The following is a 144,179-nucleotide window of genomic DNA, read 5'->3' as shown; positions in this document are numbered from 1 at the left end:
CTGTATTTATATCTTCTCTACTTCAGCCACCATCAGTTACTCTTAAGCTCCTTTAGAGTTTCATTTCCTAATATACTTTCCTGAGGATCGCTTGATTTAGTTGATCGTATTCCAATACCCTTGTTTTTTTGATTTGATCCATTATAAATGGTTTTTGAAAGCCTGCGATTGTAGATACAATAGGTTTGTTTATAAATAAATAATTCTTCTGCTACCAGTCACGATTTTCTTTATTTTACTATTTGCACGACGCGTTTCGAGAAATAATTCCCATTTTCAAGTGCGTTTTTATGATGTGTGTTAAGCCATTTCTTTTGATGTTGTCAGTGTGTGTGAGTCTGCTACGTTTTGTTGACTTTTACTGTAATACATAAGAAACGCGATTTTTTAGTTGGGTATCAATATTTTCTGTGAGGTTAGTGGCTAAGGTTTGAGAACAATTTGTACTTACAATTTTCTAATGGTCCATTTGTGTAGAGAGTCACACACACTTAACATCACACACAACTTGTACATTTTACACATCGAAAATATCTTATATAAACAAAACAGTTACAAAGATCTTCTTATAGGTAGTTCACAGAGATAACATTATAGATCTTCCACAGATTATGATATGCTTTTGTACAGAGGTTAATTTATCTTTACAATTTGGCTCACGAATTACTTATATTGATTTTACAATTGTGCTTATTTCTATGTTTTACTATTTTTATTTAAGTATATTATCGAAACATCTGAAGAAATTCACTGATTCACTTTCAAGTTTTCCATTTAATATTTTATCTTCATATTTTCTGTAATGTGAATATATCTCCAGTTCTTCAAGCAAATCCATTTTATGTCCTTTATGTAGTCGGTGGAGTACTTTGACATTTTGCTCTATTTTTCCAAATGGGTGTCCTGTATTATGTATGTGTGTTGCTATTGCTGATGTAGCGTGTTTGTTGTGGGTGTATGCTCTAATGTGCTCTGTGTACCTGGTGTTGATATTTCGGCCTGTTTGTCCTATGTAGAACTTGGAGCATTCCTGGCATGTTACCTTGTATATTCCAGAGTCTGAATATGGATCATGATTACACTTTATATTATGTATTAGTTTTTGGTGTAGTTTATTGGATGTAGAAAACCCAATTTTTACTCTGTGATTTTTGAAAATATTTGCAATCTTCTGTGATACATTGCCTATGTATGGAATGCTAGATATATATTTGTTTTTCTCTTTTTCTTCTGTGGTGCAGTTTGTACCTGGGTTTCTCTTCATTTTGTCTAAGATTGTGTCAACCATGGAAGCATTGTAACCATTGGCAACTGCAATCTTCTTCACTGTGTTTATTTCTTGTAGTATATTTTCTTGGTTCAATGGTATTTTTGTTGCCCTATGCAGCATTGACCTGTAAGCTGCCTGTTTATGAATATTTGGGTGACATGAGGTTGCAGGGATTGTGGTGTCAGTCATTGTGTTTTTCCTATAAATTTTGAATGTGCATGTGTTGTTGTGTCTTGTAATATTTAGGTCCAGAAAGTTGATACTTTTATTTTGCTCATGTTCCACTGTAAATTTGATTTTCTCATTTAGATTATTGAAATGATTAAGAATGTCTGTGATGTCTTTGGTATCTCCTTTCACTAACAGTAGTGTGTCATCTACATATCTCCTATAAAATTCTATTTTCCTTAGGCAGGGTTCCTGCCTGTCAAATAATTTTTGTTCTAAGTGATTTATGTATATGTCAGCTATGGTACCGGATATACACGATCCCATTGCTAGGCCATCTGGTTGCTTATAAATGTTTTCATTAAAGGTAAAGTAGTTGTAACTTAGGGTTAGCTGAAGGAGTTCCATAAATTCGACAATCTCTGTGTATGAAAGTTTCTTGTGTTGCATAAGGTTCTTTTGTATTACTGTTAGAGCTTCTTGTATGGGTATGTTTGAATAAAGGTTGGTGATGTCAAGTGATATAAACTGTGCATCTTGGGGGAGCTTTCTGGTTCTTAGTTCTTTGGCTAGAATCATGCTGTTTTTTATGGCATATGTTGTTTCATATGTATAATTTTTCACCAGTATGTTATTCAGTTTTTGAGACAGTTTGTATGCTGGGCTGTTTATAGAGTTGACCACAGGACGTATCGGGTATCCATTTTTGTGTATTTTTGGCTGTGCTCTTAGGCGTGGTGCTTTTGGATTCATACACGTAAGGTATTTCTTTTCAGTTTCTGTCAACAGGAAATGGGTGTTCTTTAATTGTTCCTTAATTTTACATTGGAATAGTTTGGTTGGGTCTTTTTCAATGTGCTGAATGTTATTAGCAGCAAAAAATTCATTTGTTTTGTCTATGTATTCTTTTTCTTTCATCACAACTAATGTATTACTTTTGTCTGACTTTACAACTATGGATTGGTTGTTTTTCAGTTTATTATTTATAGATTTTAAAGTTTTTGTATCATTTATTGTATATTTAGATCTAAACTTATCTTTACTCATTTCTTTCTCAAGAAGCTTGCTTACTTTGTGACCTATTGCTGCTTTTGTATTTGAATTTAATTTTGCAGCATCTGCTGCACCTTTAGTTGCAGCTATAACCTGTTTCAGTGTATGGTTGTTGAGGTTAGGTTCTACATTGTATTTTAGTCCTTTTTGGAGTAGATCGTTTTCTCTTTGGTTGAACTTTATGTCAGTGTTGTTTACCACTCTACTGTAAAATGTGTGTTTGTTTTTGTCAGTTATCTCGAGGTTGGATCTCTTGTCTTGTTTGGATGTCAAGGTCTGTAGTTTCTTGTTATGTGTGTTGCAAATCGTCAAGTACTCCTTGTCGACTATTTCCTGGATATGCCTGCAAATTCTGTCATAAACTGTAGGTTCCATGTTGTTTGCTGCTTCTATCTGCATGTTGAGTAGCTTTCTGTTTAGTAAGTCCTTTTTCTTATGTAACTGCCTTATTTCGGTTTTCAGCCAGAGTTTTTCTGCTTCATGTTTTATAAGTTTTGCTATGTTGCTGCTAGAACATATTTTCACTTTTATATACTTCGGAATTATGCCTAGTTGTTGACAGTGCTTGTTGAATCTTATGTGTGCAACTGTTTTTAGTACTTTCATTTTGAGGTTTTTGTATTTATATATAGCTTTCATTGCCTGGCTTGGCACTAATAATCTGATTTGATCGATTATAAATGGTTTTTGAAAGCCTGCGACTGTAGATACAATAGGTTTGTTTATAAATAAATAATTCTTCTGCTACCAGTCACGATTTTCTTTATTTTACTATTTGCACGACGCGTTTCGAGAAATAATTCCCATTTTCAAGTGCGTTTTTATGATGTGTGCTATGCCATTTCTTTTGATGTTGTCAGTGTGTGTGAGTCTGCTACGTTTTGTTGACTTTTACTGTAATACATAAGAAACGCGATTTTTTAGTTGGGTATCAATATTTTCTGTGAGGTTAGTGGCTAAGGCTTGAGAACAATTTGTACTTACAATTTTCTAATGGTCCATTTGTGTAGAGAGTCACACACACTTAACATCACACACAACTTGTACATTTTACACATCGAAAATATCTAATATAAACAAAACAGTTACAAAGATCTTCTTATAGGTAGTTCACAGAGATAACATTATAGGTCTTCCACAGATTATGATATGCTTTTGTACAGAGGTTAATTTATCTTTACAATTTGGCTCACGAATTACTTATACTGATTTTACAATTGTGCTTATTTCTATGTTTTACTATTTTTATTTAAGTATATTATCGAAACATCTGAAGAAATTCACTGATTCATTTTCAAGTTTTTCATTTAGTATTTTATCTTCATATTTTCTGTAATGTGAATATATCTCCAGTTCTTCAAGCAAATCCATTTTATGTCCTTTATCTAGTCGGTGGAGTACTTTGACATTTTGCTCTATTTTTCCAAATGGGTGTCCTGTATTATGTATGTGTGTTGCTATTGCTGATGTAGCGTGTTTGTTGTGGGTGTATGCTCTAATGTGCTCTGTGTACCTGGTGTTGATATTTCGGCCTGTTTGTCCTATGTAGAACTTGGAGCATTCCTGGCATGTTACCTTGTATATTCCAGAGTCTGAATATGGATCATGATTACACTTTATATTATGTATTAGTTTTTGGTGTAGTTTATTGGATGTAGAAAACCCAATTTTTACTCTGTGATTTTTGAAAATATTTGCAATCTTCTGTGATACATTGCCTATGTATGGAATGCTAGATATATATTTGTTTTTCTCTTTTTCTTCTGTGGTGCAGTTTGTACCTGGGTTTCTCTTCATTTTGTCTAAGATTGTGTCAACCATGGAAGCATTGTAACCATTGGCAACTGCAATCTTCTTCACTGTGTTTATTTCTTGTAGTATATTTTCTTGGTTCAATGGTATTTTTGTTGCCCTATGCAGCATTGACCTGTAAGCTGCCTGTTTATGAATATTTGGGTGACATGAGGTTGCAGGGATTGTGGTGTCAGTCATTGTGTTTTTCCTATAAATTTTGAATGTGCATGTGTTGTTGTGTCTTGTAATATTTAGGTCCAGAAAGTTGATACTTTTATTTTGCTCATGTTCCACTGTAAATTTGATTTTCTCATTTAGATTATTGAAATGATTAAGAATGTCTGTGATGTCTTTGGTATCTCCTTTCACTAACAGTAGTGTGTCATCTACATATCTCCTATAAAATTCTATTTTCCTTAGGCAGGGTTCCTGCCTGACAAATAATTTTTGTTCTAAGTGATTTTTGTATATGTTAACTATGGTACCGGATATACACGATCCCATTGCTAGGCCATCTGGTTGCTTATAAATGTTGTCATTAAAGGTAATGTAGTTGTAACTTAGGGTTAGCTGAAGGAGTTCCATAAATTCGACAATCTCTGTGTATGAAAGTTTCTTGTGTTGCATAAGGTTCTTTTGTATTACTGTTAGAGCTTCTTGTATGGGTATGTTTGAATAAAGGTTGGTGATGTCAAGTGATATAAACTGTGCATCTTGGGGGAGCTTTCTGGTTCTTAGTTCTTTGGCTAGAATCATGCTGTTTTTTATGGCATATGTTGTTTCATATGTATAATTTTTCACCAGTATGTTATTCAGTTTTTGAGACAGTTTGTATGCTGGGCTGTTTATAGAGTTGACCACAGGACGTATCGGGTATCCATTTTTGTGTATTTTTGGCTGTGCTCTTAGGCGTGGTGCTTTTGGATTCATACACGTAAGGTATTTCTTTTCAGTTTCTGTCAACAGGAAATGGGTGTTCTTTAATTGTTCCTTAATTTTACATTGGAATAGTTTGGTTGGGTCTTTTTCAATGAGCTGAATGTTATTAGCAGCAAAAAATTCATTTGTTTTGTCTATGTATTCTTTTTCTTTCATCACAACTAATGTATTACTTTTGTCTGACTTTACAACTATGGATTGGTTGTTTTTCAGTTTATTATTTATAGATTTTAAAGTTTTTCTATCATTTATTGTATATTTAGATCTAAACTTACCTTTATTCATTTCTTTCTCAAGCAGCTTGCTTACTTTGTGACCAATTGCTGCTTTTGTATTTGAATTTAATTTTGCAGCATCTGCTGCACCTTTAGTTGCAGCTATAACCTGTTTCAGTGTATGGTTGTTGAGGTTAGGTTCTACATTGTATTTTAGTCCTTTTTGGAGTAGATCGTTTTCTCTTTGGTTGAACTTTATGTCAGTGTTGTTTACCACTCTACTGTAAAATGTGTGTTTGTTTTTGTCAGTTATCTCGAGGTTGGATCTCTTGTCTTGTTTGGATGTCAAGGTCTGTAGTTTCTTGTTATGTGTGTTGCAAATCGTCAAGTACTCCTTGTCGACTATTTCCTGGATATGCCTGCAAATTCTGTCATAAACTGTAGGTTCCATGTTGTTTGCTGCTTCTATCTGCATGTTGAGTAGCTTTCTGTTTAGTAAGTCCTTTTTCTTATGTAACTGCCTTATTTCGGTTTTCAGCCAGAGTTTTTCTGCTTTATGTTTTATAAGTTTTGCTATGTTGCTGCTAGAACATATTTTCACTTTTATATATTTCGGAATTATGCCTAGTTGTTGACAGTGCTTGTTGAATCTTATGTGTGCAACTGTTTTTAGTACTTTCATTTTGAGGTTTTTGTATTTATATATAGCTTTCATTGCCTGGCTTGGCACTAATAATCTGATTTGATCCATTATAAATGGTTTTTGAAAGCCTGCGATTGTAGATACAATAGGTTTGTTTATAAATAAATAATTCTTCTGCTACCAGTCACGATTTTCTTTATTTTACTATTTGCACGACGCGTTTCGAGAAATAATTCCCATTTTCAAGTGCGTTTTTATGATGTGTGTTAAGCCATTTCTTTTGATGTTGTCAGTGTGTGTGAGTCTGCTACGTTTTGTTGACTTTTACTGTAATACATAAGAAACGCGATTTTTTAGTTGGGTATCAATATTTTCTGTGAGGTTAGTGGCTAAGGTTTGAGAACAATTTGTACTTACAATTTTCTAATGGTCCATTTGTGTAGAGAGTCACACACACTTAACATCACACACAACTTGTACATTTTACACATCGAAAATATCTTATATAAACAAAACAGTTACAAAGATCTTCTTATAGGTAGTTCACAGAGATAACATTATAGGTCTTCCACAGATTATGATATGCTTTTGTACAGAGGTTAATTTATCTTTACAATTTGGCTCACGAATTACTTATACTGATTTTACAATTGTGCTTATTTCTATGTTTTACTATTTTTATTTAAGTATATTATCGAAACATCTGAAGAAATTCACTGATTCATTTTCAAGTTTTTCATTTAGTATTTTATCTTCATATTTTCTGTAATGTGAATATATCTCCAGTTCTTCAAGCAAATCCATTTTATGTCCTTTATCTAGTCGGTGGAGTACTTTGACATTTTGCTCTATTTTTCCAAATGGGTGTCCTGTATTATGTATGTGTGTTGCTATTGCTGATGTAGCGTGTTTGTTGTGGGTGTATGCTCTAATGTGCTCTGTGTACCTGGTGTTGATATTTCGGCCTGTTTGTCCTATGTAGAACTTGGAGCATTCCTGGCATGTTACCTTGTATATTCCAGAGTCTGAATATGGATCATGATTACACTTTATATTATGTATTAGTTTTTGGTGTAGTTTATTGGATGTAGAAAACCCAATTTTTACTCCATAGTTGTAAAGTCAGACAAAAGTAATACATTAGTTGTGATGAAAGAAAAAGAATACATAGACAAAACAAATGAATTTTTTGCTGCTAATAACATTCAGCACATTGAAAAAGACCCAACCAAACTATTCCAATGTAAAATTAAGGAACAATTAAAGAACACCCATTTCCTGTTGACAGAAACTGAAAAGAAATACCTTACATGTATGAATCCAAAAGCACCACGCCTAAGAGCACAGCCAAAAATACACAAAAATGGATACCCGATATGTCCTGTGGTCAACTCTATAAACAGCCCAGCATACAAACTGTCTCAAAAACTGAATAACATACTGGTGAAAAATTATACATATGAAACAACATATGCCATAAAAAACAGCATGATTCTAGCCAAAGAACTAAGAACCAGAAAGCTCCCCCAAGACGCACAGTTTATATAACTTGACATCACCAACCTTTATTCAAACATACCCATACAAGAAGCTCTAACAGTAATACAAAAGAACCTTATGCAACACAAGAAACTTTCATACACAGAGTTTGTCGAATTTATGGAACTCCTTCAGCTAACCCTAAGTTACAACTACTTTACCTTTAATGACAACATTTATAAGCAACCAGATGGCCTAGCAATGGGATCGTGTATATCCGGTACCATAGCTGACATATACATAAATCACTTAGAGCAAAAATTATTTGACAGGCAGGAACCCTGCCTAAGGAAAATAGAATTTTATAGGAGATATGTAGATGACACACTACTGTTAGTGAAAGGAGATACCAAAGACATCACAGACATTCTTAATCATTTCAATAATCTAAATGAGAAAATCAAATTTACAGTGGAACATGAGCAAAATAAAAGTATCAACTTTCTGGACCTAAATATTACAAGACACAACAACACATGCACATTCAAAATTTATAGGAAAAACACAATGACTGACAACACAATCCCTGCAACCTCATGTCACCCAAATATTCATAAACAGGCAGCTTACAGGTCAATGCTGCATAGGGCAACAAAAATACCATTGAACCAAGAAAATATACTACAAGAAATAAACACAGTGAAGAAGATTGCAGTTGCCAATGGTTACAATGCTTCCATGGTTGACACAATCTTAGACAAAATGAAGAGAAACCCAGGTACAAACTGCACCACAGAAGAAAAAGAGAAAAACAAATATATATCTAGCATTCCATACATAGGCAATGTATCACAGAAGATTGCAAATATTTTCAAAAATCACAGAGTAAAAATTGGGTTTTCTACATCCAATAAACTACACCAAAAACTAATACATAATATAAAGTGTAATCATGATCCATATTCAGACTCTGGAATATACAAGGTAACATGCCAGGAATGCTCCAAGTTCTACATAGGACAAACAGGCCGAAATATCAACACCAGGTACACAGAGCACATTAGAGCATACACCCACAACAAACACGCTACATCAGCAATAGCAACACACATACATAATACAGGACACCCATTTGGAAAAATAGAGCAAAATGTCAAAGTACTCCACCGACTAGATAAAGGACATAAAATGGATTTGCTTGAAGAACTGGAGATATATTCACATTACAGAAAATATGAAGATAAAATATTAAATGAAAAACTTGAAAGTGAATCATTGAATTTCTTCAGATGTTTCGATAATATACTTAAATAAAAATAGTAAAACATAGAAATAAGCACAATTGTAAAATCAATATAAGTAATTCGTGAGCCAAATTGTAAAGATAAATTAACCTCTGTACAAAAGCATATCATAATCTGTGGAAGACCTATAATGTTATCTCTGTGAACTACCTATAAGAAGATCTTTGTAACTGTTTTGTTTATATAAGATATTTTCGATGTGTAAAATGTACAAGTTGTGTGTGATGTTAAGTGTGTGTGACTCTCTACACAAATGGACCATTAGAAAATTGTAAGTACAAATTGTTCTCAAACCTTAGCCACTAACCTCACAGAAAATATTGATACCCAACTAAAAAATCGCGTTTCTTATGTATTACAGTAAAAGTCAACAAAACGTAGCAGACTCACACACACTGACAACATCAAAAGAAATGGCTTAACACACATCATAAAAACGCACTTGAAAATGGGAATTATTTCTCGAAACGCATCGTGCAAATAGTGAAATAAAGAAAATCGTGACTGGTAGCAGAAGAATTATTTATTTATAAACAAACCTATTTTATAAACAAACCTTGTTTTTTTCTTTTATTGACACCTTGTAACATCTCCTCTATACTGTTCGATTCCATTTAGTTAATTGCCTGGTTCTTTTGCATCATTGACGTTATTACAATGTCACTGAAAAACCTCAAAGTATTTATTTCTTCTTCTTGAACGTTAATTTCCTTAATTAATTGCTTTTTGGTTTTTTTCAACGCTTTATCGCTCACCAGATGAAATAACTTCGCGAGTATTCTCAACACTATCTCTCTCCCTTCTCACTACGTATTCCTTTCCGTGTCCATCGACTCTATTAACTGCAGTCAGGTTCGTGTACAGGATGGAAATAAATTTGCGCTAGGCGCTTCTTAATCCTACAATCTTCAAGACTCAGAGATTGTAGTTGAGTTAACAAAGTCGAAAGCTTTCGTTGAATGTGCAGGTATCGTACGGTTCGCGATTTTCTAACCTACGTTCGACCCTTTCAGAGCAGGAGAGTGTTTGATGTTTTGGAGGTGCATTTTGGGGGTCGCATCTGGCTCTGGGGTACCCAGAGGGCACTAGCATTGGCCGCCATATCCTCCAGATCTGCATGCATGCGACTCCTTTCTTGGGGCTACATTAAAGACAAGGTGTTCAGCAATAGCACCAAAACCACTGCTGGGCTGGAAAGAGCCATTCAGGAGGTCATCGACAACATCGACGTTCCTACACTTCGGCGGATCATGCAGAATTTCGATATGCGTCTGCGCCATATCGTCGCCAATGATGGGAGGCATATAGAACATGTGATAGCCTAAATCCCAATATCTGTAGTGACTCTGTTGCATAAATGGTGTACACGCCGTTGTTTGTAAATAATTTACGTATTTTTCATGTAATTCAACTATTGTCACGCTGTGCCTTTTAAAAAAGTATAGGCTATTGGTTTATTCAGTTGTATACAGGGTGAGTCACTATTGCCACTTAGAATAACTCCGAAAGTATGACAGTAGCTGAAACGTTTATGGGACAAAAGTTGCATGCGACAACGGAGGGCTACTATGACTTTGGTTTTTTGTTGCTAGGTGGGGTCACTTCAGAGATATCAAAGTCGACTTTTTTTTTTAATGGGATGCTATAGTTTGGTACTTATTTTCTTATAGCAGCTATCGAGACGAATCCAGTGATGTGTAACAGTAAGGTCTTTGATGGTCAACGAAGATCAAAAGGGTGGCATGAACGTCCATTTACAGAAGGTGTTCGAAGTCATGACCATTGGCATCAGTGCAGTGCTGCAATCTTCTTACCATGAATTGAGTAGTATTCCTTATCACAATAGCACTCATTGAAAAACATACTCTGACATTTAGACGAGCCAACGATGGAAAAACTTTTTTGCTGAAAATATCTTACTCTTAAGGTTATTAGGGTGGGCAATCCAAATATGATACTTAAAAAACTGTATCACCCACCATTTCTTCATATTTTACAGTTAAATTTATTAACTCAAGCGACTTTTCAAAGAATTTAACAGCTTTTATATAGTTAAAATAATTTAAAAAGGTGTAATAAATGTAGATGACTTTGGTAGCACTGCTGAAAACATTTGCTGGCAAAAAAAGGTCGATTTTATTTTTGTGCTAGTAGATGGTGTTTTGTTTACTCTCAGCCTAATCTCGCTTTCCTGTTTCCTGTACATGTGCTCAGTACAATGTCTGGCTGCAAAAACTCTGCTGACAGTTTTTGTTACATTTGTGGTGAATTTGTGATTAAAAAACTTCAATGAAACATTACAAATTTTGTGAAAGAGGTTTATCTATCATACTTTTGATCTAAACTTGGTGATCAAGATAAATCTTGGGCACCACGCAAGGTATGTTATGTGTGTCTTGAGGATCTGAGATTATGTTCCTAAAAGGAGAAAAAAGCTTTTAGATTTGCTGTTCCTATGATATGGAGATAGCCAAGAAAGAATTCTGATGATTGCTACTTTTACAGTGTTGATATTACTGGTAATAATTCGAAACACAAGAAGGTAATAAGCCACCCTAACCCTCCGTCTGCCATCCGACCAGTAAGGTGTGGTGTAGATTTGCCAGTTCTTAAACCACCGGATGATTTAAATTCTGTTCCAACAGAAGTGTTTTCTGGTGCACAATGTGACTTAGATGAAGCAGCTGATGATGAACTCCGTTGTAATGCAGAAAGTCTACAGCCCAAATAGTTTACTCAGACCGAGCTTAAGATTTGGTTAGCGATCTGGGCTTAACGAAATAAAAAGATGAATTGCTTTGCTCTACATTAAAAGAAAAGAACTTATTGGCAGTTGGTACCAGCATACTCATGTATAGAAAGAGAGAGCAGCAATTTTCCAAGTTTTTTCAACAAGAAGGTGATTTACTGTACTGCTCAGACATTTCCAGTCTGATGAATGAGTTTGGTATTGAATACAAAAAGGAAGACTGTAGGCTGTTTATTGATTCACCCAAAACTAGTTTAGGGGCTATTTTATTATACAATGGTAACGTGTATGCATCTATACCTGTTGGAGTTTCTGTACATACGAAAGAAAGCTATGAAAACCTAGAAATAGTGCCAAAGTAACATGCATGCTCCTTGGTCCGGAAGGTGGTTTTTCCATATTTCCGTGTTTCTTGTGTGAATGGAACAGTAGGGGTAGGGATCTACATGGTGCAGAAAGAACTGGCCTGTGAGGAAGTCTTAAAAAACCTGGTGAGAAGAAGATTCTACGCAAAAACCTTGTAGATCCAAGAAACATACTCCTACAACATGTACATGTAAAGTCAGGCCTAATGAAACAGTTTGTAAAGGCGTTGCCTCAAGATGGACCATGTTTTAAGTATCTCTGTCAAAAGTTCCCACGCCTTTCAGAAGCTAAAGTAAAAGAAGGCGTCTTTGTCGCACCTGACATTAGAAAACTGATGTTTAATGATAACTTTGAATCCACAATGACCTTAAATAAAAATGAAGCATGGGTGTTATTCAAGCAAGTCGTTACAAAGTTCTTAGGACATGAAAAAGACCCAGAATATGTTTCTATTATAGTTACAATGTTAAAGAAGTTTAAAACTTTAGGATGTTAGGGAGCCAGAAAATTCACTTTTTGAACAGTCAACTTAGTTACTTATAGGACAATATGGGAGATGTTAGTGAGGAGAAAGGAAAGCGCTTTCACCATGACATTAAAGTGATGGAGAAACGCTTCTATGGCCGCTTTAACACCATCATGATGGTGGACTACTGTTGGTCACTTCACCGAGAAGTACAGCAAGCGACTCATCGTAGAAAAAGCTACACAAGAAGCTTTAAAGAAAAAAGAGAAAGAAAATACAAACCAATTCCAGCTGACAAGTGAAACCTCTATTAACACATATCATTGTTTTGAGTAGCTTACTGTAAATTCAAACCAGGCTTATGATGTAAGAAAGCGTTTCATTAATCTCCACGTTTACCATATACCATATGATTTTTATACTATATAATAAAAAGCATATTGCTCGAAACATGTGGGTGATACAAGAACCTAAGGCTAGATTTGGATTCAGCTAATAAAAATCTATAAAGATCGGTACCAAAGTAAAAAAATTAAAAAAAAAATTTTTTTTCGTTGGCCTGTGTTATCTCTCGCATATCTCCAGGTGCAATTGGAACGTCTTTATAAACAATGTCTTTTACTAATCTCCACACGAAAGCATCCAGAGTCATCAAGTCTGGCGAACGAGCCAGCTACGACACCTTCGCGTCCAATATAACGATTTAGAAATTGTCTCTGCAACTCATTTCTAGCCATCAGCGAAATATGTGCCAGATGCCCATGGTGTTGGTACCACATTCTGTTCCTTGTCCGTAAAGGTATTTCTCCCAATAACAGACGTAATGTTTCTTGCAGGAATGTGGTGGACTTCCGACCATAGATTACCTTCGATGAAATAGGGGCCCATAATTCTGTCTTCCAGGATACCACACCATACCTTCACCGACCACAGTTTATGGTGTGCAACTTGCTGCAGCCAACATGAATTTTCAGTTGCCCAATAATGCATCTTATGCAAATTAACATTTCCATGGTTTGTGAATGTAGCCTCGTCAGTAAATAAAATCAAATTAATAAACCTCTCATCCCCCTGAGCCCATCGGTAGAATTCAATGCGACGCATACAATTTGTACCACTTAATTCTTGGTGCAGACTGATATGGTAACGATGATGTTTATGGCGACGCAGAACACGAACAACACTACCCTGGCTCATGCCAGATTCCCTTGCGAATTGAGGCGAACTAACACAAGGATTTAGAACCACAGTGGCAAGAGTTCAAATGGTTCAAATGGCTCTGAGCACTATGGGACTTAACATCTATGGTCATCAGTCCCCTAGAACTTAGAACTACTTAAACCTAACTAACCTAAGGACATCACACAACACCCAGCCATCACGAGGCAGAGAAAATCCCTGACCCCGCCGGGAATCGAACCCGGGAACCCGGGCGTGGGAAGCGAGAACGCTACCGCACGACCACGAGATGCGGGCAGTGGCAAGAGTACCACCTCCCGTTTCCTCGTTAGTAACTTTCCTTTGCCGGATATGTTTCTGATGCGTTATCGATCAATTTGTGCCGGCCGCTGGTGGCCGAGCGGTTCTAGGCGCTTCAGTCTGGAACCGCGCGACCGCTACGGTCGCAGGCTCGAATCCTGCCTCGGGCGTGGATGTGTGAGATGTTCTTAGGTTAGTTAGGTTTCAGTAGTTCTAAGTTCTAGGGGACTGATGACGTCAGATGTTATGTCCGATAGTGCTCAGAGCCATTTGAACCATTTGAACTGCTTGTGTAAGGGCCAGAGGGGAACCAACGCGTTATTCATTAGCTCAGTTTGTGACGTTTTTTCTTTTGAATACAGCATCTAATTTTCTTGCAAGTGTAATCATTTGTTTGTCTGTATATGAACATCATCGGTAATTCCTTCGTGGCGTGTCGTTTGTTTTGGCTGAGCGTGTATTTAACAAACATAATTTGGCAAAGCGTAGAAGATGTAGCATGCGCAAATAAGGAATATGAATACAGCATGTACAATGTACCGAGTCAGTTGTTATCTAAAAGGACAGAACATCATGCACATCGTAACAGAGACGAAAGTGAATGCGTTAACTTGAATAAAACTATTCAGAAATATTTTAGAAAGGATGAGAGACCATGTAATGGTTGTAATGCCATATGGCGTACACAAAGACATTCGTCTCGTGAAGAAAGAAAAGACACCTGCAAATGATGAAATTTCAACATAAATCGCTAAGAAATGTATACAGTGTACAAAGCGTATATCGTGTAGAACACTAACCTAATACTGCGACAACAGTGTTTTTGCTCTACATTACGAGAAAGGAGACAAACACATATCAGATTTCTATCCATACTATACAAGTTATTCACTAAGACTATGTCCGCCCCCGGTAGGTGAGTGGTCAGCGCGACAGACTGTGAATACTAAGGGACCAGGTTCGATTCCCCGCTGTGTCCGAGATTTTGTTCCGTTCAAGGACTGCGTGTTGTGTTGTCCTAATCATCATCATTTCATCCCCATCGACAGGCAAGTCGCCGAAGTGGCGTCAAATCGAAAGACTTGCACCAGTCGAGCGGTCTACCCGACGGGAGGCCCTAGTTCAAATGGTTCAAATGGCTCTGAGCACTATGGGACTCAACTACTGAGGTCATTAGTCCCCTAGAACTTAGAACTAGTTAAACTTAACTAACCTAAGGACATCATACACATCCATGCCCGAGGCAGGACTCGAACCTGCGACCGTAGCGGTCTCGCGGTTCCAGACTGCAGCGCCAGAACCGCGCGGAGGCCCTAGTCACACGACATTTGCAGTTACTAAGACTGTGATCACTGCTTGGAAAACGAAAACCACTGGGCTTTAAAAAGGCCAAGGAACAAGCTAACTTTAGAACGGGGTGTTAGCAGTAAAAGGCAGCCTGTGTGGCTGACTAGTGGGATAAGGGTATCATGTAGAACAAAGCGGGTATTATATCAGAATGTTAGAAGCAGGCACAATGAAGCTACAGTAGCCCATTACAGACACACTGTAAGGTGAATACAGATTAGAATTTAACATCCCGTCGACAACGATGTCACTAGAGACAGAACAAAAGCTCGGACTGCGAAGCGATTGGGAAAAGAAGGGTCCGCTTCGAAGAAGCCATCTTGGTATTTGCCAGAAGGCCAGAAGCGGATTGGGAAAATCACAAAAAAACTAAGTCTGCATGGTCAGACGGGGATTTGAACTGAAGTCTTCCTGAATGCGAGTCTCTTAATGTAATCACTGCGCGACTCCGCTTATTATAGAACTCCAAACCTTGCCACTGATCGCTCCTTATAAAAAATAAAGGTGAAACGCGTATGGCACAAAAGGACACAGTTACTTTAAATTTATCCAGGTCCCACATCCGAAAGTTCATATCTTCCAGCATTGTCTGTAGTTTTAATCTACAATTCGTAACCGATAAAATATGGCTACAGACCGCATCTGACCATAGAAATGTTTTGAGATTTGTAATCCGGTTTCCACTTCTATCTCTTATTATTATGTAATCTGTCTGATACCTTCAGGTGCCTCCAGGTCTCTTCAACGTATGCAATGTTCTTTCATGAATCGCAAATGAACTGTTACCGATGATTAAATTGTTCTCAGGGCCAAATTCGACTATGTAGCTTCTACTTTCATTCGTTTTCCGCAGTCCAAATTCTCCTACTATTTTCCCTTGTCTTTCTTTTCATATATCCCATTAAAGTTTCTCTCCACAATTAAGTTTTCATCTGCTTTCAGCCTCTGAATAGTTGCTTTTGTCTCAACGTACATCCCCTCATTCTCTCCATCAAGTGCGTACTAGCAGGTATTTGAAGTTGAACTGCTGCGGTAGACGTTGCTGAAGTCTGCGTACGTTTCGATTCTCTTCTTCGTTATTAGACCTGTTCCAGCATTTCTCTATTAGATTTTCTGTTGGTAGCCCTGTACTGCACTGACCAAAAGTCCTGATATTCTTCCCATTGTACTTCACGACTGCCACTACCTGTAACTTGTAACTACCCATCAGTACTTTATAATGCTAAGGGATCTAACATTCCACACTCTGAAAATTAGAATGTCAGTTTCGTTCTTACTGATGACATGTCCTCTGAGTAGTCTAAGCCCAGAGATCAGGAATGTGGAATTATTTCGCCTCTGTAACATTATGTACAAGAGGCTACCACCATCATTTAACCAAATAACAGAGCAGTGATGTATAGCAGCGAAAAATAACGGCTGTAAATTCCAACTGCTTGGTGTTGTTGGCAGTAGTAATATAACAAGGTAAGTCCAATCAATCACCCAGACTGTGCCTCTGTAATCACTGTAATGGCTGCAGTCCATTTCAGACACTACCGGCTTCTGCACATGTACCATCTCATGGGATTACACATGTGGTATGGTTATTGTAGGGCCTACAAATCACTCCACCTTCATGGTTTTTGTCACCTACAAATTCATGTTGCATACCGTACTGTATATGGACAACAAGTAGTATTTTCTTAAGTGCTATTCTTCCTGGTATTCTGGTTTAATGTATAGCACGATATTTCCATAGTAGAAGTTGTCTGAGGTGTGACACAGGTTTCTGGGTTTAAATGATAATACCTTATGTATATCGTGCACAATTCACATCTATATCATACTCCGCAAGCCACCTAATGGTGTGCGGCGGAGAATACTTTCGGTACCACTATCTGATCCCTCCAACCCAGTCGCGAATAGTGGGTGAGAAGAATGATTGTCACTGAGCCTCTGTCTTGGCTCTAATTTCTAGAATACTCTCCTCGTAGTCAATACGCGAGATGTATATGGGGGGGGGGGGGGGGGGCAGTAATGTGTTGTCCGACTCCTCTTCAAAGGTGCTGTCCCGAAATTTCAATAGCAAATGTCTCCCTGATGCACAACGCCTCTCTTGTAACGTCTGCCAGTGGAGTTTATCATCTCCGTAACGCTCTCTCGCCAGCTAAACGCCGCCGCTCTTCGTTGGATCTTCTCTACCCCTTCTATCAGTCCTAACTGATAGGGATCCCAGGTAGATGAACAGTACTCAAGAATCGGGGGAACAAGTTCCTTATAAGCCACTTCTTTCGTGGATGAGCTACATTTCCTTAAGATTCTTCCGATGAATCTGAGTTTGGTATCTGCTTTTCCCACTATCTGGTTTATCTGGTCATTCCACTTGTAATATTAGTATCTGTTTCGATAGCTTAAATAAACTTACATTCGATAATCTAACCATGCAGGTTCATAAAAGCTATACATTTGTGTAAAAATTTCTTAGATCGTCGCTGAGCAGTGACCGCCTGATATTTCAAACAATATCTTACGCGCCAAGACGCAGAATACGAATCGTTCATAAATTGTATCGATAGCGATATTTTGTGTTTCTTATTTTTTGACAGCTGAAGAATTGTAATCCTCTTCTGTTACCACAGTCGTGATATTTTTTAGAGACGCCGGACGCGTATGTGGTGTGGTCCGCAACCACTAATTAGTTATTATAAAATATTACTATTGTTCAGTCTTATGTAAGAATTTATGTGTGCAGCTAAGATGAAATGTCGAAAATGTTAAAGGACTTTATTTAAAGAAACAGCCAGCAAGATGTAAACTCGAAATGTTACGGAGCCTATTGTTAGCAATACTGACTAAGGTAATTAAGCTGGTTATTTTGCTCAAATGCTGTAGTGCCTGCTTAGTACTTAAAGTATATCTGTGTATCCATCTCCTATTAATGGCAACAGAAATAACGGTGTTTTTATAGTTTTCATACAGCTACCAGGGACTGAGTGCATGTCGGCGAACGTCGTAGTTAAGGCAGAAGGCGTATTGCCATTTACCTTGTTTGTGATTTAAATCCAATTCCTTTTAACGTGTGGTGTGGTATAGGAAAGAAAATTTCCAGCTCTGTCTGGTCCCTTAGGTGTCTCCGTTCGTAGTTGCTTTGTAAGTGACAATGCGAACTGTCTTCTTGATCTTGAGAACGCTACGCCTTCTGCAAACGATGTTAGGTGACATATAAACTATCTATCACATGCAGTACTTAAGTCTCTTTGAAAAGTCTTTACTCTTCCAGCCAAGAAGTGGTGCAAAACTCACAACAGATTTCTGAATCTTCACAAGAGGATAATAATCTAATCAGGATATAAACATTAAAAAAAAAAACAGCTTACTTGGCGCCGGAACAGGGACTCGACTGAAATCGCGAAAATCAGTCCTCTTGTGTTTGCTGCTAATATAGATGCTTCTAACAATACATTTATTTTTTATGTGCACGATGCACGCTTAAAAAATTGTGGACGAAAATTTCAAAGAGGAAAGATGAGCAGACGGCGGAAAACGGAGCATTTTATATCCAGTTGCCGACTTTCAAGACATCAAACGTAAGTTACAAAAAAATGTTCATACGCAGTTGTGACGTTTCAGTAGTACAGTTGTCTTTCGAGCTACATTACCATTCTTCCTTTTGTTTCCATCTGCACATTTAAAAAATCAGCTTAAATTATTACTTTTTAGGCAAAATTTAGTAGGATCTGCAACATAGTGTCTAAATCCGATCGGTTTATCTTAATTTCAATGTGTAAATATGGCGTCGTGCTACATGTAAAATGCTAGCGCTGTGTGTAAATTCAGTTGTTTAGTGTGCCCGTCTTCCATCTTCTCTGCTTCAGTTCACAGTCGTTTGTTAGGCGAGTGCAACTCCTATACTTGACAGACAGTACGTGACCTGCCGTCACAAGCAAAGGACAGACGAACTGCGTTGCAGACCACGTGTCGCTGACGTAATACTGTTGACAAACAGACCTCGCGAGATTGCGGAGGTTAAACAGAAATTAATCCCGACAGCAGGTGACAGTGACGATATGAACAGCACTCAATATTCGTTGCGCTCACGTGCAATTAGAATGCGAGTGCAGGCGAAGGCTAATGCCGGTGATATGATTGACAATGACCGAACAATTCAAAAGATTCCCGCGGGTAAGAACTCAACAGTAGACACGAACGCAATGCTCCTTCAAATTCAAAATTCGATGGCAAATAATGATAGGGAAAAGGAACAATTGCGGTTAGAAAAAGAACGAAAAGCAAGAGAGAGAGCTGAACGAGAGGAAGAAAACAAAAAAGAACTAATGCGAGCTTTTACGGATTTAAATAAACAATTTGATGCGCTAAATGAAAAATTTGAAGTGGTAAATGGAAAATTTGACACAGTAAAAACTGAAATAACTACCGACTTCAAAACTGATCTGAATACCCAATTTGGCTAGGTCAAGTCGGAAATAAGTGCGCAAATTGAAGCAGTAAAATCTGAGATCCGTAAACATGTTGAGGCTGAGATCAAGTAGGTATCCAGTAAATTTGATGCAGCACTAGAAGCTGCCAAGGGTGAAATTAATGCCACGGTAAAAGCATACCATAGCGAAACTGTTGCATTAAAGGGTAATTGTGATACCACGTCAAAGGGGGTCAGCGCCGTGAAACTGGTTGCCACTAATATGGGAAAGGAGATAGATGATTTGACGAAACAAGTAGAATCACTTAACATAGAGGAGCAGGTAAAAATTATGGTAAAGGCTCACACCGAAGCGTTATCCACCCACTACAGAGAGTGGATAAAAGCCAAAGACCATCTGATAGAAAAAAAGGTAAAGACAGAACTGAAGGAAGTAGTACGGGAAGTTACTTATGATCTTTTGGCGGAACTAGGAAAATCGGGAGATACCGTGTTATCTAAGCTAGAACAGATAAGCCGAATTTTGGCAGAAGACCTTCCTCAGTGGAAGCAGCAGGTCATTGAAGAGGTGCATACACTAAAGAACAAAGTGGAAAGTCCCTCACATCCGATGGTTAGCGAATGGAATCACTCCCCATACCGAAATGACAATAGGCAAATTCATTACAGCACTCCACTTGATCACACGTCATACCACAGTCCGACAGACACAGTGCATAACCTCACTGAAGCGAACAGCCCATCAACACTCATAACGCAAATGCAGGAAGAAAGTGTATTGAAACACAAAACATTTCCAACCTTTCACCCTCAAAAACGTGACATACATCCGATCGTATTTTTGCGAATCTTCTCTGCAGTATTTCTGAAAAGTTGGACAGACAAGCAAAGAGTACAGTTTGTAACGGGGTATATAACATGAGATGCCACCTTATGGGGAACAGAAATGACAGACAAGTGCAGGACGTATAATGAACTCGAGCGGATCTTTCTGAACAAATTTTGGAGTGATGGTGTTCAGCAGCGCTTAAGAAAAGAATTGTTCAATGCCGAAATGTTCAATTCGAAACACGGCAATCTCAGAAGATATTTCGAAAAATATTTAGCAAAAATTAAATTCTGGAACTCGTCAATTACAAATAAAGACGCGATCATGATTTTGAAAACTAAATTGCCCATCTCTATAAGTGAGAAATCAGTTAATTTTTCCGAGGACGATACCGAAACATTTCTTTCCATATTGGACTGATGGGATCTGATTAGCGAAGACGCGGTAGCAAATGTTGGTAGCGCTCCGAATGAAGTGAGCAGGCGAAACAGTGGAGGTTACGCGGCAAGCCTCTGTGCGAGCTCGAATCTCTTTAATTGTACATTCGTGATCTCCTCGGGGCGTATAAGTAGGGGGAAGCAATATGAAACACTAAAAGTAGCGGATGCGTTTCCATATTTGAGCATAAAATTAATTTTTCATAAGTTGAAGTGCAGCGGATATAACATGTAGAATAGCAATGTGACGAAACGGGTTCCCAAAGAAATTTTTTTCTGGAGTCATTTTTCGTAAACGTTGCCTTGCTGGAAAGTGAGGCCTGGATGACAAGCAGTTTAAACAAGAATACAATAGAAGGTGTGATATATGGTGCAATAGAAGAATGATGAAGGTTACAGAGGTGGTTCGTGTAAATAATGAGGAGATACTGAACATAAATGAGGAGAAGAGAAAGTAGTGGTGTGACGTGATTAAGAAAGGGTTCGGTTGATAGGTCACATTCTGAGACATCAAGGAATCATCGATTTATTACTGGAGAGAAGTGTGATGGTAAATATTGCAGAGGGAGGCCAAGAGACGAGTACTGTAAGCAGGTCCAAAGGGTGTGGCTTGCATCAGTTGTTAAGAGAAAGAAACTGGTACACCTTTCTAATACTGTGTAGGGCCGTCACGAGCACACAGAAGTGACGTCGCATGGACTCGATTAATGTCTGAAGTAGTGCTGGATGGAAATGACACCATGAATCCTTCATGACTGTCCATAAATTCGTAAGAGTACGAGAGGGTGGAGATCTCTTATGAAAAGCACATTGCAAGGTATCCAAGATGTGCTCAATGGTGTTGAGGTCTGGGAAGTTTGGTGGCCTGCAGAAGTTTTTAAAACTCAGAAGACTGTTCCTGGGGCCACTCTGTTGCAATTCTGGACATGTGTGGTGTCGTATTGTTCTGCTGGAATTGCCCAAGTTCGTCGGAATACGCAATGGATGTGAATGGGTGCAGGTGATCAGACAGGATGCTTACGTACGTGTCACCTGTCGGAGTCTTACCTAGACGTATCAGGGGTCCCATATCACTCGAACTGCACACGCCCCGCACCATTACAGAGCCTCCACCAGCTTGAACAGTTGAACAGTCCCTACTGCCATGCAGGTCCATGGATTCATGATGTTGTCTCCATACGCGTACACGTCCATCTGCTCTGTACAATTTGAAACTAGAACATGTTTCCAGCCCAGTGTCGAAGTTAACGGACCAAGGCGAGGCGTAAAGCTTTGTGTCATGCAGTCATCAAGGGAACAATTGTGGACCTTTGGCTTCGAGAGGCTATATCGATGCTGTTTCGTTGAATGGTTCGCACGCTGACAAATGTTGATGGCTCAGTACTGGAGTCTGCAGTAATTTGCGGAAGGGTTGCACTTCTGTCACTCTGAACGGTTCTCTTCAGTCGTTGTTGGTCCAGCTCTTTTAGGATCTTTTTCTGGTCGCAGCGACTTCGGAGATTTGATGTTTTACCGGATTCCTGATATTCACGTTACACTCGTGAAGTGGTGGTACGGAAAAATCCCCACTTCATCACTACCTCGGAGATGGTGTGTCCCATCGGTCGCCCGCCGGCTATAACCCTACATTCTGACTCACTTAAATCTTGATAACCTGCCATTGTAGTAGCAGTACTCGATCTAACAACTGAGCCAGACACTTGTTTTAAATAGTCGTTGCCGACAGCAGCGCAGTATTCTGTCTATTTAAATTGTGTATTTGAATACCTACGCCTATGCCAGTTGCTTTGAATATTCCTCATGGCATATGCTGCGTTAGCAATGGTCACTCCGCCGCCTGTAGTACATGGAGCCACTTGAGTTGTAGATTCTTAGCGCGGAATATCAAACCACAATAATAGAATACTTTATGCTTCTCAATGCGAATGTTGCAACGCGCACTATCGATCACAGCCGCGAGATGCGAAGCGCTGCAGCCGCTGTTAAGGCGCCGGCTGGCTTCAGAGGCCGCTGGATGGCGGCCGATGTCTTCTCGATGGAGAGCAACTCCGGACTAGGAATGGTTCTGGTCATGACAAGCAGCCGCGAGCTCTTACGCTGAAGTATTTTTCGTAGATCTTTTTTATTATAGGTGGGTTAGAAAAGAAAGTTGTTGATCTATGTATTTCCATGAGCCCGATTTTCTTTAAGATGCTAAATTTTGAAAAAAAAAATAAAGCAAATATTGGACTCGAACTCTCGATTAGTTTCTATACAATTAGATAGGTGACAAGTCTGTGTTTCTTAAGTTTTTGTGAGTTTCGGTAATCTGGTGGACTGGTCCTTGCACATTACCGTAAAGACCCCTGGTCGTTTCTCACATGAGCTGCAGATTTTAACGTGCACCAAAAGACATCCTTTACTTCTGACAAACGCAGCTGAAGTATGCTTGGCTGGACAGTTTTCCGGAATCCCATTTAATTTTGATGTTCCCTGCTGCCTACTGGTCTGATGTTAGTTTACATTAGACCACGAAAGAGGTGGATGTTACAGCAAATCAAAACTTGTTCATCCGTACCGTAGTTTCTGTGACGCTGATAAACAGAAGAAGTTTTTCTTCTTTCTTCTTTAGGGCCGCCAGCGTAACATATGTCGGATAACGACATTATTGGTAGAGTAGGTCTTCATTTACGACAGTGTGTTTCGGCTTAATCGCCATTTTCAAGTACTTGCAATTACAATTTTGGTGAGAACAGGCATGGATGCCAATGTGATTCAGATTTAAGTAGCTGTCTTGTACTCACGTCTAGACTGATGTGACGTCCATACTGCGTCGTTAGTGGACTTTTTGTAACTGTCACTGCTTTATCAAGATCGTAAATGATTTCAAGATGTTGAAATTAAATGTTACGACGTGACAGCATTTTGACAACTCCACTCTTACGATGCTATATATGTTTACAAAGATTGTGCGGACGAACATCAATATTACTTTATTAACTAAAATTTGTTACGCTTATCTTTGGTTGTTGCATATGTTACTTCCGATTTATCCATTCTCGTGTTCTAAAAGATCAATAAAGTTTCAGAGATATTTCGTGTGTCTAAATTTTGTCTGTTTGTTTAATATTTTTGTGGGCGGTTTCTCACGTAGACGTAAATTTCTAATTCCTCAAGAATGTTGATTGCAAAACCTTTTGGTAATTTGTGCAGAATCTTTAGTGCATTTGAGATCGTATCAGCAGTGTGATTTTGATTTTTCAAATGAAGAAAGAGCCTCGACTGATTATATTCGCTCTCTGTGGTGTGTTCTTTATATCTCGTGTTAAAATTTCTTCCTGTTTGGCCAATGTAAAAGCCATTACAGCTGCCTCATGTAATGTTGTATATGCCTGGGTTATCATAATTCTATGTTCTAGTGGTGGCGGAATGTAATTTTATTGAAAGGTTGTTATTGGTCCTAAAGGCTAGTCAGTTATTTGTGGCTTTAAACATTGCAGTAGTTCTGTTGGAGATTCCACCAACGTCGACTGGTGGTATGTATCTCAATTTCTGTGTCGGTGATGTTTCTCCAGTTAAGCATATCTCGCTATGTATTGTGTTCTGCTTTGGTGTATTAAACTTGTAATACAATTTTGTGATTATATTCTGGTCAAAATCATTTGTATAGGCTATGCAACAAAGTGTGCTAAGTTCTTTTTGAACTGCTGGCTTTTCTAATGGGAGGTTATTTAATCTATTAATCACTGAATGGAAGCATTGTAGCTTACTGTCTTGTCTGGTTTCGGTTGTAATGCCATGTGGTGTAGTATAGGCGCAACAGATTCAGGTTATCATTCCATTGCTGCTCTATTTTATCAAAAGATTTGCTTTGATAAGCTATTGGCAAGTCGTCCGCGTATATAAACTTACGGGACGTTGTTTCTGGGATATTCACAGTGTACAAGTTAAACAATAAGGGGGCCAGTACCCAGCCCTGTGGGAGTCAGCACTTGAGCGCTGTGCATCTGCTGGTTTTGCCATTAAGAGTTCCTCTAATTTTTCTTCCAGTTAAAATGTGGACAAGCTTGGTGCAGGAAGCCTCTTTGCACGTTCTAAGCGTTATGCCAATCAATCGCAATCCTTGGTTTGCTCTACCGAAAACACTACCTATGTGATCGTTTCAATTTAGGCTATTTAATCATAAATGTTTGTGACATCACTAGTAGCACCTGCAACAACCGTCACATTCCCACCGCTTTGCTCAGACGGCGCAGTAATAATGGTAGGCATCATTAGGCAAGGAGAAACACTATTAAAACCAAACAGTAATAAACTATTACCCCTGTCGTCACACCCAGGGATCAGAACTAAGTTAGTTTTCAGGAAGGCAACACAGGGCGCTCAGCGAACACAGATGGGCAGGCTCCAGCAGTTTCTATAAGCAATGCAGAGCAGTATAAGGGTGAATACAAACTCACAGAAAACACAAATTCACCACTCATGGAACAGTCTCATATCGTAACAACAGTAACAATGTAACAGTAACGACAGAGCCCACTAACACCCCCTAGCTAGATCACACAAAACGGCTTCTCAACAGGAAACAGGTACTCTCTCAGCACACCGAAATCAGCTCACCACAAAGTCCTTCCCGTTGCAATCGTTCGCTCGAACAGAAGCGGTCAAAACAGCGACCAGCGGCGCATGGCGACACACGTCTCCTCCAAACGACTTCGTTCCTCCTCGCCCCCGGTGACTGCCCGTTGCACCCTCGCGCGCCCCGCAAGGCTTTAAAACCGGAAGATGTGGTGCAAGAGCGTCGCACGGCGACCACACGGAAAACGAACCAGAGATACGACCTGCAGACTGCAATCGATACGTCAAACAGTATAAAATATTTTCAGGCAATGAACTATGGACCTTGCCGTTGGTGGGGAGGCTTCCGTGCGATACAGATAGCCGCAACGCAGGGGTATCTGTTGAGAGGCGAGACAAACGTGTTGTTCCTGAAGAGGGGCAGCAGCCTCTTCAGTAGTTGCAGGGGCAACAGTCTGGATGATTGACTGATCTGGCCTTGTAACATTAACCAAAACGGCCTTGCTGTGCTGGTACTGCGAACGGCTGAAAGCAAGGGGAAACTACATCCGTAATTTTTACCGGGGGCATGCAGCTCTATTGTATGGTTAAATGATGATGGCGTCCTCTTGGGTAAAATATTCCGGAGGTAAAATAGTCCTCCATTCGGATCTCTGGGCGGGGACTGCTCAGGAGGACGTTGTTATCAGGAGAAAGAAAACTGGCGTTCTACGGATTGGAGCGTGGAATGTCAGATCCCTTAATTGGGCAGGTAGGTTAGAAAATTGGAAAAGGGAAATGGATAGGTTAAAGTTAGATAAAGTGGGAATTAGTGAAGTTCGGTGGCAGGAGGAACAAGACTTCTGGTCAGGTTGATACTAGGTTATAAATACAAAATCAAATAGAGGTAACGCAGGAGTAGCTTTAATAATGAATAGAAAAATAGAAATGCGGGTAAGCAACTACAAACAGCAAAGTGAACGCATTATTGTGGCCAAGATAGATACGAAGCCCACGCCTACCGCAGTAGCACAAGTTTATATCCCAACTACATCTGCAGATTACGAAGAGACTGATGAAACGTTTGATAAAAGAAATTATTCAGATAGTGAAGGGAGACGACAATTTAATAGTCATGGGTGACTGGAACTCGATAATAGGAAAAGGAAGAGAACGAAATGTAGTAGGTGAATATGGAATGGGAGTAAGGAATGAAAGAGGAAGCTGCCTGGTAAAATTTTGCACAGAGGATAACTTAATCATAGCTGACACTTGGTTCAAGAATCATAAAAGAAGGTTGTATACATGGAAGAAGCCTGGAGGTACTGTAAGGTCTCAGATAGATTATATAATGGTAAGACAAAGATTCAGGAACCAAGTTTTAAATTGTAAGACATTTCCAGGGGCAGATGTGGACTCTGACCACAATCTATTGGTTATGACTTGTAGATTAAAACTGAAGAAACTACAAAAAGATGCGAATTTGAGGAGATGGACCTGGATAAACAGAAAGATCCAGGGGTAGTAGAGAGCTTCAGTGAGTGCATTAGGGAACGATTGACAAGAATGGGGGAAAGAAATACAGTGGAAGAAGAATGGGTAGCTTTGAGAATGAAATACGGAACATAGCAGAGGATAAACTAGATAAAAAAAGAGGGCTAATACTAATCCTTGGGTAACAGAACAGATATTGAATTTAATTGATGAAATGAGGAAATAGAAAAGTGCAGTAAATGAAGCAGGCAAAAAGGAATACAATGGTCTCAAAAATGAGATGGACTAGAGGTGCAAAATGGCTAAGCAGGGATGGCTAGAGGACAAATGTAAGGATGTAGAGGCGTATATCACTAGGGGTAAGTTAGATACTGCCTACAGAAAAATTGAAGAGACCTTTGGAGAAAAGAGAACCACTGGCATGAATATCAAGAGCTCAGATGGAAACTCAGTTCTAAGCAAAGAAGGGAAAGTAGAAAGGTAGAAGGAGTATATGGAGGGTCTTATACAAGGGCAATTTTCTTGAGGAAAATATCATAGAAAAGGAAGAGAATGTAGATGAAGATAAAATAGGAGATATGATACTGCATGAAGAGTTTGACAGAGCACTGAAAGACCTAAGTTGAGACAACGCCCCGGGAGTAGACAACATTCCATTAGAATTACTGACAGCCTTGGGAGAGCCAGGCCTCACAAAACTCTACCATCTAGTGAGCAAGATGTATGAGATAGGAGATATACCTTCAGACTTCAAGAAGAATATAATAATTCCAATCCCAAAGAAAGCAAATGTTGACAGATGTGAAAATTACCGAATTATCAGTCTAATAAGCCATGGCTGCAAAATATTAATACGAAAAACTGGTAGAAGCCGACCACAGGGAAGATCAGTTCGGATTCCGTAGAAATGTTGGAATATGTGAGGCAATACAGGCCCTACGACGTATCTTACAAAATAGATTAAGGAAAGGCAAACCTATGTTTCTAGCATTTGTAGACTTAGAGAAAGCTTTTGACAATGTTGACTGGAATACTCTCTATCAAATTCTGAAGATGGCAGGGGTAAAATACAGGGAGTGAAAGGCTATTTACAATTTGTACAGAAACCAGATGGCAGTTATAGGAGTCGAGGGACAGGAAAGGGAAGCAGTGGTTGGGAAGGGAATGAGACAGGGGTGTAGCCTATCCCCGATGTTATTCAATCTGTATATTGAGCAAGCAGTAAAGGAGAGAAAATTTTAGAGTAGGAATTAAAATCCATGGAGAAGAAATAAAAACTTTGAGGTCCGCTGTTGACACTGTAATTCTGTCAGAGACAGCAAAAGACCTGGAAGCTTAGCTGAACGGAATGGACAGTGTCTTGAAAGGAGGATATAAGATGAACATCAACAAAATCAAAACTAGGATAATGGAATGTAGTCGAATTAAATTGGGTTATGCTGTGGGAATTAGATTAGGAAATGAGTCGCTTAAAGTAGTAAATGAGTTTTGCCTATTTGGGGAGCAAAATAACTGAGGATGGTGGAAGTAGAGAGGATATAAAATGTAGACTGGCAATGGCAAGGAAAGCGTTTCTGAAGAAGAGAAATTTGTTAACATTGAGTGTAGATCTAAGTGTCAGGAAGTCGTTTCTGAAAGTATTTTTATGGAGTGTAGCCATATATGGACGTGAAACGTGGACGATAAATAGTTTAGACAAGAAGAGAATACAAGCTTTCGAAATGCGGTGCTACAGAAGAATGCTGAAGATTAGATGGGTAGATCACATAACTAATGAGGAGGTATTGAATAGAACTCGAGAGAAGAGAAATTTGTGGCACAACTTGACTAGAAGAAGGGATCGGTTGGTAGGGCATTTTCTGAGGCATCAAAGGATCGCCAATTTAGTATTGGAGGGAAGCGTGGATGGTAAAAATCATAGAGGGCGACCAAGAGATGAATACACTAGATTCAGAACGATGTAGGTTGCAGTAGGTACTGGGAGATGAAGAAGCTTGCACAGGATACAGTAGCATGGAGAGCAGCATCAAACCAGTCTCTGGACTGAAGAACACAACAACAACAGTAGCTTGTATATCGTAACGAAATTTTTCAGTAATGCAAATCTCTTTTAGTTACCTGTAGTATTGGAACTTTCGCCAATTATGTCTGAATGTTCGTAACCAGAATCGACATCAGCGGTTTCCTCCTCCGATCCGGAAGAACCATCAAAAATATCCATGTGCCTAACACAGCACAAACACATTAAGTGAACCACGAAGTGGACTAAATCCAAATCGGAAGTTGGGTGACCTACGTTCACACAAATGGAGAGTGTGTTGTCTACTCTCAAGCTGCAGACTCGCAGTGACCTCTGCCGGGAAGTACATAAAGTACGCTTGCCGCCAGAGAAGAAAAGTGCAGCGTACGTCTTATCGTATTAGAAAGCGCGGGAGAGAAAGCAACGTCTAAAGTGCTGTGTTTACCTGAACGTACTGCGTGTGAGCTTAGTGTGGATAGTGATAGAGAGCGTTGGTAACTGAGAAACGAATTTAACGGTTTCCGATTTGATAACGGCAAAGGACAGCTCGCTATTTGTCTGTAATTCCTATACATTAATGTCCATGAGTAAAAATTCTGATAATCATTTGTGAATCCAACTACGCTAAAATTGTGACCCCAACCAAAGAGTCATAAACCGACAGTTGCAATACGGCGTGTTACTAATTGCATACATAGCCCATCGTATTTGATAAGTAAAGAACTAAACACGCTAATTACAAAACTTTATACGTTCAACAAAAAATACAGAATGAAAAATTCGTGTACTCTGGTAAGAGATATAAAAGACATACAAATAACTCCGTATGGTAAATTTGTTTCATTTCCTTTCACTAAACTGTACACCAACGTGGCTGTACAGGAAACAATCCAAATAATAAATTAAAACGCGTTATAAAACAGGAAAATATCCATGAATGGACACTTGAAATTATAAATCTTTTCGAAATAGTATTAGCAAAAATTTATTTTGAATTTAACAATAAAACTTATATCCAAGCTGCTGGAATAGCCATAGATAATAGTGTAGCAGTCACATTAGCCAATATTTTCCTAAAATCTATCGAAGAGAAATTCTTTGACTCAGATTGACCTGCTCTTAACCAAATTGTTTACTATTTATGTATGTAGATGATATCCTCATGTTGGTAGATGGCAGCCACTCACATACCGAAGGAATCCACAAAAAACCCAAGCAACTGCACCCTAAAATTAAATTCATTATGGAAACTGAGATAGACAATATCATTACTTATTTAGATCTCACAATTTGTAAAAATAAAATCGCTACATATTTGATATCTATAGAAAGAATAGCATTATAAGTGCCAATTCCTGTCACAGAGAAACCAAGAGAAAACTGAACATCTGCGTAAATAACCAGACCATTTAACATGAAGATAATCCTCAGTACCTTGGGGTAAAGCTTGACTGGTCCCTAACATACAGAGACCTCCAGAGGATACAAAACAAAAAATGAAATCTAGAAATGCCATTCTTGCTAAGCTCATCAGAACCACTTGGGAATGTGATGTAGATGCCTTGAGAATTTCAGCCTTGGGACTGATATACAGCTTGGCTGAGTATTGTGAACCTGTATGAGCCAGAAGTGTGTATATATCAAATACTGATAACCAGCTAGGAGAGTCTGGAGCACTTAGACCTCCACCTATATATTGGCTACTCATACTGTCTAACACAGTACCATTTGAAATCAGAAGAAGCTTCTATCAAGAGAATATAGCAAAATACTGGCAAACCCTAACCCTCACACATACCAGGACTTGACACCAAAAAACTGCCTGAGGCTAAGGTCACCTCTATGGCAAACAGGTGAAGAGGTGTCTCCCTTCAATGCAGAAACTGAAAGGAAAAGTTTATGCAGTAGAAGCACAGTAAAGAGCAGAAAACTGGTTACTGACCCAAGCATACTAATAGAGGGCTGTAAGCTTTCCAGAACAGTGTGGACTACTCTGAACCATGTGAGGACAGGTGTCGGAAAATGCAGGGAGATGATGACAACATAGATACTTGCGCATTGCGAATGTGGACTCAACTATCAATAAACCACTTGATCGAGTGTACTGTGCATGCATTTAATGGTGAACTGGAGGATATGAATAACGTCATGGACAATGCCATTGAACGGCTTAAAAAATTAAGTCATGTTGCATAAAATTTTGTATTTTGTATTATGTAATTAAATAATGCTGAATTTGTCATTTTAATGCAGTAATGTCCTAGTTTAATATTTCGCCTTGTATGCCGATCGGATTAATAAATAATAAACGGACGATGAAAATAATGTAACTATACAAAGACCTTAGTGAAAAAAGCGGCAAAATTGCTGCCAACGAACACAGATACACATGTGACGAAATTTGAAAAAGAATTAAATTCTTAAGAGCGCATATACAATAAAGTTCTGGATCATTGCTGCAGATCTCCTATGACAGTAGCAGGATGGATTTTTTTTTCCGTGTTGCACTCTTTGCGTCCATCGGCCAGACTGCAGTAGTATCACATTTCTGAAATTCATGGATCTCTCGATTTCCCACTGTTACATTCTTAATGGTAAGAAATCAAACAAGTATTACATACCTAATCTGTCATATATGTAGTTTATGCAGTGTTTTAATACATGCAAGTGAATCTTTTGTAGCCAACTGTATTTTAATGTGTGCCATTTTTGTTCCCAAAAATCACTTTGTTCCCCAAGTACTAGGTGATAAATACGTCAGAATGCTAAGGCGATGATTAGGAAACACTTATTTGAAACAGTTAGAGCTCCATGTCAAATTTATATGCAGAATAACTGACTGTATTTCGGCAACGCAAACACAAACATCTCCTGCCGATAATTTTTATTTATCCTACTTAACAAATCCTGCAGGTCATTTTCTAGTGACATTAATAGGATGCTCTAATTTCAGTGAGGATGAATATGAGACATACTAACGAAGTTCTCTGCTGTCTTTGAGGTCTAAAGCATTGCCACCAATAACCATTTAAACTGATGAGCTCAGTCACCAAACAGCATTTCACTTATATACGGCTGTAAACGTGATCGACAGAATTTCAGTCACTGGTTTACAGGAGATGGTGGCGCTGTGGGTAAGTGCTAGACTAAATCTAAAGGTCTGTATCTGGACGCACAGATTGTTACTTGACATTCCTCTCCCCCACGCCAATAATTTTTCATTGAGAATAAGTCTCTCGGTAAGATACAGACCACAGTTTAGTAACGATGAAGAACAGACTGAAGATTAAGAGAATCGCCCAGGAGAATCAATGTGGAAAGAAGTGGGACAAGAATATACTGAAGAATGACCCCACTTTTAAGTTCTCTAAGATTGTAGATGTGGAATGAACATCTCCAAAATGGGTTATTGTAGAAGTTGGACACACAAATAAAGGTACAAGGAAGGTTGTTATGAAGGAAACAATGACTAGCAAATAAAGTACTTTGGTTGTTCAACAAAATAAAAAAGTACAGTTACGTTAAGAGAAATTGAAGAATACAGAAATATGAGACACTCAGGATTGAAATAAAAAAGAAAGCAATTGTGAAGTGGTTACAGGAAAAATGTGAAGAAATCGTAAATTAAGTAGTCGTCCAGATAACTGATCTAGCTCACAAAACGTCATATGACCTGCAGTGACGCTGAAAGCACCATGATGAGTGCAGTGTGAATCACAATGTTAAGAACAGAGTATAGCGTGGAAGGAGCACAATGCAGGCCTCTATGAGGGGCAGAACTGTCTCACGGCGTAATCAGCCTGGAGAAATACTATCAGAAATTCAGAATATCATCCACACAATCCCCAAGATAACAAGGGCAAATAAGTACGAGATTGCACGACATGCTTAGTGGCTCATTCAGCGAGGCCTCGGACAAGAATAGTATAGAGAAAAATGGAAAAGAAAATTGTATATCTGTTAGATGTCGATCAGTTTAGCTTCTGGAAAGGTGAGGGCACCAGAGAGGCACTTCTGATGCTGTGACAGAAAATGAAAGCATGAGCTAACAAAAAGATTTGTGGACCTACAAAAAACACTCCACAATGTACATTGGTTCAAGATGTTCTAAATTCTCAGAAGAATTAGATTCAACTGTAGGGAAAGATAAGTAATATTCAATATGTCAATGAAAGAAGAGGGAGCAATAAATATGGAACACCAAGAACAAACTGCTTGGGTTGAATGTGGTGCAAAATAAGGGTACAGTATTTCACCCTGTCTGTTCAGTTTATACTCTTAATGGTCAATCCATAAATTGAGGAAGCAATAATGGAAATAGAAGAAAAGTAGAAGAGGGGGATTAAAATTCATAATGAAAGGGTATTAGCGATAAGACATGCTGATTACAGTGCTGTACTCAGAGAAAATTAGGAATAATTACAGGACCCGTTGAATGGAATGAACATTCTAATGCATACGAAATATGGATTGTGTGTAAACCAAATAAAGCCGAAAGTAAACTTAATATCAAAACACTGGACCTTAAAGTAAAAGACATCAATGAATTCTGCAACCTTGAAAGGAAAATAATACCTGATAAAGAAAGGAAGACACATTTAGGGAATGAAGGTATTCCTGGCCAAGAGAAGTCTGCTAGTATAAAATACTAGCTTTAATCAGGGGAAGAAATGTTCGAGGTTTTACGTATGGAGCACAACACTGTATGGTAATGGATCATGGACTGTAGAAAAACATGAAAAGATGGAAATCGAGATGTATGAGATGTAACGCTATACAAAGATGTTCAGAATCAGATTGCCTGATACGATAATGAATTGGAAGGTTCTCTGCAGAACTGGTGAAGAGAGGAACCTATGGGAAGTACTAACAAGAAGATGGGACCGGATCGTAGGTCTTGTATTATGACATGATGGAATAACTTCCTTTGTGGTAGAGGGAGTTGCAGAGGGGAAAAGCAGCAGCGCATGACAGAGGTTCAAAGAGAACCAACAAATAAATGAGTATGTATGGTGCAACTACTACTCTGAGATGAAGTGGTTGGCGCAAGACAGGAATTCGTTGTGGCTGCATCAAACCAGTCAGAAGATCATGACCAAGAGATATAATTAAAATATTTAACAAAGTTCATCACAAGTATATACCTGATGTATTAATCAAAGTAGGGAACTGTTCCAAGATAAAATTATTGTTTCAGGGAACTGTATTTCATGTACTTTTATTATTTAATTGATCCAGTCATCCTAATGAGTGATACTTTTCATTTGCAGCATTGAGAAAAATATACATTGTCTTGTGGTTGTAGTTAATAGTCTTCAACTTGAAATGCTAGCAGAGTTCTTACAGTGACTGTAATTTGATGACGATGATGACAACATTAAGAGGATATTAATTGTGTTATTGCATGTGCTGTTCTGATCATACTACTGCACCTTGTCACTCCTTCAGCATCCAGAAGGTTATTCTACATCTTCAGTATATCACAGCTGTAAGATAGGCTGTAGCTTATACCCAGTAGCCATCAACAACACTATGACAGCTGAGACTGCTAAAAGCACTTTTTTCTTACTTATTTCCACTAACTGAGGTGTTTATTTTATGTACAAATAAATTTTTATTTCATTTTACGTGCACCATTGGAATTTTTACCCTGTAGAGCTGTAACCTATGCATGTTTCCACTGATACGCTGAGTTTTTTGGTCAGATCGTCCACACAAATTTGCAACACTCCATTATGAGTTGTAGAGTTCCTGCAAGCCACAGTTCAGCAGACTGCTGGTGGTGGCGATGAGGGCACGGCCACCATTGGTCCATTCAGCCAGGTTCCTTGCACAGTGGACTGAGTGGAGGCCCCTGAAGAGGACCAACTGACATGACGCCAGACTGCACTGAAGAGGCCGCAAGGAAGATGTGGAAAAAGGAAAAATTTGCTGCAGCACCTTTTAATGTGAAAGTGAGCACCCATACTACCTGATACATGATAATACATGAGCTATCTGTAGCTGGATGAGTGAGAAACGTGTGACAGTTAATTAAAACTAAATTGATAATACAATTTTAGGTGATTAGCAGACAGCAGGGTATCAGTTTTGCCACCAAGAATACACTGCTATTAAATGCAGTAGTAGTTGAGTCGTGGCGCCATTGAATTAGTAGGCTGTTCATTCTGGCATCACTGGCTCATGGGTAGTATCGACTATCCCTCTTGTGGCCCCGTTGTCAATATCTATGAGGAAAAGTTGGTGTCTGAGGGTTGCGTCCTTAGAAGCTCTTTGCTTGCCGATATATACACGGGGTTCGCTGGCCCGAGAGGGAGGCACGAAGTTTCGGGATTGGCAGTAGCGTCGCGAGAAGAGATGGACACGAGGTCAGAGTGGCCGAAGCCACGAGCTGCGCAAGGAGGGCCTGCACAGAGTGAAGATACCGGAGTACTACACCAGCGTCAGCACCGACTACAAGCAGCAGGCTGACATCCTGTCAGTTGGTTGTCAGCATTCATGTTGGACAACCACTCATGGCATGGCTGCCCTCTTCTACCTGGCTCCCATCAGCACCATGCTGCGACACACTGTGGATCCATGGAACTGCTTGCTGATAAAGGGGAGTAACGTTCTGTAATCCTCGAGGTGATTTGTTCCTTTCTGTACCTACTCTCATTATTTACTGGTTTGTACCCGACCTTCATATTTTTACTCGGTCGGCTCTTTGGTCGTAAATACGGCAGTGGTATTGACTAAGACACTAGTTGTCGATTCAAAATTTGTCCCTCTATCATATTGCCTTTCCTTTCTGGTTTGTACCCAATTATTAATGTTCTAATTAATCAGATTTTGGTTGTAAATACAACCGGAATAGTTGTACACAAGTTGCTGTTAGAGAAAAGAGGGAGCTTGTGGCTAGATTTAGCTGTTAACTGGTTCAGTTCATGGATTGTTATTGTATTTCTCAGTCATTAGTTATAATCTTAAAAACTAAGCGGTTCGAGTCTATCTTTGAAAGTCTCTGTCATTATTGGTGTATTTTAGCTAGATCTTGTGGTTCCACAGAGAGAGTTCTCTTACAATTAGTGTTCACAAGTTAGGTTTTAAGACATTCATTCAGAGCAGCCTTAATAACTGACAGTCAGTTTAACCTCGAAGGGATTGGCAGCCAACTGTCACCAGAGCATTAGTCCATTGTCAGAAGGGTTGGGTTGGGGTCTGGTCGCACTTTGGTTGCTGATTGAGATTAAGAGGTTGGTTGCTTTGAAGTAAGCCTTATCATTGTCATATTGTTTGCTATTCTGTTTAATCTTTAAGCACAGGTGCGCATCTTAACCCTAAAACCTTATAATGTACAGCTTCAAATTAAAAGTTAAGTCATTTGTTTTGAATAATTGAATCACTCTTGTCATCAATGGTGTTTATAGTTTTCATATGTTGCAGAAGGGCATGTGATTAAACAGACTGTGTCCAGCGTGTTAGAAAAACACCACTATATGACCTGGTAATGGGCGGGCTGCAGGTCCAGCCGTCTTGTAATCACTGTCATGTTGTTTGCTGTTTTGCAATACAACACTTCAGATTTCTTTTGCCAAAATCAAAAGCTTATTGAAGTTAGGGTTTAAGGTCAAAAGAATTTTCCAAGTTAGTTCATTTTGTTTAAGGGACTTTATGGTTAAATGCTTCGATTATCTGTAAAACAAAGGTTATATATTGTTAACTAAACAGGTAGTGTAAAAAGAAAGTTATATTGGTGGGTCCTTCCTTCCACGTTTTCCTTGATTCCAGTGAGTACCACATTTCAGTAGTGAACCATCTGTACAGCAGATACATGAGGAAATTCAGTCTGAGGTTAGACCTAGTGTTGTGTGCATATTATTTGTAATGTCAGAATTTAACCACCGACGAAACTTTAGTGCACTATGTGCAAATGGTCTTACATGTGAACACAAACTTATATGGCAATAATCTAGGTATTGTGAAATTTACAGCAGTTCAAACAGCATGAACGATGCTTCTACCACATACATTGTGCTCTGTTATAATCAAATAATGTAAAAGACTGAAGTTTATTAATGACAAAGTATTTTTTTATTCTTTTTAGGATTTCATGAAGGAATGTTTTTAGTTACATGTACTGTGTAAATATGTATACAAAGAATGACTGCAGGTTTGCCTTTTTTTATCCTCTTAATTTTAAAAAGAAATTAAAGTCGCTCTTTTCTTCTTTCCCCAGACTTGTTTGTTGGGCTGACAGCTTCATGATGGCCTACAAAGTCACCTCATGTTAGCAAGTCTATTATCTGCTGTCTGTTGTTCTCCCTGGCGATGTCCAGTGGGGTTCTCCCTGTGTCGTCCTTGGCTCGCCTGTCGGCTCCTGCACCCAGCAGCGCTCTCACCACCTCTGCGCTGCCATTCCATGCCACTCTGTGCAGCGGCGTCCGACCTTTGTTATCTCTGGCGTTGACGTCGGCAGAAGCAGCCACAAGCACCCGCACCACAGCTGCACGGCCACTCAACGCAGCCATGTGCAGCGGTGTGCTCCCGTCACTCCTCCTGGCGTGGTGGTCTGCAGAGAACGCCACCAGCAACTGCGCTACAGCGGCGTTGCCACTGCTTGCAGCAACGTGCAGAGGCGTCTGCTGTGTGATATCCCTGATGTCCACCAACGCCCCATTCCTGAGCAGGCATTTCACTATCTCTACGTTTCCTCTTAATGCCGCAAAGTGCATAGGAGTCCACGTGTTCACGTCCCGAGACCCCACGTCCGCACCAGCGGCGAGTAGCGTCTCCAGCTCGTCCACTGTTCCCTGGTCAGCCACCTCAATCAGCCTCTTCCCCTTCTCCTCTGCAGATAGTTTCCTGTACAACAAACAGAAATTCTTACATTATATCACAAACTCAACTCATGAGGTATACTATCATAGAAGTAAAATTGTGACCAGCTGTAAAACCCCATCTGTCCTGCAAAAAGTTTACAACTCTACAACACTCTCCATTCTTCACTAATTCACTGAGGAGCCAAAGGAACTGGTACACCTGTCTGATATCGTGTTGGTCTCCCACCAGCATGACGTGGCATCAACTCGACTAATGTCTGAAGTAGTGCTGGAGGGAATTGATGCCAAGAACCCTCCAGGACTGTTCATAAATCCATAAGACTACAAGGTCGCAGAGGTCTCTTCTGAACAGTACTTTGCAAGGCATCCCAGATATGTTCAATAACGTTCATGTCTGGGCAGTTAGGTAGCAGGCAGATGTTGTTGAGCAACGGTGTTCCTGGACCATATGTGCGGTGTCGCATTGTCCCTCTGGAATTGCCCAAGTCCATCGGAATGCACAATGGACATGAATGGATTCAGATGATCAGACAGGATGCTTACATACGTGTCACCCATCAGAGTCGTATCTAGACAAATCAGGGGTCCCATATCACTCTAACTGCACACACTCCACAGTATTAGAGAGCCTCCACCAACTTGAACAGTCCCCTGCTTAGTTTGGATATAAACGACACATTCTCACATGGAAATGTATGGTTCACTGTAGCCATAGTAAGAGGTGGTAGCGGAGTTCCTAGTGTACCTGGTCTTGAAAGTTTTAATGATAGAGATGTTATTGCCTATCGTACCTATCATATGTCTGAAATTGGTAGTAAAGATTTTGGTAAATCAGCTTATTACTCAGCATCTCCTCTTGTCTTGTATACTCGTAGCAAAAGAAAAATTAGTCAAATTGAGTCTGTATTTATTTGGGTTAAAGGTAAAGGTGTATGTGAATACGTAAAATTTGTATCTGATTGTACTGTATATTTCCATAAATAAAGATCTGTAGCGTTAGCCACTAACCAGACAACCAGGCAACATGTTTCCAGTCATCAACAGTCCAATGTCAGTGTTGAGAGGTTCAGGCGAGGCATAAAGCTTTGTGTCATGCAGTCATCAAGGCTACCAGAGAGAGCTTTGGGCTCCAAAAGCCCATATTTCTGATGTTTCGTTGAATGGTTCCATCGCTGACACTTGTTGATGACCCAGCACTGAAATCTGTAGTAATTTGTGGAAGGGTTGCCCTTCAGTCACGGTGAATGGTTCTCTTCAGTCGTTGTTTGTCCGGTTCTTCTAGGATTTTCTTCCGCCGCAGCGCTGTTGGAGATCTGATGTTTTACTGGATTACTCATGAAATGCTCATATGTGAAAATCCCCACTTCATCGCTACCTCAGAGATGCTGTGTCCCTTCGCTCATGAGCCGACTATAGCACCACGTTCAAAGTCACTTAAATCTTGATAACCTGCCTTTGTAGCAGCAGTAACCGACCTAACAACTGCGACAGACACTAGTAGACTTACATGGGTGTCGCTGACCACAGCGCCGTGTTCTGCCAGTTGACATATCTCTGTATCAGGATACGCACAGGTACACCAATTTCTTTGCCACTTCACTGTATAATAATGTTTCATCTGATGATAGCTGGCGACAAAAAGAAGCTGATGTCTAAAAATAATTCAACTGTGGTGAGTAGTTTTGAAAATTGCTACAATAGAAAGGCAATAGTATAGCTGAAATGAAATAAATGCACTACAAACAAGTTATCGAGTCAGTCCCAATTAAATCAATGAAGATTCCATTAAATGAAATGATATAAGTGCAAAGTGATCGAATAATATTAATCTAGAATGTATAGTAATGGACATTAGGTGATAGTTTAAAAATGTTGTCAGGCCTGGACTATAATCGAGATTTTCTACTAATGGGAACAGTCACCCCACAATTTTTTTGGTATAATATTGTACTTTTAAGAGGTAATTAAAAGAGTTCTTTACTCCTGACACATGACTGTACATAGCATTCCTAGTCCTTAAAATATTGACTTAATGTTACTGTGGGTACTACTCATCTGAACAATGTGCTTCAATTGAATGTGCATGTAATTTGCTCTGTTCATAACAGCTTCATTTTCCATCATCCTGCTTCTGCAGATTTCTGTCTACCACAAGTGAGACAAGTAAAAGTGGCCCAAAGAACAGAGTTTCAGTAGTGGAAAGGACACACAGTACTATCCTGACTGTTGCAAATGTTGAAAGTGACCACCATTCATCTCTTGGCATTTTTGGGCACTGGTCCATGTTGCTTGAGGCCGGATGGAGGCTGCGCTGCTGGAATTGCTGCAGTCTCATCCGAAATGATCTGCTGCAGTTCTTGGAGACTGTGAGAGTTGTTGTGATATGCCTTACACTTTAGGGCTGCCCATACAAAGCATTCATACACCAACAGATTAGGTGACCTGGGTGGCCAGGTATGGCTGTGAACAAACAGACCTGTGCTAGCAACTCTGTCAGACACGAAGATTTGGTAAATGTTCTGCAAGGTTGGGCCTGTTGTATAGCAAGTTGCTCCATCCTGTTAGATGTAACTGTAGGTCTTTTCCCCCTTCGTTAACGCTGCTAAAAATAGTATCCACTCGTCCAGGCCACACTTATTAGCTCCACCCTATACATGGCATTACTGGCACTGCCGATGTCAGCTTAATAGACCTCTGCACAATTTCTGTCTGATAGGAACCACGACACGTTTCATGTCATGTCAGTCCGATTTCATTTGTATGGTAAGCTTGGGTTTATTTACACTGAAGAGCCAAAGAAAATGGTATACCTGCCTAACATCGTCTAGGATCCCCACGAGCACACTGAATTGCCACCGCACAGCATGGCATGGACTCGACTAATGTCTGAAGTAGGGCTGGATGGATCTGACACCATGAATCCTGCAGTACTGTCCATAAATCCGTAAGAGTACGAAGGGATGGAAATGTCTTGTGAGCAACACGTTGCAAGGCATCACACGTATGCTCAATAATAGTGTGGGACTGGCGAGTTCGGTGGCTAGCGGAGCTGTTTAAGAGCAGAAGAGTGTTCCTGGAGCCACTGTGCAGCAATTCTGGACGTGTGGTGTGTCGCGTTGTCCTGCTAGAATTGCCCAAGACCGTCGGAATGCACAGTGGACTTGTATGGATGCAGGTGAAAGGATCCCTATGTACATGTCACCTGGTATCTAGACTTATCAGGGGAACCATATCAGTCCAAATCCACACGCCCACAACATTACAGAGCCTCCACCAGCTTGAACAGTCCCCTGCCGACACGCACGGTCCATGCATTAGTGAGATTGCCTCCACACCCGTACATGTTCATCCGCTCGATACAATTTGAAACGAGACTCGTTCGACCAGGCAACATGTTTCCAGTCATCAACAGTCGAACGTCGGTGTTGACGGTCCCCGGCGAGGTGTAAAACTTTGAATTGTACAGTCATCAAGGGTACACAAGTGGGTCTTTGGCTCTGAAAGCCCATATGGATGGTGTTTCGTTGAATGGTTCGCACACTGAGACTTGATGGCCCAGCAGTGTCAAGTCACTCATGCGCCGACTATTGTACCATGTTCAATCTCACTTAAATCTTGATAACCTGTCATTGTAGTAGTAGTAGCTGACCTAAAATTAGTGCCAGACACTTGTTGTCTTATACAGTCGTTCCCTACCACAGCGCCATATTCTGCCTGTTTACACATCTCTGTATTTGAATACACATGCCTATACCAGTTTCTTTGGTGCTTCGTGGTATATTATTCCTTGCAAATGTTATAGCTTGTCTACATAATACCATCAAATATTATCTAGCTCGTGCCTTAGCTGGCCTATGTTGATCGAGTGTCTTTGCTAGAGGCCTCCAGCAGAATGAAACGTCGCGTGGATACGGCATTGTGGTTGTTTTGCAGCGTTCCCCTGTCTGACGTGACATAACACCATTTGTTGAGTTCAGACGTAAATTCCAGAGAAATCTGTGTGCGCTGTAGGCGTACGGTACTAAAGGCAGTCTTGAACACGTAGCAACCACACATAAGCTGGCATACCAGTGCCAGCTGTCTGTTAGCAAACGTGGTGGGTGATGGAATAACTGCTGTCAAATAATGTATTTGCTTATTGTATATGAGTCCATGAAGCCTGTCGTTCGGAGCCTATCGGAAACTACCGTGTCATAGTCCTTTATCACTTCCAGCGTTCGCTTCAAGTTTATGCGTCCGTTTAACTCAATCCATATTTCCCAGTTTTTAAAAGTACGCAACCCCCAGCCCGTCCTCGGTTACGATACCTGTTCATATTTTGACTAGTTCCATAAGCGCGGTTCTTTCTATAGTTAACATTCGCTCCTGTCGTTTGGACATAAGTTGTTAAAATTTGATTGATGTTTTGCGAATTCTTTTTCTTGTTGCTCAGCAAACTACTTTCGTCAACATATACCTGTCATGTCGCCTTCACATTGGAAATCTGGAGTCATTTCAATGTTACGAGACGTGGTTCCAAGCCAGTTGCATGGACTGTTGCTGGCAGTAGCCATACCTGTTGAGCCAGGGATTTATTTTATAAAAGGTGTATTAAGCTGCCCGTTAACACTGAGTCCGTAATAGATCATAATGTTGTACGTCATATTTGTCGCTCAGTCGTTAAATCCCGTTTTGCTCGAAGCCCTAGTGAAACGCCGGCCGGTGTGGCCGAGCGGCTCTAGGCGATACAGTCTGGTACCGCCCGACCACTACGGTCACAGGTTCGAATCCTGCCTCGGGCATGGATGTGTGTGATGTCCTTAGGTTAGTTAGGTTTAAATAGTTCTAAGTTCTAGGGGACTGATGACCTCACAAGTTAAGTCCCATAGTGCTCAGAGCCATTTGAACCATTGAACCCTAGTGAAACAATTTCCTTAACTCAGTTATAAACATTATCAAAAGCCACGATAATTGCGGCTAGTTGTGATTTTGTGATCGAAGATGGATGATAAATATACTTGTATATTCTGCTAGCAGATCTCACATGCACCTAACTACAACTGTATTGAGTTGATATGCAGCGACATTCTTTTTCAGATGCGGTTCTACTATGTACCAAGCATGTTTAAATTTATAATTAGGAAAGATTAGTACTATGAACTACATTCTGTTTTAGTTCTGAATGATAAACACTGCCAGCCTCACAATAAAATCTCGAGAAAATATAATTAGGGGTAAACGTTCATTATCTATACGCACAAACTTTCTCTCAGTTATCTCGAATACCTGCTCAAATCTATTCAAAGGTATTCCATCAATGCTTACTGCTTTGTTGCCGTATATAATCTGTTCGCCTCACATTTTGCTTGTTTGGCGAAAATTGTAATCCGCTGTTGTTACCTTCTGTAGGAATTAGCCTGTAACGATAGCTTCCCCATGCTCTGCTTGTATCTGCTCACTCATTGGTTGCTAGGACGCCTAGAGGAGTGTTGTGTAACTGCTTCCTGTATCTGGCGTTGTGTTCCGTCCTCGCCCATTCATTGATCTGTTGGCGCCTGCTTTGCCCGTTTGTTCTCCCATGAAATGTATAAAGCCGATGTCTCATGTTCCCAGACGTACCCTCCTCGATCGTAAATATTGTGTTAGTTGACTATAAGAAGCTTTCGATGGTGCTGAGGAGCAATCACGCAATATTCTTTGAAAGAATAAACCGCCTTTTGACTGCACATTATTTTATTGTTATCTAGATTTAGTCTTTTATGCCCTTTTCGAGTACATTTCTACAAGGTCTCAGATTGTTTCCACGTACTAGATGTAGCGTTTTAAAATGTCTAAGAATGTTTAGAATTGTACTCGATAACTACATAAAAGGTGAAATATAGATAGTAAAACTAAACTTCGTCCGAACAGGCAATGAAAGCCCAACGGTACCGACCGGCCGCCGTGTCGTCCTCACCTACAGACGTCACTGGAAGCGGATAGGGAGGGGAATCTTGACAGCTTTCAGCTCACCCATTAGTTTTGTCAGTTCACTAGACCAGAGCCGCTACAATCAAGTAGCTCTTCGGTTCGCCTCACAAGGGCTGAGTGCACCCTGCTTGCCAACAACGCTCGGCAGACCGGATGGTCACCCATCGACGTTCTAGCCCAGCCCCACAGCGCCTAATTTCCATAATTTGACGCGAACAGGCGTTACCATTGCGGCGACGCCGTTGGCGAAATATAGATACAAAGGAAGACAAATACATTAATATACAGTGAAATGACGGTTTATTATTTCGAAAAGTATATTATCGTATTTTTTTACGCAACTCTAAAAAAACTGCATTTTGCGTTACCTCGTTGTTGATACGTGCCGTCGAGGTGCGCTGAATAACCTTCTGTGGTTTTCCAATGCCATTGTTTTGCCAAAATGTGGTGACTTTGTCCACATTTTCTGACCAATCGTGCAATGCTTCTTTGAAAATGCGCTCGTGTCGGAGCTGTCACATGCTTCTACCATGGCATCATATTCTATTTTTCCTTTCTTTTGAGTCATCATTCTTCTGATTGGTGTGATGCGGCCCACTAAGAATTCATCTCCTGTGCCAACCTCTTCATCACATAGTGGCACTTGCAACCTACAGCCTCAATTATTTGCTGCATGTATTCCAGTTTCTGTCTTCGTTTACAGTTCCTGCCTTCTGCAGCTCTCTCTGGTACCATGGAAGTCATCCCGTGGTGTCTTAATGGATGTCCTGTCATTCTGTCCCTTTTTTGTGTTAGTAGGTAGATTTGAGTCCGACAAGCGCAGTTATATGTATGCACGGATTCACGTAAATTGCGGACTGGTGGTTTGTGCACCTTGAGGTGGCGTCTGATTACATCGCAGATGTGTTTTATCTGATCTAATTAAGGGAATTTGGTAGCCAAGACATCAGTGGCAGTTCGCTGTGATGCTCTTCACAACACTATACAACGATTCTTGCCTTCTCACACAGGCTGTTACCCTGCCGGAAGATGCCATCGAGCCAACGCGATGCACGTCAAGAAAGAAGAGGTGCAGCTGGTCCACTATAAGGTTCACCTAGTCCACAGGCGTCACGGTGCCACAGACTACTACCACCACATAAAGCGGCAGTTGTCAATCCTGTGTCCGTCGCACAGTGCATGTTTCGAGCAGCCATTCAGCTGGATAATGGCACACTTGGACACGACCACCGGCTGGTGAGACAAGAAAACTGATTCATCTGACCAGCGACAGGTTTCCATCGATCACGGGTCGAGTGTCAATGATCTGATCAGCACTACAATCATAGTTAATGATAGTAGTGCGTCACCATGGTGCCTCACAAGGGTGACCAACTCTGATCTCCCATGTTCGGTAACGTGTGCTAAACAATGGCCTCCAAACAACTTCTGCCTGCAACAGAGCTATACTCTGTTGTCAGACTTGCCACAGGCCACAGCCTATCCCTCTTTAGAGACTGGACAAGCCACCAACCTCCACGTTCTGCGACAAGGTGCAGACCTCCAACACTGTATCACCTACTCGTGTTTTCACCATCCTTCAACTAGTTTCTACAGATGCTGACCACAGTAGCATGTCAACTGCTGACTACCTCCGATGTTAGCGGAATAATCTTTTTCAGGCGTTGGGTAATCACAAACTGCCCTTTGTCAAAGTCGCTCAATTCAATCGATTTCCCCTTTTGCAGCATGCAGTGTTACTTGAATAATTCCCCATTCGCCCCAGCTCACTAACAATTTTTTTATTATATACAGATGAAAGCCACACTTCAATACTACTTTTCTACATAGTTGCCATTTAAATTAAGGCGCTTATCGTAGCGATGGACGAGCTTGGATATTCTTTCGTCGTAAAATTCAGCCGCCTGCGCCTTCAACCACGTGGTTACCTCTTCTTGAAGCTGTTCGTCGTCTTCAAAACGCTGCATAGCCAACCACTTCTTCATTGCTGGGAATAAGTGGAAGTCGCTCGGTGCCAGGTCGGGACTGTGCGGCGGATGAGGAAACAACTCCCACTTAAAAGATTCGAGAACTTCACGAGTGGCGTTTGCCGTGTGGGCCCGGGCGTTGTCGTGAATCAGCAAGATCTTTGAGCCCAACTTTCCCCTGCTCTTGTTTTTTATTGCTCTTCTGAGGTTGTGCCGAGTTTGGCAATACCTTTGAGAGTGTATTGTAGTGCCTCTTTCCAGGAAATCCACAAAAATCGTTTTTCTACCGGGTTACTGATTAACCACATGGTTGAAGGCGCAGGCGGCCGAATTTTACGACGAAGGAATTTCCAAGCTCGTCCATCACTACGATAAGTGCCTTAATTTAAATGGCAACTATGTAGAAAAGTAGTATTTAAGTGTGGCTTTCATCTGTATGTAATAAAAAAAATTCTAATACTTTATTTATTTTTAATTACAAAACGTAATGTACTTTGTGGATAGCCCTCGTACTACAATGGGTTGCTGCACATATACACCGAAGCGCCAAAGAAAATAATGGCGACATGCGTATTCAAATACAGAAATGCCTACTTAAGACAATAAATGTCTGGCGCAGTTGTCATATCGGTTACTGCCGCTACAATAGCAGGTTATCCAGATTTAAGTGACTTTGAACGCGGTGTTATGGTTGGGGCACGAGCGATAGGACACAGCATCTCCGAGGTAGCGATGAAGTGGGGATTTTCCCATACGACCATTTCGCGACTGTACCGTGAACATCAGGAATCCGGTAAAACATCTAATGTCCGACATCGGTGCGGCCGGAATAAGATCGTGCAAGAACGGGCCTAACGACGACTGGAGAGAATCGTTCAACGTGACAGAAGTGCAACAATTCTGCAAATATCCGCAGATTTCAGTGCTGGGCCATCAACAAGTGTCACTGTGCAAACCATTCAATGAAACTTCATCGACACGGGCTTTCTGTGCTGAAGGCCCACTCGTGTACCCTTGTACGACACACAACTTTACGATTCCTGTCTGCTCACCTGCACTCATTCGTGTCCAATGTTCGCTCCCACGGACCTGGGCAGTTCCAGAGAGACAATTCCACACCCCACAATTCCTGAATTGCTACAAACTGGCTCCAGGAACACTCTTCTGTGTTTAAACACCTCCGCAGGCCACCAAACTACCAAGACATGAACATTATTTAGCATATTTGGGATGCCTTGCAGCTGATGTTTAGAAGAAATCCAAACCCCCTCGTACTCTTACGGATTTATGGACAGCTCTGCCGGATTCATGGTGTTAATTATCTGCAGCACAATTTCAGAAATCAGTCGAGTCCAAGCTGTGCTGTGGCACTTCTGGGTGCTTGGGGGGTCTACACGATATTAGGCAGGTGTACAAATTTCTTTGGCTCTTCAGTGTATAATGAACTGTGAGAACTGTGCATGTGCATTGTTATTCTTATTGGTTCCATAACCACATACTCTCTCCACACACATTCTGCCGTCGTAACTGGTTTTCTTGTTCTCTTTACCAAAACGTTTTTCGTTCCCTTTTCCAAGTTCAGTCCATTTTTGGTTATGAGTTTTCTATTTTTTTCCTCACTTTTTCTGTTTATGGCCACCAATAGTCGTTACTTCCTGCAAGTTTTCTTCACATTGGTGTTTTTGTGGTGTAACGATCTCCGCTTTCGATGTGTCGTTTCCAGTTTCAGTCTAATTTGTTTCCAAATCGCCTTTCTGTCCTATTATCTAATTACAACCTATAAATTTCGATATTAGTAGCTCCTACAAAATTTAAGTCCTTTCCTGGACACCATGTACACTCTTTCACATTATTGACCGTATTTTGGGGTATTCATGTTGCTATGTCATCTTACATTGAGAGGCTTCTGGCTCTTTTACAAATTATTCCTCACTGCCTTCTATCTGTTTAACCTCTTCCCCAATACTTCCTTCATGTTGATTCTTGTGTGAAATGATTCACGTTATTTATATGCGCCAGATTTAGAAAATATATCTCTGACAATAATCTGTACACATTATGGAAATAGATGTATATACATATGTTTGTATTTATTTTTGTATGTATGTATGTGCCTTCAATAGCTCCTAATCCATTGTACCGATTTCAACCAAACGTGTTACACCCTTCATCCACTCCCCAGAAAAAAGTCACTATTGAATTAAGAAACACCAGTCTGTCAGCCGGCCGGAGTGGCCGAGCGGTTCTAGGCGCTACAGTCTGGAACCGCGTGACTGCTACGGTCGCAGGTTCGAATTCTGCCTCGGGCATGGATGTGTGTGATGTCCTTAGGTTAGTTAGGTTTAAGCAGTTCTAAGTTCTAGGAGACTGATGACCTCAGAAGTTAAGTCCCATAGTGCTCAGAGCCATTTCAACCATATTTTGAACCAGTCTGTCAATGTTGGGAGTTGGGCTGAAAAAAGTGTAACCAACGATGTGCAAATACCCAGACTATACTCACCCTGTATTTGAGAATGAGAGCACCTAGTGATTTGCTACGAACTTTACATATAATTTCAAATATTGGTGAAACTTGTCCTCGCTGGTTGCCTTCACAAATTGATGAAATAAAGACGTTTTTCTCTGTTAATGATGTAAAATTGCTGCATCAGGCAAGACGAATTTATTAATTATTTCTCTCCTACAACATGTATTGGCGCCACATTTTGCAGGCAGTATTACATGTACCACTGACTGCACCTATAAAATTATATTATTGTACAACACATTGTCCAGGACATATGATTCCGTAAAGATGGAACTGCATGAAAACAAAAATTCAAGGCGAAGTTTGGTCCAGATATTAATGCAATATGTGGACAAATATTGGGAAATATACTAAATGTACATGAAATGTACGTGACATGTGCATACTCTGGCCAAAGCCGTGAGAAGAAAGCTCCTCCTAAACCACTAGATCGATTATCAGCCAAATTTGGTATAATCATTAGCTACTGTCTAGACAGAAAAACTGATATAGTTAGAAGCACTAGTCAGTCACGAGGTGGATGTGGGAACTTGGTGCAGGAGAGAGAGGGTGGAGAAGGAGATGGACAGAGAGAGGGGAAGGGTGAAATAGATACACATAGCAGAGAAGAGGAGATGAACAGGAGAATGGGAGGCAGAAAAGGACTGAGAATGTGAAGAGGATGTGATGAGCAGAGACAGGAGAGAGGAGGAGAAGTGGGGAGGTAGAGATGGACAGAGTTAAGGGTGGGGAGCAGTGGGACTGGGAGAAGGGTCTGAGGAGATGGACAGAGAGTGGGTCAAGGAGGATCCATACAGAGTGTGGGTGGAGCAGCTGATGGACGTCCGCGGCTCGTGGTCTTGCGGTAGCATTCTCGCTTCCCGCGGATGGGGTCCCGGGTTCGATTCCCGGCGGGGTCAGAGATTTTCTCTGCCTCGAAATGACTGGGTGTTGTGTGTCTTTCATCATCATTTCATCATCATTCACTCGCAAGTGGCTGTAGTGGCGTTAAAAAACTTGTGGAGTGGCGGCCGAACCGCCCCGCGAGGCTGATGGACAGGACGAAGTCAGTAGGTGATAGATCGAGAGTGGGGGAGAATGATGCAGAGAGTGGGTCAAGGAGGATCCATACAGAGTGTAGGTGGAGCAGCTGATGGACGTCCGCGGCTCGTGGTCTTGCGGTAGCATTCTCGCTTCCCGCGGATGGGGTCCCGGGTTCAATTCCCGGCGGGGTCAGAGATTTTCTCTGCCTCGAAATGACTGGGTGTTGTGTGTCATTCATCATCATTTCATCATCATTCACTCGCAAGTGGCTGTAGTGGCGTTAAAAAACTTGTGGAGTGGCGGCCGAACCGCCCCGCGAGGCTGATGGACAGGACGAAGTCAGTAGGTGATAGATCGAGAGTGGGGGAGAATGATGCAGAGAGTGGGTCAAGGAGGATCCATACAGAGTGTGGGTGGAGCAGCTGATGGACGTCCGCGGCTCGTGGTCTTGCGGTAGCATTCTCGCTTCCCGCGGATGGGGTCCCGGGTTCAATTCCCGGCGGGGTCAGAGATTTTCTCTGCCTCGAAATGACTGCGTGTTGTGTGTCTTTCATCATCATTTCATCGTCATTCACTCGCAAGTGGCTGTAGTGGCGTTAAAAAACTTGTGGAGTGGCGGCCGAACCGCCCCGCGAGGCTGATGGACAGGACGATCGAGAGTGGGGGAGAATGATGCAGAGAGAGTGTGAAGGAGGAGAAAGACTTACGGAACACTGGAACAGATACATATCTGAGCAATGCCGGGTACACAGCTAGTATTTTGGGAAAAAATATTATAAAGTATCACAACATACACGTAGTATATTATTAATATAATTTCAATATGAGTGGTCTGTGTCTTCCATGATTATCACTCATGGTGTATGAGGTTCTGTTGTCTGTCTACACTGCATAAGGCTTTTAAATGTACCTAAGATCAAAAGGCCATGCACATCTGAGCTTTAACATCCTAGGTGATCACATCCCGTAATTCTTGAACCAGTGTCATGAAATATGTTTTCTTGTCTTAAGATTGCTTATACAATTATAAACGTTAAAATACTTGTTTAATTCCAATGTTTCCCCTTGAACAGTTGCAGAGAGTCCTGTATTATGAAACAGCTTCTCTTATTCTGCTCTCTTCAATTTCAGAAGATCTGTTGAACGCTCTCACTGTTGCCAAGTTATAGCGAGTGCGTACTATTCAGGTGACAATTGTATTGCTTTTGACTTTGAAATGAACTGTTTGACTCAGGCATCCTGGCCGGAAGAGTTCGCAAGCCCGCCAGAACGCAAGGACATAGACGACAGGCACTAGATGGCGCACCTAATATTTGCGAGCGCTGCTGTCGCCACCTCAGCGCTGGGTGTGGCCACGCCACACTCGCCAGCCAATCGGCGCTTCTGGCCGCGTCATAAAACTTACACGGCAGGGGCCTGCACCTCATTCATTTTCCGGTAGCGCTGTCGTTCGTTCATTATACTGAGCGTTGATTGGTTCTGGACATTGCTACGTCTAAGCCTCCTGATATGGTTCACACTCCATATTTGTCGTTCTGTTGTACAGTCTTGTTGGTCGTCCATCGCTGTTTTTGGTTTTCGTGGTTTACGGCGGGTCATCGTCTGCGGCCTTGGCCAGTCAGCCAGCGTCCCTTGGCCATGGAACTATTCCAGTTAAAATAACTGGAGTCGAGCAAACAGGTTAACAGTGTCTTATGGATGCGATACTCGTGCAACTGCAAATGCCGTTCCAACAGCAGTTGCAGCAACAAGCCGACTTGCTACCTCAGGAAATTCACCTTTTGTCAACATACTTGAAGGTGTAGGGCTTGAAACCCATTCAAGCTGTGTTCGCCTCCCAGGAAGAGTCTTGACCCCGCCTCCCCCCGCCCCCCCCCCCTACCCCCCTGTTTCCGCCCTTTAACGACATTAAGAAAGATTGGGACTCGTATTTGCAGTACGTGAAACAGCATTTCGGCGCTTTTCTGATGACGCTCTCCAACGGTCGTTCTTCCTTTCTTGAACATTTTACTTACTAAAGAAATTAGTTCCCCTCCGAAATCCGGTTGACCTCACATTCGAGGAGATGAGTTCATAGCCATCGAACTATTGTTTGCAACGATTTCAGTAGTCCCTTCACACCTTGAGTTTCAGCAGTACAACAAGCAAGCAGGCCAGTCATATTGCTCATGGATGCTGGATTTGCAAGTGCTGAGTGGACATTGTGATTTCACGTGCCCAAACCCGCATTGCAAAACCTCACATGTGTATATTTTGATTCGAGACATGGTGACCCAATTAGTCCCCAACACAGATGTATGCACTGCAGCCCTCAAGCTGAACAATCCTTCCTTGGACGACATTCTCAAAACTGCACACTCTTGAACACTGCCCCTGGTCACAATACGTCGGCATTATGGGATCTCCCATATTTTCCTGGTTATTTCACGATGCACCTATGTTCTGACTGTCTGGATCGTTGGTACCGCTGCACTCATGGTGGAAAGGATGGGCATCTCCTAACTGCCTCCCATCAACCATCAGGACAGTTGAACTCCACTCCACACTTGTGTAAATGCATCGTGCAAATACTCTAGGCCATCATTAACCAGGGCAGTCCTTCTGCCACCGACTTGTTAACTGACCCCATGCTTATACATCACGACATTTGTTTCTGAGTATATATAGGAGCTACAGTTTCTGTAGCGAACTGCTCAACCTACGATCATCTGGGTTATTCGGTATTGGTCCCACACTCCCATGAGTTGGCTGCATATCGTGATGGCTCCATTCCCCATAGAGATCAATTCACAACTATGACATTATAAAAGAAGGATACACAGCTAATAACACTGTTTGCTGTCAATAGTCATTCGTCTGACAACATTTTCATGGTAGATACCTTATTGCTGTTTGGGTTTTCCATCACATATGAAGTTCAGGTCGTCTTGGACATTGTTCTCCTTGAGGAACTTGATGGCCTTTGTGCCTCTCTCACATTCCTCTCCGTACCTCGCCTGGGGTGTGCCACCAATTTCAAGGCACATTATTCTCTAAGTCCAGACGCAATGCCTCGTTTCTACTGGGCACATCTGCTTTTAATATCGCTACAGATGGCGGTTACGCACGAACTCGATCGCCTTCACGAAGTTGGAGTAATTCTAGTGCTTCCGCCATACCTCTGTTAGCGGTTCAGAAATCAAATGGCTCTCTCTGGGTCTGAGGAGGTACCTGTGGAAACCTACCCTGTACCACGTCCAGAGGACCTCCCCAAGGAGCTTTCCACTGGTGAATAGTTTTCTAGAAGGCTTTGCTGATGCTTATTCACAGATCCCACTGGATGAACTCTAATGCATAATGGTCAGTGCGCCCATTGACTTGTAAAAACACATTTGGCCTTTGGGACCTTTTCTAGTCTGGAAACCTTCCACTGATACCTGTAATGTTTCACTATGTCCATTCCCTCTTTTACTAATTACCTAGATGACTTAATATTTACAGGTGCTACATACCAAGACCATCTGTGCAACCTCTGGACCATCTTTTCTATGTTGTGAGTTGCAGGGCTGAAGTCCTGCCTACAAAAGTGCCAATTTTTTCTGCAGCATGTGGAATACCCTGGACACTTGATCAGTAAAGATGAGACTCTGACCAAGAACCACAATATTTTGGCTGTAGACTCTCTCCCACATCCCCAAAATCTACAGAAGCTGTGTAAGATCTTTGTATAAGATGAATTACTATTCTTAGTTTCTCAGTGATGTAGCTCAAATTATACACTTACTCAGCCGCCTATGAGCACGCTTTCACCCAGCTGAAGCACATGCTGCACTTGGCGCCCTGACTTATGATGTTTTCCTTTTAAGTCCCCTAGTTTTGGTTGCTGACACTTCCCTGTATGGTACTGGTGCACTGCTAGTGCACTGTAACGATGGTGGTACTGAGCACCCCATCGTATATGCATCGAAGATACCGGAGCCTGCTCAAAGAAACTACTTACAGCCCTATAAAGTGACTTTAGCCATTACGAAATTCGATGTGTACATCCATAGGACTAAGATTATCCACTAGGGACCTCAAACCGTTGAAAGCACTCTTTAGGCCACACTTTCGGTTTCCAGAGTGGACAGCTCAAACACTCCAGTGTTGTGTTGTTTTTAGTCTTATAATTACACCATGTAGTACTAGTCTATCATGCAACACGCGAATGCGACTGTACTCTCTCTCTGACCTTCAGGACCACACCCAGCATTTGACGAACAGGACACTTCCTGTTTCCACACTGACATAGAACATGAATGCAACTTGGATAGGTTTCCCATTACTGCTACTCACATTGTCACATGTAAACACTGTGACACTATCGAACAGGGTATCACACACCATGTGCTACATGTGGCCCACTTATTTTGCCAAATTTGCTGATCCAGAACTCTGGGCTTGGGGTCGCCTTTTCCAAAAAATTGTTCAAATGGCTCTGAGAACTATTGGACTTAACTTCTAAGGTCATCAGTCCCCTAGAACTTAGAACTATGTAAACCTAACTAACCTAAGGACATCACACACATCCATGCCCGAGGCAGAATTCGAACCTGCGACCGTAGCGGTCGTGCGGTTCCAGACTGTAGCTCCTAGAACCGCTCAGCCACTCCGGCCGGCGCCTTTTCCAAGTTTTTCTGTTGTCTCTGATGTTCTCCTGCTGGATACAGAAGCAGATATCCATTGTGTTGTCACTGCAGCAACACTCACAATCTTCCTCAGCCCCTATAGGACCTCCACCATCCATGACTGCAGCCCAGCAGAGCTCCTCCATGGGCAACAGCCATATGCTCTCATCCATCTCCTGGCACCACAGGTCTGAGTCTGGACAATTCCCCTGAAGTTCAATGATCTACTTATGTTCCTATGGATCAAAATGGTCTATGGTCTTTGGTAGTGGTTGACAGTCTTCATGGTTTGCAGTGTCAACACTCGAACCAGCTTTGCTCCACCTACTGATTGTGCTTCTTTCGATGAGTCATTCAGAGTTGGAGTGCCTGCCCTTGGAAACCCCTCAGCCACACAGGTACAATTTGCACTCCAGCACAAGGTCGGCATTTCCTGTGGATGGAGGTTTGGAGGCTGGACCCCACTGCAGCATCCATTTGTATACCACACCGCCATTCCCCAGCGCATTGCCCAACTTCCTTCTCCCTGTAGGCAGGCTCCTCTGGTGGGAAACCAATAACCAACTGAGACACCAGTTCACCTTCATGGGAGGGGGGGGGGGGGGGGGATGTTGTACCTGGTCTGGTGTGACAGTCTGCAAAATGGATGAACCCAGACGACAGCCGCTAGGGGGCGCTCCTTTTAGCGAGCACAGCTGTCGCTGCCCGTTCACTAGACGCAGGACACACCACTTGGTCTGTAAAGCTCGCTGCATAGGATCCTGGATATAAGTGTTCTGATTGCGCTGTCGTTTATCCATTATACTTCGAGTTATTTGGTTCTTGATATTGCTACATCTCAAGCAGCCGATCTGGTTTATGCCCTGAACTTGTCGTTCTGTTGTGTAGTCTTGTTGTTCGTCCATCGCTGCTGTTGTCTTTTATTGTTTTTGGCGTCTCACCGTTGACGTCCTCTGCTAGTCGACCAATGTCTTTGGCCATGCCACAATTCCGGTTACAATATGGACAATGAATTCAGGCTGTGGCGCCGGCCGCGGTGGCCGTGCGGTTCTAGGCGCTCCAGTCCGGAGCCGCGCTGCTGCTACGGTCGCAGGTTCGAATCCCGCCTCGGGCATGGGTGTGTGTGTGATGTCCTTAGGTTAGTTAGGTTTAAGTAGTTCTAAGTTCTAGGGGACTGATGACCACAGCAGTTGAGTCCCATAGTGCTCAGAGCCATTTGAACCAGGCTGTGGCTGTCAATTCATTGCTTCTAGTTACCGATTACAAAAAGAGAATTTAACTTTAGTATTGCTTCATGGCAAATAAAAAAATCGCTACTCAACGAATTCTTTCACACTAATTTAAGCAGCTGTTCTCCACAACTCCATTCCTCCAGTGCTGCTCTTCCCATACTCCCTGTGGAAGAAGCTCCAAGTATCAAGTTCGGAATAAATGTAGAAATGTAAGTCATGATGGGAACTTGAACTAGGCCTGGTCGTGTGCTGAGATTGCCTATGTGTTAAGGCGACTGTTTGTGACCAGCATGAAATTGGCGTTCGAGTCCCAGTTGGCACGAGGTTTCAAAAGACACAACATCTAGAAGACCCCAGAAATGTCTTTGAAGAGAATATACAAAATTTTCATGAAATTTAAACACGCACACACACACACACACAACCCACAACATACCATATCCTTATACTACTATTACATATCATGTCGTTTTTATTTTCCTGATTACTGTTCCCTTATCTCATTTTTAAGACCACCACAAACTTAAATTGCACTTATTTATTCAATTGAAATGTACACTAAGTGATCAAAAGTATCCGGACATCTGGCTGAAAATGACTTACAAGTTAGTTAGGTTCGTTAGGCCCTCCATTGGTAATGATAGAATTCAATATCGTATTGGCCCACCCTTAAATGACAGCTTCCACTCTCGCAGCCATACATTCAATCAGGTGGTAGAAGAGTTCTTGAGGGATGCCAGCCCATTCTTCATGAAGTGGTGCACTGAGGAGAGTTGCGGATGTCGCTCGGTGAGGCCTGGCACGAAGTCAGCCCTCCAAAACATCCCAAAGGTGTCCTATACGATTCAGGTCAGGACTCTTTGCAGGCCAGTCCATTACAGGGATTTTACGGTTGTAGAACCACTCCGTCACAGTCTGTGCATTATGAACAGATGCCAGATCGTTTTGAAAGATGCAATCGCCATCCCCTAATTGCGCTTCACAGGAGGAAGCAAGAAGGTGGTTACAACATCAATGTAGGCCTGTTATGATAGTGTCACACAAAACAACAAGGTGTGCAAGCCCCCTTCATAAAAAGCACGACCACACCATAACACTACCGCCTCCGAATTTTACTGTTGGCACTACACACGAGGCACACGATGTTCACCGGGCATTCGCCATACCCACACCCTGCCATTGTATCATCACATTGTGTACTGTGATTCGTCACTGCACCCAAGGTTTGCTCCTGTTGAATCGTCCAGTGTTTGTGCTTATGAGCACCCTCTCGACCATGAAAACCAAGTTTTCTCACCTCCCACCTGTCATTGAACTTGCAGTGGATCGTGATACAGTTTGGAATTTCTTTGTGATGGCCTATTACACATTACGAACCTCTTCAACTGTTGGCAGTCTTTGTCAGTCAACAGACGAGGTCGGCCTGTATGCTTTTGTGCTGTACGTGTCCCTTCATATTTCCAATTCACTATCACATCAGAAACAGTGGACATAGGGATGTTTAGGAGTGGGGAAATCTCGCATACATACGTAGGACACAAGTGACGCCCAATCACTCGACCACATTCAAAGTCTGTGAATACCACAGAGCACGCCATTCTGCTCTCTCACGATGTGTAATGAGCACTGAAGTAGCTGATATGGACTACCTAGCAGTAGGTGCCAGCACAAGGCCCCTAATATGAAAAATGTGGACGCTGAGTTGCAGATAGGCACAACAAACAGATTTTCTCACTTAAAGCTTTCGGCCAATGGCCTTTGTCAACAACAAACACACATACGCACACACACACTTACGCAAATGCAACTCTCACACACGACTGCAGTATCAGCATCTCCGCTATATGGTGAGTAGCATGTTTCCTTCTCATAATATTGTTACATTCCATCCTGGACTTTCCATTGTTTGATTTAATATGAGTGTATATATTGTGGACATCACATGCATCAATACTCCTATTTACACACATTTCTCATAGGATTAATTGGCAGGATAGCAAACCATCCCCCTTGAAGCTTCAGGGGTTAGAATTGGCCTGCAGTATTCCTGCCTGTCATAAGAGGCGACTAAAAGGAGTCTCCAACGTTTCGGCCTTTATGTGTTGGTCCCCTCTCGGGCTTAACCTCCATTTTTTCCAAATTTCTGTTGCTAGTGCATGCGATTTGGGGAAGGACGCCTTACATGGTGTTTTTAGTTTGTCCATGATGCATGCTACTTATTGCTTGCAGCGGGCTTTGCACCCAACGTCTTCTGGGTTGCCTCCTTCTTGCCTCCTGCGCAGTCCCATCTTTAGCACCCACGACAATTCTGCACCATTTTGACACCAAAAACCCAGTACGATAACCAGTCTATTGTGGTTTAGTCATCATGTACCCTCTTGGTAGTAGCCCCCTGACAATGCAGGGATCGCACTCCTGATGCCTGAGCTGAGACCTCTGCATGTATGTAAATGAGTAGGTGCCCTTCCTTCTGGGGCACCAGGACTCCTGGTAATGGACATCCCGCCAGGTGGCCCTTGCTGAGGCTGGGTCACACCTGCGGGGAGAGCCCCTTGTCGAAGTGGGTGGCATCAGGGCGGATGACCCGCAATAAAATGGGTTAAATCGAATAACGCTGGTGGTCGCTCGGCCCCAGCAGTCTCAAAGTGTGTCAATAATGATTTCGATGCTGCGACCTATGATTCCCGCTTGTTCTCCTCCCTGGCTACACCCTGGGAGGACTGTAGGGCGACCAGGTCTCGAGAGCCATATTCACCTCGGTACTTGGTTTGCAGCAGGACTGATGGAGAGACCTTTCAGGCAACGAAGGCCCAGTTTTTTGTAGACAACCTTGAAGACAGGTTTGGGGAAGTGGTGGCTTTGTCAGCTTCTCATTGCCATCTTTTTCGACATGCAGAAGGCGTACGATACGACTTGGCGACATCACATCAATCTTCATGGGTGGGGTCTTAGGGGCCCACTCCCAATTTTTATTCAAAATTTTCTGTCGCTTCGATCTTTCTGCGTGCAAGTTGCGGCCTCCCATAGTTCCTCCTCAGTCCAGAAGAATGGGGTCCGGCAGGGATCTGTCTTGAGTGTCTCCCTCTTTTTAATTGAAATCAATGGGCTTGCTGCAGAGGTGGGCACGTCTGTATCAGTTTCCTTGTATGCTGACGACTTCTGCCTATACTATAGCTCCACTGGCATTGCATTTGCTGAACGGCAGTTGCAGGGTGCTATCTGCAAGGCGCAGTCATGGGCTGTAGCACATGGCTTCCAGTTTTCGGCTGCCAAAATCCACGTTATGCATTTCTGATGACGTCACAGTGTTGACCCTGACCTGATAGCTTTATCTTTACGGCGAACCTCTTGCTGTGGCGGAGACGCATTGGTTTTTGGGATTGCTTTTTGATACCTGGTTGACTCAGCTCCCTCATGTTCAGCAGCTTCAACAAACCTGCTGAAGGCATCTTAAAGCACTTCGTTGCTTGAGTCACACAAGGTGGGATGCCGATCAGTCTACCCTTCTACGACTGTATCAGGCGTTGATTCAGTCCCGTCTAGATTATGGGAGCCTGGCTTATGGTTCGGCATCGCCTTCGGCACTGCAGTTGCTTGACCCCAGCCATCACTGCGGGATCCGATTCTCAACTGGAGCTTTCTGCACAAGTCCTGTCAACAGTATACTTGTAGAGGTTGGTGTCCCTCCATTTCGGGTCTGGCACCTATGACTTCTCTTATGCTGCACATGTTTGTAGCTTGCCTGGGAATCACAATTACCATCTCCTGTTCCCCAACTCAGTCGTTCATCTTCCAGAACAGTGACCCCGATCAGGGTGTACGATCACAGTTCTCATCTGGGCTCTTCTCTCTGGGCATGAGTTTTTCCCACCTGTTTTCTGGGCCCATATACGTCTACTCCCGTGGGATGTGCCCCACCCATGCTTTTCGCTCGATTTGGCACAGGTCCTGAGGGACTCGGTCCCTCCTGAGGCTCTCTGCCGCCACTTTCATTCCATCCTTGCCTCGTTTCAAGGCTCTGACGTAGTCTATATCGACGGTTCAGTGGTTGCTGGTCGTGTTGGTTTTACACTAGGAGATCATTCTGAACAAGGCTCATTCCCAGCTGGCTCCAGTGTTTTCACTGCCGAGATGGTGGCCATCTCTTGTGCCTGAGAGCATATCCACTCCTGCTCAGGTGAGTTCTTCACTATCTGTAGTGACTCCCTGAGAGTTTTCCTCGATCTCGTTTGGTGATGGCTATCCAAAAGCAACTCCATACTCTTGCCCAATGCAGGTGCTCCATGATCTTTGTGTGGACCCCAGGTCATGTTGGCATCCCAGGAAATGAATGTGTGGACACACTGGCCAAACAGGCTGTCAGAGCACCGCCCCTGGAGATCAGCCTTTTGGAATGTGATCTCCAGTTAGTTTTGTGGCAGAAGGTACTTGGTACCTGAGGTGATAAATGGCACACACTGCCTTCACCCAACAAACTTCGGGTCGTCAAGGAGACTACCAGTGTGTGGCGCTCCTCCTTGTGGGCCTCGAAAGGACTTCATTGTCCTCTGCCAGGTACGCATTGGCGACACCTGGCTGATGCACGGATATTTATTGCGCCATGAGGACCCACCTTTCAAATATTGTTGGACTGTCCGCTTTTAACTCTGCTCATGCACACGTTTGCGCTGCCTCGTACGCTCCCTGCACTTTTATCAATACTGCAATGGCAGGCTTAGTTTTGAATTTTATTCGTGCAGAGGGCTTTTATCGCTCGATCTAAGGATTTGTCTCTTTTTTGTGTTGGGTCTGGTCTTTGGATTGGGGTTTTTAGTGTGTTTCTTAGTAGTTGGCTTTTCCTTTTTTGTTTTCATGGTTGGCCAACAACTGTCACACTCTGTGTGCTTTTAATTCCTTTTGACTGGTCTTTGTCTCTCTTGTTCTGTGTCGTCCCTTGTCATCTCTGTTGCTTGCTTTTTATTCTTTGTCGGTTTTTTATGGTTGTGGAACAAGGGACCAATGGCCTTTGTAGTCCGCTCCCTTCAACCTCCACAAACCAGCCAACCAACAAAGCATCATTGACACCAGGAATAGTATTCAAAACACCAGGAAGTTTACAATCTTTGTAAAAGAATTTTATTTTATATCGCCTTTCCCATATAACTGCAATACTTCAGTTCCGAACCGAATACAGTTCTCACTGCGAACCTAAAGAAGGTTGTAGAGAATCGCTTTGTTTCATTCTCAGTCAAATGTCATAATACGAGGGTGAGTGAAACGAAAACCTTAAATTTGTAATAACAAATCGAAATTTCGTGCCGTTATCCTGTAAGTTGGTAAGCATGCTACAAACAGCGTGTAGAATGGTCTGTAGGTGGCAGTATAGTGTAGATGCACGCATAGTCGCAGTATCAGAATAAAGATGGGCGCTGCACTTGCGACTTACACCAGGAAAGAACTGGGTTCTGTTATTCGGTTTTTGTGTAGTGAAGGTGTGAAACCTATTGAGATTCATCGATGAATGAAGGCTCAGTACGGTGATGTATGTTTGTCACAGCAGCAAGTCTACGAATGGAGTAGGACGTTCGCAAATGGTGTGACTTCAGTGGAAGATGCTCCTCGTCCAGATCAGGCACAACGAGTTGTGACTAGACAGAATATTGCAGCAGTTGAAGCCATGGTGAAGGAAAACCGCCGAAAGACACTGAATGACATTGCAGCATGTTTACAGATTAGTCATGGGTCAGCACACCACATTGTGCATGACGTGCTCCAGTTTCTGAAAGTGTCTGCAAGATGGGTGCCACGGCAGCTGACTCCTGAAATGAGAGAACGACGTGTTGATGTTTGTGAAGAACTTCTTCGGCGCTTTCAACGATAAGGTGATGGCTTCCTTGCAAGAATCGTTACTGGGGACGAAACCTCGGTTCACTTCCACCAACCGGAAACGAAGAGAGCGAGCAAGGAATGGTGCCATTTCTCATCAGCAAGTGATTTCCATATGTTTGGACCGCTGAAAGACGCATTGGGAGGAAAGAAGTTCCGTTCTGATGAAGAGGTACGCCACGTGGTGCATGAGTGGTTGCGCGGACTAACAAAAGAATTATTTTCCAAGGGAATTTATGCACTCTGTAAGCGCTGGATGACTTGCATTGAGCGTGGGGGAGATTATGTTGAAGAGTGAAACAGCTTTATACCACTTCTGCACAATATATAATATTTTAAAAAATATTTGAGGTTTTCGTTTGACTCACCCTCGCATATAAATGGTATAGCTTTTCGTAACAAACTTACTCTCTGATGCATGGGAAAATACAACAAAGCAATGACACTCGGTGAAGAGCCCTATAAATTCATAAAAATGTGCTGATCGTGCGACAGGACTCACCGAAGGAGAGAGACGGCGGTCACGTTAAGTGGGCGACCGCTGCAGGTAGCCGAGGACGTTGCAGTCAAGACAGGGGAGCGGCTGCGGCGGCTGTGCGGTTGTGCGGAAGGGCTGGCCCCGCTCTCTGTAGCGGCTGGCGACCTGCACAGAGAGACGCTGCGTGGACAGATGTATGTGTGCATACAGGCGAGAGCACAGCTCACTACATCTACATCTACATCTACATCTATACACCGCGAGCCACCTTACGGTGTGTGGCGGAGGGTACTTATTGTACCACTATCTGATCCCCCCTTCCCTGTTCCATTCACGAATTGTGCGTGGGAAGAACGACTGCTTGTAAGTCTCCGTATTTGCTCTAATTTCTCGGATCTTTTCGTTGTGATCATTACGCGAGATATATGTGGGCGGTAGTAATATGTTGCCCATCTCTTCCCGGAATGTGCTCTCTCGTAATTTCGATAATAAACCTCTCCGTATTGCGTAACGCCTTTCTTGAAGTGTCCGCCACTGGAGCTTGTTCAGCATCTCCGTAACGCTCTCGCGCTGACTAAATGTCCCCATGACGAATCGCGCTGCTTTTCGCTGGATCATGTCTATCTCTTCTATTAATCCAACCTGGTAAGGGTCCCATACTGATGAGCAATACTCAAGAATCGGACGAACAAGCGTTTTGTAAGCTACTTCTTTCGTCGATGAGTCACATTTTCTTAGAATTCTTCCTATGAATCTCAACCTGGCGCCTGCTTTTCCCACTATTTGTTTTATGTGATCATTCCACTTCAGATCGCTCCGGATAGTAACTCCTAAGTATTTTACGGTCGTTACCGCTTCCAATGATTTACCACCTATGGCATAATCGTACTGGAATGGATTTCTGCCCCTATGTATGCGCATTATATTACATTTATCTACGTTTAGGGAAAGCTGCCAGCTGTCGCACCATGCATTAATCCTCTGCAGGTCTTCCTGGAGTACGTACAAGTCTTCTGATGTTGCTACTTTCTTGTAGACAACCGTGTCATCTGCAAATAGCCTCACGGAGCTACCGATGTTGTCAACTAAGTCATTTATGTATATTGTAAACAATAAAGGTCCTATCACGCTTCCTTGCGGTACTCCCGAAATTACCTCTACATCTGCAGATCTTGAACCGTTAAGAATGACATGTTGTGTTCTTTCTTCTAGGAAATCCTGAATCCAATCACAAACCTGGTCCGATATTCCGTAAGCTCGTATTTTTTTCACTAAACGTAAGTGCGGAACCGTATCAAATGCCTTCCTGAAGTCCAGGAATACGGCATCAATCTGCTCGCCAGTGTCTACGGCACTGTGAATTTCTTGGGCAAATAGGGCGAGCTGAGTTTCACATGATCTCTGTTTGCGGAATCCATGTTGGTTATGATGAAGGAGATTTGTATTATCTAAGAACGTCATAATACGAGAACACAAAACATGTTCCATTATTCTACAACAGATTGACGTAAGCGAAATAGGCCTATAATTATTCGCATCTGATTTATGACCCTTCTTGAAAATGGGAACGACCTGCGCTTTCTTCCAGTCGCTAGGTACTTTACGTTCTTCCAGCGATCTACGATAAATTGCTGATAGAAAGGGGGCAAGTTCTTTAGCATAATCACTGTAGAATCTTAAGGGTATCTCGTCTGGTCCGGATGCTTTTCCGCTACTAAGTGATAGCAGTTGTTTTTTAATTCCGATATCGTTTATTTCAATATTTTCCATTTTGGCGTCCGTGCGACGGCTGAAGTCAGGGACCGTGTTACGATTTTCCGCAGTGAAACAGTTTCGGAACACTGAATTCAGTATTTCTGCCTTTCTTCGGTCGTCCTCTGTTTCGGTGCCATCGTGGTCAACGAGTGACTGAATAGGGGATTTAGATCCGCTTACCGATTTTACATATGACCAAAACTTTTTAGGGTTCTTGTTTAGATTGTTTGCCAATGTTTTATGTTCGAATTCGTTGAATGCTTCTCTCATTGCTCTCTTTACGCTCTTTTTCGCTTCGTTCAGCTTTTCGTTATCAGCTATGATTCGACTACTCTTAAACCTATGATGAAGCTTTCTTTGTTTCCGTAGTACCTTTCGTACATGATTGTTATACCACGGTGGATCTTTCCCCTCGCTTTGGACCTTAGTCGGTACGAACTTATCTAAGGCGTACTGGACGATGTTTCTGAATTTTTTCCATTTTTGTTCCACATCCTCTTCCTCAGAAATGAACGTTTGATGGTGGTCACTCAGATATTCTGCGATTTGTGCCCTATCACTCTTGTTAAGCAAATATATTTTCCTTCCTTTCTTGGCATTTCTTATTACACTTGTAGTCATTGATGCAACCACTGACTTATGATCACTGATACCCTCTTCTACATTCACGGAGTCGAAAAGTTCCGGTCTATTTGTTGCTATGAGGTCTAAAACGTTAGCTTCACGAGTTGGTTCTCTAACTATCTGCTCGAAGTAATTCTCGGACAAGGCAGTCAGGATAATGTCACAAGAGTCTCTGTCCCTGGCTCCAGTTCTGATTGTGTGACTATCCCATTCTATACCTGGTAGATTGAAGTCTCCCCCTATTACAATAGTATGATCACGAAACTTCTTCACGACGTTCTGCAGGTTCTCTCTGAGGCGCTCAACTACTACGGTTGATGATGCAGGTGGTCTATAGAAGCATCCGACTATCATATCTGACCCACCTTTGATACTTAACTTAACCCAGATTATTTCACATTCGCATTCGCTAATAACTTCACTGGATATTATTGAATTCTTTACTGCTATAAATACTCCTCCACCATTGGCGTTTATCCTATCCTTGCGGTATATATTCCATTCTGTGTCTAGGATTTCGTTACTGTTCACTTCCGGTTTTAACCAACTTTCCGTTCCTAATACTATATGCGCACTATTTCCTTCAATAAGAGATACTAATTCAGGAACCTTGCCCTGGATACTCCTGCAGTTTACCAATATTACGTTGACTTTTCCTGTTGTTGGTCTCTGAGGACGGACGTTCTTTATCAACGATGATAATGTCCTCTCTGGTAAGCCGTCAGGTATTTTATCGTTTCGCCCAAGGGGGGGTCCCTCTAACCTAAAAAACCCCCGTGTGCACGCCACACGTACTCTGCTACCCTAGTAGCTGCTTCCGGTGTGTAGTGCACGCCTGACCTGTCTAGGGGGGCCCTACAGTTCTCCACCCAATAACGGAGGTCGATGAATTTGCAACCATTATAGTCGCAGAGTCGTCTGAGCCTCTGGTTTAGACCCTCCACACGGCTCCAAACCAGAGGACCGCGATCGACTCTGGGCACTATGCTGCAGATATTAAGCTCAGCTTGCACTCCGCGTGCGATGCTGGTTGTCTTCACCAAATCAGCCAGCCGCCGGAAGGAACCAAGGATGGCCTCAGAACCCAAGCGGCAGGCGTCATTCGTTCCGACATGTGCTACTATCTGCAGCCGGTCACACCCAGTGCGTTCAATAGCTGCCGGAAGGGCCTCCTCCACATTACGGACGAGACCCCCCGGCAAGCACACCGAGTGCACACTGGCATTCTTCCCCGACCTACCCGCTATTTTCCTAAGGGGCTCCATAACCCGCCTAACGTTGGAGCTCCCTATAACTAATAGGCCCGCCCTCTGTGACTGTCGGGACCTTGCCGGAGAATCGGCCACTAGCCCAACAGGCGTGGCATCCTGTGGTGGCTCGGAAACGATGTCATCACCACTAGGAAGCACCCCGTACCTGTTGGAAAGGGGTAAGGCAGCTGCCACGCGGCCAGATCCCACCTTCGCCTTTCGGCCAGGCACGCGCGAGCCCACCACTGTCCGCCATTCACCCTGGAGTGATGGCTGACCGGTAAGATGCTCACTGCCGGAAGACGCAGCGACATCAGGGGTTCCATGTGATTCCAAGGCCACCGAAGTAGGCATAGGTCTCACCACAGTTGCCCCAACGCCACTACGAGCCGACGCCTGCGCCTCGAGCTCGATGAGCCTAACAGACAAAGCCTCCACCTGCCCCCGAAGAGTGGCCAATTCTCCTTGCGTCCGCTCACAACAACCACAGTCCCTACACATGACTATGTTTACCCTACAAGCGAACGGTGTACTCGCCTTATTAGCAGCAGGAAATCGAAGTGCTCTCTCACTGACGGTCTAACCGACACTGAGCTGTTCTAACCAAACAAACAAAAGCCTGTACGATACGAGGGTCGATAGCAACGGCGATACTGTACACTACACTGTTATTAAAATAAACGGTTGTGTCTAGTAGGCACTCAAACACGCAAGAAATTACAAAAATAAAATAGTAACTACCCAGATAACTGAAAATAAGTTGTACCTGTTTGAAGCTCGTAAAAATGTGTAACAAGCGAACGGTGTACTCGCCTTATTAGCAGCAGGAAATCGAAGTGCTCTCTCACTGACGGTCTAACCGACACTGAGCTGTTCTAACCAAACAAACAAAAGCCTGTACGATACGAGGGTCAGTAGCAACGGCGATACTGTACACTACACTGTTATTAAAATAAAAGGTTGTGTCTAGTAGGCACTCAAACACGCAAGAAATTACAAAAATAAAATAGTAACTACCCAGATAACTGAAAATAAGTTGTACCTGTTTGAAGCTCGTAAAAATGTGTAACAAGCGAACGGTGTACTCGCCTTATTAGCAGCAGGAAATCGAAGTGCTCTCTCACTGACGGTCTAACCGACACTGAGCTGTTCTAACCAAACAAACAAAAGCCTGTACGATACGAGGGTCGATAGCAACGGCGATACTGTACACTACACTGTTATTAAAATAAAAGGTTGTGTCTAGTAGGCACTCAAACACGCAAGAAATTACAAAAATAAAATAGTAACTACCCAGATAACTGAAAATAAGTTGTACCTGTTTGAAGCTCGTAAAAATGTGTAACAAGCGAACGGTGTACTCGCCTTATTAGCAGCAGGAAATCGAAGTGCTCTCTCACTGACGGTCTAACCGACACTGAGCTGTTCTAACCAAACAAACAAAAGCCTGTACGATACGAGGGTCAGTAGCAACGGCGATACTGTACACTACACTGTTATTAAAATAAAAGGTTGTGTCTAGTAGGCACTCAAACACGCAAGAAATTACAAAAATAAAATAGTAACTACCCAGATAACTGAAAATAAGTTGTACCTGTTTGAAGCTCGTAAAAATGTGTAACAAGCGAACGGTGTACTCGCCTTATTAGCAGCAGGAAATCGAAGTGCTCTCTCACTGACGGTCTACAGACAGTGCTGCCAACACGTTGTCCACACAGAAGTAGCAGAGGCACAATTGCAAAGACTGTTGTTAAGAAAGATGAATTACCACTGAGCTAATCAATGTACCCAGTGCTTCTGTCAAGTTTCCTGCATAGCGTAGCATAGCATAGCAGTTTGTACAAAATGAGGCACAAACTAAAGGTACGAGGGTGGTTTGAAAAGTTCTCGCAATCACCACGAGAGGTCAGCGCTAGAACTACGATCTGTTCACGTGATATCCATTGCACTGTTGCCTCTAACCACGTGACACGTGAGTGCTCTTGGAAGAGAGGTGTGCCGGTGATGTGACTCTTTTATTGTTCCTGCGTAGCGATTTTCGAAGGTGGAAAAAATCTAGATTATAGAAGTGATTAAGTGCTTCTTAAAGAAACGTATGAAAGCAATTTCCAGAATAAACTATGGGATTCTGCCCCTTCATATTCAACTGTTGCCAAGTCGACGAATGGTTTTAAATTTTGTCGGGAGAGCTTAGATGATGATCCGCGCTGTGGTCGGCCAAGATGTGTCACTACTCCAGAAATCATTACAAAAGCGCACAAAATCGTCATGGAGGATCGCTGACTGATAATGCGTGAAACTGTTCACTCTTGCCAGATTTCGTCTGGAAAGGTATTTCACATTTTAACTGAAGAATTAGAAATGAAAAAATTATCTGTAAGATGGATGCCGCGACTCTTGACGCTGGATGCAAAACGCATGGACATATCAGAACAATGTTTGGCCTGTTTTAGGAGAAACGCGAACTAGATATTTTGCGACGGTTTGTGGCCACAGATGAAACTTGGGTGCACTACTACAGTTAAAGGAGTGGAAACATATTGATTTCCTGCCACCAAAAAAAGCAAAGACAATTCCTTCGGCGGGAAAGGTCATGGCATAAGTGTTCTGAGATGCGGAGGGGATTCTATTTCTAGATTATCTCCACACTGGGCAAACAGTTACTGGAGAATACTATGCTAAACCCATGGACAAACTGCAACAGAAGATATTCGATAAAAGGGCACGGTTAGCAAGGAAGAAAGTCATCTTCCATCAAGACAATGCGCGCCGGCAAACATGTGCCGTCGCCATGGGAAAATTACACGAACTAAGGTACGAATAGTCGCCACACACGTCTTCTACATCTACATCTACGTCCATACTCCGCAAGCCACCTGACGGTGTGTGGCGGAGGGTACCTTCAGTACCTCTATCGGTTCTCCCTTCTATTCCAGTCTCGTATTGTTCGTGGAAAGAAGGACTGTCGGTATGCCTCTGTGTGGGCTCTAATCTCTCTGGTTTTATCCTCATGGTCTCTTCGCGAGATATACGTAGGAGGGAGCAATATACTGCTTGACTCTTCGGTGAAGGTATGTTCTCGAAACTTCAATAAAAGCCCGTACCGAGCTTATTCACCTGATGTGGCTCCGTCAGACTTCCATCTCTTCTCAAACCTGAAAACGTTTCTTGGTGGCCGAAGATTCGATTCACATGGAGAATTGATAGTCGGAAGTGACAACTATTTTGCAGGCCTGGAGGAAACTCATTTTCGAGATAGTATCAATGCACTGGTACACCGTTGGACCAAGTGCATTAATCTACAGGGACACAACATTGAAAAACAAAAAAGTTTCAGTGATGAAACTACTTTTTTTCCATTCCATTTCGAGAACTTTTCGAACCACCATGGTACATGCAAAGGCTAACAGTTACGCTGATCCAGCAGAAGAACTATTGCATAGGACTGTTGGACTACACAACAACCACACATATTACAACGGTAACAACTTTTAAATATATGTAATGTGGTACTGTGATCGTGAGACGATTTTTATAGCTCGTCTGTTAGCCAACATCTGTTCGAGGCAACGATGGTAAACATGGGGAGAGCAGAATAAAATCATTCTGCAGTGGAATATGCTGCGATATTTCTTGGCTGAGTTAAACCGTGCGAGTTGTAGTCTGAGTCTGGCGAACTGCTTTACCCCGCCATTAAGTTTCACAGGGAGAGCAACTTTGAAACTGAGCAGGTAGGAAATTCAAACAAGGACAGACCACGCAATATGTGTAAAATATATATATATATATATATATATATATATATATATATATATATATATATATATATATATGGTGGTCAATTGATAGTGACCGGGCCAAATATCTCACGAAATGAACATCAAACGAAAAAACCACAAAGCACGAAACTCGTCTAGCTTGAAGGGGCACACCAGATCGCGCTATGGTTGGCCTGTAAGATGGCGCTGCCAAACGTCAAACGAATATCAACGGCGGTTTTTTTTTTTAAATGGGAACCCCCATTTTTTATTACGTATTCGTGAAGTACGTAAAGAAATATGAATATTTTAGTTGGACCTCGTTTTTCGCTTTGTGATAGATGTAATAGTCACAAACCTATAAGTGCGTGGTGTCACCTAACATTCCGCCAGTGCGGACGGTATTTGCTTCTTGATACATTACCCGTCTTAAAATGCACCGTTTACCAATTGCGGAAACGGTCGATATCGTGTTGATGTATGGCTATTGTGATCAAAATGCCCAACGGGCGTGTGATATGTATGCTGCTCGGTATGCTGGACGACATCATCCAAGTGTCCGGACCGTTCGCCGGGTAGTTACGTTACTTAAGGAAACAGGAAGTGTTCTGCCACATGTGAAACGTCAACCACGACCTTCAACAAATCATGATGCCCAAGTATGTGTTTTAGCTGCTGTCGCGACTAATCCGCACGTCAGTAGCAGACAAATTGCGCGAGAATCGGGTATCTCAAAAACGTCGGTGTTGAGAATGCTACATCAATATCAGTTGCACCCATACCATATTTCTACGCACCAGGAATTGCATGACGACGACTTTGAATATCGTGTACAGTTCAGCCACTGGGCATGAGAAACTACGGGACGATGACAGATTTTTTGCGCGCGTTCTATTTAGCCACGAAGCGTCATTCACCAACAGCGGTAACGTAAACCGGCATAATACGCACTACTGGGCAACGGAAAATCCACGATGGCTGCAACAAGTTGAACATCAGCGACCTTGGCTGATGCCCCATTTTATCTATGGCAATCTAAATGGTGCAATGTATGCTGATTTCCTACTGATGTTACTACAAGATGGATGTCCGGCACATAGGTCGCGTGTAGTTGAAGCGGTATTCAAATCAAATGGTTCAAAATGGCTCTGAGCACTATGCGACTTAACTTCTGAGGTCATCAGTCGCCTAGAACTTAGAACTAATTAAACCTACCTAACCTAAGGACATCACACACATCCATGTCCGAGGCAGGATTCGAACTGAAGCGGTATTGAATAGCATATTTCATGACAGTTGGATTGGTCGTCAAAGCACCGTACCATGGCCCACAGGTTCACCGGATCTGACTTCCCCGGATTTCTTTCTGTGGGGAATGTTGAAAGATATTTGCTATCGTGATCAACCAAGAACGCCTGACAACATGCGTCAGCGCATTGTCAATGCATGTGCGAACATTAGGGAAGGCGAACCATTCGCTGTTGAGAGGAATGTCGTAACACGTATTGCCAAATGCATTGAGGTTTACGGACTTCATTTTGAGCATTTATTGCATTAATGTGGTATTTACAGGTAATCACGCTGTAACGGCATGCGTTCTCAGAAATGATAAGTTCAAATAGGTACATGTATCACATTGGAACAACCGAAATAAAACGTTCAAACGTACATGCGTTCTGTATTTTAATTTACAAAACCTACCTGTTACCACTGTTCGTCTAAAATTGTGAGCCATATGTTTGTGACTATTACAGCGCCATCTATCACAAAGCGAAAGAAGTGGTCCAACTGAAACATTCATATTTGTTTACATACTACACGAATATGTAATAAAAATGGGGGTTCCTACTTAAAAAGACGCAGTTGATATCCGTTTGACCAATGGCAGCGCCTTCTAGCGGGCCAACCATAGCGCCATCGGGTTTCCCCCTTCAAGATAGACAAGTTTCGTTATTTGTACTTTTCTCGTTAGACGCTTATTTCGTGAGATATTTGACCCAGTGACGATCAATGGACCACCCTGTATTACTTGCGAAGTATATATATATATATAAACTTTCAGGAAACATTCCTCACACACAAATAAAGAAAAGATGTTATGTGGAGCCGGCCGGAGTGGCCGAGCAGTTAAAGGCGCTACAGTCTGGAACCGCACGACCGCTACGGTCGCAGGTTCGAATCCTGCCTCGGGCATGGATGTGTGTGATGTCCTTAGGTTAGTTAGGTTTAAGTAGTTCTAAGTTCTAGGGGACTTATGACCACAGCAGTTGAGTCCCATAGTGCTCAGAGCCATTTTGTTATGTTGACATGTGTCCGGAAACGCTTAATTTCTATGTTGGAGCTCATTTTAGTTTCGTCAGTATGTACTGTACTCATCATGATTTCATACGGAATACTCTACCTGTGCTGCTAGAACATGTGCCTTTACAAGTACGACACAACATGTGGTTCATGCACGATGGAGCTCCTGCACATTTCAGTCGAAGTGTTCGTTCGCTTCTCAACAACAGATTCGGTGATCGATGGATTGGTAGAGGCGGACCAATTCCATGGCCTCCACGCTCTCCTGACCTCAACCCTCTTGACTTTCATTTATGGGGGCATTTGAAAGCTCTTGTCTACGCAACCCCGGTACCAAATGTAAAGACTCTTCGTGCTCATATTGTGGACGGCTGTGATACAATACGCCATTCTCCAGGGCTGCATCAGCTCATCAGGGATTCCATGCGAAGGAGGGTGGATGCATGTATCCTCGCTAACGGAGGACATTTTCAACATTTCCTGTAACAAAGTGTTTGACGTCACGCTGGTACGTTCTGTAACTGTGTGTTTCCATTCCATGATTAAGGTGATTTGAAGAGAAGTAATAAAATGAGTTCTAACATGGAAAGTAAGCGTTTCCGGACACATGCCCACATAACAAATTTTCTTTCTCTGTGTGTGAGGAAAGTTTCCTGAAAGTTTGGCCGTACCTTTTTGTAACACCCTGTATATATATATATATATATATATATATATATATATATATACAGGGTGAGTCACCTAACATTACCGCTGGATATATTTCGTAAACCACATCAAATACTGACGAATCGATTCCACAGACCGAACGTGAGGAGAGGGGCTAGTGTAATTGGTTAATACAAACCATACAAAAATGCACGGAAGTATGTTTTTTAACACAAACCTATGTTTCTTTAAATGGAACCCCGTTAGTTTTGTTAGCACATCTGAACATACAAACAAATACGTAATCAGTGCCGTTTGTTGCATTGTACAATGTTAATTACATCCGGAGATATTGTAACCAAATGTTGATGCTTGAGTACCACTCCTCCGCTGTTCGATCGTGTGTATCGGAGAGCACCGAATTACGTAGGGATCCAAAGGGAACGGTGCTGGACCTTAGGTACGGAAGAGACTCGAACAGCACATTACGTCCACATGCTAAGACCTTTTTATTGGTCTTTTTCACAGACGCACATGTACATTACCATGAGGGGTGAGGTATACGTACACACGTGGTTTCCGTTTTCAATTACGGAGTGGAATAGAGTGTGTCCCGACATGTCAGGCCATTAGATGTTCAATGTGGTGGCCATCATTTGCTGCACACAATTGCAATCTCTGGCGTAATGAATGTCGTACACGCCGCAGTACATCTGGTGTAATGTCGCCGCAGGCTGCCACAATACGTTGTTTCATATCCTCTGGGGTTGTAGGCACATCACGGTACACATTCTCCTTTAACGCACCCCACAGAAAGAAGTCCAGAGGTGTAAGATCAGGAGAACGGGCTGGCTAATTTATGCGTCCTCCACGTCCTATGAAACGCCCGTCGAACATCCCGTCAAGGGTCAACCTAGTGTTAATTGCGAAATGTGCAAGTGCACCATCATGCTGATACCACATACGTCGAAGCGTTTTCAGTGGGACATTTTCGAGCAACGTTGGCAGATCATTCTGTAGAAACGCGATGTATGTTGCAGCTGTTTGGGCCCCTGCAATGAAGTGAGGACCAATGATTCCGCACCATACATTTACAGTCCACGGTCGCTGTCGCTCTACCTGTCTGAGCCAGCGAGGATTGTCCACGGACCAGTAATGCATGTTCCGTAGATTCACTGCCCCGTGGTTTGTGAAACCCGCTTCATCGGTAAACAGGTAGAACTGCCACGCATTCTCTGTTAATGCCCATTGACAGAATTGTACTCGATGATTAAAGTCATCACCATGTAATTGCTGATGTAGCGACACATGAAACGGGTGAAAGCGGTGACGATGCAGTATGCGCATGACACTACTTTGACTCAGTCCACCGGCTCTCGCAATGTTCCGTGTACTCATGTGTGGGTTCATGACAACAGCAGCTAACACACCAACTACACCCGTTTCTCCTGTGACGGGCCTGTTACAGACCCATTTGCGTGCTACGACCATACCTGTTGCATACAGTTGGCGGTAGATGTTTTGCAATGTGCGGCACGTTGGATGCTCTCTGTCCTGGTACCGTTCTGCATACACCCTGCAAGCTTCAGCTGCATTTCGTCGACACTCGCCATAGATGAGTATCATCTCCGCCTTTTCAGAGTTCGAATACACCATGGTCACAGTTCCTACAACACTACACTATCACAGACGTCTGGTAACACGGTGTACTACAGTTGGTCTGCGTGCGGAGACGAATGCAGAATAACAATAGCAGCAAGCGCTACATGCGGACACTGCGACAGCTAGACCAAACCACAACAGTGCATTACAGCCACACTCGTAAACACGGTCGTCATCGTAAACATGTCCCTGCAGATGCTGCTCGCCGACCGTGGCCCGTGTTTGTTACAACATGCAACTGAACGTCGGAGGTTTCAAGCGTCAGCTTTAGGTTACAATATCTCCGAACGTAATTAACATTTTACAATGCAACAAACGGTACTGATTACGTATTTGTTTATATGTTCAGATGTGTAAACAGAACTAACGTGGTTCCATTTAAAAAAATGTAGGTTTGTGTCAAAAAACATACTTCCGTGCATTTTTGTATGGTTTGTATTAAACAATTACACTAGCCCCTCTCCTCACGGTCGGTCTGTGGAATCGGTTCGTCAGTATTTCATGTGGTTTACGAAATATATCCAGCGGTAACGTTAGGTGACTCACCCTATACATATATATATAATTTCATTAAAATTCATAGGATATTACTTTAGTGAAATCAGAAATTTTGTTTCATTATTTTATTCAATGTAAGCATATCGTCTGTGTACCTCTTTAGCTGAGTGGCCAGCACAGGATACTGCCATAAAAAGGAACCATGTTCGATTCCCGCTAGTAAGAGGGATTTTTGCCTGGTGGGGGGGAGACTGTAACAGGGTGCACTTAGCCTCAGGATACTAACTGAGAAACTACTCGATCGAGTAGTAGCGGACAACCGCCAGGAGAGCAGTGAGTAACCCGACGTCCTCCCCTGCGTCCGGTACTGTATGCAACGAGGCCCTTCCCATACTGTATGCAATGACGCCATTGACAGAGGATGGCACAGCTGTTTGCCACTACTGATAGGCCTACCAGCGCCTGTCGAAACAGTTCGTATACCCATATTTTTCAGACTGTGATTACAAGATTTTCTGGAGAATGAGTGAGTCTGAAAATAATCAGAAAGACTTTACAAGAGGCAATGCTCAAAGTACATTTCTGTAAAAATTCATGAAATCATGTTTGCTCATTGAAAGTGGTCAGAGTCAGCTGTGACTTTTAAGAGTGTAATGAAGACACAAGATAATGTAGGGAAAGTCAAAGAAAATGACTGAAGGGTGCACCTGTTTTGTGTGTGTGTGTGTGTGTGTGTGTGTGTGTGTGTGAGAGAGAGAGAGAGAGAGAGAAAGAGAGAGAGAGAGAGAGATATATATATATATAGAGAGAGAGAGAGAGAGAGAGAGAGAGAGAGAGAGGTAAACGATAACATTGGTTACTGGTTTAAAACTGCTTGTATGTTATTTCATAACAAATTACGAATTATAGGGCCGTCATATATTTTCTCAGTGGAGTACACAAGTACAGCAGGAGTATTTAGACATGGCAGCTATAATAAGTAAGCCACTTGACAGAAGTTGGTATGTAACATGTTGGCAAGTGGAAACAACTGTGGTGGGAGTCTGCATTAGACATGGAATTCACAGTGGAGATAATAATCAAGGAAATGTGGGCATGGAGAAAAAAAACTAACATTTTAACATTTAAAAATACAATGTTACGTCAGTAACCATTTGAGATGCTCATGTATCAAATGATTCATACCTCTGATATTCCAGATGCTTTGTTGTTAAGAAGAACAGTGCAACGCTCCTTCTGACATACATGCATGTCTGAAGGAGCAGGCACTGCGGCGACTAAAGTAGTTATGAAGTACATTAAATGTAATCACAGTTGCGAATGCAAGCAACCATCAGCTGGGTAAGGGAGTGATGACTGTGAAATCTGGGCCGGACCAGGACTCGAACCCGGATTTTCCACTTGATGTGAGAGTCACCTTAATCCCGTTGGCTATCCGTACATGGTTCACAGCCGGACCCAAACATCCATATGTCATTGTGCCTGCGTCACAATCTGTACTGGCACACACACGTCATGTAATTCTCGTACAGTGGGGGACACTTTAACTGAAATTCACTGCCTCACATCGGTAGATAAATATGATATTGCAGCGCCTGTGTTTTAACAAGAACAATGCAGTGTTCCTTGCGCACATGTGTGAAGGACCATTGTATTGTTATTCTTATCAACTGTTGAGTGGTACTTAAGTAAATAAATTAGTGAAATCAAAGTTAACTAGAAATTAGAGTATAAATGGAAAACTTGGTTTAGTTTAGAGAGTTACATACTCGCATTCAGTGGGCAGAACACCAGAACAGAAGCGACAATGACCGTGAAGTCAGCAAGTTCCACATAAGCCGTCAGGGCATCGCCCGACCGGCTCACGTGTTTCTCAGTTGTAGCATGTGAGCAAAGGCCCTCGCCTACATTCCAAGAGCCAATGACCGACGTTAAGAAGATTCTTCGAGAAGCTTTTCAACGTGACGGAAGAGGCAATGACCGGCTTACGTGTTTCTCAGTCGTCACATGCGATCAGAGGCCCCGCCTACATTCCAAGAGCCAATGACCGACGCTAAGAAGATTCTTCGAGAAGCTTTTCAACGTGACAGAAGAGGCAATGGCCGTGAAGTCGTTCACCTCCAGTGAACTGAAGTGAATAAATACGCGAGACGCGGTGGGCCCGACAGATGAAGACAGATGAAGACGGGGACGAAGACGAAGACGGAGACGGGGACGGAGATGAAGACGAGAGACGAAGGAAGAAAAGAAGAGTAGCAGTAGTTTTCAGTCAGTTTCGGTGCTGAAGACCGTCATGCAAGAAGAGACTGCATCATGCACAGACGCACCAAGTCCGCCGCTGTAATGGAATAGCAAGCAGCAGCCGCGGCGCCAGAAGACAGAAGTTAAAAGGTATTTGAAGTCTGATTCTTACGTACCCGGGTGACTCGTGAGGACGGGAAGGAGACGGCCTCACCTCAGCAGTCACCTGTGAGCTGGGATAAAGACCTGACAGCTGAAGACTGGCAAGCGGGAGTCCGTGGTTCGAGTTCGGGACACTGGCCTTGCCCCGCCGCGCCGCTCCGCTGGTCGACGCACAACACACGCGGCCGCTTAGAGAAGAGAAACACTGGGACGCCGCACCCAAGGTATCATCCGATGCACGATTTCGCTCGCAATAGTTAAAACCGGCCACCTCGCGCTGCGCGTCTCCAGTCAACTGGGCGAGACGGCGACACGAGATACACACCGCTACGCGTAATCAGACGCCGCCGCCGCCGCCGCCGCCGCTGCCGCAGCAGAAGACTTCACAAACGACACAGCTGCCGCTCTCCGAACCAGAACATCCCGTAAGATACAGTTGTACAAATCTTCAATAAAAGTTACCTTATGTAAAAATGATGTTTCATTCGACCTCATACCCGAGCCAAGGAAGAACCCACCCTGCCCACATGTTGTTAAGAGAGAAAAGTTAATTTATTTAATATTTTCACCCTGACAGAATGCTTTAGAATGCTCATCCTGACAATTGACAGCATCAAAAGAGAAAACCCAGTTACATTGAGTGACAGAAGTGTCACATTTAGTAACACAACTGTTACATTTGTGTCAGAAGCCGTTTTAGTTGTTACACAACACAGGCACTGCAATATCTTATTTATCTGCCGATTCTAGGCAGTGACTTTCAATTAAAATGTCCTCCTCTCTATTGGAATTACATGATGTGTGTATGGGTACTGGTTAAGATGTGTGAATGATGACATATGGAAGTTTGGGTGTGGCCACGAGCCATGCATGGATAGCTAGACTGATTAAGGCGACTGCTCATGTAAAGTGAGAAATTCGGGTTCGAGTCTCGGCGAAACACAAATTTTCATTGTCGTCATTTCTTTATGCGAGTGACAGCTGTGTGGATTTCCAGTTGTGAATAAATTTCATGATTGGTAGCTTATTGACTCTTGGACGCACAGGGGATGGTAATGGGAACTAGTATGGAAAATTGATGCTTTGAGGAGCAGATGGAAAATACCATGCAATAGTGTGTGAAATCTGAAGCAATAAAGAGGATGGTAAGGAGTTACATCATTTAAGATATTTAAGATATCAAAAGACTTCCTGAAATATGCATCTGAACGCCACAAATAGAGTTATAATACATTTAAAGGTAATGTATTAGTAACACGGTTTCTGCAAAAGACAGCTGTGGCCTTGTGTTTTATTTCTAACATTAGTTTTCGTGTTACATTACAACGAGCAGCAGAGACTTGGGTTGACTAGTTTACAAGATAATGTACAACTAAAGGAGAACCAAGTCAATCAGAGTGGGCTATCTACTCTCGAAGATAATAATTTCAATTTGTCAAGCTGCTCTTTAAGTGTTGCATGAATATTTAAACATGCAGGAAAATACAGGAAATTATGAGAACTACTAACCACAAGACTGGTAGGGAGTACTTGTACTGAGAGGTGAAGTAGAAACAAAGAATAATTAGATATTAAGGTCTCATCAAAATTGAATTTGCTTGCGATGGATCAGTAACGGCAACAGACGCAGTGGGAAAGGTCCTATCGGAAGGAAATAGTACAGAGTTCGATGGACAGTCTCTATTATCACCCCACAGAACTTCGAGCAAGACTGGGAGGCAGAGACTGAGCTGTACAATCCCCTCCCTGTGTTTGTTACAGAGGGTAGAGCACCAAAGTTCGTCATATACCTCGAGGAACATCTTAACAGAAAGTTCCAGGGACTGTGAAGGAAAGGTACAGTATTGTTAGGAACTGCCTGTAGCTGCCATGTGGCAGCGAAGACTGGTTTGTTGTGTTGTGAGGTAACTACATGGCGTATGGGGAATAAGCAAGAAGACTCTCCAGAAACATGTGCTTACATCTTCCCATGTAATACATGTATTCCATACAGGTACGGATGTTTGGGATACGTAGCAGTTAAGACTGAAGGAAGGCATCAAAGAAGTTCAGAGTCGGGCTGCTGGATTTGTTACCAGTGAGTTCTAACAACACGTAAGGGTTACAGAGATTCTTCAGGAACTCACACGGGAATCCCTGGAGAGAACGCGACGTTCTTTCCGAGAAGTATTGAGAAAACTCAGAGAATCAGGATTTAAAGCTTACTCCCGAACGATTCTATTGCTGCCAACGTACATTGCGCGTAACGACCACGAAGACAAGATACGATAAATTCAGCCTCGTATGAGGCATATAGATAGTCGTTTTCCGTCGCTCTATTTGCGAGTGGAACAGGAAAGGAAATGATTGGTAGTTGTACAGTGTACCCTCCACCACGCACAGTACGGTGGGTTGTGGAGTATCTATGTAGATATACATGTAGATGTAGATACTCTGAGTGGGAACCAAATGCTGTTACTTAGAATCTGGTGTACTTCGCACAAGTTGTATATAATTCCGCTGGTAAGGGTAAATGATCTTTTTCTATGGAAATTGTAGCTTTATTGCAGAAATGTACATGGAAAATGAAAGAGAAATAAGAGAGTCGCCAAATTGTAATACCGATGTAGGGAATAGTGATTACTCTGACGGTTTGCTACACTACACGTAAGTTATCTGCAGGTGAGGCTTTACTGCACAACAACAAAACAAATAGGATATTTCAGGTCTAGTACTGTCCTGCTTGACCACGCTGCAGCATACTGAAGAGTTCCTTGTGCTGGTATTGGGCGATGCACTTCCTCCTCATCTTCATCTTCCCTCTGCGCAGCATGACGCCATTTGCAAGTAACTATCAGCAGTATCAGACACAACAACCAACAATAATGCCTACATTGCATCAACAGGTTTACAATGACAACTACAACACAGAGAACAAGGCCTGCACACTTGAGTGCCCTGGCTGCAAACTGTACAAGTCATTTTCTCTGGCTTGTTTCTGTTCTGAACAGCATTCATCGCTAGAATGGCTCCTGGTGTGCCCACAGCTAATGTACCTTTCCCTAAGAGGCTTGATGTCAAAACCAAAAAACTAGTTTCATGCTCATATGCAACTGAACGTAACTAATGACAGCAAATGGGGTCAAAACAACTGATCAAGCTACGAAAAACTTGGCTATTTCATAATCTTTTTTGCTAACTAACTAGCTATAAACACAGTTCAATTTAGAGATTCGATAAACCTGATATGACAAGTCAATGAGAACGTTCTGAGTTCTCAGAAAATGGCCATTAGTCTTGGAGTATTTTATGCCACAAACAGATCGACAGAAACTCAGTTGTACACATTGTAGGTTTAGAAGTACATACATGCTTAAAACTGGGCAATACAGATCAGTGGCTTGTCTTATGCTTACCTGATTTTTGATGGTGGCTCCAAGTCAACAGCTGCTGTGTCCTTATTCTCCTGAGCTGGTACTATTGGGGATGATCCTGAAAGATGGCGTCATTGAGTCCTTTTTCCGTACATAGTACCCTCTACACTTGTATGAACAACAACCTGTAGCATAAATTTATTGCTACTGGTTCAATTTCTTAAGAAAATGTAGCCTAACCTACAAATTTATCCTGCTATCGCAAATTTTACTTCTTGCTCACTTATTTTCACATAAAAAATATTTATTTACAAAAGTTGCTGAAACTAGTAGCTGGAGGTATTGTGAATATAAAAAATTTAATTAAAAAAATAGCCAAAACTTAGTTGAGAGTATAGCAAAGTTGTTCAACTTTTTTCCATAGAATAATATAAATATTAACAACAAAAGTAAAGAATTACACTAGAAATTCTAGATCATTAAATTCTTTCTTCTTTATTATTTATTTAAAAGTTCTTAATTAATATTCTGTGTTGTGCATCAAATGTTAGATTTTTCTTGCTATACATGACTATAATGCTAAAGTGTCTACAGGAATTTTCAATTAAAGTTGTACATAATTTCATCATAGTCTTTTGAGTGGTAAAAATATTCCTTCTGCAAGTTAAGTTAATTACATAGATAAGTAGTTTGTTACGAGATTTAATGTACTAATATTAACATCGCCCTTCAAGTGTGCAAATCATTTAAAATCAAGAAATGTGTCACAAGCTTTGGGAAATTATTTGGCGGGCCTAAATTCCACAGATCCTCAGGCAAATCTTAATTCCTTCCATTTTTCAAGTATAATGCATGTAGCTTAACTTGGTCAAACAATAATGAATCAGTCACTTTGTGATTTTTACAATTGGGGTGAAACATGACAAATACGCAGTTTGGGATATCAAACTCTGTTAAATCCCTGAAAATTTTTGTTGTTAATTAATCCAGCTACTTCTAAGATTTGTAAGTCATTAACAGATATCAGAATTTTTAGATTTTTCACTCTATTTTGTTGTTGCTCTGGCTCATAATTTGGTTCATATTTAGTAACAGGCAAATACTCACGAAAATATTTGGACCCAAGATTCAAGATGGTACCTGGATGCGCAAACACTCTGAAGATCTGTACTCAATGACTGAACGTTTCACGTGAGTTGCATGGCAAAGGCGATTCAAATTCTATGGACATATAGCAAGAATGGACGCCTCTAGAACAGCCAAGAAAATATTCCTTATCGTCAAAGGAATTCGCCAAACCAGGACACGCTGGCTAACAGAAACCCAAAATGACCTCACAGAACTCAGTATAAGCCCATTAGAAACCACACCATTGTGTACAGACAAAAAATCAACTGTCATACGTTCACAACTACAAACCTGATGGAAAAGAATCTGGAATTGAAAAACAGATGGACAAGAAAAGAAGACAAGTACATAGCGAAAGGATGAAGCAGTTTTGGGAAGAAAAGAAGAACAATAAATCTAAGAATACCAGTGCTAACTAATGGTTCTATTTGCTCCTTAAATGGGGAAACGAATAAATAATAATAATAGGTACACAAATATCCAAGTGTTCTTCTTATGGAAGAGTTTCTTATTTCACTTACAGCCATCTAAGAATAATAGCTCCAAGCCACCTTCCCATGTAATTTCTTTATAATATTTAAATAATCAACCAGGCATATAGTGGATAAAGCACCTCATTTTTCTTACTCTTTAGTTTGCCATTATTAAGTATATTTCCATCCATAATTATGGACAACAAAACTGATGATGTAATAAGAGAATGCTCTTATCTAGACATTACTTATTTCCATTCTTAATGGTTATGAAATCAATTACTATCAATTAACTTATTATTAAATTTTCATCATATGTTTAGTAATCTGATCCATCAGCTGTAACAATTCTAAAGCTCATGTAAATTGAATGTGCATAGGATGAAGTCATTAATCTCTCATATTTATTTTCAGTGTCCTTATTAGAAACAACTTGGTTATATTTTCTTTCTGTATTCACAGAAAATGAGTAAAACTGGAAGCTCTCGATCTTGTTCATTTTAGAAGGATAAAATTTTATAAGCCATTTCTAAATTAATTGTTAGAGCACCATGTTTGAAGTCAATCAAATTATCTTTTCCATCACTTATAGTTTTTTCTAAATTCCATATGGTGTCAAAAAATGGAATATGTGTGGGATAATGTGCTTCTGAATTAGTGGTCCACCAATATCAGCATTAAGCTTGAATAAAGCAACAATATTAGTTTTTTGATGAAAAGAATGAGTATGCTTAATAAACATCCCACCACCTATATTAACATCTATATCTATTAATTCGAATGGAATAATTTTTGGGGCATCGTTAGCAACATTCTTTATTAGCTTCAGTAATTTGGTTACAAAATCCTAGCACACATCCAATACTATATTTTATGTCCATATGTAATATAACATCACTCTCAGTAGTAACTGTACTTAAAATTTCGTCTATTTTAATGTTTATATTATGCTTGTTTGAATGACTAAATTTTTCCAAGCCAACTGTATTTACCAATAGGAATTTCTATTGTTCCTCCAACACAGTAAAGTTTATTATCTTTTCATGTAATATTTGGACTTATAAATGTTGTATGAAAATCAACTAGTGCAACATCTCTCTAGAGTGAATCTTTTATGAGAACAGATGACTCACCACTCAAATACAATAAGCAATACAGTTAATATTGACAAAAACGTTATCAAATAAATGAAAACTGATGGGGACCACAGATAAGATTTCCAGAAAAAAAATCGGAAATTAATAAGGTGAGCTTCTACACAATTCTATTTGATTTGCAATAATAGGACCAAGTGGTTGTGGCAAATCTACATTAATGATTGACAATTATATTCTACCTCCAGAATGGTTAAACTGGACGAAAACAAATCACTTGTATGTGTAGATCAACCGAAATATCAAGAATTTCTAAAAATAGGTAAAAAATTTGAAGAAAAAATTAATGATAAGAATACTACTTTTATTGAGGACTATGATGAAATTACACCACTGGATCAATGTCAAAACAATTCACTTGAAGTATATGATGATTTCGGTCTTCAGGGTCAATATGTTGTTAGAGAATATTTTACTAGGGGTAGACACAGAGAAATAGATTGTTTTTATTTAGCTCACACATATTCTAAAATAATTAAACCATTAGTCAGAGATAATCTAAAGCTTTTAAATATTTTTAGACAGGCTGACATAAATGTAAATTATATTTACCAAGAGTCTGTTGGCAATGATTTAAGTTCTGGTGATTTTAAAGAGTATTAAAGTAAATGTTGGAATGAGGATCAGTTTTGGTTTCTTACATTATATATGACTAGCAAGAGAAATATCATATATTTTTGGTAACACATTAAACATGTTAAACAAGAATGTAAGACATTAAAAATATTTAATTCGTATTTTTATCTTTAGTAAATGTTTCCAAAATATGACCCACAACTTGTTAGAAAAACTAAAAGAAACAGAAAGAAGTTGAAGAATTGAAGGAAGAGCTCCAGCTTCGAAAAAAAACTACCTAGAATAGAATATAAGATGTATAAAAATAGAAGATAAACACTTTATTGATGCAACTGAGGAGATAAAACAAGGAATTGAAAGATTAGCTGATGATAGCCTGAAAGTATTTGAAGAAAATAGAGATGTTGAAAAACAAATGGGTTCATATCATAGAAAATTACCTTTATACCAAAATACGCATTATGAATGGTCTGTTGATAACCCTGCTTTGCATTGCTGTAAATTAACTGAAATAAAAACTACAAGCTGAATTGAATAAATATGAAGCAGAGATTAAAACTAGAGAGAAGTTAATAGAGCAAGCTCAGGGTGATGTTGAAAAATAAATATAAGACAAAGAATGTTAAAGTATATTAATCATACTGATAAAGTTTTTGCATTAAAAGCTGTAGGTACATTTGAATTTGTTCTTTCTTTGTCCCTTGAAATCAATGGAGATAAAGTAACTACTGGTGAAAAGAATATCAAGGTACAGATGGATTAACGAATATGTCAACTAAAATAGGTAGTTATATAGATGACATGAATGATAAACTTGATATTTTTGATTTATCAAATTATGCTGGTATGTTGTACCATTTAGAAGCATTATATTTATATGTTGTACCATTCAGGAGCATTATATTCTGATAACAATCCAAATGAAATAAAATCAAGTAAAGGTTAAAAGTACAAAGGTGTGAAAAGAGTAACAGCTGGTGTCGATTTCCCAAAATTAAAAGCAGATTTAGAGTCAATTTTTGGTGGAGTCTTAATGAGGAAATATACACAAAAAAAAACATCTGAATGTGTTTAGATGAATGATGTGCAAGAATTAATCGATGGACTGGCAGTATTTCATAGACAAAACATAGTTGGAAATAAGAATTATCGTAATGAAAAAGTTGGCAAAACACAGATGTTAACAAAGAAATTTAGTGACCTCATCAAGAAACTAAAAGGAAGTCTATATCTGATTAGATTAATCAGTACTCTTCCTCACACTTTTTGGAAGAGCAAAAGTCAACATTCATTAATGAATCTCCAAAGCAGATGAACCATTAGCTAGATGAGATCAAAAGTAAATCCATTAGATGAAGTATGGACAACAGGAAACAGTGTAATAAGTGTATGGAAATCAAAAATGTTGAAGAACATCATACACTTTCAACTACTTAGTTTCAGCTACTGTTTTTAAAAAAAAATAAATTTTTATGATAACTTCGCTATACTTTCAGCTAAATAATATACAGCTACTTTTTTAAACAATTATTAGAAAATAAGTGAGCCAAATATAAAATTTGGGACAGTAGGATAAATTTGTAGGTTCAGACTAAACTGAATTTCTTCCCTTAAAATATTGAGCCTGAACCTAAAAATTTATCCTACAACAGGCAGATCTCTATCAAACTACTCCTGGTAAATGTTAGCCATCACAGGTTAATTACAACAATATGATGTTTTTCCTATGTAAAGCTCATACCACACATGATCAGCTGCAAATCATTAATAATACCAACTATGGAATTTCCAATTTGTTTCAGTACTTTTCCTTTGTACAACAAGCACCAAACAGAATGAACAAATATTTTCTTCAGTAACTTTCTACAGTTATAAAGTTCAAAAACTTAATTGTAATTGCAATTAAGATCTAGCAGATTGGGGTATAACCAGTAATTCACACAACAAATACAATAACTACTGCAAGTGCTGCTAATATCTCACTTCTCTGAGTAAGCAATTACCAATCTTCAAGTATGGAAACATATTCAAATCAGTGAATAGTCCTTTTAAATACTCGTAGATCGATAGGCCATGAATATTCTGTAAGAATTTCCTGGATCCCAACAGTGGTCGTTACACCTTGTTTCCTTGCAGCAGTGGTTGAAAAATGTTTATTCTCCGTTTTACCTGCAGGATTATTAACTTCAATCAGTCCTACAAAGCAGACACCGCATTTAGGATATTAAAAGGTACCTTTGGAGACAGAAACATCTGTATGAAAATAAAGAGCTTAGATAGGACGTCAGTACCAAGCATAGGAACCATGGGTTGAAAACGTGGAAGATATATATATATATTACAGGGTGCCCATTTATCTTGAGCACCCTAAATAACTGTTTGTCCAGATGCAAATTACAAAATGTTTCAAGTAAATGTTCTTTAGCCGTGAGGGGGACATCAATCATCATGATTGCCTTCGTTGAAGCTTTGTCTTTTAGAAAGATATGAGCAGTGGTATGACCTTTTTAAATGGCATCCTGTGTTTTTTATTCGGTAATTCATTTCCTCTCCTAAAGACCTACTCAAAAATATGTCACAGTGTATCATTCCCTGATACACAATGTTATTAATTACATAACACAATATTGACGTTGACGCTCCCAGCGCTTAGTGGAGGTACTCGTGCTGACGTTGACAGAGGACAAATGTTACCATAAGTAGAATGCAGACCCGTCATTCCGTCAATCATTGTCAGTTGAAGAGTTGTGTGAGTAGAGTGTACACCAACGATGAGAAGGTAGAAATACTACTCATCCACAGGGAATGTAAGTTACCAGAATACTGTACTGCAGTACTGTATTCTTATGTACGGGTACATTTAGTACAGTAGTTTCGTCTTTCTAAATACTGTTATGTAGAATAGGGATACAGGAAAGGCTGTCCTTCCTACAAACTGCATCGACATAATGTTTCTTTTATTGTTGTTGTTGAAGGTAGGCGAAATGCTGCACAGGCAGCGGAACTGTACAGAGAGTGATATTCTGACAAGAACCCACCTTACTGACGGATGTTTTGTCCTCTTGTTGCGACGCTTCAGGAAACGGGAAGTTTCAACCCACGACAACGCAGTCGTCGTAGCAATTGCACAGAGGAAGCTGCCGAAGTTACTGTTCTCGCTTCCGTTGCTATGAATCCACATGTAAGCATACGACAGCTTGAACACGAGATTGGCAATTCTAAAAGCAGTGTACACCGTGTTCTTATACATCACCGGTTCTATCCTTACCATCAAGAATTGCATGGGAATGATTTGCAGAATCGTGCACAGTTCTGTCAGTTGCAACAGCAATGCGAACTTCTTCTCCAATGTTCTATTTACCGATGAATGTTCCTTCTCAAACAAAGGACAGGTAAATACATGGAACATGCATTATTGTTCCAGGGACAATCCACAATAGCTTAGACAGGTGGAACATCAGCACCGATGGAGAGTTAACGTCTGGCGTGGGATACTTTGTACTACAGTTATTGGCCCTTATTTCATCAATGGTGGTCTAAACGGCACAGCCAACTTCCTCTGATGAATTCTTCCTCCTCTTCTGGATGAAGTGCCGCTAAGAAAGAGAATGGTTATGTGGTATCAACAAGATGGGTGTCCAGCACATAATGCCTTCCATGCATGTCATGTTCTGAACCGAAGGTATCCTGCCAGATGGATTGGTCGAGGAGGAACAGTTACTTGGCCTGATAGGTATCCTGATTTAATCCTCTGCACTTTTTTCCTCTGGGATGCATTAAAGACGTTGTCCATCGTGATACTCCAACAACTGAAGAGGACATGGAGGAATGTGTTGTGCTTGCTTGTAATTCTGGAAGCAGCACATAATTCTTTCGTTCAACGAGTGCACCAGTGTATCGGTGTCACCACTTTGAGCACCATTGAATGTTTTACTCCTGGTCAAAGTCAAGTTTGTGTTATGTTTTTACTTGGTTTTCATTTGTTTTCTGACAACTCCAGCAAGCGGACGAGTTTGTGAGCCCGGGCTCAAAGTCAGTGTTCTGTTATGTAATTAATAACGTTGTGTTTCAGTGAATGGTACTCCGTGATACATTTTTGAATAGGTCTTTTGGAGAGGAAATGAATTACCGTTAAAAAATACAGGGCGCCATTTAAAAGTCATACCACTGTTCATATCTGTGTAAAAAAACAAAGCTACAACGAAGGCAATCGTGCTGATTGATTTCCCCCTGACGGCTAAAGATCATTTGCTTGAAACATCTTGTAATTTGCATCTGGACAAACAGTTATTTAGGTGAGCAAGATAAATGGGACACCATATTTATATATGAGCTTTTTAAAGGAAACAGCTGGAACACCGAGTCATGGAAACAGAAAAAAAGTAACTGATGCTCAAAAGCATTTGACTGAACACTGAAAGAGCCAACATGGTTGAAGAATTGTAAAAATATCTGGGAGAACCAATCAGGACAGCACTGTTGCATCTGTTTTCCTTTGATGTATTACGTACTCCAAGAACAATATAATAGATGCAAAATGCCAGTGTCTAAAGGTGCAATGTCTACCGAAACACCAGTTTAATAAGTCATGGTTACAAAGTACTAACTCGAGTGTCGGTTCTAGAGAGACATAGGACCCTATCAGGATATACTGATTTATGATTTGTATGAATTAAAGAATGACATGCTTAATGTTAAAGCATTTGTGGATTTTCAAAAAGCTTTCGAGACTGTGGAATAAAATACATTACTAAAATTCTGAAGGCAATAGGGGCAAAACAAAGTAGCTAGAAGATCAGCTACAGATCTTACCAAAACCAAAGAGGTGTTGTATACGTCTAAACTCACGAAATGGAGACAGTGGGGAGAGTTCTAATCCATCGCCCACATTATTCAGCCTCTACACAAAGCAGGCAGTAAAGGAAACGAAGGGGAGACTGGGAAAAGTAAACTGTAATTCTAGCAGAGATGGTAAAGAAATAGATAGACTAAGAGGAAAGAGTGCTACAGATATCATACGCGAACTGAGGCAGCAGGCATTACAACAAAGGCATTTTTCGTTATAGCAGGATCAACACACGAAATTTCAGTAACCAGCTTTGTCCTTCCAAATCTCTTCTGCGAACCTTGCAGAACTAGTACTCTTGGAAGAATGTATACTGCAGAGATATGGCTTAGCCACAGCCGGGAGGATGTTTCCAGAGTGAGATTTTCACTCTGTAGCAGAGTGAGCGCTGATATGAAACTTCCCGGCCGGTTAAAACTGTGAAGTATGGAAGGTAGGAGATGAGGTACTCTCAGAATTGAAGTTGTGAGGACGGGCCGTGAGTCGTGCTTGGGTAGCTCAGCTGGTAGGGCACTTGCCCGTGGAACTCAACTCTCGGTCTGGCATACACTTTTAATCTGCCAGGAAGTGTCACGTCAACGCACACTCCGCTGCAGTGGAAAATCTCATTCTGGAAGTGTATTAATATCAAACATGAAGAAGAAATTTCTTATAAGCACCGTCAGGAGCATTAAATTGAATTAAAAGTCATCATAGACTTTGGGAAAAGATAAGATGAGAAAATATATAGATATAGTACTGTAAAAGGATATCGAAAATTAGATGGACTGATACAATGAGAAGTGTGATGGTTCTCCACAGAAATAACGAGGAAAGTAATGTGTGGAAAATTACACCAAGAAGGGACTAAATAATAGGGGATGTGTTAAGACATCAGGGAATAACTTTTGTGGTACTATAGGAAGTATATAATATAAAAGCTTTAGGGAATGACAATATCGAAAAGTATCTAAGAAATAATTGAGTATGTGTTACTCCAAGTTAAAGATGTTGGCATAGCTGTGGAAGTCGTGCTGAGTGCTATTAAATCAGACAAAAGGCAAATGGCCCACAAAAATAAGGCATGTGAGACTTTCCGACTGCCACTGGTATCAGATCTTGCAGTATGTATTCTCCATCTCCTCATTCTCAACCTTTATCATGATCTCAATCGCCTCTAACAGTGAGCCAACTCAGTAAGACAGTCATGCCTTTGTGATGTAACCATCGCATGGAACAGGAATAAATGAAGTAATGAACTGAAAATCTACTCTAGAGAAATAAACTGTGTCACATCTCTAATAGAGCAATTCACTGCGGTGTTTCTCCATTATAACTGAATACACCACTTCTAAAAAATGTACCCCGCACAAAATCCCTGAGAAAGTAACTGGATGACGCAAAGTTGGACACCTACCTACTCTTTTAACGTCTTCCCAGATTTTGAAAAGATTTTGAATAATTAATTCATAGAATGATAATCAAATATGTTGAATGTTTTACAATTAATAACAAAAACTAACTCGGCATTAAGAAAAATGTTCCCAATTTTATATATGTGAATTATACCTTAGAGTGTGCAAATATAAAGTACTTTACAGCAGGTAGAATCTGATCTGACTCAAGGCGAAAGGTTGTTCACAGTCTCTTATTAGCAAACGCTCAGCACTACAGCTTCGTGGCTCATTAACTAACCACCATAATCCTGTACCACTTAATAGAAGTGAATCTGGCATCATATTAAGGAGCTGCAAATTTTCGATTCCGTCCTGTAGCGCTTTTTGTGGTAACAACAAGCTCACAGCGGCATTAGCTATGTGTAGATCAAACTATTGCTTTCAGATTACACCTACAGGATGACTAAAAATTTACCAGCTACAGAAACCAGCAACTTCCTTCCCCCTTCGCCATCTTTTTTTACCATAAACTCCCTTGCAAGCAATCTAACTGAAATCCACTATACCCAGTTTCATTGTAGCGATAGAAATGGAGGAGAACTTACACAGTATTATGAACTGTAAGAAACAGGTAGAGATCGTAAATAGCACAGAATACCTGGGTATTCACTCAAATCATAAAATAAACAGGAATTAAGACCGTGTTGACAATTAAAGGAGCCAACACTATGGGTTTTTGTTTTTATTTATTTCCTATCGTTATCGACCAGCTAGGCCTTAAGCTGCATGTTATGGCTGTGTAATTCCAGTTAGAGTATATTTTAGTTAAAATTTAGTTTCCTACCACATTAGCTTTTCTCTGTCTCGAATAATTTTTAATGTCGAGATCAGAGTGAATAGAATATTAGCAAAATTATTTTGGCATTGGGAATACTTACCAATGCGACATAATTCATAGCTATTTACATGAGGATTGTTCCAAGACACCTTACGGTATGTGAAATCAAATGTACGCTACAGGTACAATAATGGCATCGACCACAGACTGAAAAAGCCTGTCATTGACGAAAGGAGATCTTAAACATAAATGTGCTGTTTATCTGAAACAATTCCCCACTGAACCTAAATGTTTGTCAAAAAACTACTGAGCATTTAAGTAACCTATTATGTTTGTCACGAAGCTACTGAGCATGTAAGGAACCTATTATGTAGTCACTGTATAGATTACGAACGTACTACTGTCATGCTGACAGAGTTTTCAAATTAATGTACAGCAGCGCTGTGTTCGTAATACAGCGGCCTGTTCAACTGTACAAGTCTATCTTTTAGAAAATGGTACCGATACATTCTACAGCCATGCTACGATGTCACTGCCGTGATCTGTGGTACATCTCCGCAACAGACGAATTAAGAGTATTCCACCCGGTATACTCTCTGATATCAAAGGCACCGATGTACTGATACGCAACTTTGTTGCAGAGTTCGTTCATAATAATTATACGATTAAACTGCGAACCAGAGCAGTTATTAAATCTCGAAATAAGCCTACGACGGCGAGACACGACAGCACCTATATATCTAGGAGTAATGGAAAGAAATAGTTATCTGAATTGTCACTTCTTAAATGAGGGACCGCGACTTCAGTATCGGAACCCTAAAAGAAAATTCGTATAAAACTCAAAAATAAAATTAAACATGTATTTCGTTAATAACAATAAAATTGTTACTTATTATCATATTCAGACCTACGTCAAGTGAAAAAAATATTTGTATATTTACCTTTAATAGAATGTGGATCACTGTATGCAGCAGCCATGACCATAGTCACAAAAATGCAGATGAACCAAGTAATCCTTCTGCAGAACATCATTCAAGTATAAAGGTGTCAGGCCAGATTTATAACTTTTCCCTTAAAGTACCTTCTGCAAACTTGCAGACCGATGAGCAACCTGTAATTTTGTCAATAAATTTAGTTAAAAAAATTCATTTTCTTTCAAGAAGATGTACAGAAAATTAATGTTTGAGTCCGACTTGTGTTGCATTAGTTTACAAATTAAAATCACTTTCTTTTTCCAGTATGCTATTTACTGACTGATTAATTTAAAATATGTACGTCAAATACTTCTGAAACCTTTTAAGACACATTCATTGCTTTGAAATTTGATTCTTTGACAGTACTATATAAACGACTTGCAATCTTTCGTCATGTCTATGTATTTATTGCAGAGATAACAGTGTAAACTTCGCGTTTTTCAAATTAACTGCATATATGGCACTAAGAGCTTTCATTTTGCGGAATGAGAGAGTAGGATGAGGTTTGTCTTGACCGCAGCACTGGTATTAGAATGTTAAACGGGTCTAAGTCATCTAAGGACAGGCTAGCAAGTACTTCCCAGAGAGAGAGAGGAGGTGGGGAGGGAAAGGATTACGGTCCAAAAAGGTGATGACAGCTACTGGGTGCTGACTGTTATAATCTCCTAAATATGCTACAAGGAAACCAACAGCACTACAGACATTGTGCCGGTGAGACAAGCAGAAATTACACTCCTGGAAATGGAAAAAAGAACACATTGACACCGGTGTGTCAGACCCACCATACTTGCTCCGGACACTGCGAGAGGGCTGTACAAGCAATGATCACACGCACGGCACAGCGGACACACCAGGAACCGCGGTGTTGGCCGTCGAATGGCGCTAGCTGCGCAGCATTTGTGCACCGCCGCCGTCAGTGTCAGCCAGTTTGCCGTGGCATACGGAGCTCCATCGCAGTCTTTAACACTGGTAGCATGCCGCGACAGCGTGGACGTGAACCGTATGTGCAGTTGACGGACTTTGAGCGAGGGCATATAGTGGGCATGCGGGAGGCCGGGTGGACGTACCGCCGAATTGCTCAACACGTGGGGCGTGAGGTCTCCACAGTACATCGATGTTGTCGCCAGTGGTCGGCGGAAGGTGCACGTGCCCGTCGACCTGGGACCGGACCGCAGCGACGCACGGATGCACGCCAAAACCGTAGGATCCTACGCAGTGCCGTAGGGGACCGCACCGCCACTTCCCAGCAAATTAGGGTCACTGTTGCTCCTGGGGTATCGGCGAGGACCATTCGCAACCGTCTCCATGAAGCTGGGCTACGGTCCCGCACACCGTTAGGCCGTCTTCCGCTCACGCCCCAACATCGTGCAGCCCGCCTCCAGTGGTGTCGCGACAGGCGTGAATGGAGGGACGAATGGAGACGTGTCGTCTTCAGCGATGAGAGTCGCTTCTGCCTTGGTGCCAATGATGGTCGTATGCGTGTTTGGCGCCGTGCAGGTGAGCGCCACAATCAGGACTGCATACGACCGAGGCACACAGGGCCAACACCCGGCATCATGGTGGTGGGAGCGATCTCCTACACTGGCCGTACACCACTGGTGATCGACGAGGGGACACTGAATAGTGCACGGTACATCCAAACCGTCATCGAACCCATCGTTCTACCATTCCTAGACCGGCAAGGGAACTTGCTGTTCCAACAGGACAATGCACGTCCGCATGTATCCCGTGCCACCCAACGTGCTCTAGAAGGTGTAAGTCAACTACCCTGGCCAGCAAGATCTCCGGATCTGTCCCCCATTGAGCATGTTTGGGACTGGATGAAGCGTCGTCTCACGCGGTCTGCACGTCCAGCACGAACGCTGGTCCAACTGAGGCGCCAGGTGGAAATGGCATGGCAAGCCGTTCCACAGGACTACATCCAGCATCTCTACGATCGTCTCCATGGGAGAATAGCAGCCTGCATTGCTGCGAAAGGTGGATATACACTGTACTAGTGCCGACATTGTGCATGCTCTGTTGCCTGTGTCTATGTGGCTGTGGTTCTGTCAGTGTGATCATGTGATGTATCTGACCCCAGGAATGTGTCAATAAAGTTTCCCCTTCCTGGGACAATGAATTCACGGTGTTCTTATTTCAATTTCCAGGAGTGTATTAGCATTTGAACCATACTGGGCCAGGGGTACCAGGTGATCATCGATACCGCGGGGCAACTTCACCTAGTGATAAAATGTGCCTTTCGTTGTCGCTACAAATCGAAGGTAATGGACCAGTCTGAGTTGAACAGACATGCGGGACGCCTCGCAGACGTATGCGTGGTCAGTGAATTTGAAAGAGGGCACAATATTGGCATGAGAGAAGATGATGCATCCATCCTGGAAAGTGCTGCTCGTGTGGGAGGAAGTATTTCTGCGGTGCAGCGGTTGTGTGCAGGAAGACCATAGAACACCACGAGATGGGTCATGTCGCACCAGCCAGACCACCGCCCGAGAACATCGACATCCGAATGGCACTGCAGGACAGATCGGCGTCCTTCTCGGCCCTCGCGCAACAGTGGAACAGTGTAACACATCGTACATCTACGTGGATACTCTGCAAATCACATTTAAGTGCCTGGCAGAGGGTTCATAGAACCACCTTCACAATTCTCTATTATTCCAATCTCCTATAGCGCGCGGAATGAATGAACACCTCCTTCCGTACGAGCTCTGATTTCCCTTATTTTATCGTGGTAATCGTTCCGCCCTATGTAGGTCGGTGTCAACAAAATATTTTCGGATTCGGAGGAGAAAGTCGGTGATTGCAATTTCGTGAGAAGATTCCGTCGCAACGAAAAACGCCTTTCTTTTAACGATTTCCAGCCCAAATCCTGTATCATTTCTGTGACACTTTCTCCCATATTTCGCGGTAATACAAAACGTGCTGCCTTTCTTTGAACTTTTTCGATGTACTCCGCAGCCCTACCTGGTAAGAATCCCACACCGAGCAGCAGTATTCTAATAGAGGACGGACAAGCATAGTGTAGGCAGTCTCCTTAGTAGGTCTGTTACATTTTCTAAGTGTCCTGCCAATATAACGCAGTCTTTGGTTAGCTTTCCCCACAACAATTTCTACATGTTCTTTCCAATTTAAGTTGATCGTAATTGTAATACCTTGGTATTAAGTTGAATTTACGGCTTTTAGATTAGACTGATTTATCGTGTAACTGAACTTTCAGGAGTTCCTTTTAGTACTCATGTGGATGACCTCACACTTTTCGCTATTTAGGGTCAACTGCCACCTTTCGCACCATTCAGATATTTTTTCTAAATCGTTTTGCAGTTTGTTTTGATCTTCTGATGACTTTATTAGTCGATAAATGACAGCATCATCCGCAAACAACCGAAGACGGCTGCTCAGATTGTCTCCCAAATCGTTTATATAGATAAGGAACAGCAAAGGGCCTGTAACACTACCTACATCTACTACATCTACATCTACATTTATACTCCGCAAGCCACCCAACGGTGTGTGGCGGAGGGCACTTTACGTGCCACTGTCATTACCTCCCTTTCCTGTTCCAGTCGCGTATGGTTCGCGGGAAGAACGACTGTCTGAAAGCCTCCGTGCGCGCTCTAATCTCTCTAATTTTACATTCGTGATCTCCTCGGGAGGTATAAGTAGGGGGAAGCAATATATTCGATACCTCATCCAGAAACGCACCCTCTCGAAACCTGGCGAGCAAGTTACACCGCGATGCAGAGCGCCTCTCTTGCAGAGTCTGCCACTTGAGTTTATTAAACATCTCCGTAACGCTATCACGGTTACCAAATAACCCTGTGACGAAACGCGCCGCTCTTCTTTGGATTTTCTCTATCTCCTCCGTCAAACCGATCTGGTACGGATCCCACACTGATGAGCAATACTCAAGTATAGGTCGAACGAGTGTTTTGTAAGCCACCTCCTTTGTTGATGGACTACATTTTCTAAGCACTCTCCCAATGAATCTCAACCTGGTACCCGCCTTACCAACAATTAATTTTATATGATCATTCCACTTCAAATCGTTCCGCATGCATACTCCCAGATATTTTACAGAAGTAACTGCTACCAGTGTTTGTTCCGCTATCATATAATCATACAATAAAGGATCCTTCTTTCTATGTATTCGCAATACATTACATTTGTCTATGTTAGGGGTCAGTTGCCACTCCCTGCACCAAGTGCCTATCCGCTGCAGATCTTCCTGCATTTCGCTACAATTTTCTAATGCTGCAACTTCTCTGTATACTACAGCATCATTCGCGAAAAGCCGCATGGAACTTCCGACACTATCTACTACACTTGGGGAACGCCTGAAATCACTTCTGTTTTACTCGATGGCTTTCCGTCAATTACTACGAACTGTGACCGCTCTGAGCGGAAATCGCAAATCCAGTCACATAACTGACACGATGTTCCATACGCACGCAATTTTACTACGAGCCGCTTGTGTGGTACAGTGTCAAAAGCCTTCCGGAAATCCAGGAATACGGAATCGACCTGAAATCCCTTGTCAATAGCACTGAGCACGTCATGTGAAAAAAGAGCTAGTTGTGTTTCACAGGAATGATGTTTTCTAAACCTATGTTTACTGTGTGCCAATAGACCGTTTCCTTGGAGGTAATTCATAATGTTCGAACACAATATGTGTTCTAAAATCCTGCTGCACATCGATGTTAACGATATGGGCCTGTAATTTAGTGGGTTACTCCTACTACCTTTCTTGAATATTGGTGTGACCTGTGCAACTTTGCAGTCTTTGGGTACGGATCTTTCTTCGAGTGAACGGCTGAATATGATAGTTAAGTATGGAGCTAATGCATCAGCATACTCCGAAAGGAACCTAATTGGTATACAGTCTGGACCAGAAGATTTGCTTTTATTAAGTGATTTGAGTTGCTTCTCTACTCCAATAATATTTACTTCTACGATACTCATGTCGGTAGCTGTTCTCGATTCGAATTCTGGAATATTTACTTCCTCTTCTTTTGTGAAGGCATTTCGGAAGGCTGTATTTAATAAATCTGCTTTGGCAGCACTGTCTTTGATGGTATCTCCATTGTTATCGCGCAGAGAAGGCATTTACTGTTTCTTGCCGCTAACATCACATACGACCAGAATCTCTTTGGATTTTCTGCCAGGTTTCGAGACAAAGTTTTGTCGTGGAAACTGTTATAGGCGTATCGCTTTGAACTCCACGCTAAGTTTCGAGCTTCTGTAAAGGATCGCCAATCTTGGGGATTTTGCGTCTGTTTTAAATTTGGCATGTTTGTTTCGTTGTTTCTGCAACAGTGTTCGAACCCGTTTTGTGTACCATACACATCAGGGGTGACACTCCGTCGACATTTACTATGGCGTGGGGTACGTGCGCGTCGTCCATTTCTCTCTCTGGTCGATGTGCAGACACATGCTAGACGGCATTGGTGAATGGAACGACGTCACTGGGATAAGGAGTGGCATCAGACAGTGTTTTCGGCCGAATCCAGGCTATTTTTGAAAATTATGATCGCATTTTGTTTCGCCGCAGACAGGGGTAGCTGCATCACAGTGCTTGCATTCGCACAAGTCATACAGCCTCAACTCAAGGCTCTATGGTGTGTTGTGCTACTGGGTACAACAGCAAATAGGAGCTGGTGTGTGTCTGGGACACTGATCGTTGTGACCTACATGAATGGCATCCTGCGACCCATAGCTACACAACACCCCAGAGGCCAGTTTCCAGCAAGACCACGCACGACCACATATGGCTGGATGACCACGTGCATTCTTGGGTCGCATGACAGCCTTTTGCCTTGGCCCACCTGATCACCATACGTCTCGCCGATCGAAAATGCGTGAAATACGATGAAACAGTGGGCGCAGCACTGTAATCCAATGCCAGGCACCACAGATGAATTTCGGAACCATATGAATGCAGCGTGGGTGGCGATACCACAAGACGCCATCCGCTGCTTATTCGCGTCGATTCCATCACGTATGGAACAAATTATCATTGACCATGGGTGGCCCTGTGCCGACTAGACAACAGGACAGATGCTGAACGCAGGTGACTGAAATACTAAACATTTCTGCAAAACATTTTCCGCCATCTGTAGTCGTTCAAGGCGTTCTGTTTCTTATGAGCCTCACTGTAGCTTTGTCTTCCAGTGCTCTTTAGTTATAGCAGTCGAGTGGCGGCTACTGTGGCTGTCTGCATGCTGAATAAAATGATAAGCGTTACAGGAACGATGAAATTAGGGTCAGTGTGTGTATAACAATATTGAACACATAAGTAGCAAGGATAAGAGTGTACATATAACTTTATTTCTGGGTATGGAGTCTGGCCTTTGTCGAGACTGGAGTGTGGAGGATGTAATGTTATTGTTAGAAGATTATGAAAATAGTCTGTGTGCAGTTGATCAGCTGAAGTATGTGTCTGTGTTTACTTGTGTGTTTCATAACAAGTTTCAGCACAATACATAGTATTGCTTGATCTAAACCCTTGGGTTTTGAAGAGTAATTTATCTTTCGGACAATCGACATCGAGTGAATCTGTACTTGATCATTCGGCGCTGGCTTCTCCTTCGCTCTCATGTAGCCTTACAAATGAAGAATGAGACCGTAAACTCTTTCGTGAGGAAGTAGGTGGGGGAAGACAAATTGAGAGGACCGTATTAAGATTCGAATGATGACCAAGAAGGAACATGCTGCACAAGCTGACAATAGGCGGGTAGTGTAGAGGACTACGGTGCGCTTAAAATTAGTTAAGACCTTTGACAGTTCAGTGCTGAACGAGTAGAGGGAAGCGCAGTTGCTGGTGTGAGCTGGGCGCGTCTGCTGGTGACTGCGCGAACAGCAAGTTGCGCAAGCTGCAGATCTGAAATCTTTCTCAACGAGTGTAAAGGAACTATTAGCTAAAAACATCTGATTCTCGCACATCTCATAGGTTAATTCTTCAGCCTCATGATGAACTGCGTAGCACTTAGTTAATACTCGCAGTTATTGTGATATTTAGAAATTAGGTAAACTACTCTACGAAATTCTTGAAGTTTTGCAGTGAAAAATAAGGGCCTCTATGAATTTGCGTTTCGTGCGTGTTACATCATATGTTGCTTCGTATGGAATGTAGAAAACATACCTGAACTTTGCATGGCAGAGTAATTATAGTGTATGCATACGAGGTGCATTCAAGTTCTAAGGCCTCCGATTTTTTTTCTCCAGACTGGGAAGAGATAGAAACATGCGCATTGTTTTAAAATGAGGTCGCGTTCATTGTCAATACGTCCCAGAGATGGCAGCACCGTACGGCAGATGGAATTTTATCGCCAGCGGCGAGAATGACAACTGTTTTAAATACTTAAAATGGCGACGTTTTCCTTACTTGAACAGCGTGCAATCATTCGTTTGCTGAATTTGCGTGGTGTGGTTGGTTGGTTGGTTGGTTGGGGAAGGAGACCAGACAACGTGGTCATCGGTCTCATCGGATTAGGGAAGGATGGAGAAGGAAGTCGGCCGTGCCCTTTCAGAGGAACCATCCTGGCATTTGCCTGGAGTGATTTAGGGAAATCAGGGAAAACCTAAATCAGAATGGCCAGACGCGGGATTGAACCGTCGTCCTTCCGAATGCGAGCCCAGTGTCTGGCCACTGCGCCACCTCGCTCGGTGAAGCACCTAGAACCGCTGAGCCACCGCGGCCGGCCAGTAGGGTGTGTGAGTGACCCTCATGTTGCCAGGTCCGTCGTTCCCTCATTCCAGTGAGCCATCTCCTGCATTCGTAGATCGTCAGAAATAAACACTCGTCGTGACGGATGATGCCTACTAGGAAATCGTTCCTAGTACAGCCTTTGAACAACGACAACATTGCGACGTACTTCGCCGTACACAAGGCGCATGTCATTCAGTTCTGCGAAACTTTACCAGTACTGCTCCACCGTATTGTACTGCACAGCTCTGAATAGCACTGAGTAACGAATGGGTCTGTGGTTGATTCACAGCATGTTCTGTCGTGGGACAATGTAAATACGAGGGCTGTGCAGAAAGTAAGTTACGATCGGTCGCGAAATGGAAACCACAGTGAAAACCAGAAACTTTTTATTTGCAACAGTTAGGCACACCTTCCACCTAATTCTCTTCATATTCGCCGCTCCAACTTCGAAGTTTGTCTTAGTGTTGTATCAGCTTTCCAATATCCTCGTCATAGAAAGCAGCCGCCTGTGCTTTCGGCCAGTTATCTGCACCGGTCTGCAGTTCGTTGTCTGTGGAAATATTGTGTCTTCATAGCCAGCGGTTCTTGTGAGCAGAGATGAGACTCAGGTGTAGCCAATTAGGTACTGTATTGTGGGTGATCAAACACTTCTCATCGGAAACGGTACAGGAGCGTCTTCATTGCCCCTGCAGTGTGCGGCCGAGAATCGCCATGAAGAAGGAACTGCTCGACAGTCGTGTTATGTGGGCTGCATGACACAGGCGAAATCTCTAATCAGGCACTCATACTTGGCGGGAGACATTATTCCCTACGCATCTTTACGCGCTCACTGTTTACTCGAAACTGGAAAGAGCGACGCGACACGATCGACGGGCGTACTAGAGACACTGCCCAACACATCTGTGCGAAGCTTTACCGGATTTTCCCAGTGGTTTGCATTTCGCGACCGATCGTAACTTACCTTCTGGACAGCCCTCGTACAATGCAACAGAGCACTTTAGGGGAAATTAAAGTAACGAAAGTCTACACTAGTAAACAGGTTCATCCTCCTTGTTTCCTTGCAGGAAATAAAGAATGTACATGTAAATAAACAACACAGTATGTATAAATTTGTATGTATGTAAGTTGTAAATAAGCTGGAAAACAGTAATGCTAGACAAGGTGACAGACAAGTTTACTTCCATATCTCTTTAAGCTGGCTTCTCCAAGTTCCCTACCTCAAATTATTCAGTGGAGCATTCTCTATGTCCTGTTATATTTTTGTACGCCCTTACGGAAACACCCTACATAACGGCTTAGAAAAGCTTGTCAGTGTGGATCTCCCGAAACTAGTACAAACTAATAATGCGAAACCGAAATTAATCGTTTTTACGTATTGTTTTGTGCATTACACGATTTGCTTTAAAGAGAGAAAACAAATGTAGATGCTGTTTTTGACGATTTGTTGGTGTTTAAAGTACAGTCAGTTGATGATATATTGCAGAATCATTTTCAAGTGTCCCAGAGGAAGTCACCTGTACATGTCATAGAGCTCAAAACAATTTAAATTCAAAGTTAGCTTATTGTGGTGTAGTGGCAAGCGTTGATGCCTCTGCATCACAGTCTGCATCTCTGTCTGCAAACTGGGTATTTGTGTTGTCATCATGTCATCATCGTCATTGTGATTCGTAACATTGCCTAGATTGGACCGTGTAAAAATTGGTACTTTTTATGGGAGCACAGTTGAACGCTCCCAGCCGGTCGTTGTGGCCGAGCGGTTCTAGGCGCTTCAGTCCGGAACCGCGCTGCTGCTACGGTCGCAGGTTCGAAGAATCCTGCCTCGGGCACGGATGTGTGTGATGTCGTTAGGTTAGTTAGATTTGAGTAGTTCTAGGCGACTGATGACCTCAGAAGTTAAGTCCCATAGTGCTCAGAGCCATTTGAACCATTTTTCACTGCGCCGGAAGACGTGTATTATAAACATGTACTCGACCGTGTTGAAAGATGCAAACGTCATCCCCGAATTGCTCTTCCACAGTGGGAAGTTAGAAGGTGCTTAAAACATCAATGTAGGCCCGTGCTGTGATAGTCCCACGGAAAACAACAAGGAGTTCAAGCCCCCTCCATCAAAAACACGACCACACCGTAACACCACCGCCTCTGAATTTTATTTTTGGCACTACACACGCTGGCAGATGACGGTCTGGGCATTCGTCTTACCCACAGCCTGCCGTCAGATCGCCACATTGTGTACCGTGATTCGTCACTCCACACAACGCTTTTCCACTGTTCAATCATCCAACACGTTCCTTACACCAAACTGAAGTCGTCTAGCATATCGTCGTCTGGCATTTACTGGCATGATGTGTGGCTTATGAGTATCCGCTCGACCATGAAACCAGAGTTTTCTGCCGCCCCGCCTAACTCTCAAAGAACTTGCAGGATCCTGATGCAGTTTCGAATTTCTGTGTGACGCTCTGAATAGATGTCTGCCCATTACACATTACGACCCTCTTCAACTGACGGCAGCGTCCGTCAGTCAACAGAAGTCGTCGTCCTGTAGGCTTTTGTGCTGTACGTGTCCCTTCACGTTTCCACTTCACTATCACATCGGAAACAGCGGACCTAGGGATGTTGGAGGAGTACAGACGTATGACAGAAGTGACACCCAGTCACCGGACCACGTTCGAAGTCCGTGAGTTCCACGGAGCGCCCCATTCTGCTCTCTGACGATGTCAAATGACCACTGAGGTCGCTGATGTGGAGTACCTGGCAGTACGTAGCAGCACAACTCACCTAATATGGAGAACGTATATGTTTGGGGTGTCCAGATACTTTTGATCACATAGGGTGTTACGTATAAGAGAATCTCCGGTAGAATATTCGTTAAAGGTCAGGCAGCGAAACGTCGCGGATTCTGTTATGTCGTCCCACAATAGGAGTTGTAATTAATGAAATAGTCCCACAAAACGCCTAGTGCCTTCCGCATTCTTATAAGTGTTGAATTCCCAGTCTACGTGCACTAATCCTTTCTATTTGCGGATATCGTAGGAGGTATGGATCAACTTCACAATGAAGCGTGTATGTGCTTGCGTGTGTTCAATAGTTTGCGTCGACTTGTGCAAGTAAGTGTGAAGGAAACAGAGTATAGCACTCTTATTCATTATGAAAAAGTGTCGGCAGTGGCAAATCTTGAAGTTTCAAATTACTGCGTGTGTTAACTTTTACTTCTTAGTTTTGCTAGATCATTTCTTGTGCAGCTTAGCTATGTCACCGACTGCGAAGAAGAAAGGTTCTAAAATTCATGGAAGAGATGAAAAAGTAATTCCCTACCAAAAAGGAAACTCGTCTAGCTTGAAGGGGGAAACCAGATGGCGCCATGGTTGGCCCGCTAGATGGCGCTGCCTTAGGTCAAACGGATATCAACTGCGTTTTTTTTGTTTTTGTTTTAAATAGTTACACCCATTTTTTATTACATATTCGTGTAGTACGTAAAGAAATATGAATGTTTCAGTTACACTACTTTTTTCGCTTTGTGATAGATGGCATTGTCACAAACAAATGGTTCAAATGGCTCTGAGCACTCTGGGACTTAACTTCTGAGGTCATCAGTCCCCTACAACTGAGAACTACTTAAACCTAACTAACCTAAGGACATCACACAACACCCAGTCATCACGCGGCAGAGAAAATCCCTGACCCCGCCGGGAATCGAACCCGGGAACCCGGGCGCGGGAAGCGAGAACGCTACCGCACGACCACGAGCTGCGGACAGGTCACAAACATATCCCTGACAATTTTAGACGAACAGTTGGTAACAGGTAGGATTTTTGAATTAAAATATAGAACGTAGGTACGTTTGAACATTTTATTTCGGTTGTTCCAATGTGATACATGTACCTTTGTGAACTTATCATTTCTGAGAACGCATGCGGTTACAGCGTGATTACATGTAAATACCACATTAATGCAATAAACACTCAAAATAATGTCCGTCAACCTCATAGCACTTGGCAATACGTGTAACGACATTCCTCTCAACAGCGAGTAGTTCGCCTTCTGTAATGTTCGCACATGCATTGACAATGAGCTGAGACACGTTGTCAGGTGTTGTCGGTGGATCACGACAGCAAACATCCTTGAACTTTCCTCACAGAAAGAAATCCGGGGACGTCAGATCTGGTGAACGTGCGGGCCACGGTATGGTGCTTCGACGACCAATCCACCTGTCATGAAATATGCTATTCAATACCGCTTCAACCGCACGCGAGATATGTGCCGGACATACATCATGTTGTAAGTACATCGCCATCCTGTCATGCAGTGAAACATCTTGTAGTAACATCGGTAGAACATTACGTAGGAAATCAGCATTCTGTCATGCAGTGAAACATCTTGTAGTAACATCGGTAGAACATTACGTAGGAAATCGGCATACATTGCACCATTTAGATTGCCTTCGGTAGAATGGGGGCCAATTATCCCTCCTCCCAGAATGCCGTACCATACATTAACCCGTCAAGGTCGATGATGTTCCACTTGTCGCAGCCATCGTGGATTTTCCGTTGCCCAATAGTGCATATTATGCCGGTTTACGTTAACGCTATTCGGGAATGACGCTTTGTCGCTAAATAGAACTCGTGCAAAAAAATCTGCCATCGTCCCGTAATTTCTCTTGTGCCCAGTGGCAGAACTGTACACGACGTTCAGAGTCGTCGCCATGCAATTCCTGGTGCATAGAATTATGGTACAGGTGCAATCGATGTTGATGTATCATTCTTTACACCAACATTTTTGAGATTCACGATTTTTTCCCAATTTGTCTGCTACCGATGTGCGGATTAACCGCGACAGCAGCTAAAACACCTACTTGGGCATCATCATTTGTTGCAGGTCGTGGTTGACGTTACACATGTGGCTGAACACTTCCTGTTTCCTTAAATAACGTAACTATCCAGCGAACGGTCCGGACACTTGGATGATGTCGTCCAGGATACCGAGCACCATACATAGCACACGCCCGTTGAGCATTTTGATCACAATAGCCATACATCAACACGATATCGACCTTTTCGCAATTGGTAAACGGTCCATTTTAACACGGGTAATGTATCACGAAGTAAATACCGTCCGCACTGGCGGAATGTTACGTGATGCCACGTACTTACACGTTTAGGCTATTATAGCGCCATCTATCACGAAGCGAAAAAAGTGGTCCAACTAAAACATTCATATTTCTTTACGTACTACACGAATATGTAATAAAAATGGGGGTACCTATTATTAAAAAATCGCAGTTGATATCCGTTTGACCTATGGCAGCGCCATCTAGCGGGCCAACCATAGCGTGATCTGGTTTCCCCCTTCATGCTACACGAGTTTCGTTCTTTGTAGTTTTTTCGTTTGATGCTTATTTCGTGAGATATTAGGCCCAGTCAGTATCAATGGATGACCCTGTAATTGCTGGGATGAATTGCTCAGCACTTAACTGCTCACAAAGCTATTCAAACATCGGTAGGCACGTTAACCAGTGGACGTCTAACATAGTTACGAATGTTTATACGTAGTTTCATATACTTACAAAGTGCGCCTGTAATCTCTTAAATACACTGTTGGGAAAAAAATATCGGAACACCAGGAAAGAATTGTGCGACATAGACGAAAGTTGGTAGGCCTGTTCCTACATCTGAAAGAGGACGTCTGCTCACATTTCACGTCAGTCGCCTGCGACTGTCGCTAGTGGCGTCACTATGAGGACGCAAATCAGGTTTGCTTCAAATACACGTTGAAACGATCGCGAGCGATTACCTTGAGATAGGACGTGGTGAGGTGATGTTAATCAAGAACGCGTTTAACACCGCACTGAGTTTGAACGAGAACATGTAATAGGGTTACGAGAAGTTGGATACTGCAGAGAGACTTGGTTCAACTGCGTCTAAGCACTATGGAACATCTGAGGTCATCAGTCACCTTGACTTAAAACTACTTAAACCTAACTAACCTATGGACATCACACACATCCATACCCGAGGCACGATTCGAACCGTAGCAGCAGCGCGATTCCGGACTGAAGCGCCTAGAACCGCTCGGCCACAGCGGCCGGCGAGAGCCTTGGTAGAATGTGGCCACTATGCATGATTGCCGGCTGTGTTCACGATAATGTACGTTCGCAAGAAGACCGGCACTGCCGAGAGGGAAGGCCATCGTGTTCGGCGTACGTCTCTGGCACTTCTAACTGCACCTGCAGCAGCAATCTGAACAGCAGTTGACACCACAGTGACAGAAAGAACTATCACAAATCAGTTAGTTCAAGGACAGCTCCGAGACAGACGGGTGTAGAATGCGTTCCGGTGACCCCAAACTACCGCCATTTGTGACTTTAATGGTGTCAAGCGAGAGCTCATTGGTGGGCAGGGTTGGGGGGGATCTGTTGTGTTTTATGATGAAAGCTGGTTCTGCCTCGGTGCCAGTGATGGCCGTGTGTCGGTCACTTCAGAGCCTGCAGCAAACTGTCTGTGTGCTGGACAGACTGGAGCTACAAATGGAGTTATGGTCTGGGGTAGGATTTCGTACGACAGCAGGATCACTCTCTTGGCTGTCCCACGCTCCCTGACTGCTGTCTGGTACGTCAGTCTGGTGATTCGACTTGCTGGGCTGCCATTCGTGAACGGCATTCCGAGGGCTGTTTTCCAACAGGGTAACGCTCACTCATGCACCGCTGTTGTAACTCAACGTGAACGTAAGTGTCGACATGTTCCACTGGCCAGCTCGACCACTGGACCTGTCTCCAATCAAACAGATACGGGACATCATCGGCCGACAACTGCAGCGTCATCCACAAACAGCATTAGCCGTCCCTGTACTGACCGACCAAGGGCAACACGCACGGAACTCCATCCCTCAAATTGACATCCGGCACCTGTGCAGCACAATGCGTGCACTGTTGCACTCTTGCATTGAACGTTCTGGCAGTTACACGTATTGTTAATACACCAGCATTTGATTTCTGAAATGACTTATTTAGCGTGTAGATTAACCTGTGATCTCACAATTTCAATAACTTAAACATGTTGCCTAGATAAGTGTGGTGTGCGTACTGTAAGACCTTCGGTACACACACCATCAGATTATTTGACTTATCGGTCTAACGAAGTAGGCGAGTGTCAGCAATATGTCTCGTGGTCTTATCGTGGCGTGTTTATCTTCTGCCGTTAGGTCAGACGATACAAATGCCACTTGCACGCTTAGAGTAGCAGATTGACGGTGACCAACTTTAAACAGAACTTGATTAATTTTCACACACATTTATTAAAATAATAAAAAGCATAAAAATAAATTAACTTGGTTCTGGATGCTATTTACAATTCACATTCTGAAGTTCCTTTGGTCTTGGTACGTTAATCTTATTCTCACATATCTCTGATACTTGACAAAGTGTCTATTCATTTATCTTCATGGCTATGTACAGGAATATGATAATCTTATTAGGCGCAGACTGAAACTTGACTACAGACTAATGCAGACTAACGCAGACTAATGCAGACTGACTAATCGGAGGTCTGTACACTCGTTATAATACCTCGAGCGTTCAGGTATCACTGTGCGAGTGTGATCCGCGAGGAGAAAAGCTTCTACGTTAGAAGCAATCTCATTGGCTGCGTTACATATTAATACGCGGATCGGCGGAAGCAGAATTTGGTCCGTCTCTATGACAGCGCCATCTCGTAGTGCGGAGACGGACGAGGGCTGCGCCTGCGCTGTTGTGCTTAGCGGGGCGCGCTCTAGTGGGAAAGTTGTGTACGCGCTGACTACGCGGAACTATGTACACAACAATAAGAATGTCCCGTACTGACTTTTGATCATCGCCAAAGATACTTTGTGGCAGAGAATGTAAGTAAACCAAAGACTTCTTTTGCCCAACAAAAAGTATGAAACGAAACTGTGCCGGATGTAGCAACAATATAAAGACAACTGAAGTGTAAGAAATCTCAAGTAGTGCTACTACGAAACAAACTGACAAAAGGCAATGTGGTGATCAGTCTACAGCGGAAGCAGATAGAAGCATTATAACAGGCCAATCAGATCTCTTTGATTACTGCAAACGCAACAGGAAAAGAAAAATCTTAGTTGATCCAATGTTAAAGACATTCGTACTGCTAAATAACACAGAAGTGCGGTTTGATACGGAGTCACTTTCGGACAGTTTGATCTGAAAACTGATGTCGCCGAAAGGATGTAGACATGTTTAAAGTATAAATTGTTGGTGCATGTCACCGAAAACACATTTTCGAAATGCAGTATACTGTCTCAAAATCCTATACAAATTAATACAGATACTGCAGAAACAATTGAGAACTGTAATTGGCATGAAAATCAAAGCTACGCCTCGGTACACCAAGTTGACAAGAAGCCGTAATTTCAAAAAAAAAATCAACAAAACATGACCGAGTGAGGCGGCGCAGTGCTTAGCACACTGGACTCGGATTCTGGAGGATGACGATTCAAACCCGCGTCCAGCCATCCTGATCTGGGTCTTCCGTGATGTCACGAAATCGCTTCAGGAAAATGCCGGGTGGTTCCTTTGAAAGGGCACGGCCGACTTCCTTCCCCATCCTTCCCTAATCTGATGGGACCGATGACTTTGCTCTTTGGTTCCGTCCCCCAAATCAATCAACAAAGCAATAAAACTTGTGTAAAAGATAATGGATTCGCTGATTTATCGGAATAGTCTCCAGTTGATCATCAGAATAAAGAGGCAAATCGTACTTTATGTTTGTTGGTCTGTTGCATTACTGAATTCACTCTGTCGCAATGAATGCGGGTCTCGACGCAACTATTGGTTACGTCGTGACGTAGGAGATTATCCAGTTACTGCAAGCCCCAACAATATCACCTGAATTCCCTTCAGATGGCGGTCAACTGAATAAAAAGATGTGGTAATATATAGAAATTTGAGGGACAGAAAATACACTACTGGCCATTGAAATTGCTACACCAAGAAGGAATGCAGATGATAAACGCGTGTTCATTGGACAAACATATTATACTAGAACTGACATGTGATTACATTTTCACGCAATTTGGGTGCATAGATACCGAGAAATCAGTACCCAGAACAACCACCTCTGGCCGTAATAACGGCCTCGATACGCCTGGGCATTGAGTCAAACAGAGCTTGGATGGCGTGTACAGGTACAGCTGCCCATGCAGCTTCAACACGATACCACAGTTCATCAAGAGTAGTGACTGGCGTATTGTGACGAGCCAGTTACTTGGACACCATTGACCATCCGTTTACGGTTTTTGAGAGATCTGGAGAATGTGCTGGCGAGGGCAGCAGTCGAACATTTTCTGTATCCAGAAAGGCCCGTACAGGACCTGCTACATGCGGACGAGCATTATCCTGCTGAAATGTAGGGTTTCGCAGGGATCGAATGAAGGGTAGGGCCACGGGTCGTAACACATCTGAAATGTAACGTCCACTATTCGAAGTGCCGTCAATGCGAACTAGAGGTCACCGAGACGTGTAACCAGCGGCACCCCATACCATCACGCCAGTGATGACAAATACGCGCTTCCAATGTGCGTTCACCGCGATAATGCCAAACACGGATGGACCATCATGATGCTGTAAACAGAACCTGGATACATCCGAAAAAATAACGTTTTGCCATTCGTGCACCCAGGTTCGTCGTTGAGTACACCATCGCAGGCGCTCCTGTCTGTGATGCAGCGTCAAGGGTAACCGCAGGCACGGTCTCCGAGCTGATAGTCCGTGCTGCTGCAAACGTCGACGAACTGTTCGTGCAGATGGTTGTTGTCTTGCAAACGTCCCCATCTGTTGACTCAGGGATCGAGACGTGGTTGCAGGATCCGTTACAGCCGTGCGGATAAGATGCCTGTCATCTCGACTGCTAGTGATACGAGGCCGTTGGGATCCTGCACGGCGTTCCCTATTACCCTCCTGAACCCACCGATTCCATATTCTGCTAACAGTCATTGGATCTCGACCAACGCGAGCAGCAGTGTCGCGATACGATAAACCGCAATCGCGATAGGCTACAATCCGACCTTTATCAAAGTCGGAAACGTGATGGTACGCATTTCTCCTCCTTACACGTGGCATCACAACAACGTTTCACCAGGCAACGCCGGTCACCTGCTGTTTGTGTATGAGAAATCGGTTGGAAACTTTCCTCGTGTCAGCACGTTGTAGGTGTCGCCACCGGCGTCAACCTTGTGTGAATGCTCTGAAAAGCTAATCATTTGCATATCACAGCATCTTATTCCTGTCGGTTAAATTTCGCGTCTATAGCACGTCATCTTCGTGGTGTAGCAATTTTAATGGCCAGTGGTGTAAAATTACTTGCTCCACAGTAGATCTAACTGGCAAAGGCCAGAGGAATATGGGTTTTTTCGAACCCCATTCATCCAACAAACTGAATTAGAAAGGATTATTACTAAAAAAATGGTGTTCTTCTCGATGATAAGGTGATCAACCATAATTTTTATTCATTAACTTAGCAACAGGATGACTACCCAGAATCCGCTAGACAGAAAGATTTGCCGGAAGTTAATTCACTCTCGACCCGATCCAGCGTCATTTTAGCCAATGAACCATAGGTTTATTCTGCATTTCTTCACCAACGCAGCAGAGAATGGCCCGAAATCCTTCGGGAAAATGAAAACTGTTCAATTCGGAAATTGCGACTTGACAGAATCATTCACAAGGGGTGTGGAGAGCTGAGTGGACCCACTGAATTGTTCATTTCCTAGCGCAGCTTTGTATGAAAACACAAACTCACAAAATGTTAATGAAATTTAGAGAGATTCTCGCCGATAAACATCACTCCATTGCTACATGCGAGCTCTCCTTGAGAGTAAATATTCAATGGTCGTGAAGAATATCTCAATACTTGTGTAAAAGAAGACTCAGCTTTCCCGATAGTGAAATTTAATCAACCTCTATTTGCTCTTCATTTCTGCGTCGAAAGATCTCTGAGTTGCAGTGATTGTACACCAAGAACAGGCTTCCTCTGTTTGCACACGTACCTGTTATCAGTCATTAGCTCCAGTCGAAATGATAATATAAATGTGAATGTTCGCTGATATCATGTGTAAGTTACAGGCTGACAACTATTAAACTACATGAAAAAAAACGTAAATTAGTTACAAAAATGGTTCAAATGACTCTGAGCGCTATGCGACTTAACTTCTGAGTTCATCAGTCGCCTAGAACTTAGAACTAATTAAACCTAACTAACCTAAGGACATCACACACATCCATGCCCGAGACAGGATTCGAACCAGCGACCGTAACGGTAGCTCGGCTCCAGACTCTAGCGCCCAGAACCGCACGGCCACCCCGGCCGGCGTAAATCAGTTACAAACTACGGGGTGCACACACTTTATTCAGCACGTAAAAGTCACTAAAGATTTTCAAATTAGGGTTATGGCATGTTCGATATGCCTGCCATCATAGGCGATGATGTGGCGCAGACGAATAGCGAAATTCTGCATGACTCGCTGAAGTGTCGGAACATCGATGCTGTCGATGGCGCCCTGAATGGCTGTTTTCAGCTCAGCAACGCTTTCGGGGCTATTGCTGTACATCTTGTTTTTTATATAGCCCCACAAAAAGTTGCACGTTTTTGGATCCGGAGAATATGTCGGCCAGTCGAGGCCCATGCCAGTGGCGCCTGGGTACCCCGGAGCCAGAATGCGGTCCCCAAAGTGCTCACCCTGGACATCAAACACTCTCCTACTTCGATGGGGTCGAGCTCCGTCTTGTATGAACCACATCTTGCCGAAATCAGGAACAGGGACACTTTGCATAATGGGGATGACATCGTCTTCCAAAACCTTGACATACCTTTCGCTAGTCACCGTGCCGTCAAAGAACATCGCACCGATTATTCCGTGACTGGACACTGCACACCACACAGTCACCCGTGGTCGGTGAACAGACTTCTCGATCGCGAAATGTGGATCCCCGTTCCCCAGATGCGCCAGTTTTGCTTACTGACGAACCCATCCAAATGAAAGTGGGCTTCGTCGCTAAACCAAACCATACATGCGCATACTAATTCCGATCATGCCCCGTGGCCAACTGGGCAATTTGGTCGGCCTAATGGAAACCGTTCAGAAGTTAAGACGATTTTAGTTCATATAGTTCAACAATTCTCTCCGTGTATGTGATTACTCTGGCGAGGTATTTGGAACAAAATAACATTAAAAGAGTTTTGGAACTGAAGAAAGATAATTAATAAAATGCTATAAGATTCACATATGTTCATCGAAGCACAATACACTTCACAACAAACACGTAGTGGCACTCCAGTTAGGCTGGATTCGATAAAACTTCCAGGAATCAGAAATCAGAAATAAAGCAGTGCAACTGCACCAGAGAAAGTGACACCTTAACTTGGAATGGAAAAAAAGTGCAAATAGGAATTTATGTGAATCACTTAGCAGACAAGATCGTCAGCTCCTGAAAGCGCAACAGAAAGATACGATTCCGGCGCCTGTGGTGTAATTGCACTTTAAGATGCTCCGCAGCAGAAAATGTGAAGGAGAATGGTCCGAACGATAAAAAGAATGATCACAGTACAATTTTTTTCTGTCTGTTCAAAATCTTCATTCGGTAAAGTTGCCATTGCCGTGTAATCTAAGAACTACGTTAACCGGCCGCCACTGCTAATCACACACGTTACAGAAGGTGAGCTGACAGCAGGTGGCCGTTTATGGATGTCACAGCCAGTAACGTGAGAGACGCGCTAAGGAATTGAATAACAGGAGAAGAATGCAGCTCAGTAGTCAATAGTAGACAATGACTTTAAATTGAACTATACCAGAGCGAAAAATTACGCGCTGTGTTATGTCAAAGTTGGACCAACATATAAACAAAAAGCCGGCCGGTGTGGCCGAGCGGTTCTAGGCACTTCAGTCTGGAACCGAACGACCACTACGGTCGCAGGTTCGAATCCTGCCTCGGGCATGGATGTGTGTGATATCCTTAGGTTAGTTAGGTTTAAGTAGTTCTAAGTTCTAGGGGACTGATGATCTCAGATAAGTCCTATACTGCTCAGAGCCATTTTGAACCATTTTTTATAAACAAAAACAACTATATTAGCGCCCATTGCTTCGCTCACGTAGACTGTTTGTTCTGCACTTATTTTTTAGTTATTTTTTTTCTTTAATCGAATTTTCATGTTTTCACAAGCTCCAACACATTCTAAACTTTTGAAGCCAATTAAGGCCATAGAAGGATGGTCTCTTCCCAATGTACCTCTAACCAAAACTGGTAACTGGAGTCCAATGTTTTCGTTCATCATGTCTTTTCTCTTCTTGTGTGATATTGCCACAGAAACTTTCATCCCTTAACACTACATCTTTACATCCAAAGAAGTAAACTACCATTTTCGATAGATTTAGATTCAATAATTTTTTTATATAAGGAAATATTTTCTTACAACTGTTCGTCCCCTGTTTCACTCGCTTATGACGTTTAATTTCCACAAACAATGAAACGGGTACATTTTCTGTTTGCAACCGGGAAGCCAAATATCAATTTATATGATGTAGCACCAAAAATACTTTAGTGTTTCCTTAATCATATATTTAAAAAAATATTCACGCACAATTTCACGACATATACGTTAAATTTCAAAAAATTCTGAACACGTATTTCATCATTTCCGACCGAGAGAAAAAAAGAAAAGAAACAATTTTCGTAGGTCTATCTTCAAAATTGACATAATAGCGACATATTTACGAAAAGCCTTTTTTCATTGTCATGTCAGTCACGACATTGACTTTTACATATACTGATTATATACACTCAAGTACAAAGAAACTGGTATAAGTATGTGTATTTAGACACAGAGATACGTAAACAGGCAGAATACGACGCTGCGGTCTCCCCGGCCTATTTGAGATTAGTGCCTGGCGCATTTGTTAGGTCGGTTACTGCTGCTGCAATGGCTGGTTATCAAGATTTAAGCGAGTTTGAACGTGGTGTTATAGTCGGCGCACGAGCGATGGGACACAGCATATCCGAGGTAGCGATGAAGCGCGGATGTTCCCGTGAAATCAAGAATCTGCTAAAACATCAAATCTCCGACATTACTGCGGCCGGAAAAAGATCCTGCAAAAACGGGACCGACGACGATTGGAGAGAACCATTCAATGTGACAGAAGTGCAACTATTCCGCAAATTGCTGCAGATTTCAATGCTGGACCATCAACAAGTGTCGGCGTGCGAACCATTCAACGAAATGTCATCCATACGGGCTTTCGGAGCCCAAGGACACCACTTGTACACCCTCGATGTCTACACGACACAGAGGTTTACGCCTGGCCGGGGCCCGTCAACACCAATGTTGGACTGCTGTTAACCGGAAACATGTTGCCTAGTCGGACGAGTCTCGTTTCAAATTCTGTCGAGCAGATGACGCGTACAGGTATAGCGACAACCACATAAACCCATGGACAGTGCATGTCGGCAGGGGCTGCTCAGGTGGGTGGAGGCTCTGTAATGGTATGGTGCGTGCGTAGTGGAACTGATATGGGACCCCTGATACGTCTACATACGGCTCTAACAAGTGACATGTAAGCATCCTGTCTGATCAGCTGCATTCATTCATGTCCATTGTGCATTCAGACGGACATGGCCAGTTCCAGCAGGACAATGCGACAGCCCAAACGTCCACAATTGCTACAGAGTCGCTCCAAAACTCTTCCGCTGGCCACCAAACTCCCCAGACATGAAGATTATGCAACATATGCGGGATGCCTTGCAACGTGCTGTTTAGAAGAGATCTCCACTCCCTCGCACTCTTAGTGATTTACTGGCAACCCTGCAGGATTCGTGGTGCCAGCACTACCTCAGACGTTAGTCGGGTCCACGCCACGTCGTGTTACGGCACTTCTGCGTGCTCGCAGGGGCTTTCACTCTATTAGGCAGGTGTACCAGTTCCATTAGCTCTTGAGTGTATAGAGTACTACAAAAAATTAATACTGTGATGAAGGGAGTTCCAAAAATAAATAAATAAAATTAATGTCCCCGCTGCTCACAAGCAGACCGCAGTGCGGTGTGTGACGGAGAGAGCCGGCCGAAGTGGCCGTGCGGTTAAAGGCGCTGCAGTCTGGAACCGCAAGACCGCTACGGTCGCAGGTTCGAATCCTGCCTCGGGCATGGATGTTTGTGTTGTCCTTAGGTTAGTTAGGTTTAACTAGTTCTAAGTTCTAGGGGACTAATGACCTCAGCAGTTGAGTCCCATAGTGCTCAGAGCCATTTGTGACGGAGAGTACTTGGAGCACCTTGCCCAACCGGGTGTCCGCCGTTGCGTCAAACTCGCGACCTCGGACAGCCGGTTTCGGCCGGTGTGGCCGCATTCCGCCAGCTCCATCGGGAAGTGCCGGCGTCTGCAGACCGCGACCTGGCGAAACGCTGCTGCTTCCTCTGGCGGTTGACCGCTTCCTGCAGACAAACCGCGGTGTTTCGCAGTGCGAACATCTTTCCTCACAGCTGCCAGACTTGCGGCGAGAGTATTTACTGCAGTGTCTGTCACAAGAACCTAACCGACATGTATGTCTACACTACTGGCCATTAAAATTGCTACACCAAGAAGAAATGCAGATGATAAACGGGTATTCATTGGACAAATATATTACACTAGAACTGACATGTGATTACATTTTCATGCACTTTGGGTGCATAGATCCTGAGAAATCAGTACCCAGAACAACCACCTCCGGCCGTAATAACGGCCTTGATACGCCTGGGCATTGAGTCAAACAGAGCTTGTATGGCGTGTACAGGTACAGCTGCCCATGCAGCTTCAACACGATACTACAGTTCATCAAGAGTAGTGACTGACGTATTGTGACCAGCCAGTTGCTCGGCCACCATTGACCAGACGTTTTCAGTTGGTGAGAGATCTGGAGAACGTGCTGGCCAGGGCAGCAATCGAACATTTTCTGTATCCACAAATGCCCGTACAGGACCTGCAAGACACTGTCGTGCATTATCCTGCTGAAATGTATGGTTTCGCAGAGATCAAAAGAAGGTTAGAGCGACGGGTCGTAACACATCTAAAAATGTCCACTGTCCAAAGTGCCGTCAATGGAAACAAGAGGTGATCGAGACGTGTAACCAATGCCAACCCATACCATGACGCTGGGTGATACGCCAGTATGGCGATGACGAATACACACTTCCAATTTGCGTGCACCACTATGTCGCCAAACACGGATGCGACCATCGTGATGCTGTAAACAGAGCATGTATTCATCCGAAAAAATGACGTTTTACCATTCGTGCAGACAGGTTCGTCGTTGATTACACCATCCCCGGCGCTCCTGTCTGTGATGCAGCATCAAGGGTAACCGTAGCCACGGTCTCCGAGCTGATAGTCCGTGCTGCTGCAAACGTCGTCGAACTGTTCGTGCAGATGGTTGTTGTCTTGCAAACGTCCCCATCTGTTGACTCAGGGATAGACACGTGCCTGCACGATTCGTTACAGCCATGCGGATAAGATGCCTGTCATCTCGACTGCTAGTGATACGAGGCCGTTGGGATCCAGCACGGCGTTCCATATTACACTCCTGAACCCACCGATTCCATATTCTGCTAACAGTCATTGTATCTCGACCAACGGGAGCAGCAATGTCGCTATACGATAAATCGCAACCGCGATAGGCTACAATCCGACCTTTATCAAAAGTCGGAAACGTGATGGTACTCATTTCTCCTCCATACACGAGGCATCACAACAACGTTTCACCAGGCAGCGCCGGTCAACTGCTGTTTGTGCATGAGAAATCGGTTGGAAACTTTCCTCACGTCAGCACGTTGTAGGTGTTGCCACCGGCGCCAACTTTGTGTGAATGCTCTGAAAAGCTAATCATTTGCATATCACAGCATCTTCTTCCTGTCGGTTAAATTGCACGTCTATAGCACGTCATCTTCGTGGCGTAGCAATTTTAATGGCCAGTAGTGTACATCTGTACTCCGCAATTATGCTGGCGGAGGGTACTTAGTGTAACCTCCTCATTTTTCTTTTCCAGTCGTAGTTCGCGGGAAGATCAGTTACTGGTAGTCCTCCGTGTGGGCTCGTATTTGTTATTTTATCTTCAGGGCCTTTTCATGAAATATACGTAAGAGGAAGCTATGCAGTCGTCGACCCCTCGAGATACGTACGCTCTCGGCACTTCTAACAGTAATCCACCCCGTGTGGCAAAACGCCTCTCCCCGACGCCTTCGCGCTCATAAGTCCGTCAGGATCTCCTCTCTTTCCTACGTTAGTCCATTCTGGTACAGATCCCAGACTGCCGAGCGGTACTGAAGTATTGGATGACCGAGTGTTTTGTAATCTATCTGCTTTCGTGATGGTGTTCACTCCTCAGAATTCTTGCACCGAATCTCAGTCTGGAGTGTATCTTTTCCACAATTAACGTTTTATGCTAGTCGCACATCAATCAATCCACATCAAATTAATCCATACGCGAACTCCTTAACATAAGACCAAAACTTCCTAGGTTTTTCTGTCAAGTCGGTAATGGAATCTTAATTTTATAAGTTCGCTGAACACGTATAGCTCTCCTTGCGCTAATTTTGGGTTTGTTTCGTTTTTGTTTGCCCGTGAGGATTCGTCTACGTCCAAATATGGAGTGAAGCTCTGTTTGCTTTCGTACCAACTTCGCAACACGGTTAAAACTTCCCTCGGCTTACACCTGTCGTAAGCGTATTGCAAAACGTTCTCGGACTCTGTACATTGATGCTGAACATTGTCATTGGCGCAGGTGAAATACCTGTATCTGATATCTGTATCTGATATCTGTATCTGATATCTGTATCTGATATCTGTATCTTGTCTCTCTCCAAACACTTTCTGGCACATCAGATGACGTCGTACCGAACGACGTTTCAGCGTGGCTCCTTGGTTCTTACCTGATTAGTTATTCGCCCACACCCTACGACGCAGCTTAACCCATAAAATACTTAGAGATCTAGTGTTGATGTAACGTATGCTAAACATATTAAAAGCGTCACAGAATTTTACTGCGGCATGGGAGGAATTCAGTACTCAAATCAGCCACAGTAATGGCATACCTAAAAAGTTTATGAAACTTCTTGGCAGATTAAAACTGTGTATCGGACCGAGACTCTAACTCGGGACATTTGCCTTTCGCGGGATAATACTCTACTGACTGAGCTACTCAAGCACGACTCACGACCCGTCCTCACGGCTCTATATCCGCCTGTACCTCGCCTCCTACCTTCCTAGATTCACACAATTTCTGCTGCGAAAAAGCTTACGTTGGAACTTTCTCCGATATATAAATTTATAGGTACATGAGAAATTTAGAAGCATACCCAAAGTAAAAACGTTATGCTCATGTTTCAGGTTCACCCACATGTGAAAAGATTTTATATTTATTTCGGAATTCTAAAGTCAATCTAGAATCTAGTTACACGATCGGGGAGTTGAATTACTGATTTGAATTACTGATCCTGAATTATCGCGACTAAGAAGAGAGGTTCCTAACGGTGCTATCGACTTTTTGAAACTATCTATACGGTAATGTGGGTATGCATCGCAGCACATTACCCTGATGAGGTCCTCGTTCACGAGTAATTGACGAAAAAAAATTTCGAAATTTTGTACGATACTTAATAGCGTTAAAAAATCGCATAATGCAGTCTGCTTGCGTGGTATAATGGATAGGTTAACAGATTCACGCAGAGGAGGTTGTGGGTTCGAATCATGTCAGGTGTGGTAAGCTTTTTTTACTTTTTAGATCTTTCTCGAAACGGCTGATCATCATTTTTACTCAATTAATTGATTCAAATATAATTTTTTAATTGCATTCCTCTATCATTTTAATAACCGTATGAACTTACTCATTTGTTTCATTTTTTCTTTTTCCAGTCGGAGGTTTTGTGAATATGAATACGATTATATCTGCCTATTGTGATATTGAGTTATCTGAAGATCTCCTACCTATCAGGCATAAAACAAAAGACCAAATAATCTTTATATTTGGCAGTGGAGTGAAAAATGTATTTTTACTATCAGATGTAGCCTTGTTTTGAACGGTAGTCGGCATCCAAATATTTGAAACATAACCTAAATACCTACTGCACTATGCATGAAAAGATGCAGATCGAAATTTAAATGAAAGATGAGTTTTAAGTAGAACGATATTCAAGCAAAATCGAAAATAAATATAGAGAATGCAATAATGTGGACGAAAACAATGAGGTGATAAAACAAAAGAAATTAAGTCGAAGTTAACATATAAAATTAATTAAAACACATGAATAAAGATTTCAGGTGGAGAAAGAATGATAGGAAAAATGGGAGCAAACGTAGAAATTGATATTATGATTAAAATTATGTAACAAAGAAATGGAACTTAAAAAATTACGCTTAAATCAAATGATTGAATAACAATGAAGGCCAAAGTCATTTCGTTAAAGATTTAAAATAGATTGTGCGTTTGACAAGATGCGAACCTACCATATCCTCTATTTAAGCTGTTATCCTGTTCACGACACCAGCAAACCGGACTGTATAACGTCGCTTTTTAATGCCATTGAGAGTCACACAAAATTCCGAAAATTACTAGCAAATGAAGGCGACGCAGGGTCAATGTCTGCAGCGTGTGACACCTGTGATCTTAACACCGATCACCATATACACTATGTGATCAAAAGTATCCGGACACCCCCAAATACGTGTCAGGTGCATTGAGCTGCCACCTACAGCCAGGTACTCCATATCAGCGACCTCAGTAGTCATTAGACATCGTGACAGAACAGAATGGGGCACTCTGTGGAACTCACGGACTTCGAAGCTGGTCAGGTGATTGGGTGTCACTTGTGTCATACGTCTGTACGCAAGATTTCCACACTCCTAAACATCCCTAGGTCCACTGTTTCCGATATGATAGTGAAGTGGAAACGTCAAGGGACACCTAGAGCACAGGAGCGTACACCTTGTGTGAATGCTCTGAAAAGCTAATCATTTACATATCACAGCATCTTCTTCCTGTCGGTTAAATTTCGCGTCCGTAGCACGTCATCTTCGTGGTGTAGCAATTTTAATGGTCAGTAGTATAATTACGAAATTTCAGCGATACTTCTCCTATGCGTGAGGTGTACCAGGAGTAATGCAGTCAGCGATTCATTCTTGAAACCTGTGGCAACATGTTAGGTACGGAGGATTACTTGAACTACCAGCAGCATCCAAAATTACGACCAATAACGGCAAAGATAACTCAGTAATTAAAACTTCCGGGCTAAGAGGCCGTGGTCCAATAGTAGAAATACTTCTCCCTGACGTTTCGTTGCCAGCTGCGGGCAACATCATCTGAGGTGAGTCTACGACTGGCTGCTAGGCCGTGGAGGTCCTGTTTATATAGAGCGCGTAGTTCCTCTTGCAAATAAGCTGGCTCACAGATTTTATTAGCCCTGTCCACCAGTGTCTTAATAATACTAAACCAGTTGCGAACCGCTTTCCAGAAAAATGGGTACGCTGGCAAGGAGATAGATAGAGCACTCCATCCCAGAAGAAAAATGTCCGAAAACGTGCAACAACAACAACCATCGGTGGGGAAAGTTTTTCTTCCATTCATCCACAATATTACGGACCGTATCGGGAAAGTGCTGGCCAAGTTCAGAGTTGAAACAATCTTCAGACCCACCAAGAAGAGTAGTGAATGCTTAAGATCGGCAAAAGATGCACGACACCCTCTAGCTACTCCTGGTGTCTATAAGATTCCGTGTAGTTGTGGGAAGGTTTACATTGGAACCACAAAAAGAAGTATCAATACTCGCCCAACTGAACATAAAAGGAACTGTCGACTGGGACACACGGACAAATCGGCTGTAGCGGAACATGTTTTTGAAACGGGTGGCCATGAAATAAAATTTAGTGAGACGAGCGTGCTAGCTAAGACATCGCATTATTATGCACGTATGTATAGAGAGGCTGTAGAGATTTTTAAACACCACAATAATTTTAACAGGAAAGAAGAAGGCTTGAAGCTAGATAAGATATGGCGATCGACTCTGTACCAAAGATGTGACAATCGATTACCTTCAATCGAGAGTAATGACGCCAGCCAGAGATAGTTTTACTGTTGACAACACGTGACGAGTGGTGGCGCCCTCTATATAAACAGGACCTCCACGGCCTAGCAACCAGTCGTAGACTCACCTCAGATGATGTTGCCCGCAGCTGGCAACGAAACGTCAGGGGGAAGTATTTCTATTATTGGACCACGGCCTCTTAGCCCGGAAGTTTTAATTACTGAAGACGCCGGCCGTGAAAGCCTACACGGCAAAGATAACTGTTTCGTTGTCAACTAGCCAGACAATAAGACAGGAAATTATCTTTTTTTTTTTTTTTTTACAGAATGTCGAAGTAAAAAACGCTCGAGCGTTTGTTAGTGCCATTGCGAACGTTGTGGACGCACAAAGTGTCGAAGGCGGCCAGTGGCGACCGCCTGACGAAGCTCGGTTTCTCCAGTGCAGGCTTGTCTTCACCTCCGTGTGCTACAGCTCTTCTGCGACGCGGGAAAGTAGTTTACACGTTGGCTGGAGTAATGGCGTGACAGTAGCTAAGTAAACGGCACCGATAAACACACTTGTTTCGGCGCGAGGCTTCGACGACTTTCTTGTTCGCCATCGTCTGCCTACACGGACACATTTCTCGGCCTATTTCTCTCGAAAAATTCGGAAAAGGCTGCGTTCACATAACGAAGTGGCAGTTGTTTAGCAGCGCAAAAGTTCTCTGCCTCTCCGTCGCTGTGCGGAATCGTCACCTCAGTACCTACAGGTCGACCTACTTCGCGGCCGCGTCTGCGAGTACGTCCGCAGCAGTTCTCGGTTTCAAAGGACGCCAACAACAGACACGCCCTGTTGTTTAACTTCTGCGAGTGTGACTCACTTCGTGACAACGCAGCCACGACGTAACAACGCGAGATCGGAGGGTGACAAAGCGGGGAGCGAGCATCTAGACAGCCTCCCACACCAGGAGACACTGGACAGGGGCGCACAGTACTCGCTACCTGTTGCCGCTTTCATATCTTTAACTTAATAGTTTCGCGTCTTACAAAACTGGAAGCTGCTGTCGGGTTTCGCAGACCCAGGGCTATGCCGGTGAGTAGTTGCCGCTACATTTGAAGCACTATACCGATGCCGTATTTCGTGTAGCTTCTTATCTTTCACTGCTGTTAAATGTGATTGGTGAATGCGGGTTCAAGTCCAATGTCTGGGAGTAAAATTTTACGTGTCTGGGGGTCTGCCAGAAGCACCGCACAGTGCGGTCAAATTCCAAAAAGCTAGCAAAAGTAGAAAAAATTAAGTTCACCTTACGGTAATTTCTAGTCGCGGGTTAGGTTGGGTAAGGGTCCGAAGGTCGAATTCAGATCGCCACAGCCCCATAGCCTCTCCCTATACCTGCTGCTGTAGAACAGTTGGAGGGGAGCAAATATTTCAACGTTGCATTCAAATAGGCGCCAAATCTCTAAAAATCAATAGATTTCCATTCAGGATGAAATCAATTGCGAAAGTAAATAGAAAATCATTGCAATACAATATTAGTAATAATAGTCAACGCGATAGCAATAAATGAATCATTTATGTCCAAATGAACGGAAAATTACAACGTAAAATTTTAAACACGTGGAGAAAAGTTTATAAGCTCTGCAAAGTTCAACGATCTGACCGATCGTATGCTGTAGATGGAACTATTATTGAATGAAAAAAGTTAAAACTTACTGCATCTAGCAGCAACTGCGACATTTGTACTAACTGTTGCAACGTAAAACATAGTTTGCTGAATTTCGTACATCAACGAAGCGGAATGTTGCTCTTTTCCTTGAATTTATCTGCAGTATTCATTGTATTTCGAATTCTGTAATACGTAATTCACTTTTATGAATATATTCTTCCCCTTTTCAAATAATATTTTGGAATGAATAATAGTAACGAGGTTAAATATCGAACCACCCACCTATATAGATATATATTTTCCAAAACAATGGAATACTTCTTTTACGCCGCGCGGGATTAGCCGAGCGGTCTATGGCGCGGCAGTCATGGACTGTGCGGCTGGTCCCGGCGGAGGTTCGAGTCCTCCCTCGGGCATGGGTGTGTGTGTTTGTCCTTAGGATAATTTAGGTTGAGCAGTGTGTAAGCTTAGGGACTGATGACCTTAGCAGTTAAGTCCCGTAAGATTTCACACACATTTGAACATTTTTTGAACTTCTTTTACGCTCATTATTAATATCCGATCCATTTATTTGAAGTTTGCGCGAATTTCCTCGAGAAAACTGGATCTCGTTGCCAGAAGCAGTTTCATTGTTAGTTGCGCCACGTATACCAGCAAGTACAGTACGTTCCAGCGATTTAAAATTCAATCAACTGATTGTGAATCAATTTATCCTTCGGATGAAGACCTATGAACTTTGAATCAATCGGTTGTATGTTTTATTGTGTTACACAACATATGGATATATGTTGTATTTTCTCTATAAAATTGATTAATTCTAAATCCGCCATTCTGATTTTATTTCAAAATTTGACTTCGGGCCCCGAAAACCCCCGAGTACTGACATTCACCCGAATTTATAACGTTTTCGACTTTTGGCCATCTTTTTGCGATTTGACCCCACTGTGCGCCGGTAGCAAGGAGGCAATTTTTGGTAAGTTTTGTTTGGGTCTGCAGGACCCACAGTAACGCGATACCTCTTTTTCTAACACAAATATAATTTTATCTCATATTCATTGCGCTCAACCACACCGTTTCTTTCAGACGACAGCTAAAATGGATGAGAGGGAAGATCCACATGTGTAACTATACATTGGTAAATGAAATGGCTAGAGGAGAACGAGGTGAAGACGGCTTAGACAGAGACACTAAATTGTGCAGTGAACACAGTCAAGAAAGTGGGAATGACAGTGATACAAATCAGAATAATAGTAAAAATATTTTTTGGTGCACAGAATGGATGAAGAATATTCCTAATCCTCGTATAAGGGCTTCATATAATATTTTTATCTCATCTTTTAGGTGTGAGGGGAACTGCGAAGGATAAAACGACAGAAATGGAGTTGTGGCGGTTGTTTTTCACTGACGAAATACTGGGTGAAGTAGTGACATGTATTGACCTATGCATCATGTCTGATAATTTTAGAGACGGACAGAGTTGAAATTGAAGCCTTTATTGGTGTGATGTATTTTGGTGGGCCGGCTGGTGACCGAGAGGTTCAAGGCGCTTCAGTCTGGAACCGCCCGACCGCTACGGTCGCAGGTTCGAATCTTGCCTTGGGCATGGATGTGTGTGATGTCCTTAGTTTAGTTAGGTTTAAGTAGTTCTTAGGGAACTAATGACCTCACATGTTGAGTCCCATAGTGCTCAGAGCCATTTCAACCATTTTTTTATTTTGGTGTAAGGTACAAGGCTGCTTAGGGTAAATTTACAGGAATACTTGGACAGAGGAGGCACAGGTTTATAAATATTCTGTTCTGCAACAACTCTACAGGAGGTTCAGGTTGCTGTCAAAGACTTGATAATAAGTCAACTATGTCCGACAGAGGAATATCGGATAAATTGACTCCTGTACGAAATATCTTTGACCTGTTCACAAAAAACTGCATGGTGCTGTACTCTCTTGATGAATATGTGACTGTATATGAAACGCTTGTAAAATGTGGGAGGGCTATGAGTCCTTCGAAACATGGAATATATGTAATGAATGTTTCCAGTCCTGCTGGCGCAAGAACAGCTTACACCTCAAATTCAGAAGTTTATTGAAGACAGCAACCAAATGGAGACGCCAAAAGCTGAGTACCCGTGCAGCTGACACCATGAAAAGTTTGTGTAATCATATTTTCAAACATAAAGAAATGTAACTAATGATAATTGGTTTACAAGGTATGAATGAACTTGCCGTGTGAATTCTGAAAGACCATCAACCAAGTAGTAGAACAAACAATACATATATGTGAATGGGATGTGTTTTATTAGATTCACCAGACCAATAATAACAAAATAAATGGAAATCGTGCTTTACTTTAACCTTGTATAGTATTACGATGGCTTGATATTAGTGAAGTTGCTAAATTTCAGGCAAAATCTTTTATTAGCCGCAAATCCGTAAATAAACATTTGTGGACCAATGTTTATATGAACTTTTTTCTTTAGTTTTACTTGTAGAATAACATATTAAAATATTTGCATGTCACCCTAAACCAAAGGCAAGCCTTTTTGTACAGCGAATCATTGAAAAAAAAATAGAGAAATGTAGCATACTGGGTGTAAGAGACCGATGATAGTAGACGTGATACGCCCCTACCTGCTGTACGCACACGCACACACGCACACGGCTGGCCCGGGGTCGAGATGAGAAACGTCCCGCAGCTGCCACGCCTCGCCAGCAACTGTTCCAGCAGCAGGTGGCTGGCGGCAGGCAACTCCGCCGTCACGTGACCCGTTCTCCGAATACTGCCGGAAAAGACGGAACGCGCCAAGCGTTACCTTCGCTTCGTAGAGCTCTCTTCCGGGAAGGGAAATGGACCCCGACTCGACAAGTCCTACGGCAGAACGTTGCATTGCGAGCGAGTCGTTCTTTCCTCGGCCTTCCTCAGAAAAGACACGTCTGACTTACGGTATTGCACACAACAGGTACAAAAACAAGTGGTCTCCGCCCTCTTAGAATTCTGAAATTCATTCCACAGTGCACCTTGTAACGCGACATCCTCCTCTGGCATTACTTTTCCTCAACAGTAGTCGTCGATACCAGTATTATTTTTCTAATTTAGCTCAGGCCAATAATATCTCGGCTGCTTTTCTGAAGACATTCATACAATTTTATGCACAGTCCACTATGTGATTAAAAGTATCAATACACTTGGCTGAAAATGACTTACAAGTTCGTGGCGCCCTCCATCGTAATGCTGGAACTGAATATGGTGTAGGTCCACCCTTAGCCTTGACGACAGCTTCCACGTCCAATCAGGTGCTGGGGAATGGCAGCTCATTCTTTACGGAGTGAAGTGGTCGGTCAGGTCTGGCACGATGTTGGCGTTAAAAAATATCCCAAAGGTGTTGTATAGGATTCAGGTCAGGACTCAGTGCAGGCCAGACCATTACAGGGATTGTATTGTCGTGTAAACACTCCGCCACAGGCTACGCATTATGAACAGGTGCTCGATCGTGTTGAAAGATGTAATCGCCATCTCCGAATTGCTCTTCAGCAGTGGCAAGCAAGAAGGTGCTTAAAACATCAATGTAGGCCTGTGCTGTGGTAGTGCCACGAAAAATAACAAGGAGTGCAAGCCCCTCCCATGGAAAACGCGACCACACCACAACACCACAGCCTCCGAATTTTACTGTTCGCACTGCACACGCTGCCAGATGACGTTCACCGGGCATTAGCCATACCCACACCCCGCCATCGGATCGCCACATTGTGTACCGTGTTTCGTCACTCCACACAACGTTTGTTCCATGTTCAATCGTCCAATGTTTACTCTCGTTACACAAAGCGAGACGTCGTTTCTCATTTACAAGCGTCATGTGTGGCTTATGAGCAGCCACTCGACCATGAATTCAAAGTTTTCTCTTCTCCCCCCTAACGCTCATAGTACTTCCAGTGGATCCTGATGCAGTTTAGAATTTTTGTGTGATGGTCTGGATAGATGTATCACTTTTCAACACATTACGACCCGCTTCAACTGTCGGTGGTCTCTGTCAGTCAACAGACGAGGTCGGCCTGTACGCTTTTGTGCTGTACGTGTCCCTTCACGTTCCCACTTCACTATCACATCGGAAACAGTGGATCTAGGGATGTTTAGGAGTGTCTAAATCACGCGCACAGACGCATGACACCAAATCACCTGACCACGCTCGAAGTCCGAGAGTTCCGCGGAGCGCTCCATTCCGCTCTCTCACGGTGTCTAACGACTACTGAGTAGAGTTGTGGCGATTCGTGAATGAGTCGTTCATTTGAACGACTCTGAATAAAGAATCGTAAGAATCGAATCGTGATACGGACGAATCGTCGTTCAAAAGAATCGTAAGAACGATTGCGTGTTTCCGAGTCGTGACGATTCCAAGTTCCAACGATTCATCGATTCTTAGTAAGGTATGCTTCGAAGGCAACTTCCGAATCATGCCGAATGATTACGACCGCCAGATGGCAGTCAAGTGGAGGATACGTGTGAACAAAGGAAGCTAGGAACGAACAAACGAAGTAATACCGCCTTTAAACAAAAGCTTTTTAATTAATAATTTCAAGTTAAGTTTTCGAATGTTATCGTGTTCAGATTCACATTAAATTTTAGTGAAGTAATGTTGCTGTATACGATTGAATCCTACTGTTTAAAGTACGTCTTCTCACGTAAATAGTAGTGACAGCGGCAAGTTCTCAGACAAATTAAAAGCAAAATACCTATGCTTTGTATTTAGAAGAAATGAAAGTTAAGCTAAATTTGCTGTGTGGGAGGGCTGTCAGCTGCGTTACGAATTGCAAGGGTGATGTGGACTTGGAAAGACATCTTAGCACAGAAAAACATAGGGTGATATGAGCCAAACCACGTCTGCCTCACTGCTAGATTTTGTTACTATAAAACAGACGTCTTTAGTTAGATACGTTCAAGCCACACAAGCAAACTGGCGTACCACGTAATTTTGCACCACCTTTCGCACAAATCGACTCCTCTGTCCTGGCATACTGAAATAAAACAATAGATGCAATCAAAACAAACGTGACCTTTCATAAATTAACGCATTACACGTATAAATCGAGAATCACACTTGTAACATCATATGCATGTTGACTCATAAATAAACTATTTCTGGCATATCATTACACAGTTCGATTCTAACCCCATTGACAATTTCAGACATGTCCTGCCATCTGTGAGTAAGATGTAGAACTTTTTGCGTTCCGTAAGAATTGTGCCATCGCAGACTAGAATGAATCGTGAACGAATCGTAGGAATCGATTTGCAATGTGAGATTGAATCGTAGGAATCGAGTCGGGAAAAAGAATCGTGTCGCCCAACTCTACTACTGAGGTCACTGATGTAGCGTACCTGGCAGTAGGTGGCAGCACAATGCTCCTAAGTGGGTGAGTCAAATGGAAACCTGAAATATTTTCTTAAATATTATTTACTGTGCAGAAGTGGTACAAAGCTGTATCACTTTTCAACATAATCTCCCCCACGCTCAATGCAAGTCCTCCAGCGCTTACAAAGTGCATAAATTCCTTTAGAAAAAAAAATTCTTTTGGTAGTCCGCGCAACCACTCATGCACCGCGTGGCGTATCTCTTCATCAGAACGGAACTTCTTTCCTCCCATGGCGTCTTTGAGTGATCCAGACATACGGAAATCACTTGGGGCAAGGTCTGGTGAGTATGGTGGATGAGGAAGACACTCAGAATGCAGGTCTGTGATTGTTGCAACTGTTGTACGGGCAGTGTGGGGCCTTGCATTGTCATGTTGGAAAACGACACCTGCTGACAGCAGTCCACGTCGCTTTGATTTGACTGCAGTCCGCAGATGATTTTTTAGGAGACCTGTGTATGGTGCACTGGTGACAGTGGTCCCTCTAGGCATTTAATGCTCCAAAATGACGCCTTTCTCGTCCCAAAAGAGAGTCAGCATAACCTTCCCCGCTGATGGTTCTGTTCGAAACTTCTTCGGTTTCGGTGATGAGGACTGGCGCCATTCCTTGCTCGCTCTCTTCGTTTCCGGTTGGTGTAAGTGGACCCAGGTTTCGCCCCAGTAACAATTCTTGCAAGGAAGCCATCACCTTCTCGTTCAAAGCGCCGAAGAAGTTCTTCACAAGCATCAACACGTCGTTCTCTCATTTCAGGAGTCAGCTGCCGTGGCACCCATCTTGCAGACACTTTCTGAAACGGGAGCACATCATGCACAATGTGGTGTGCTGATCCATGACTAATCTGTAAACATGCTGCAATCTCATTCAGTGTCACTCGGCGGTTTTCCCGCACTATGGCTTCAACTGCTACAATGTTCTGTGGAGTCACAACTCGTTGTGCCTGACCTGGACGAGGAGCATCTTCCACTGAAGTCACACCATTTGCGAACTTCCTACTCCATTCGTAGACTTGCTGCTGTGACAAACATGCATCACCGTACCGAACCTTCATTCGTCGATGAATTTCAATAGGTTTCACACCTTCACTACGCAAAAACCGAATAACAGAACGCTGTTCTTCCCTGGTGCAAGTCGCAAGTGGGGAGGCCATCTTTACACTGACACTGCGGCGGTATGTGTGAATCTGCACTATGCTGCCACCTACAGGCCATTCTGCACGATGTTTGTAGCACGCTTACCAACTTACACGATAACGGCGCGAAATTTCGATTTGTTATTACAAATTTAAGGCTTTCATTTGGCTAACCCTCGTAATATGAAAAACGTATACACAGTGTATGTTATATTTCAAGTTAAAATTTATGGAAAGGGATTACTTTATTTTGGATGGTATGATCGATAAGTTCCAGTCCCGAATGTACAGGTAAAATTATGCGTTTAGAAACATTTGAAATTACCAATTATTTGGCACACTAAAGATTTCAGTTGTTAATTACACCTCCTAGTACTGATTATTATGTTTATTTCTGGATTCATTTATGAAATAATAACTGAAACCAATAGAAATTCATTTGTCAAGAAATGTTGTAAACCCTTTAGAATGTGAGAGTGGTTAACGTGTCTCCGATGCGATTCGACGTATTTCTGTATTTTGTGCGAACAATGAAATTTCGGCGTCGTTAATGTGAAAAATCAAGACTGTATGATATACTAAATTGTGACAAAATATATTAAAGTAACAACTAAAATTCTGCAACAACAATCTTAAAGTTAATTCATCGGGTTTCTGCTGGTTATTCGCGTCTTTCCTGCACGATATTGCATCTGCTTCAAGTGCTGTCTGGTACAGCTGTCAGTTGAAATATATAGTGCAGGAACGACGCGAATAACCGGCAGAAACCCGATTAATAAACATGACAACGCCTCGCCGTGAAAGCAATGTCAAAGTTTACTTACAATTAGATCAGTCTTAACGTTAGGAACGAGGCCCCGGGAGTAGACAACATTCCATTAGAACTACTGATGGCCTCGGGAGAGCCAGTCATGACAAAACTCTACCATCTGGTGAGCAAGATGTATGAGACAGGCGAAATACTCTCAGACTTCAAGAAGAATATAATAATTCCAATCCCAAAGAAAGCAGGTGTTGACAGATGTGAAAATTACCGAACTATCAGGTTAATAAGTCACAGCTGCAAAATACTAACACGAATTCTTTACAGACGAATGGAAAAACTAGTAGAAGCCGACCTCGGGGAACATCAGTTTGGATTCCGTAGAAACACTGGAACACGTGAGGCAATACTGACCTTACGACTTGTCTTAGAAGAAAGATTAAGGAAAGGCAAACCTACGTTTCTAGCATTTGTAGACTTAGAGAAAGCTTTTGACAATGTTAACTTGAATACTCTCTTTCAAATTCTGAAGGTGGCAGGGATAAAATACAGGGAGCGAAAGGCTGTTTACAACTTGTACAGAAACCAGATGGCAGTTATAAGAGTCGAGGGGCATGAAAGGGAAGCAGTGGTTGGGAAAGGAGTGAGACAGGGTTGTAGCCTTTCCCCGATGTTATTCAATCTGTATATTGAGCAAGCAGTAAAGGAAACAAAAGAAAAATTCGGAGTAGGTATTAAAATTCATGGAGAAGAAGTAAAAACTTTGAGGTTCGCCGATGACATTGTAATTCTGTCAGAGACAGCAAAGGACTTGGAAGAGCAGTTGAACGGAATGGACAGTGTCTTGAAAGGAGGATATAAGATGAACATCAACAAAAGCAAAACGAGGATACTGGAATGTAGTCAAATTAAGTCGGGTGATGCTGAGGGAATTAGATTAGGAAATGAGACACTTAGAGTAGTAAAGGAGTTTTGCTATTTAGGGAGTAAAATAACCGATGATGGTCGAAGCAGAGAGGATATAAAATGTAGACTGGCAATGGCAAGGAAAGCGTTTCTCAAGAAGAGAAACTTGTTAACATCGAGTATAGATTTAAGTGTCAGGAAGTCGTTTCTGAAAGTATTTGTATGGAGTGTAGCCATGTATCGAAGTGAAACATGGACGATAACTAGTTTGGACAAGAAGAGAATAGAAGCTTTCGAAATGTGGTGCTACAGAAGAATGCTGAAGATAAGGTGGGTAGATCACGTAACTAATGAGAAGGTATTGAGTAGGATTGGGGAGAAGAGGAGTTTCTGGCACAAATTGACTAGAAGAAGGGATCGGTTGGTAGGACATGTTTTGAGGCATCAAGGGATCACAAATTTAGCATTGCAGGGCACCGTGGAGGGTAAAAATCGTAGAGGGAGACCAAGAGATGAATACACTAAGCAGATTCAGCAGGATGTAGGTTGCAGTAGGTACTGGGAGATGAAGAAGCTTGCACAGGGTAGAGTAGCATGGAGAGCTGCATCAAACCAGTCTCATGACTGAAGACCACAACAACAACAACAACGTTAGGATGTACAATGTGACATTTTCAGCTTCAACAATCAGAGCCCTAAACACGAAGGACTGGAGCCAATTCTACGTGAAAAGCTAAGTAAACCAGAAAGTTTATTGTAATCTTCGCTCCTCTCAAATCTTCATAAAAGACTGGTGTGCACAATAGTTGCAAGAAGGAAGAAGGGGGTGGATTACAAGCTCTTTGTCTCTTGCCAACCTAAATACGACCACACGGGATATCTGATTAGCTCGATTAATATTTTATCGAGAGAATGGAGAATGTCATACTGAACGGTGAAAGTTCTATGGAAACGAAAGTGATACTGCATCCATATGAAAACCTATATGGGTGCTAGTGTTCTCAATATGCGAAGTTTATTTATCAGATACGGCCATGAATACTATTAAGATTGCACGCTAACGGTGTTCTTGTGTGCACGGAAGAATCGTCACTGGACGATGGTAACGAGATCCAGAAAGAACGGGAAAATAAATGTTTCACTTGGTGTAATAAACTGCAGCTCTTCTTGAATGTGGATCGGTGTAAAGTAATCCACCTGAGAAAGAGGGTGACCGCGTTAGTACCCGATTGCAAATCACCATTAACAGGTACCAGTTCGTAAGTAATCGTGGGTAACAGGAAAAAGCGGTATGAAATGGACCAGTCCTGTGAAATCAGTATTAGGCAAGGGTAATGGAAAACTTGGATTTCTTGGGAAGGTTCTGTGAAAGTATGGACCATCAATAAAGACTGTTGCTAAACCTAAACTTCACAGGAACAGGCCATGAAGGCGCAACGATACCGACCGGCCGCTGGGTCATCCTTAGCCCACAGGCGTCAATGGATGCGGCCATTTTTGTCGCCTCACGATACTGGAGCCCTAAGGGCTCACAAGGGCTGAGTGCACCCCGCTTCCCAACAGGGCTCGGCTGACCGGATGGTCACCCATCCAACTGCCTAGGCCAGCGGTTAACGTCGGTGATCTGATGGAAACCGGTGTTACCACTGCGGGTGGCCGTAAGGACTGTTACTCAAAAATGGTTCAAATGGCTCCGAGCACTATGGGGACTTAACGTCTAAGGTCATCAGTCCCCTAGAACTTAGAACTACTTAAACCTAACTAACCTAAGGACATCACACACATCCACGCCCGAGGCAGGATTCGAGCCTGCGACCGCAGCGGTCGCGCGGTTCCAGGCTGTAGCGCCTAGAACCGCTCCGCCACCCCGGCCGGCGACTGTTACTAGTCCGACTTATCTATTCTCCATGCGTTTGAAGTCTTTATCGCGCAGAGACGTCAGGAATGTGCCGCTACAATTTCAATCTGGTCAGCACATCGCTCAATAAGGAGTAATAGACATGTGATGTTTAAAGCTTTCCCGGCGTACTGATTGTTCCATAAAAACACGGGAGAACTGCCGGATATCAGTAACGTCCTGCCACGATATTTCGGCGCAGAGTCTTCTGGCCATCTTGAGGTGAGTGTCACAGTAGCAGTACTGGGGAGTACGCACTGAGCTCCGCTATTTAAAGCCGTACTGAGGTGACATTGCGCATGCGCTGCTCAGAGTGCGCGTTCATGTAATAAACATTGTCGAGGAACGTAAGTCGGAGTCCCTGGAACAAAGACGACTCACTGGAGTAATTTCGGAGAACCGGTGCTCCACAGGGACTGCGCACCCATCCCGGTGCTACCAACTTCTGTCTAGTGATAGGCTCCCGAGAGTGAGGTGAGGGACATTGGGGTGAGTACACAGGCACGAGGACAGCCGCTTTTGCCGGCCGAAGTAGCCGAGCGGTTCTAGGCGCTTGAGTCTGGAATCGAGCGACCGCTACGGTCGCAGGTTCGAATCCTGCCTCGGGCATGGATGTGTGTGATGCCCTTAGGTTAGTTAGGTTTAAGTAGGTCTAAGTTCTAGGGGACTGTTAAGTCCCATAGTGCTCAGAGCCATTTGAACAGCTGCTTTTGCCTCTCACAGCAAGCGAATGGAATGAGAAAGAAACGCGATAATGCTGAGGCGATGCAGTCGCATGCGGATTGTGTAAGTAACGGGTGTCCGGGTAGAATTTTAATTTTACGTCATTTTGTCGTATGACGGTTGGCAGCCGTGTCTTTTTCATATTTGTTATCTGCGCTCCTTCCCATTAGTAGCCTGGTAGCTTTTGTGCGGTGATGGTTCAAATGGCTCTGAGTACTATGGGACTTAACTGCTGAGGTCATCAGTCCCCTAGAACTTAGAACTAATTAAACCTAACTAACCTAAAGACATTACACACATCCATGCCCGAGGCAGGATTCGAACCTGCGACCGTAGCGGTCGCGCGGTTCCAGACTGTAGCGCCTAGAACCGCTCGGCCACTCCGGCCGGCTTTTGTGCGGTGAGCATTGTTTTTTGATGTTTATTTTCGTCACGGAGCAGATCACAACTGAGCAACGTATCTGAGTGATAAAAAGTTATTACGAAAACAGCGGAAGTCCCACTGCAAGCAAGCGTTCGTGAATTGCGTGACACTCGGACGTAGTTCTGTTCCAACCGATTCATCAGTTCGGAAGTTGATCTGGAAGTGTGAGACCATGGGTTCTATGTAAAAAAAAGTTGGAACACAGGAATACATAGCTGTCGTGCGTGACAATGTAGCCGTAAGCCCCAGAAAATCGGTTCGCCGACGAGCTCAACAATTGAATTTACCACGAACTTCACTGCACGAAATCCTTTCAAAAGATCTGAAAATGCATGTGTACGAGATTCAACTTACACAAGAGCTGAAGCGTGCAGAGCGTCCAAAGAGACATCGATTTGCTCGGTGGGTCTTGGTTCGACAAGCGGAGAAAGAGAAATTCACAAAAAGAATTATTTTCTCAGAAGAGGCGCACTTCCACCTCAGTGGTAATGTCAATAAGAATTGCAGAATTGGGGGCAACGAAAATCCGAGAGCGACTGTGAAAGATAAGACGCGTCCACAACACACGACTGTATGGTGCAGTGTGGGTTCTGGACAGGGGGAGCGGTCGGCCCGTACTTTTCTGACAAGGGAACCTCCCCATCGCACCCCCCTCAGATTTAGTTATAAGTTGGCACAGTGGATAGGCCTTGATAAACTGAACACAATCAATTGAGAAAACAGGAAGAAGTTGTGTGGAACTGTGAAAAAATAAGCAAAATATACAAACTGAGTAGTCCACGGGTCGCATAGGCAACATCAAGGACTAAATGAGCTGAAGAGCGTCGTGGTCCCGTGGTAGCGTGAGCAGCTGCTAAACTGGAGGTCCGTGGTTCAAGTCTTCTCCCGGGTGAAAACTTTATTTTCTTTATTTTAGCATAGTTATTATCTGTCCGTTCGTTCATTGACGTCTCTGTTCACTGTAATAAGTTTAGTGTCTGTGTTTTGCGACCGCACCACAAAACTGTGTGATTAGTAGACGAAAGGACGTGCCTCTCCAATGGGAACCGAAAACATTTGATCGCAAGGTCATAGGTCAACCGATTCCTCCACAGGAAAACACATCTGATATATTCTATACGACACTGGTGACGGCATGTGCGTCACATGACAGGAATATGTTGTCGACCCACCTAACTTGTACACTTGGCGAAGGGGTAAAACGATTCTTCTACGTTGCCCGATTTAGGTTTTCTTGTGGATGTGATAATCACTCCCAAAAAAGTGATGAAATCATAAGAGTTTGTCACATAACTGAAAATAAAAAATTAAAATTTTTACTCGATGAGGGAATTGAACCAAGGACCTTTCGTTCCGCAGCTGCTCACGTTAGCACGAGAACACGGCGCTCCGGCGTTCACGAAGTCCTTGACTTTGCCTATCTTGCAACAAACTACTCAGTTTGTATATTTTGCTTATTTTTTCACAGTTCCACACAACTTCTTCCTGTTTTCTCAATTGATCTGTTTTCAGTTTTTCAAGGCCTATCCACTGTGCTAACTTATAACTAAATCTGAGGGGGGTGCGATGGGGAGGCTGCCGTCGCTGTGAGCGCCAACCGTTACTGATACACGCTGTCGCATTAGTTTTTCCCTCTTACTGATGAAAATGACGATTTTTGGTTTCAACAAGATACTCCGACACGTCACACATCCCATGAAACAATTGCTCTGCTGAATGTAAAGTTTCAACAAAAAGTTATCTCTTTGCGTGACAACCACGAATCACCTGCCTGATAATGCGATCTTTTTTTGTGGGGACTGGTGAAATCAAAAGTGTAGGTGAACAAACCAAAAACAACACTCCAAATGAAGGATGAAATTAAAAGGGTTATTAACGGCATCCCAACCCATGTCTGTGAATGCAGTGAACCCATTGCTCATTGGCGCGCGGCCTCGGGTGGTCGTATGGAGGACACAATTTTTGATAAATGAGAGAAGCTGCTCAAACTGTTTCTAAAAGAAATATCACATGTTCAATAAATTTTTGTTTGTTCTATAGCACCATAGTGTCTTCAGTTGCGTTGTAGTTTACGGCAAACGACGCCTTGTCGTGAAATATAGCTCTCGATTACGGTCATTTCACTATCTCAGTTGCATGACACACGTGGAAGGAAGAGTTTTGTTTCATTTTAAATAATATTTGGATTTACAACGTAGTGTTCGAGATTCACAAGCACCTTTGACAAAATATAAATTCTCCCTTGTATTTCGTGAAACTAGTTTCAGTAAAGAACCTTACACAGAAGCGATATGTCACACGTAGCTTACAAATCAAGTTCATAGCAGCTGCCAATACAAGACACTGCGATAGCTCAGTCGCTGTTTGTTTCTCAAGATACCCACTTAAGAAAATAAATTTTTCTTTCCTTACACTACAGCAAGGACGACAGTTTCCGACCATGTCGTGATGGGTGGAATCATTATTTTGTGGCACCTGTTACTACAGTAATCATTATTTATGCAAGTTATTATCTTTGGATGATAAGTTGATGTAGAACAGATCCATCACACGCGCCGGCCGGAGTGGCCGAGCGGTTCTAGGCGCTACAGTCAGGAATCGCGCGACCGCTACGGTCGCAGGTTCGAATCCTGCCTCGGACATGGGTGTCCTTAAGTTAGTTAGGTTTAAGTAGTTCTAAGTTCTAGGGGACTGATGACCTCAGCAGTTAAGTCCCATAGTGCTCAGAGCCGTTTGAACCATCACACACTGTCGTTGGTTTTACAGTACCAGATGTTTGCTGGCATGTTTATCGGGTTTAGTGTTGTAACTTCTGTGTAAAGGCATCAGTAAGTCTCAGTGGCCTGCACGATTTTTAAAGTATAACTGTGCAAACTGCGATGGCAGTATATGAAAATGTTAACTCTCCATTAACCACTTAATTCAGGTAAAGTTGGAAATTTAACTTGTGCAGCTTCTAACTAACTGGAGTACGTTCACCATTGTGGATCACCACACAAGACAGTCAATTGAAACGACGTCGTTGTAGAGTCATTGTCTCCTGGCGGGACATTGCGTTTCGGAAAAGCTATGGATACAGTAACAAAGATTTGAATGGACTTATAAAAAATGCACGATTCATCGGTTACCGGCTAAGTATAAGAATAAACACTGTGGTACGTACTACAAGTTTTGAAGACGTGCAAACTACTTTTTGCACGTGCTGAGACAGTATTTGACTGTAGTGTCTTTGTTCAGACTTAGTATTAAGAAAACAGTTTTCATCGCTCTTTTTTTTTTTTTTTTTTTTTTTTTTTTTTGAACTTATTTAATGCCGACTGGTTTCAGCCCATCGCAGGGGCCATCTTCAGGGCGAATATACTATGAAATTACAATATATATCTTAGACAAAACTAATAACACCATCTTATAAGAGTGGATTACGTAAATATAATATTTTACCCGCTGCTCGACTGCTGACGGCGTCATGTCTACCAAGGTGATGCAGGAGACTGTAGAGAATTTACCTCATGCCTGGGCTTGCTACGAGCACATGAGCGTAAATAACGCCTCCACCGGTGACCAATGGTAGACGTCTAGGCTTAAAAATTGAAGTAGAAATACAATTTGTGTTGAGAAACTTCCTGGCAGATTAAAACTGTGTACCGGACCGAGACTCGAACTCGGGACCTTCGAGTCTCGGTCCGGTACACAGTTTTAACCTGCCAGGAAGTTTCATATCAGCGCACAGTCCGCTGCAGAGTGAAAATTTCATTCTGGAATTTGTGTTAAGTTTACAATTTTAATAAACTATGTTCATTTTAAAAAACACTGTCATATAAATAAACATAAAAAGTATGTGAAAAAGATTTTCAACGTCAAACTTATAAAAGAACGTTACTAAGTTATCTTCATTTGTAAAATACCATGGGGGAAGGAAACAATTTCCTGGCTGTATTCTATTTACTTCGTGCTTATTTTTATCCTATTTCTTTCATTTAATGACGTAACAAGTTTAAGTGTGCCTAACTGTAATCGTATACACAGAGCCGCCTAGTCCAGGCACTATGGACGCCGTTGCCATGGTAGCGGCCCAACATGGCTGTCCTCTCTGCTACGATGTCATCTGTTGCCTAGACCAGGCCCTATGGCAGGGCCGGCCAAACGCTGCACAGTGTGCAGACGTGCGGAAGTGCTGCACATGTGCGCACGTGTGCGACAGCGAGTGACAGCGACATCTGTTATTAGGCTTGTGTCCTAAATGAACGGCGGCGGCTCCACTTCCCTGTGGTACAAGCAAGAGCGCAACATATCCAGTCTCGTTTACCCCTGGTGACCGTAACCTTAACAGAGAAGTACTGAGAAGTGGCAAGTACTGTGAAAAAGCAAAGGACGGGAGCTCTACGTTCTCAGTCGTTTGAAAATGACTGGGAACTGCAATTCTTTTTTGTAGCCGTTGGTGAAAACTCACTGTGTTTGCTGTGCCCCCGAATAATAGGTGGCCAGCGTAAGTTTTCAATTGAAAGACACTACAGTACATATCACAAAGGCGAGTGTAGTGTACTCAACAGTGAAGAACGGCAAGCAAAATTAAATGTCCTTCAGAAAATGGACGAGACACATCAAATCGATTTTACTGTACGTCAAAGTAACTGATACTTCTTGAACTCTTAGTTTCTTGTGTTACATTTATGTCTGTTTTACTGTACGCTGTACAATGTACTGTTTTCAGTTTTCCAGAATGACAACCACACTAAATCTTCACTGCGAGCAAGTTTTAAAATCGCATTAAGAATTGCACAATCTGGGAAACCCTTTTACGAAGGGGAGTTTGTGAAAGGTTGTCTGATCGATGCTGCAGAACTTGCGTGTCCCACGAACGTTAGCAGGTTTCAAGAAATCAGTCCATCCAAACAAACAGTGACAAGACGTATCAGTGCTATGGCCGGCGATCTGCACAGGCAGCTAATAAATAAGGCCAAATACTTTGTAGCTTTCTCTGTTGCGCTCGATGAAGCAACAGATCTTACAGTTACAGCCCAGGCTGTGATATACACACGAGGTGTCGATAACGCACTTTGCGTAACAGAGGAGCGACATCTGTGCGTAGAAACATGCACTACATGAACGCTGACGGCTGCGGCGTGCACGCTGTGACCCGGAAGTTGCACATGTGCAGGAGCACCGCACGCGTGCACAATTTCTGGCCGGCCCTGCCCTATGGACAGTGTCGTCATGGCAGCGTCGCAATATGGCTGCCCCCTTTGCCACGCTGTTGTCCGTCGCCTACACTGTGTGTAGAGGCGTCCGCCCGAAAGTACGAGCATTTTGCCCTTATGGCATGGATATCATCATTAGGGCTACCTGCCACATATGATTGTGATAAAGCTATAAACCTATTTAAAACTTAAATGTCTTAAGGTCATAGTTAGATGTCATGTAACAAGAAAACTTATGGACGACAGTTACAAAGGAATACACAATGGTAATTGTCGTATATATATATATATATATATATAATGTGGCATGTAGCCGGCCGCGGTGGTCTCACGGTTCTAGGCGCTCAGTCCGGAACCGCGCGACTGCTACGGTCGCGGGTTCGAATCCTGCCTCGGGCGTGGATGGGTATGATGTCCTTACGTTAGTTAGGTTTTAGTAGTTCTAACTTCTAGGGGACTGATGACCACAGATGTTAAGTCCCATAGTGCTCAGAGCCATTTTTGGCATGTAGCGCGACGGACGTTACATTTCAGATGTTCAAAAATGGCTCTGAGCACTATAGGACTTAACAGCTATGGTCATCAGCCCCCTAGAACTTAGAACTATTTAAACCTAACCAACCTAAGGACATCACACACATCCATGCCCGAGGCAGAGAAAATCCCTGACCCCGACGGGAATCGAACCAGGGAACCCGGGCGCGGGAAGCGAGAACGCTACCGCACGACCACGAGCTGCGGACGCATTTCAAATGTGTTCCGACCCGTGGCTCTACCCTTCATTCGATCCCTGCGAAACCCTACATTTCAGCAGGATAATGCACGAATGCATGTTGCAGATCCTGTACGGGCCTTTCTGGATACAGAAAATGTTCGACTGCTGCTCTGGCCAACCCATTCTCTAGATCTCTCACTAATTGAAAACGTCTGGTCAATGGTGGCCGAGCAACTGGCTCGTCACAATACGCCAGTCACTACTCGTAATGAAATGTGGTATCGTGTTGGAGCTGCATGGACAGCTGTACTTGTACACGCCATCCGAGCTCTGTTTGACTCAATGCCCAGGCGTATCAAGGTCGTTATTACGGCCACAGGTGGTTGTTCTGGGTACTGATTTCTCAGGGTCTATGCTCCCAAATTGCGTGAAAATGTCAGTTCCCGTATAATACATTTGTCCAATGAATACCCGTTTATCATTTGCATTTCTTCTTGGTGTAGCAATTTTAATGGGCAGTAGTGTAGATAGCGCCTTCACACTTCTTAAATGTATCTGACTAAACTCATTCTGTTACCAGATGTATGCTTGTGTTCGTCATCTCAAACTTCATAACCACCTACTACCTGCTGAAGTAAGCAGGCTATTCTGTCATCAGGTGCTGTATGCACTAATACTATGGAGTGTAGTATGTACCGCAACTATTACTTTGGAAAAGATGAGCAAAGATTACCTGATCCATAGTCGAATAATATTCCTTGTCGGGATATCACTGTCAGTGACTTTCTATTTAGTCTGCCTTGGGCTGGTGGGATACATGTACAGTCGTGGACAAAACGAGCTAGACCCCTCGCCTTTTCGTTATGCTGATCCGCACGGCATTAAAGTCTGCTACACAGCATAATAGGCAAGGCGACGAAGTGCTACCAACATACTATGCACAGGCGTGAAATTGACAAACTATCTGAGCTTTTTTAGGCTGTTTTCAATAATTTGTGAGACTATATTAATGCTGATTAGTGTGTTAAATACAACACGTAAATATAAGACAGAACTGAAAGAAGAAACGCTAATTGGTATGAACTGTACCAAAAAAATGAATTTCAACTTATCGAGATAACATAACTCTTTTAATAAGACAAAGAACCGCAGATCGTTATGAATTAGCAAAATATTATCGGCATTCGACCGCGAAACGGTCTGTGTCAACGTTCAGACCGGTCATATTGGATTACCGTTGCTGACCTACCATGAAAGTGTGCAAATTGAGCAATGCGTGAAGTTTCACAACGATATTCACTTAAAAATCATTCAGTGCCACGCTTAAGTCAATTCCATTATTGACAGAAACGGAAAAAGTAGGCAGTAACATATATGAAATTCTACAAGAGTGTCATATTAACATCCACAGGGCGCCAGTACAGAATAAAGGTAGCGATAAAACGTATTGGGGGCGCGAGAATTTCTTAAAATTGCTTTACTGATATTCTACCTGCCTCCATCGAGATTAGAACCGAAAACAAACCAGACCTTCCTTTCACTACACTAGCAGACAACTCAGGCAGACAGCCCCCTATTATTACCTCAGACATGAATAAGCCGCCCACTTCGCAATGAAAATGGCAAAATGATCTGCAGTTTCTTCAGTAGCTGTCGTAGCTGTTTTCGTTGTTAGGATTTCGTCACCTAAACCGGTAAAAACGGAACCCCACTAGTTTCACTTTCTTGACCGTCTATCGGTCTACCCAACCCTTAAAACCCGTTTACCTCGAGTACGGGTAGACATAATAGGCGGAAATGTTTCGTGCTTCCTGCGGTATACGGTCCCTTGGTGGTGTAAAAAAGTGAGCTTCAATGTCAACGCAATCTAAAGATACGGCCATTTACGTGAAGAAAATTTACGCAAAAGGTCACAAAATGAATCTAAGAACTATGTGACCAAAATGCTTAGGTTATCAGTCCCCCTAGATCTAGAACTACTTAAACCTAGCTAGCCTAAGGACATCACAGACATCTATGCCCGAGGTAGGATTCCAACCTGCGACTGAAGCAGCCGTGCGGTTCGTGACTGAAGCGCCTGGAACCGCTCGGCCACCGCACCCGGCGAAACCCTATTCACCTCACGTATAATGATAATATATACTGTCTAGTGAGGATAAACTGTATTCGCCAGCAACTCAGATCGTTTGATCACTGAACTTTTACGAAGCTACATTCAAACTTTGTTCCAAGTCGTCTGCAATATCCATTTATAAACACCCTAGGAACGTCGTATGCGATATCCACTTCTGAAGACGCTGGCAGATACTGCAGTACCATAACAAGTAGGTAAGAATTTATTGTTATTGGTCCATGCATGACACTTTATTTCAATATCAATTGAACGCGCCTAGGTGTTCGTATATGGCCGAAGCTAATGAACAAAAAGTAAATAAACAGCAAACAACTTCGATGCTCAAATCAAATGAAAGTCATATGTCGCAATTACAACATAATTTCGTTGTTACATGTACATGACTACATCAACAGGATTTCTTTGCAATCCAGTCTTACGTACCTGGCAGAAGGTTCGGACTGTTTCTCTACCGTCCCACTCATTAACAGTGTGCGGGAAAAAGGACCACTTAAATATTTCCTTGCGAGCCTTGAATTACATTATTAGTATGGTTTCTTCCTGTGTAAGTTCCCGAAGAAATAATGTTTTGGCATTCAGAACAGATGTTGGTGATTGAAATTTCGTAAAAAGATCTCGCGGCAACGAAAAACGCTTATGTTTTCATGAATGTAGCCCCAACTCGACTATCAAATCTGGGACTCTCTCTCCCCTATTTCGTGACATTGCAAATCGTGCTACCGTTCCTTGGACGTTTTTGCGAGCACAGTCAATCACGTCTGTCAGGGATATTATAGCAGTGGACGCACAAACGTCCTTACGATAATTTAGGTTAAGTAGTGTGTAAGCTTAGGTACTGATGACCTTAGCAGTTAAGTCACATCAGATTTCACACACATTCGAACATTTTTTTACACTTTTAGTAACCAACCCGCCCACGATCATTACGTAATATTTCTCGAAGGCGTAGGCGAATTGATTTCATTAAGTCGTCGACAGTGTAGTGTGATGGTTTACTTCCCAGCATATGTTTTCTATATTTGTTTAAAGGTCGCTTGCTTTTGTAGATCCACGTGGCAATGGCCTTGTTACCTCTGCCCACATATTCTCTATTTGGTTGATGTTTGGTGATCTTGGAACAAACGGCAACAGCTTTATCCTCTCTTGGCCCTGAAAGCAATCTCGCACTGCTCTGCTATGATGGATGGGGCTCTGCTCCTGTAAATATACTTTTATCTCGTTGGTTCATATATTTATATTTAAATAACGTATTTGTAATAAGCACATTGGATTATTATTTTCCACAGTGTTTAAGAATTCAGGCCCCGTCATAGATAAGTGATCTATATTCAAGAGTCCGATTAAGAATGTGGTTTACCCAGTCTATCATATGATGAGAGTCGTAGTCGGATATCCACATTAAGACTGTCTGGCTGAATCCGATTAAAACTATCTGGTATCGAAATGAAATTACAGAAATCGGATAATTTGAACGTTGTATTGCAACAATGTTGCGCACATAAATTCCTATGATGGAGTAACAGGTAGCAACTGTCTAAGAAAAAGTGAGAAATATGTCTACTAGCAGCAATGTAACGTAATTATAACCCACATTTATGTGATGGAAATACTGAATCGAACAATACACATCTATTTCAGTGGTGGGATGATGCACCATAACGGATTTGCTGATGACATAATGACAGTAATAATAATTACTACTAAAAACAGTCTTGATCACGATTTATTTAACAAGGTGACCAGTTTCGACCACTACTGTGGTCATCTTCAGACCATTGAGTAGGAACCTCTTTCTGTTGGAGAATCACTGATTCTCCTACAGAAAGAGGTTCCTGATGACGTTCAATAATAGTCACTCCGTTGATTTTTGTTGTTTCGAATTAGAGCACGCAGTACTCCTACACCAGACTTCTGAACATTGCCTGTTGAATTCAAATGGCGCATGATGGTAAAATGGTAATCTATCACATATATCAGTAGTCGACACTTCCTTAATGAGGAAAATCATTCATGCCAGAACGATCTTTGTTGAAACACGAATATCTTTTTCTGGCGTATTTTTCCCAAAAGCACTCGCTCGAAACACAGTTCAAAACTTTCTAGCTGCCTCCTCTGCATTCACCCCTCTGTTATACCAAAAGTAAAAGTTGTGTGGCAGATGTCACACGTTTTTCCACTGGCGACTCAATTTTACAATGCTTAACGGTAGTTCATGATTTTCAAGTGTGCAAAATCCAATGCTTAACTGCAAGATGATAACTAGAACTTCAAATTCGAAAATGCCAGTTAATACACACACTGACAGCGTCGCGCCGCGTTCACCTGGGCGGCGCCGGATTTCAGGCGGCGGGTGGCGTCTGGCCGGTGGCCGGTAGCCGCTGCAGCGCGAGGAAACGCCCGAGCGTAGGCTGTTATGATCGCGACGCAGGCACGAGCTGTCCTGCGGAATTGTTTCTGGAACACTTGTTATTGCGGGTGAGTAGAATGTTAAGTGAATTATCTTCGATGCTCAATCAGCCTCATAACTTTAGACCGAAATGTGGTAAAAAAAAAAAAAAAAAAAGAAACAGTTGGCCGCGAACAGGCGACTTTAAGTTTAGACTACACAAGGATTACCACTATACCACGAGCTCACACAATCCGAGAACATCTCGGAAGTAGACAACACTTCCGCATTTAACAGTGTTGCCAGATTGTGCAGATGGCCGGACTTGAGTTGTCAGGAGCGGTCAGTTTTATTGGCCATGTTAAGTGAACGACTCGGACCTATTCTCTCTGTGGCGGCCGGCCGGTCAGTTTTTATGTCTAAGACTGTACACTTGAGATATTTCGTTTCCCATGAAATGGTGGCAGACGATGCTGTGGCGTCTTCGAAGCTCGAGCTTCGTCAGTGCAAGATATCTCAGCTGAGCGAACGTTTTCTTCCTGCTGCCAGTCTAATGGACAATGGCAATACTGTAGAATACTTTTGACAACTATGTGATCATCGATTTATGTTCGTGAATGGTTCATAATTATTTTAGTAAATTCACTCGATATTTTTATGTCCTTTAAATTACATTTGCTACATGGTTCGCATTGAAGACGTAGGAAATGTATGTTATTTGGTCCAGGAAGCACGTTCCAACAGAAATTGATGCTTACATTGACATTTATGTTGCGAATTAGTCGTCTTCTCCATCACATGGATAACGAGGATGCACCGTTTTGCTACAGTTGTTTCATAGCTAACAAGGGAACCTCGCCATCGCACCCTCCTCAGATTTAGTTATACGTTGCCACAGTGGGAAGCCTTGAAAAACTGAACGCAGATCAATCGAGAAA

At 42.5% G+C, this 144,179-nt stretch overlaps 1 protein-coding gene across 2 annotated transcripts; it reads right to left on the bottom strand.

The window, feature by feature from the left end:
• Positions 1-37,058: 37,058 nt before the first annotated feature.
• Positions 37,059-124,293, bottom strand: LOC124720153 (serine/threonine-protein phosphatase 6 regulatory ankyrin repeat subunit B-like). Of its 2 annotated transcripts, XM_047245459.1 has the most exons (5): positions 124,191-124,293; positions 91,102-91,271; positions 79,812-79,887; positions 61,542-61,682; positions 37,059-37,852 (listed from the first exon to the last, which is right to left on the bottom strand). In XM_047245459.1, the coding sequence occupies exons 2-5, from the start codon at positions 91,190-91,192 to the stop codon at positions 37,273-37,275; spliced, it is 888 nt and encodes a 295-aa protein (XP_047101415.1). In that variant the 5' UTR covers positions 91,193-91,271; positions 124,191-124,293; the 3' UTR covers positions 37,059-37,272. The 2 variants fall into 2 exon arrangements, with proteins under 2 accessions (XP_047101415.1, XP_047101416.1); XM_047245460.1 differs by lacking the exon at positions 61,542-61,682.
• Between the last annotated feature and the right edge of the window lie 19,886 nt (positions 124,294-144,179).

The sequence above is a fragment of the Schistocerca piceifrons genome, chromosome 11 (genome assembly GCF_021461385.2).
Source record: "Schistocerca piceifrons isolate TAMUIC-IGC-003096 chromosome 11, iqSchPice1.1, whole genome shotgun sequence".
NCBI lineage: Eukaryota > Metazoa > Arthropoda > Insecta > Orthoptera > Acrididae > Schistocerca > Schistocerca piceifrons.
This window is presented reverse-complemented; position numbering and strand designations above follow the sequence as displayed.

Bases quoted from the DNA above. Each gene is read 5' to 3' on its own strand.
- LOC124720153 (XM_047245459.1), bottom strand. From the start codon at position 91,192: ATGATGTTCTGCAGAAGGATTACTTGGTTCATCTGCATTTTTGTGACT. The intron at 79,888-91,101 runs GTAAATATACAA...GCCATCTTTCAG, and splicing joins TGATCCACATTCTATTAAAG to GATCATCCCCAATAGTACCA. The intron at 37,853-61,541 runs GTGAGTCCTGTC...TTTGTTGTACAG, and splicing joins ACCGCCGTCTCTCTCCTTCG to GAAACTATCTGCAGAGGAGA.